Genomic DNA, 144179 nt, shown 5'->3' on the forward strand with positions numbered 1-144179 from the left:
CTGTGTCAGTACCGGTTATCATGGGTCCAGTTATACCACTGTTTGCCCAGAAAAATAATAAGAGCAGTGAACAGAAAATACTGGATTGAAGCGTAGAAAAGGAGAGGTTCTATAAAAGCGTAGGAATGATGACCCACATGAGACTTACATTTGATAGAACAGATCGGTTTACAGATCTGAGATCTTTTAGGACTCCTCCAAATAATCAGGGGAGAGTCGACATAGGTTCTAATCTAAGCATGGTAACACCAGAGACCCCGGGGCTAACGTTACAGCAAGGGCCAGATGTAAGCAATAACAAAATGTCATTATAAGGCTTGACAGCTCAGCAGCTAACTGAATGGTTGGAGAAGGTGAGTAGCACACAATGAGATTCCAGTGGAGAAAGTGCCCTGATTTTGACCAGGCTGAGACTAGAAGCAGAAGACTTAATTGAAGGAACGATAGGGATAGACAGAAAAAAGACAAAAAGAAAAGGGATTCTGGGAATCTTATTGTGAATGCGCAGCAGGTTGAGGACCCAATAAAAATATTACCAATGAGAGAAATTCCGGAAGGGAGTTTTGTTCATGTCCCTTGGAGTAGAAGTGACATATTGTTGTTTACCAATGATTATCCCAGGTTGAGAGAGAAGCCAGTGGAATGGTACCCTCAAACAGATAGATTTGTGAAACTCGCAAAATGCCTGTGGGAGGATTTAAACACCCTTTTAGAAATAGTAGTCCCAGCAGACTTATTGACTGAATGCAAGAGGAGTGTAGATTGGACAACAAGAGAACCTCAGAGAGATCTGGCTACAGGTGCATCATCTCCCGATGTAATGAAATATTATTATAAGGTGATAGAATTTTTGAAAATGAGAATTTTGCCCAAGAATATTGATTGACAGAGAACAGACAGGACAGCTCAGGTAAAGAAAGAGTCGATACATGCATACTATGAGCGATTGTTGCAGGCATTCAAACATTACAGTGGGACAGAAACAATTGACCAGAAAGACCTGATTCATTTTGTGTTCAGGTTTGTTGAAGGGTTAAGACCTGAAATTAGCCAGATGAGCAAGTAATTTGATTTGTTGGCAAGCAAAGAAGATTGATGAAGTATTAAAGTATGCAAAGTACTGTAGTGATGAGATTGAGCTGAAGCAGAGAAAGTTGAAAGAAAAGGTGACGGTGATGCAGATTAAAGCGGCACAATCAGGAATGCAGGGAAGTTTTCCGCAGCTGCAGCAGGGAAACATGTGGTTGCAGAACCAGGCGAAAGGTAGAGGTCGTGGTGGAATTGGAAATGTGAACCACTGTCTTGATTTGAATACTGTGGTTGTTCAGAATGACGTGCAAGGGATGAAAAGGATGTTGGCAACACAAAAGGATGATGGACAGAGTACTGAACAATGCAAACACTCACCCCCAGTCACAGATCTGGGTTAAATCCATTGTTTGGACCCAGCCATATACAAATCAGTCTTGACCCTGTTCCTCATGGGAACAGTCAAGCCCGAACTGCCAAGCCAGGTTCTCCCTGGACCGGAAACAAGTATCCTAGGACCGGTTTCAGGGTATCACCCTTCAATAGCCAGGCTAGCTTGAGTCCAGTGGCACAGTGAGCAAGGGACCCATATCTAGGCATACCCTTCCCACTTGCGGCTACTTTAGCAACACAAAAGGATGATGGACGGAGTGCTGAACAATGCAAACACTCAACCCCAGTCACAGATCTGGGTTTAATCCATCGTTCTTTTGCTCACCATGCCACCCCAGTTTGGACCCAGCCAAATGCAAATCAGTTTTGACCCTGTTTCTCATGGGAACAGTCCAGCCCGAACAGCCAAGCTAGGTCCTCCCTGGACCGGAAACAAGCATCCTGGGACCGGTTTCAGGGTATCACCCTTCATCAGCCAGGCTAGCTTGAATCCTGAGGCACAGTGAGCAAGGGACCCACGTCTGGGCATACCCTTCCCATGTTACCTTCTCACGCTTGCAGAGGCCTCAGACATTGGACATTTATCCTGAGGTTCTCTCCCCATGCCCTGGAGTTGAATCTGAACCAGGAATCGCGGAACCACTAAAAAGAAAGCCAAAAGAGAAACTGTTAAAAGCAAAGGAATGACTAAGAGAGAAAAAGACCATTCAAAGAAGAAAGACATTGGGAAAGGAATAGAGGAGAGTGGTGAAAAAAATTAGCATGCTACGCTATAAAGAATAAAGGATATTCTTCTTTATCTTTATTTTTATCTTAATTTTTTGTGAATTGAATGTAATAGATAGAGGGAGGATCTTACCCACAAAACCCCCACCCTCTACATCTTGGAGTCAGAAATGGGAGTTTGTTCCTAAAATACAAACAGAGGAAAAATGGAGGAGAATCCTTCCTTGGAAGATATGATTAAACAGTTGGCAGAAGGGCAGCGTCATTTACAAATAGTGTGAGAGGCACAATTGAGGGAAGCCAGAAATGATAGAGAGACATTACAAAATGCCCTTACAAATCAGGCTACCATTATAGCTAACAATCAGTTGGTTCATGAAATGGCCATTCAAAAATTAACAGATACCATAGTTACTACGAGGGTTCATCCATTGAAAGGGTGGCTGCTTCGGCCAACTGGCCACAAGACAGATGGAGCCAGTACATAGCCCCTCTGTTGACAGGGACCTTACAAGCTGCATACCAAGTTGTAAATCTAGGCGGAACCACCCCTTATGGAGATATAAATAAGGCTATCTTGAAACGAGTTGGATATGATACTGAGTATTACCTTATCAAGATTAGAAAAACTAAATGGATGCCCATGGAGAACCAAAGAGCACTACATTACAGAATATAAGATTTGGGATTAAAGTGGTTGAGCCCTATTAGCACCAATCGGGATAAAGTAATACAGGTTATATTATTAGAGCAGTTCCTTGAGGCCCTACAGAGTCAAACACGTAACTGGATCAAACAACATCCCAATTTAACAACAACGACTGCCATTTAGCTAGCTTGTGCTTTCCATAGAGCACCCGATTTTCGGGTGAATCCCTATAAGGGACAACCCTTAACTGGGAAAACAGTTAGTATCAATACGAGACAACGACCAACTAAAAGCCTGGAAGAAAGTTCCCCCCCCCCCCACCGATTCACGGAGAAAGAACCAAATCAGACTCCCCAGTGTTACCATTGAGCAGAGTGGGGCTATATAGCACGCAATTGTCCCCATAAGCTTCCAAAACCAGAACCTATGGAAATAGGAATAACAAGGGGAAGGGTGCTTTGTACCAATCGTACAACAACTCGATATTCTGTGGAAATCCTAGTGAATAAGAAACCAACTTGTATATTGGTTGGCTCGGGGTGCAGTCAGTCTGTGATAAAAGCATAGGTATTAGGAAAGGAAGTGGAACCAGAAGTACAGACTGAATCCATTTGTTGTATTCATGGGGATATGAAGCGTTATCCCCAGTGATTACAATAAACTGGAGAATTTAGAGGAATCTATACAAGTAGGGGTGATTACTCATTTAGTTGAGGATATGATGCTGGGTACAGATTATTGTGCTTTCTCCAAAATCCTAGGTCACATCAATGGAGACCATACAGATGATACATGGATCAAAGAGGCACATTTTTCTCACAGTGGCCGCCTACCCCCAAGTAGACAGGAGAAAAAGGAGCAGAGAAAAATATATCAACGAAGTAAACAATCTGATTCTGTTCCTATATTCCACACAGAAACCTCCGTGTTGACGAGTCCACCCCCTTTCCGAGTCAGTCAAAGAGATGACCCAGCGCTGAAACACGCCTGGGGTACCGCAGTTACCGAACAAACCGGACAGGTGGGTCCTTATTTCCTTGTCCAAAATGGATTATTGTATTGAATAACCCAACAAGGCACAGAACAAAAGACCCGATTAGTAGTACCTACCCCCATCGCATGCAAGTACTCCATTTAGCCCATAGTCAGGTTGGGGGCGGCCATTATGGTCAGGAGAAAATGGGAGAATACTGTCTCCGACGATTCTATTGGCCAAGGGTTTTCTCTGAGATCTGGAAGTTTTGTGCGCAATGCCCGAGATGTCAGCTTGTCAATCCCAGTAAAATATGAAAAGCACCTCTTCACCCATTACCCATTATTGATATTCTTTTTTCTAGATAAGAGATGGATTTAGCGGGACCGCTAACACCTTCCTCCCGAGATTATATGTATCTCTTAGTTCGAGTGGATCATGCTTCTCGTTACCCTGAAGCTATTCCTTTAACAAGCATCACTACAAAGACGTGGTAGGTCAGTGTCTTCTTCACGAGTCTTTCCGCGTGGTCGTCTTCCTTCTCCACCTTCTGCCCGTAATGACTTGCCAGACATTTGATTATTTTGGGTTTTGGTTTTACATTCGGGCCATGAGAGCTTGGCTAACTCTCAAAATCGTCCCACTTGGAAAGGTGAGGGCTGTACTTTTTGGACTTTTGGACACTGACATGTAGACAAATCCACAAGACCTAGACACATGTGAAAACTAAACATCCAGGTGAGTTCAGGGTGGTGTGTTTCACATGCACCCGCACCATTTTCTTACCTACAATACCCTGCAAAACTCCAACTTTGCTGGAAATCACACATTTTCCCCACATTTTTGTGATGGAACCTTCCGGATTCTGCAGGAATCCACAAAATTCCTACCACCCAGCATTGTCTCATCTATACCGATAAAAATTCTGCCCCACCTGTTAACCTATTTTTTTTTTTTTCCAACTGCCCTTTTGGACCCACTTTGGTTCCCCCTCAGTTTTGACATGTTTTTGGCTCTTCCCGCTCAAAGGCACTTGGCCCACCTACACAAGTGAGGTGTCATTTTTACAAGGAGACTGAGGTGAACATTAGGTGGTAAGAAATTTGTTCCGGTGCGGTGATCCCACACAGAAATGTGGGAAAAATGTGATTTTTTTAGCTAAATTTGAGCTTTGCTGAGGATTCTGGGTAAGAAAACACTTGGGGATCCACACAAGTCACACCTCCCGGGTGTCTAGTTTTCAGAAATGTCTGGGTTTGGTAAGTTTCCCTATATGGCTGCTGAGCCGTGCCCCTCCCCCTTGCAAAAACAGGTAGTTTTGTATTTGCTAATTTTGATGTGTCTGGATAGTGTTTTGGGGCATTTCCTTTTGCGGGGACTGGGCCTACCCACACAAGTGAGGTACCATTTTTATCTGGAGACTTGGGGGAATGCTGGGTAGAAGGAAATTTGTGGCTACTCTCAGATTCCAGAACTTTCTGTCACCGAAATGTGAGGAAAAGGTGTTTTTTGGGCCAAATTTTTAGGTTTGCAAAGGATTATGGTTAACAATACCTGGTGAAAGCCCAACAAGTCACCCCATCCTGGATTCCCCTAGGTGTCTAGTTTTAAGAAATGCACAGGTTTGGTAGGCTTCCCTAGGTGCCGGGTGAGCTAGAGGCCAAAAACCACAGCTTGGCACTTTCCAAAAAAACAGCTGTTTTCTTTGGGAACATGTGATGTGTCCATGTTGTGTGTTGGGGCAATTCCTGTTGCGGGCGCTAGGCCTACCCACACAAGTGAGGTACTAATTTCATCGGGAGACTTGGGGGAACGCTGGGTGGAAGGACATTTGTATCTCCTTTCAGATTTCAGAACTTTCTGTCACCAAAATGTGAGAAAAAAGTGTTTTTTTTTGGCCACATTTTGAGGTTTACAAAGGATTCTGGGTGACAGAACCTGGTGAGAGCCCCACAAGTCACCCAATCCTAGATTCCCCTAGATCTCTAGTTTTCAAAAATGCAAAGGTCTGGTAGGTTTCCCTAGGTGCCGGCTGAGCTAGAGGCCAAAATCTACAGCTAGGAACTTTGCAAAAAACACGTCAGATATCAATGTAAAAATGTGATGTGTCCATGTTGCGTTCCTGCCGGGAGCATTAGGCCTACCCACGCAAGTGAGGTACCATTTGTATCGGGAGACTTGGGGGAACACAGAAAAGCAAAACAATTGTTATTGCCCCTTGCTTTTCTCCAATTTTTTTCCTTCCAGATGTAAGACAGTGTGTAAAAAAGACGTCTATTTAAGAAATGCCCTGTAATTCACATTCTAGTATGGGAACCCCGGAATTCAGAGATGTGCAAATAACCACTGCTTCTGAACAGCTTATCTTGTGCCCATTTTGGAAATACAATGGTTTTCTGGATACCTATTTTTCATTCTTTATATTTCAGCAAATGAATAGCTGTAGACCCGGTATAGAATGAAAAACCATTGCAAGGTGAATTGGCTCTGGGTACCTAGGGTTCTTGAAGAATCTACAAGCCCTATATATCCCGGCAACCAGAAGAGTCCAGCAGACGTAAGGATATATTGTTTTCAAAAATCTGACATTGCAGGAAAAGGTTACAGGGTAAAACGTGGCAAAAAAAGCTGATTTCTTCACTTCAATTTCAATATTGTTTTATTTCAGCTGTTATTTTCTGTGGGAAACCTGTGTAGGATCTACACAAATTACCCCTTGCTGAATCCAGAATGTTGTCTCCTTTTCAGAAATGTTTAGCTTTCTGGGATCCAGCATTGGTTTCAGACCCATTTCTGTCACTAACTGGAAAGAGGCTCAAAGCACAAACAAATAGTAAGAAAGGGGTATGTCCCAGTAAAATGCCAAAATAGTGTTGAAAAATTGGGTTTTCTGATTCAAGCCTGCCTGTTCCTGAAAGCTGGGGAGATGGTGATTTTAGCACTGTCCTTTGTTGATGTCATTTCCAGGGAAAAACCACAAGCCTTCTTCTGCAGCCCTTTTTTTCCCCATTGTTTTGAAAACAAGAAATTTTTGCTGTATTTTGGCTAATTTCTTTGTCTCCTTCAGGGGAACCCACAAAGTCTGGGTACCTCTAGAATCCCTAGGATGTTGGAAAAGAAAGGACGCACATTTGGCGTGGGTAGCTTATGTGGACAAAAAAGTTATGAGGGCCTAAGTGCGAAATAACCCAAACAGCCAAAAAAAAAAGGCTTGGCACCGAGGGGGAAAAGGCCTGGCAGGGAAGAAGTTAACGCCCTTACTCTGTTTTGTGACAGTCGAGATCATCTTGAAACGGTGAGCATGTCCGTTAAATTATGACACAACCGCAGTCTCATTTCTATTTCTCGAGTCTCAGCTTAATGACGTTCCCCTTAACGTCATGTCGTGGGACGCAAGCCAGACGATGCGGCATGGTTGTCAATGGCAACAGGCTGAACACACAGGTTTCTGGCTAGGCGGAACCCGGGAGGCTTCAGGCCGGAAGAAGGATCCCGTCGCCGTATCCATACTGGAAGCGACGGTGGGAGCTTAGTTATTCTCACGAGTTATTTTATTTTCTGTCATCAGTTAAAGAGTTTTTATATAATCAGAGAACGACTCTTGCAGTGTTGCGATAGAGGCTTGCGGGAAGCAGGCATAATGTCCCTTAGGGACAACTGTAGTGAAAGGAGTGAGAGGTAGGTAAGCTACAGCTTTAGCTTGGGAATCATACCCGACAACTTTTACTAATACTTCAGATAATGTATCATGTTTGCTAAAGTGAATACGTTGAAATTGTGGCAGTTTAATTAGGGGGAAAGCAAAGACGTCTTGCGCGATTAATATGAGGGCTTGTTTTTAATTAAAGTGGTGATGAATGATAGAATCGCAGCATAAGCCTTGCTATGCTGTAAACCCTTTGACCTGCCTTTGTGCATCAGTCAACATCATTCTCATACGCGGTAATAGTTTGGTTCCTCTCACTGACCTGCTAAAACACGTCGCTGTGGATAATGTTCCTCTTTCTAAAGCACCGACACACTCACAATAGACCCCATACAATTATCATATTGCTACTCCACTTCCGCTGTTCCATGTACTTATTATTTAATACTTATTGTACTAGTTTCTGTATAGAGCCTGTGCCGTTGCAAAGACGCCGCCCGTTTGCCACAGGCTCCCATGTCAATAGCGACAGGAAACCTGCCATCTGTAATACACATCTCATTTAAAAGGCAGATATTTCCCACCTTTCTATTCAGAAACCAGAAACTCACCGCTTTCTCCTTACACACTTCCGACGGATCTTCCACCGTAAACACAAACCACACCTTATAGTCACCCTTCCCAACACACTTGCTATCGGATAGCTTTTAAACATTCACCGGTTAAGACAGCTCCCCTTCTTAGCAAACCTTCACATAAAACACAATTTTTCTTCTCACAGAAGCACAGCATGTTAGAAAAGAAACGTAAGCCTTGTTCTCATCGCCAGCTCCTACAGTCTTGTTGCCGCAGGAGGCCGCTCCCCTCCGTTTCTAGGAGCCCCGCCCCGCGTCCATCGTTTCCCACAGTGGGGAGGGGCAAACTCGTACGCTCTCATTTCTGGGGCTGAGCAGAGTAGTAGAGGCCGATGTAGACGAGAGCAGGAGCCTGACACAGGAAGCAGGCGTAAACCCCCCTTAAAGGGAGAACAGCGATCCCTACGTGCAGAGATAGTCGAAGGGACCAGGTTAGGCCAGAGCAAGACCTTCCTCTAACGGCAGCAAGTGAGAAAATGGCAAAATAAAGCGGAAGGCAGCCCCTCCCCCAACCACCGAGGCACTAGGGTCGGACGAAGCTGCCCACGCTTAACGAAGGGGGATGGGAAGGATCCGGTGCTGGAGTCGCTCATTCCCCAGTGAGGAGGAACCTTAATAGAACATTCAGGTTATTGAAGGGGCAGCGACCAAGCCCATGACCGTGGATTCAGCACAAGAGCACCACAGAGAACTCTCCCGCACACCTACGATCTCCCTCATCTCCTTCTTTCACTGTATGAGTGAGGTCATCAGTTCAAGGACTGGGTGTCCCATTGACTCTGGGATGGGTGGTGATCGCCCCCTGCAGTTTCTTCGTCCCCCATCTCCTTGGCAGCCATGATGTTATTGACCAGAAAGCCTGATGGTCCTATCACAGCAGGTAACTACTACAAAACTGACAAATGTTTTAAATGCACTCCCGATATTATTTTCTGTTGCTTTATGACGGGGGATCATAAAGCTTTTCTTTTCTGTAGTGGTATTCAGAACAGCAACATAAAAGGAGGATCAGTTTAACAGTGGGCACTTTGGGATATCTTTATTGTGGTCTAATAGTTGTGAAGGCTACATCAGTTTATTTATAATTGTAAAGGCTGTATCGTGTTGGCCAAGGACCTGCTTACAACTACAATCACCCTTGCCTTCCATTCTGCTGCTAATTCTAATGTCAAAGATCAGAGGTTATTCTGAAAAGTGGTATTGTAGTATGTGTATAGATAGTCTTACCCCTGTTGAGGCACCGAATCGTTTTCTGGGTGGTTTAAGTATTCCCTCTCCGTGTTTCGTAGGGACGTTTGGCTTTATAGGGCGGTCGGGGTTGGAAGCATTCGCTGTTGGGCATGAGGTTCGGAGAAGTGCTGCAATTGCGTGGCTAAAAACTTGTATCTGCTGTAAACCATGAAGTGATGCCCACATTTGTAAGGCAGTCCACCAGGTAGATACACACCGCTTTCTTCTTGTTTGAACGACCCCCGTGTTTTGACATGTTTGGGAAAATGCAGATGAGCTTGCTCTAGAATCCTTGTGTTCCTCGTCCTGTGATCTCGGATTTGGGTAGGGCCATATGTGAACTCCTGTTGCTTTAGGTAGCCAGAGAGGAACGGGGTGCCGAGGGATTCGCACCTCTTTTCTAGTCTGTGAGGCATCTGGGAATCCCATAGCCACTTGTCCTTTGGAGTTCCTTCATTGGAGCCAAAGGTTCAGAGTGGTAGCAATTTGTTATACAAGATTTGTTTGGCTTTCTTCTTGAATGTGATAACAGATAGGATGGTATAAATCTGAGGCGAAGGAGTTCCAGATTCTCGGAACTGTACCGTAGAAAGTGCATGCGTAGGTCCTCCTTTTACCTTGAATTTCTGCGATTTCAGTTGGAGGGAGTTGAAGATGTGTAGTGAGCGTCTGCCTCCGGAAATGGTGCGAATTCATGCTAGGTATTTGGAAGTACACGTGGCTTCATGAGTTAGACAAGCTATATTGAGCTTTTTCTTGCATTAATAGGGAGACGCTTGAGAGATTTGTATTCCAACTAGAGACTGGCCTAGAAATACCACCAGTATGATTGATGTTCAAATCAGGCCCCTTTAGGTGGACAGCAACGATAGTGATGGTCTCTGCAATATTTTGCCACTCACTGTACAGTGATATCACATTTACTAAAATGTGTTTTTTATAGTACCGTTGTGTTCTACAGTGGCTCTTGCTATACGTTGTTCATATCTGTATGTTTTCTCTACTATTCTGACATGACAGTTAAGCACCACGACGGCACTTGAAACACAAAATCAACACGTAAATAAGCAAACTTTTACGCCAGCCAAGGCCAAACTAGTGGCATTTATTTATATTTTATATCTGTTTCAGTTTTATATAGAGCTGACATGCTCCCAAAAGGATATCAATATCAGTAGGGTGCTGAGGGACTCGCGCCTCTCTTCTAGTCCAGGGTCATCTCGAAATCCCAAGGATTACTTGTCTATTCAGATGTCTTTTTTGGAGCCAGGGATTCAAAGTGGGAGGACTCAGACAAACCAATTTGAATAATATATTTTATAGGCCAGGTCAGCATATATGATGCAAACGTTGAAAAGAAGTAACGTCTATCTTTACAAGCATTTAATTTAAGGAGAGCACATTGGTGGGTCACGAATGCCCAAGCAATAAATCAATATTAATTTAAATTCTGTGTTTATCTTGACACATTTGCAGTGCTTGATTAAAACAACATAGAGGTATCTATGTGCAGTTATTGGCCATTTCAGTCAAAATGTGCTATTTGTACATAACATTGCATCACCAAACATTGCTTTAGTTACATTCAAAAAACGACCTTATGTCCATTAAAGGTAGGTGGGTCGTGAACATTTGTTGTTCTAAAAAGTGGGTCATGTTAAAAAGTTTGGAGCCACTGAAGTAGAGGATTATGAGAGACTGGTCCACTAGAGGTGTAGGATTTGAAGAGGGGGTGCCTATAACGTATATTGACAATGACTGCAGAACATCCCAGAGGTGCTTGCAGGACACAGTTGGCTACTACCGTAATTGTTTAAGATGCATAACTGAACTTCGGGTCGTTATTAAATGGTAGTGGTCAATTTTTGAACAAGATTAAAGTTGCAGCTATGCCTATGCTTTTCCACACACAATTAGTGTAAGTCCTAAGAAGAAAAAATATAGACTGGTACCTTGATTCACTGAACAATTTAAAGGTGCAGATTGTTAGTGCTTCTTAGTTTTTTGTGTGTGTTCACAATGGATTTGGAGTTTAGTCATTAAATAGTGGGGCAAGTTGAGTTTTTTAATGCTTTGAAAATGGTCTTCAGCGACTATGCACCAGACATCTCCTATAGATATAGGGAGCCACTTGTGACATGATCAGATTTTGTGCAGCCCGTAACACGCAGGCACTACATAACCCTCGATGTACCTTCTGAATAGTCCTAAATTAGAGAAGGACTGTAGGGGTAGCGTGGCAATTTCTGTTCAGGCATCTAGACCCTGGAATTCCTTGCCCAGGGACTTGCTAGCAGAGATCATCGCTATTCACCAAATAAAACCGTCATGTTTCAAAATACCTTTGTACTCTTCTGAGGAAGTCTTTTTCTTTTCATGTCTAGAAGCGTGCGGAATGCCATTTGTAAAACAAATGAACTTAATGCGCTAAGGTATTCAGTTGGCCATTTGTCAACCTTCTTTAGGACTTGCAGAACTAGAAACCTTAAACCATAGGTATTCAGATCCAGCAAACGAGGAAAAGGGTGGATGAAATCGAAGGGCAGGGCATATAAATTGGCTTTCACTTTTGGTTTATTTTAGACAAGGCAGAACGTAATGCTGCGGGGAGGGGCTTGGGGTTCACAGGCCCAGATTAGGGCCTCCTCGCTGTCTGAAGACAGATGGGAAACGAGCGTTCTTGGCATAGCGGCCTTCATTCCTCCCAGCTGTATGTGTTTTTTTCCATAAATTTTGAAACCTGGACACCATAAACTGTAATCCAGCTGCTCAAGCGTCCACGTTTGATGGTGATCGTGTTGCCTAAATTCTGCCATTGTAGAAATGTACTCGCTCCCACATGTCCTAGGGTGTTACTGTCGCCGTGTTTGCAGTCCTAGAGGGAGGGAGCGAAGGCCAAGATGTCATCTGGTGTGTCTAGATTAAATCCGGTTATTTTTATTTTTCAATTAGACGATACCCATTCAGTCTATGGTTGTATTAGTAATTTATTTGGCACCACGTCATCTTTTCCTGCACCTTCCGAGTATTGCATTTTTGACTCGGATGGCAGATAAGTTGACAGAGGTATTAATCTGTATTTATCCGATTGGCAGATGGCCTGATTATCCATCTGCTTGTTAAGTAGCAGAAGTCTTTCTCTATTTGTCTGGTTGATAGTCACCTAGCAGATTTTATTCACTAGCATTGCAGGCAGGAAAACTCAGTGAATTGAACAGTCACTACTTACAAATGTGCTGTTATGAGGAGTTGAAAACCCTGGTAAAGCACACTTGGCCTTCTGCCTTTATGAGATCTGTAGATTGCATACTATAAATGAATGAATGTGCGGGATTACAGAGCGCACGGCTACTTAGTGTCCCGGCGCTATAGGCAGATACAGATCAGGTACACTATCGTTACAAGTAGGGATGGGCAGTGAACGCCGCTCTCAGCGCTTTTCCCACTTCCTTGTTCGCGCTCACCAGCGTTAAATTGGCGAGCAAGGAAAATTTTACACCAGATCACATCGCAGCAAGATTTCTCAAAGTGGGCGGTCGCAGATGGTCACTACCGCTCGCTTTGAGAAACCTTCCATTTGCATTGAGGAAGCTGCCACTCTAGTAAAAACATCTACTGGAGTGGCAGGAAAGAGGCAGCGCCCTCTTGCGCTGCACATGGTGTCGTTTGCAATGATTTTTCAGTGCGGGACAAACTCCCTGTGCTAAAAATTAGCGCGAACGGCACAACCTAACGCCCTCCGCATAGGGCGGTTTGGTTTTTGGGTCACTTATGCGGAACTCCGACCAGGCCTGGTGACAAGCCAAACAAGTAGGTTTTTAACAATTCACAGAAGCATTTCTCATTAGATATATTACTAAACAGAAATGGCAGATTTGTCCAAATCGAAGCAGCACACTACGAAAAGGAAGACCCTCCTTATCTCACTCATTTAATATGAGTTATCACCATCAACCGTGCATCGCTAAAGCACAAGACCTGGAATGGACAGTATAGCCGTATCCTAACTCTGACATATTGTGGTCTGCTTCCATGAAAGGCACGGTGAGCTAACAACACTAAAGCTTTAATTTCAATTTTCTTACTAACGTGTGGCCAATGAAGCTGCTTGAAATACAAGGACGTAGATATCCTCATAGTGATCTTAAATATGACGGCCTGCCGCATTCTGCAGGACTTGCATGCACCGAACTAGATTGCCTGACAGACTCAAATAAAGCACATTTGAATAGTCCAATCAAGATCCGATCAAAGCTTGAACAAACGCTCTCTGTGCTTCCCAAGGAAGAAAAGCCAGAAACATTTTCAAAAGCATATATGTAGTAGATATATAACAGATAAGCACTTTTATATTGATTTGTCTTGATATGTTATACTGGTTACCCATCGTCATTTATCTGCTTGATGCATGGAAAACATTCCTTGCTAGTTATTAGGATGACAGTTACCGAACAGATTTTATTTCTTACACCACCATTTCATATGCAACAAACATGCTTTTTTATTTATCCGAAATCACTCCCACTAACTCATCTGAACAGTGCTCTTCAGAGCTATGTCCATGCTTTTTATTTTAACTTAAAATAAATTTGTCCAACGCCAGATACTGGATAGAGGATTTTCAGTGTGTTTCTGTTCACCACGTACACAGCAAAGAATTTGGATAGTTCACCATAGCACACACCGTGCTGGTAGAGCGCTGCAGATGCTTCCAGCATATCTTCCTGAAGAAGTAGCAGTGTCAGCAGGGAAAATAAAGGTCCCTACATGGACATAGGCCTTGCTGCCAGCGCTCCTCTTAAGCAGCAAACAAGATGGCGGCGCAGTGTGAAAGGTGTCTTGGTTAAAGAGACAGGAGTACAAAGTACACACTCTGCTTACCAGCTACAGAACAGATTCTTTCACCTTTTCTGTCTTATATAAACGTAGCATATTTTCTTCACAACGTAGTTGGGTGCTGTATACATTGCAGCCGTTTTTAGGTTTCGTCTGCGACAGCGCATGTGCTGCATGCCCTCTTGCAAGAGAGATTTTATACAAAAAGAGGCTTGCAGCCTGCCCATTGCTTAACATTCGTTGACTTCCTTGTCACTCTTATGTGCTGCCTTCTAGTTGGCCAGTGTGTGCTGGCTCCACTTCCTCTTCTTTCCGCTGGAGCATTGACCAACTACTGATTGCTTTAGTTTGATTGCTGTCCTTCCACTGATTGTGCGGACACCGGGGCACTACTTTTAGCTTTTCTTCCATGTCGATATCGTTGAACCTCTTATCATTTGTAACTGTTTCAAAAAAGCTAATTTCTCTTTTGAGATGGATGTTTATTGTTAAAACGTTATCTGCTTTTATGGTGACAACAGCTGTTATCTGCTTCCAAATGTATTTTCACTAAGCCATGGCTACAATTGCTTTCTTTGTGTGATAGGATTTCTTGCCACACGTGGGGGGGCACTAACTGATTTGCTCAGAATCACAGGGGTGTTGTGCTGAGACCTAACAAGCATTGGCAAAGCCAATAGGTCTCACCTTTTGAGAGTACTGGCTCTGTCATTGTCTTTTATTTATGTTGTACACCATGGGCATTGACGATTTTGTCAAAAGATTTGTAGCCATGCTGTTTAGCAGTGTGGTTGATGTGCAGCATGGCTTTAAAAAAAGCTGTTGTGCATCCAGCGCTAGTGCACTTTTTTATTTAAAAAATAAAGCACATTAGCCCAGGCTACATCACAGTACTTTTTAAAATGTGTTTTAGCCACACAGGAAAGGATCCGTGCTGCTGTACAGCATGGCTACAAAACATTGTCAAAGCCAATAGCTCTTCCCTAGGCGAGACCTATTTGCTTGGTCACTGCTTGTATAACATTTTATCCGACTGCCAGGTATCTAGAAGTTATTGTACACTTTTCACATTGCAGCCTAAAAAATAAAGGAGTTTCTTGCTTATTACTTTATGTGCTGGCTAAAAGCAGGATGTTTTATTTTGGACTGCATATCCGAGGAGCTAGATAAATAAGACCAAGGAATTATTTTTGTATTTATTTTTGGTCAAACTGTTATTTATCTTGCAGCCATATCACTATATGAAAATTGTGATTTTAAACCTTTTTCATAAAAAACCTTTCGGATTAATATGGGTGGGGAGGAGAGATTGGCGAGAATCCCTTTTCATTGAATGCTGCACAACCAGAGCAAATAAGAGGGGGCATGGTCAGGCGCCGATGGCAGAAGAAGTCTCTCCGTGAGGCTCCCGCCTAACATCCCCCACCCCGGCACATCCTGATTTTCAGGGGGGCCCAGTGCCAGTTGCGGAGCGATCGGTGCATCCAGAGCCCTGGGATCGGGACTGGACTGCCGGGCGGCCGGGAGCCGCGAGAAACACAAGATGGCGGCCGCGACGAAGGGACAACCGGCAGCCCCAGCCAAGGAGGATGCGGTCTAAGACCGCCTACCACCCCGTAAACTGCCGAAAATAGCACAAGGGGTGAGTCGGGAGGTGACGCTGGCCCGGAGCGAATGGAGACAGGGGCCCAGTGGCGCGCGACGATCCAGGTGAGCCAGTGGGCGGCGAGGAGTGAGGCCTGGGTCCGGAGGACTCCCTGGAGGGAAGCGATCAGCCCTCCTGGGACGGGAGGCCCTGGTTCAACAGAGAACTTCAGAGGCAGCGGGAAAAAACCCAAAAAAATAACCCTACAATATAGGGGGAAAAAAGTGAGAGGCTCCCTGTCCCCAGATCAGGGCGCGACGAAGCGGGCCGCCCTGAAAGCACCGCCGAACGGGCAACAGACGCACAGCAGATATGTAGCAGCAATAGGAGACTTACCCAGCCGGCCCAGAACTGTGAGTGCTACGGGGGCCCTAAGAGAGTGACCAGAACCCTAGTGAGTGAACTGCTGGAGCTTTGACCTGGTAAGACTCAAGAAAAGGAGACTTGCATGGATGGAGAAGATATCCCAAATTTCACTGCTATATCAGAACAAGAGGGCGATTTGTTGAAAAGGGAAGACAGCACGGGAGGCACCATAAAATAAAAAAGGGGTAGATTACAAATACAGACCGCACCTTCGAAACCTCAAGCGCAAGGAACCCCCGGCAGTGACACGGGCCTGTAGTGGCGCAGAATTGGGAAGGGCACGACGGGTGAAAGACCGGGAAAAGCTCTCCAGTACATCCATGAGGCTGAATCTACAGAGCACTCGATAAAAGGCGAAATAACCAGGCACCCTCTGCGGACAGGAGAGTTTAGGAGCAAGGAGAGTCCATAAAGAAGAGGGGGACTGCTGCACCCACCCTCTAATACCAGGGAGAAATAGTGGTGGAGTTCCAGAAGATGGGAAAGATTGGTCATTAGAAGGATACAGAACAGAAAGACGTTGTTGCTGCGGATGCTATGGCAGGTACACAGGGTACCAAGAACACCCTTCCTGTGGAAAAGTCTGGAGACCCCACACTTCAGGACATACTGCAGGCCATGACAGCATCCTGTGAAGCCCTGGAGGGGAAAATTGATACCCTGGCTACAGATTTTACAGTACTCAGAGACTACCACCGCTGCCTGGCCGAAAAGGTATCCACCACAGAAAAACAAGTTAAAGAACTCCTGCCAGAGGTTAGGGACACAACTAAGATCACGCAGTGGATGGAGAAGCGAATCCATGACCTGGATCTGCAGGCAAAGGACACGGAAAACAGATCCTGGCAAAATAATATCCGGGTGATTGGTCTACGGAACACATCGAAAATAATAATTTGGAGGAGTTTCTTGAGTGCTGGCTTAAAGAGGAAGTGGCAGAGGATGGACTCTCTCCCTTCTTTGCAATTGACAAGGCACATAGGATCCCGGCGCACCCCCATCCACTGGGGGCTCCCCTCAAGACCGTTTGTAGCTCGACTGCTGCATTACAGAGACAGGGACTATTTGCTGAACCAAAGCAGGAAAGATGGAGACCACACGTTAGACAATCATACGATTCGTATCTTCCCGACTTCTCCTGGGAAGTACAGAAACAGAGAGCCACTTTTCGAGATGCAAAACAAAAACTACGCCAATTGGGGTTTCGATATGGGATGCTGTTCCCTGCAAAACTTAGAGTGGTAGCTAAAGAGGGCACACAGTTCTTTACCACAGCTGAAGAAGTGTGGCAGTGGATTGACACACAGGCAACACAAAAGAAAGATCATCTGGTCAAACTCAATGTCCACAGGGAAACAGGCATACCAGGAATCGTAAATTGGGGAGTCCCTCTAATAAGGAGATGCAAAAAGTACATCAGAAAGCAATAGAAGCAGTGGCATCCCTAAGTGGCTCAGACCTCGGCTCACATAAGGGCGGATGAGGAGCTGGAAAAGTCAGGATCAGATCAGGACTCAGAGGCGTCGCACGCATCAGATGGGTCGGGCCCGGAGGTGACCCCGGGGACGTCGGACTGTATCATCTTATCCACACAACTTTGGACTTATATGGAGGATCTGGCATGGCCATGGAAAGGCCACCAAGAGTCGTACAGCAATGACCTGCACCCCTGCAGCAATGAACAACGCAGCTGGAAAGGGCTAAATCTGTCAGAGGGGGACTGGGCCCACAAACTCCTGCAAGCTTAGTAGTCTGGGGGTGGGGATAGGCAATATGGCATACTCCTCTCCAAGAACTAGGGGACCGCCCCCAGTTTTGATAGACTAGCTGAAGTTATCCCTGGGTTTGGATGATAGACGTTCAAACTTTTGTCCTGGGGATGGGGAGTTGGGAAGTTAATTGTTGGGTTAAGTTTATTGGGTCATGTGAGTCACAGAGAGAGGTAGCAGTAGAGCTGGAGGGGCGATGCGGGAGGGTGGAGATTTCAATCATTGATTGTGGTACAGTGTGGGGCATAAGAACAATAATGGAGGACTCAATGGTATGGCTACATTAGATTCATATAAATGCCTCTTGTGGAATATCCGGGGCATGCATATGATGGTCAAGATGTATAAGGTTTTCTCATACTTACAGAAGAGGGGGATTCAGATTGCAATGCTCCAGGAAACGCACTTAACACAAGCAGAGGGGAAAACACACAATACTAACAACGGGTCAGAGCGCTTGCGCGCTTGACCTAAAAACTAACAAAACAAGCACTAGCTAAAGGTACTCTTTTCATGCACAACTCTATTATAGAAGTAGAAAGAAATTGTCTCAAGAATTTTTGATGAGGCCTTTATGGCTTTCCAGTTGCTATTGTGTGGTTTTTTTTTTTTTTTTTTTTTTTATTATTTTTTTCCTGGATTCCGAGCCTTGAGTCTTTGTCAGCAGCTGGCAGTTCGACAAAGTGCTGCTCTAGAAGGCTGGCATGGTTATCTATAATAGGACATGTAGGGTATTCTAGACTTTGGTGCAAGTGCAATACTGTCTAGCTAACTGTTTCTATGAGTCACCGCTTTGCAGTTGTGGTTACTGTTAATTCCAGAGTGCTTGTCCCTTTCCCCTTTTTTTGGACTCTGGTAAACATTGGTGGTTTTTCAGTGTGCAATCACTTTTGAATTTCCTTTAAATAAATCAATATATTTAATTTCTAGATTTTTGTTATCTCTTTAGTATGTCATGAAACTCGTTAAAGTCCTTCTCTGTGCTATGCATTCCTTCTGTGCCAGGGATGCCTAGTATGGGTCCAAGAGGGCCTGACCAGTGGCAGGTGCTCAGGATAACTACTGACTATGTAATTTTACTTCATAGATTTTCTTATGTGAAAGTTATAAAATCCATAAAGCATTAAAGTCTATCTTGTGTGGATATTCTCAAAAATTGACATGGTTTCAGTCTTGTTTAGTATCATGTTTAGACAAACACCTCTGATTATCATCAGACACATGATGAGGCTGCAGATACATAATACAACGAGCCTTCGAAACATAAAAGGCATTTGTCAACTGTGAATTGATGCAAATAATGAGCGCAGACTGTGTATTGATAGGCAGTAGTGTAGTTTTGGTGCGGAAAACTGATTTCCAGTCATTTCACTTTATTCTTCACTAGTTTGTCACTTTTAAATCGAGCCTTGGGAAGGCACTGTGCACAGGGTGTTTTCACGTATATGGTTTCATTATAGTCCTTCGCCAAAAAGGTAAGAATTGGTCTTAAAAGTGACATGGGCCCACCCAATAATCTTTGGTCATATTTAACCACCCTAACTACTGAAGCTTGCTTGGTAGGCATACCGGTGGTGTACACGTTAACCAGATCATTTAAAGCCTAGTCGCCAGATGCCTTTGTCTCCAATCTTGGACACCGTAGTGTCAGGAGAGAACTGGCTGTACAAAAGTATTGCTGTGCAGTTTGACTTTATTGCACTCCTAAGAAACACAGGAGAAACTCTTACGTGTTTGCCATAGAATCTGAACTGACATGCAGGTTGGATTAGCATGAGATGTTCTGTCCTTTGTCAGCTGTGCAGTGTACCTGCCCATGCCTCGGGTATTCACAGCTTGGCTTCAACCTTCCTTCGAGTCTAACTCGGTATGCAAACTTCTCGATTAGTGGTGTTAGCTGTTGATCACAACTGGATCATGTTTTCTTTTTTGGTGTGCTGCTGCTGCCCTGGTATAATCTATTTTCTGTCATTATGTTGACAGTGGCTATAACTGAGGCTGTTGGGGAACTTACCGTTGGACCTGAACGATTACTTGGGGTTCCTCAGTGGCTCCTTTGCTCCTCGACCTCTTTTTACGCTTGAGAGCTAAGAAGAGGTGGGTACGTTTGACACAATATTCTGCTACATCGATTCGAAATCCATCTCGTCACCAGCTGAGGGACTGACTTGGAACTAGCACTGGCCAAGGCAGGAACAGCATATGCTACACATCGGACACAAACACATGCTAACTCCGCTACAATCTGCCTTCCTCTATGAATGATCTCCCTCTTATGTTAGTAGTTATTCTAAGTGTAGAGTTTACTTACTTAGCCTCTATGTCACTTTACAGAGACACATACCTACGGAATGCTGAATAATTCGGCGTGTATTCTTCATAGGAGAGGCATTGGTGCGGGTAGATGTTTGAAGGATAAGAGTTGTCTGTAAGGAGGTGTTCTGTAAATTGCGGGGGAAGAGTGAATTGTGTGGCCTTCCAACCTATCTTCTGTGAATGTGTAGCTTTTGGTAGGTTGACTGTGCAGTGGTTTTCGTTGTGTGTTCAGGTCCTGAGTTTCTCTTTCCGGCGGTCAGCTGTCTACCTAATGCAAGTTCACTCGGGATGGATCTCTTGTGGATGGAAGGTGGTGCTGTGCTCCTTTACTCGCCATATAAGACAAGTGTGCTAGACTGGGAAGCTAAATTCACAATGTTGGAGTTAATTAAAGACTGGGTCTGTCAGTAATTGTTTTGCATTTGGATATTTGAGTGATTGCTCGTCCTTGTATTATTGATAGCCTTCTTGTCTGGAATATGTTTCCCTATTCTATTAGGGTCGTTGCCTTAGACCTAACATTTCATTTTACTCTGGACAGAAAGACTTGGCAGAGGGTGAGGTTATTATCTTCATGGCTGACTGCTGTCAGTCTGAATGAGGTATTTTGTCCGTAGGACCATAGGAAGTCTGGGCCTGATGGGTTTCCACCATATGGTTGTTATCCAGCCCTATGCCAGGCATGTCCCCAATAGCATATGAATTTTTGTTATCGAGCAGCGCACTTTCCTGTGCCAGGCGTTCAATCAGTGTATTGTTTGTGAATTATTTGTCTTTGTATATTTATCAGTGAGTGTAATGAATTAGTGGAGACTTACCTCTGAATTTTCTTTTCAGCTCTGACAGTAAGAAGGGGCTCAACCCTTTCTAGCATCAAACTCCTGAAAAGTGAGGGCGAAATGAAGACCAGTCCCCTCAATTTTTCAGGATTACAACTGTCCCTTGAGGAGTTAAAGATCATTGTCATGCCCCTTGCTATGAGTAGAGGAATCCCCTTATTGCCTCCAGGATCCGTTGTCTGGAGGCCCTTGTTGGAGCAAATTGCTTTAGGATCTCCCTGTAGCCCTGCCAAGCCCCACGGATGACACCTTGTGTTATAGAAGTCTCCCCTTCGCCACCTGAACTAGCTCCTGCCTTCAATATTAAGTACATCCAGCCCCTTTCAAATACTTTCTCAATATAGAGGCAGAAAATGTCCTTTCAAGTGTCAAATAAGTGTGCCCAATCTGATGCAAGGCTTCCTAGGCAGCTGTCTACTCAAAAGACTATGTTTAATAAAACCAGAACCAGATTTGTTAAAAAATGTGTTAAACAGCACCACAGCCTACAGCAGTCACACTGGTACTGGCAATAGATGATCTCCGGAAGACCGTGGACAAAGGTCAAACACTGGTATTGAAAGGTCAAACACTGGTATTGATATTACTTGACCTGTCAGCTGCTTTTGACACGGTTAATCACAATGTTCTACTGTCAAGGTTAGAAAAGAGTGGACTGGAGTGTATAGTACTGAAATGGACTAGATCATATCTGTAAGATAGCTTGACTCTTATCTCTTTACCCCCCATATCGCTCTGATTTTCATACAGTTGAGCGCTGAGTTCCCCACAGGGGTTGGCACGAAGTCCGGTCCTCTTCAATATTTATATGCCCATTCTAATAACGTTGATCAGATCTCATCGTATTAATCTTGTCAATTATGCACAATTAATTCTGTCTTTAGAACATAATGAAGCAGAAGTACTGGGCCCCTTCCACAGCTCACTGAATGATATTGAAAAATGGCTGAGCAACAACTACTTAAAATGTAATGGAGATAAGACGGAAATGTTATGGTGCTCTGTCACTAAAATCCCAAGGGAACTCCCAGATAATTTTTTTGGCCCCTGGCAAAGTTTGAGGATTTAAAAACTACAATGACTGTTTGTAATCTTTGGGTAACTGTTGATAACACGCTTTCAACGGAGAGTCATGTGAACAAGACAGCAGCTACATGCTTTCACTGCTACGCAATCTAAGAAACCTCTACCTATTTTAACAACACCAGCTAGAAAGCTGATAATGCAAACAACAATTTTAAGTAGGCTTGACTGTTGTAATATGCTGCTGCTAGGAATCCCAGGTCACCTAATAAAAATACTGTTCAGAGTACAAGCTGCAGCAGCAAAGTTAGCAATGAACAGACCAAGAACGTCATCCTTTTCCGCAGGGATGGGAGAGCTGCACTGGCTTCCATGAAGGAAAGGATCATTTTCAAGTCTCTGTGCTTAGTGTTCAAAATCGTTCAGGGGAAAGGACCGAAATTCTTGCAAAGAAAATTCAGACACTATGGGGGTTATTACAACTTTGGAGGAGGTGTTAATCCGTCCCAAAAGTGACAGTAAAGTGACGGATATACCACCAGCCGTATTACGAGTCCATTATATCCTATGGAACTCGTAATACGGGTGGTGGTATATCCATCACTTTACCGTCACTTTTGGGACGGATTAACACCTCCTCAAAATTTGTAATAACCCCCTTAGTCCTGTCAAGGGACTTACGCTCTTCCAGAAGGTAAGACCAGGATGGTAAGCTTTCTCGGTGAAAGCAACACAGCTCTGGAATAAATTATCTTCGGCACTGAGAAACACCACTAATCAGCTTCCTCACACGAAAGACATGAAAACATGGTTATTCCCCTGCACTTATGGTTAAGGTCCTCCCACCCCATAATTCTGTAGCCTTACTCCAAGAAGGAAGTGCCAGGATGCCTTGGAGGTGACTGTTGCGCTCTATAACTAATCTATGGCATAATAGCAATAATAATAATTATTATTATTATCATCATCGGCTGTGCTTGCAGAAGGTGCCAACAGTCCCTGCTATGAGGTCTCGGTGCATGTGATGCCCTGAATCAGCTTGCCCCCCACATTCTATTAAGGTCAGAGCTAGCTCCACATGCCGCACAGCTCCACCAGACTGTGCCCGTGCCCTTTACCCTGCCCTCGCTGCTGCCGCGAGTTCGAGGCACTCCACCACCCGCAGGCATCTGCCTGCGCCTCATCCCTGGCGTCTAGTGGGTTTCCATAAGTATTGTGTGTTTGTTTTTCAATCTGTCTCTGTTTTGTGGCATTTTCTGTGCTTTTTCCTCATTCCTTAGCTGCTTTTCTTTTTTGTAGCTTCCGCCCACTTCCCACCAGTTTTCAACTCTCCCAAGCCGATCTTTCCCATCGCTGCGTCCGGCGCTCCCACCCCCCTCGCGCCCCCATTCGCCTACCGCTCCCTCCTCCCAGCTGCTCCTCCCTCCCATATCCCCTTCTTAATGGCGGCCGCTGCGTGGTGCTCAGAGTGACCCCTGACCTACTGTTAAGGTCAGAGCTCGCTCCAGATGCTGCGCAGCTCCACCAGACTGTGCCCGTACCCTTTACCCCACCCTTGCTGCTGCCGTGAGTTTGAGGCCCTCCACCACCTGCAGGCACCCACCTGCGCCTCATCCCTGGTGTCTAGTGGGTTTCCATAAGTATTCTGTGGGTTTTTTTGTACGTGTCTTTGTTTTGTGCCATTTTCTGTGCATTTCTCTGTGCTTTTTCCTCATTACTTAGCTACTTTTCTTTTTTGTGCCTTCCGCCTGTTTTCGGATCTCCCAAGCCGTTCTTTCCCGCCGCTGCGTCCCTGTGGCCCCGCCCCCCTCACGCTCCTATTCGCCCACCGTTCCCGCCTCCAAGCTGCTCCTCTCCTTCTTAATGGTGGCTGCTGCGCGGCTGCACCAGAGGCAAGCTGTCTGCGCCTGGATTGCGCCAAGCACCAGACCCCCTGGCCCGCGCGCCCCCAATGCCGCCAGACACTGCTACAGTGCCAACAAACTCCACGCCCTCAACTCAGGCCGCTCCACCGGCTTTGTCCAAGCCACCCCAAGGCACACCCACGGACCCTTCTCCTGTCGGACCTGCAGCTTCACCTGCACCCAAGCTGCCAAGCACCACGGCAGAACCACACACCACCTCAGCTGCATACTCCTCAACACCTGCTCCGTCTACAGGCAAGCCATCGAACTCTGGGACCTACTCACCTCATTTTCCTCAGACGTCGCCTTCTTCACTGAAACCTGGATGACTCCCTCCCTCGGAACCTGACATCGCCATAGCCATCCCCGAAGGGTATAAGATCACCCGCAGAGACCGCACCAACAGACTGGGAGGAGGAATCGCCATAGTCCACAACAACACCATCAGAATCTCAACTAACACAGATGACCCCCTCTATGCCGTCGAACACTTCCACTTCCTGAGCTATATCAACTTCAACACCACCTTAGAGGAACCCTTGTCTACAGGCCCGACCTCAGTTCAGTGACTCCTTCGCTGACGTAATCAGCACCCAGGCCCTTGCCTCTACAGACTACATTCTCCTCGGCGACTTGAATTTTCACCTTGGACGCCAACTACAGCCACTACACTGCTCTGATCGCCAACCTCGGTCTCAAAGAACTGGTCACGACGCCGACCCACTCTGCCGGCCACACGCTCGACCCAGTCTTCTCTGCCAGCAGCCACGTCACCTTCAGCCATACCACTGAACTCCACTGGACCAACCACTGCTGCGTCCACTTCACCTTCCAGAAACCCGCCACTCACCCCCGCCCACAACAGATCCCCCCCCCCCCTACGCAGCTGGAACAAGATCTCGGAAGACCAGCTGATCTAAACCCTCGCCCGAGCCCCGCCATCCAGCACCACCGACTCCAACACAGCCGCCCTCTACCTCAGACATTGGATAGACGACTGTGCCAACTCCCTCGCTCCGCTCAGGAAATCCTCCAATAACCGCACCAGCACCACAGCCATCTGGTTCACCGCCGACCTTCAGGCCTCCAAGCGGGAGTGCTGGAAAATCGAGAAGTGGCGCCACGAACGAACAGAGAGCAACCACGCCACCCTCAAGACAGCCATCCGCAAGCACTACCAGCTCATCCGGACCACCAAAAGATCCTTCAACAAAGATCGCATCATCAACAACGCACACAACAGCAAAGAGCTCTTCAGCATCGTCCAAGAACTCACCAGCCCCAGGTCATGCTCCATTGCCAGACCTCTGCGACTCCCTTGCCACCTTTTTCCATCGCAGATCACGTAAATCCATGACCGCTTCAACTCCTTACCTCCCACTACCACTGCGGCCACCACTAACCCCAACGCACCCAGCCACACCAACCTCTTGCTCTCGTGGACCCACATCAACGACGAGGACCTCACCAAAACCATGAGCACCATCCACTCTGGATCTCCCTCCGACCCCTGCCCCCATCATATCTTCAACAAAGCGAGCCCCATCATCGCCCCCCAACTCTGTATGATCATCAATAGCTCCTTCGAGACCGCCACCTTCCCGGAGAGTTGGAAGCATGCCGAAGTCAGTGCCCTGCTAAAGAAACCCAAAGCGGACCCCGGAGACCTCAAGAATTACCTGCCCATCTCCCTCCTTGCCTTCCCGGCGAAGGTCATCGGGAAGATGGTCAACGGCCAACTGACCTGCTTCCTGGAGGACAACAACACGCTGGACATCTCCCAATCCGGAATCCGTAGGAACCACAGCACTGAGACCGCCCTCAACGCCGCAACCAACGACATCAGGACCATGCTCGACAAAGGCGAAACCGCGGCCCTCATCCTCCTGGACCTCTCAGCTGCCTTTGACACCGTCTGTCATCACACCCTCTGCATTCGCCTCTACGACGTTGGGATCTGCCATAAGGCCCTGGACTGGATCACATCCTTCCCCTTCGGCAGAACTCCGAGAGTCTGCCTCCCTCCCTCCCTTCCTGTTGGAAGCCACCAAGACCATCTGCGGCGTTCCCCAAGGATCTTCTCTCAGCCCAACCCTTTTCAACATCTACATGGCACCGCTCGCCAACATCGTCCGATCCCACAACCTCAATATCGTCTCCTACGCCGACGACACCCAGCTGATCCTCTCACTCACCAAGGACCCCGCCACTGCCGAAACCAACCTCCACGACGGACCGCATGCCATTGCCAACTGGATGAAGAAGAGCCGCCTCAAACTTAACTCAGACAAGACAGAGATTCTCATCCTCGGCTCCAACTGCTTTGTATGGGACGACTCCTGATGAGGAGCCACTCTAGGAACCGCACCAACACCCACCACCCGTGTGCGCAATCTAGGTTTCATCCTAGACTCATCGCTCACCATGACCCAGCAAGTCAACGCCATCTCATCTTCCTGCTTCAACACCCTCCCCATGCTTCGCAAGATCTTCAGATGGAGCCCCACCGAAACAAGAAGGACGGTCATCCACACCCTTGTCAGCAGCAGACTGAACTACGGCAACGCACTCTACGCGGGAACCACGGCCAAGCTCCAGAAGAAACTACAATGTATACAGAACGCCTCTGCACGCCTCATCCTCAACATCCCACGCTGTGACCACATCTCAGCCCACCTCAGAGAACTACACTGGCTTCCTGTCACCAAGAGGATCACCTTAAAACTCCTCTTCCACGCCCACAAAGCTCTCCACAACGCAGGACCTGCCTACCTCAACGAGCAACTCACCTTCCACACTCCCACCCGCCAACTCCGCTCCGCCAACCTTGCCCTCGTCCCTCGCATCCATCGAACTACAGCCGGCAGCAGATCCTTTACCCACCTCGCCGCCAAGACCTGGAACACCCTCCCCGCCCACCCACGACAGACTCAGGACCTCCTGACCTTCAGGAAACCCCTCAAGACCTGGTTATTCGAGCAGTAGCAATCCTTTCCACCTCCCCCCACCCCCCTCTCCCCCCAACCCCATCAGCGCCTTGAGACCCTAGTGGATGAGTAGCACGCTTTACAAATGATTGATTCTAACTTAAGTAAATTTGTACTGCGTGGCCATTGCACAGAATCATGCCAGACTAGACGTATCGGTGCAGGAAGAGGGGTGGCACTTCAGTCTGTAATTATTATTTTTTTTTGGTCCCTTCGCGCGAATAACAAAAACCTAGGGAGTAGGGTATCCGACCCCAAAAAAATGAATTTCCCTGTAATCGGGAACTGCTGAATGGTTAGTCTAACTCAAGTATGCTCCGTGTGCTCTAGTTCCGAAAATACTGTCCAGGAAGAGTACACATGTAACGGGGAAATGGCGAACACGGCTGACCACTCTGTACTTTGTTTTGGGTAGCCTTATTAGGTCTGCTGGTAGAGTTACTGGCAGGAGCGTCATCAAAGACGGAAATATTTGAACTACACTCGAATCAAGGCCGTTGTCATTTGTAATTTTTTTTTAAAACGCAGTTTGTAGTACGAAGTGTAATCCATCCGTGATAGGCTGAATTTATTTGTTTGTTTTGGTCTGTTAATGATATTTTAAGATGTGCTGCTTGAAGTCGCCTCCCATAAGTCACACAATATTAGTATCTTACGAGAGCCCTCTGTTGCCAAATTTGCAAGGCTTTTTATCGGTCTTTTGTATCGACTCCTCATCTACAGTAGGACCAGAGTGTGTTAAAAATGTATTCTTAGTATTATCCCAAGTCGAAATCCACAGCCCCCCACCTCCCCCCATCTCCTCTCCTTTAGTATACATTAATGAATCTCTGCAAAAGAACCTCTAGCTTCTCAAAATGCACTCTCTCTACCCTTAAGTTTAAATGTATATCTTGTTCCCTCTTGAGCTGGTGAGGTGTCGTAAACAAGTGCTTTCTGTAGTATCTCAGCTACCTAGCACTTACCATCATCTTCGGGAGAGTCCCTGTTTATTTTTTAGAAGGCTCTCAGCCAGCACTCGGCCGGGAAGCTATAAACCACCTGTTATATTTGCATAACGTCCATGCGAGAAGCCTCTGAAATGAACCTGGGAAGAGAAGTACTCTGGGAGACTTTGCAGCTGCTATTTCGGCCTTGCTAGATGCTGTAACCTGCATGAAGCAAGGCTAAGATGACAGGAAACCAGTAACCGGCCCTGCATTGTGACCCTTCTACGGGAACCTGGCCGGTCTCTCCTTTAAATTCACGGGGTGTTTGATGGTCTCAGGCCATTTGCTCACAGTGCTGAAGGAAACTATTGCCTGTATCCAGCTTGCTTTCCACAATGCCGCCAGGCCCCTGTGAGTCTCCTTGCAAGGGCTTCTTGATTACCAGATAAGGCCATGCCACATAGATGGCTCTGGGATTTTCTTTTACCAGCTGCTGCAATCTGGTACTTTATTCCATATTTTGTGCATTTGAAGCAGCCCAAGACGACCTAGAGTGTTTTATGTTCTTAGATGAGACCTGTTCCTGGGCGCGTATCACCCTGGTACAATAGTCCTTTAAGCTGCCTGAAGAACAATCAGTGTGGCTTTGTGCCTGCCCTTATGATACCATTGTAGGTTGTGTTTCTGTGCAGTGTCAGTAGACTGAGACTAAGTTTGCCTTCTTGTATCTTGCTTGCAGTGCGCTTCGGTGATGGCCTGTATGACTCCTATATGCGATTAGACCAGGCGGGGAGCCAGGATGCACCGAACGAGGATCCAAGCCCAACTGCACTACCTGCCATTGGGAGACTCACTGTAAGTAAACGATGGACACCATACATTGTGATAAGATGCCATACATGGTTAATAAAATAAAAAAACAAGAGAAATCTGAGCTGCTTTCATCGAAAGCATTGGACATCCTTGCTTTGCGTATTGGACCTGCTTGTTGAAATCAATCACTTAATGATGTTGCCCCATCTCTTGCAGTGGGGCACAGTATATGTGGCTGGGTTCTTTTTGACTTGCTTGCCAGGTGTGCTGGGGCACTGAGATTTTTTTCTGAATAGGGAAAGGATCTGTGCAGGTGAGCCTCAAGGGGCTGTGTGTTTAGTCTTGGGATATTTACCCTGCGCATGAGGTGGGTGAGGCCAGCCTATTATGGGAGACCCTGACGGGCCCAGCAAGCCTTCTAGAAAAAGGGGTTTGGAATGGTCGTGTAGTGGGACTACTTTTGAGGGTTGTGGAAACTGCACTTGCTTGTTTGATAGAATGTTATGATTCCTGCTTGCAGTTGTGGTGTGCTGCTTGATGAGGGCTGTGGTCGACGATAATCACCTGAAGTTCTGAGACTTGCATATGTAAGAGTGGGAGGGGTGGCCTGTAAAGTTTGCTGTAGGAGTTGGCAGTCCCACTATCTGTGAGCTGGTGGCTAGGAAGATCTACTTACGTGATTGACTTAAAATCTCATCCAGTGGGGCATGGAACTACTCTTTTTGGGGACCAGTCCTCTTAACCTCTGCTACCAACACTGCAAATTCCTAATGCTGGGGTTAATCATGAAGGTGTACCTGGAATAAAAACTACAAAGGCCCTTCAAAAATAATTCTAGAGAGCACTGTAGGCCCTGGAAATCATTCACACCCAGTGCACAGACGAGCAGTCAGCATTTAGCATCTTTTCACGCCATAAACACCTAGCCACTTACTCTCTTTAATATAGACACCTGGCATGCGTCTGCAGTGACCCTGACAGTAACTGATAAATTATGAATGTCCCTCCTAATGTTTCTCAGGAGACTTGTCTTCACTGTGACACCCAAACCACCGAGAACATTACGTCATGGTCCAAAGTCCATTGGTTGTCAAGTCATTTTATTATCCTGATCCTTGGGAGCACTAACAAAAAACGCTGCCAGATTTAATGGTCTTTTCACTGTACACACTACCCTTTGGATTATATGCTGCATTTTCTTTTCATGCTTTCTGAATAGATTTTAGAAAAACACCTTTTATTGTCCTGTCTCAAACACAATTGTGCTACTTTATTACATGTTGGTTGCTTATATAACACTTAGGTCACTCTCAGACGATTTGAAATCACTGAGGAGGAAATGGGTCAGCTGGAAGAAGGGACCATGTTTTGTCATGTTGCTGCTTGTGACGTTTGTACACCGTAATACCAGTACTTCAAGCCGCAGTGGTTGAACAGAAAAATAAAAGCGGGCACTTGAGAGAGGAAAGAATGCTAATGTGGCGATAGTATAGAAGCAGTAGGAACCATGTTATGCTATGCTTGAATCGTGTCCAGTATTAGCATAGCCCATGCACATCTTTATTTAAAATATGTGGGTGGGTGGTAAGGAGCAAGGAGGGGTCATAATGAAAGGAGAGGAGCAGGAAGAAGTGCAAAGGAAATAACAAAAACAAGAGACCTTGATAAGTTGTTTTTGTTTCTTGTGCAGCGCTTGCATAGCATCTACCTTATCCCTCTTCATAGGTCTTGGGGAGCGGAAGTGAGCAGAAAGGGACCCTCAGAAGGAAGGCCATGCCCTAAGATTTGACCAAAACATGAGCAGAGTGTGTTGGAGGAAAATGGACCTAAGACTGGAATGGTTGTTATATGATTATAAATGTGCAGTATTCTTGGTGGGATTGCAAAGCACATTGTGGTCCTTTTTTGCTGTCCTCCCCTGACAGTTTTTTTATTTATTGTCTGCGCTAATAAGTCACACGAAGCAAAACTAATGGAAACGGCCTAGGTGTTAAATTGACTGTATTTTTGGTGAACCCAACACTGACGTGTCCCTGTAGTTGTTTTTAATTTGTTCTTTTTTACATTTTGGATTGTGTTAGAAACATTTCTTGCTGAATTGTTAATGAGTTTCTCTTGGTGGTAGTACTGCGCAGTGGCCATGTGGTACTTTGTAGTACTATGAGATCGGTAGACTCCTTTCCTTGGGATCGTTCTGCCATAGAGGAAGCTTGCTTTGCCCTCTCTGGAAGAAATGTGAGTACCAAAAACTGGATAATAGTATCATCTGTTATTTGTCTTGCTTAGAAACTTCAGATGTGAAGCACTATAAAATGACGCAGGTGGGGGCGGTGGCAACATGGGTAATTTAAAGAGGAGAAGGGGCAAGCATCAACATTGACAGTTGGTGGAGGGGGTAAGCAACAACACTGAGGGTGGGGGGGGGGGGGAGCAAGCAGACCCACTGTAGCTAACAGGATGTCTCGCAAGTGACCGGGCATGCTGTGTCTCAGTTGCAGCCTGTAAATGCCACTATCTACAGGTGGCTTGTGTATGCGTGGGGGGAAGTAAGTAAGTTAAATCAAAGCCGAGATTGGCATGCTAGTCCTGCTGCTGAAGTACCCTTCTGTTTTAGGCAGCTGCTCACATACACATAAGCAAGAGCAAACGCGGCCACTCACAGTGAATAGAGCAGTGGCCTAAGTGGATAGACCCATTGCCATACTATATACTGTGGTGTATGTGAGAAAATTGTGACTGATACTCGAGCAGACCAATGGATGAGGGCTTTACGAAAGTCACTGTATGTAAATATGTTTGTATTTTTATTATGAATTAATATGGAAAACTTCAGGCTGGCAAAAAAGCTAAAGCTGTCTCTAGGCCACGTCTGAAAACGTTTATAAACCTTTAATAGCAAAGTTTTTTTTTTTTTTTTTTTTTTTTAAATAAACATACCGGCTGTAAGAACTCTGTCACTGAGCAGAGATGTTTCCAGCCCTACTGGCACTGCCTTAACTATTTGAGGTTAAGAATAAGTACATGTACACTTCAAAGATCTCTAGAAATAAACATACCTCTGCAGCCATCCTCCTCCCTCTGAGGCAAAGATGAAACGCAAATTAATGAATGAAGAAATTGCTTTGGGAAGATAGGTACTTCTAAATAAAGAAAGAAGAGGAAGAAAGAAATAAAGGGAATGAAAGAACTTGAGAAATGAGAGAAAACCAAAAGCAAAAGGGAGCTGGAAAGAAAATAAATGGAGGAAGGAAAAATAGACAAAAGAGATGGGGAAAGGGAGCAGAGGAAGAAAAGATGGAAGGTTGAGAAGGATTCCAAAAGAGGAACAAAGGAGAGAAACAAGGGAAGGAGAAAGGAAAGAATGAATGGTAGAAAGAAAGGAATAAAGGAATGAACGGAAAACAGCACAAAGCAAACAAGGAGAGAGACAACAGAACAAATGAGGAGAAAATGATAGTGGGAGAAGAGAAATATAAAAAAAGGAGTAAAATATTAAGGGTACGGCAAGAAGATACAAACCAGAGCTGGGGAAGGTAACATTGACAAAGTGGAAGAAATAGAAAGGAACAACGGGGAGATGGAGAAAAGAAAGAAATTACAGAAGGACAGGAATGAAGAAAAACAAAGAAAGCCAGTGTGAGAGGAAGCAAAAGATAAAGTAAGAGGGGGGAAAGAGAAAAACAAAAGAGAAAAATAAATGTAAAGAGATAATCAGAGAGAAGAATGAAAGAAGAAAGAAAAGAGAACAAAGGAAGAAAGGAAAAGGTAAACAATGAAAAAGAAACAGAATGACATAAAAAGAATAAAAGAAATAAGAAAGAATTAAAAAGAGAATGAGAAAGAACAAGTAAATGAAGTGCAACTCTTTTCCACATTTGTTACTGCCAATTAACTTTAAGGAAATAGACCACTGATGAAAACTTGTCATCACGGTTACTATATATATTTTTCAGGATGAAAGTTTTCAAACAATGAGCCGTGATGCGAGGCATATATTAATTGTTTATTTAAGACTTATTATCAGCGACATTTCTTATGTAAGGGGAGAGAAGGCTAAATATTGCCCTTGCAGTCACCTCTTTGGGCCTTGTAGCTGCGTTTCCTAAAATGAAGGAACAGACAGCGAGCTACTCCAAGGTCGGCTGCAAGCATATGGTAGCTTGCAATCAACCTGTTGGAGATTCCTGTTTTAGCAAGCTGATGCATTCTAGTTGCTGTTGTCTTGGTTCTTTTGAAAGTAACCAACTTAACTGAGGTCCATGATGACAATGGTTAGTTAAAATAAATCTCTAAATTACAAAACAGTTGTTTAGATGACCCAAAAGTACATTTTCACGTTACTTCTTATGGACACCTCATTCTGCCTCGCTTCTGGACTGAATCATTTGACCCATTTTTTGTTTTACAGTTCAAAGTGTTAGGCTGAAGTAACCGGTTTTGAACGTGGTGTGTTGTGCACTGTTTCTCCAACCTAAATTCTCTATGCATATTTTACTTTCTTTGTATAGCAGTGCCTTAATAAAAGGCACTCCTTTCAGTCTGCTTCCCTCTACCTCTTTTTACTCATACAGGCACCATAAACGTGGGGGAACTGAGGTGCTTATAGGGACCTTAGAGCAAGTCTTCTAAGATCCTGTGGAAGGAGAAATACAATTAATTGTACTAAAGGGCCGCCTATGGTGAGGAGCTCGGTCTCTGGTCAAGTTGTTTGTTACGAGACATTTCCGAAATTACACCTCTTCACGTAATTAATTACCATTCACTATAAAAATGCTATTCATAGTAAAAACAGTTACCGCCAACGGATGGAAACATAATTTGGGTGACTGTTGTTGGTGGTGCTTTTGTGTTTTTGCACTTTTTTTAGTGCAAAATGCTCCCTCGTGTCAAAAATTGACAAAATAATGTATTTTGCATTAAACATAGCGTGAAATTCCAGCTTTGCATTTCACATGATTTAGTGCACATTTGATGAAATTTTGCATGATTATTTGAAAGCAAATTAATCAAATTTCACATGCTCCTACTTTGACTTCAGAAATCTTCAACCGTGCACCTCCGCTGAATTCAAACGCAGGGCCTCTGTCCTAAACCATCTCTGGCACTGATGAATGGTAATTAGTGAAAAATATTATTTGCCAGTCCCAGCATTTTACATTAGTAGCTCAACTCTGTAGATTAAAATATCACTAATAATGAGAATTAATATAACCTTTCTTCTGCAAAAGTATTTTTTCCAGAATGTTGAAGTATGTTAGCATTGGACAAGAATACCGTTCCTGCCTCAAAGCACTGTATGTAAATTTGAATAGCCTGGCGAACCTGTCTTGTGGCAGATTGCCCTGCAGAATCAATGAGACTACTGTTCATGAACGTTTCCTTAGGATGTTCCATCTCACCATACCTGCTCATCTTGTCCTTCAGCGAACCTGCTAATCTGTTTCTAATTTTGGCACTGCCTTTGGTTTTGTCCTGTATTGACCTTTTTCTGGCTGGTTGCTGATCCAGTTAGACCTGCTTTGCACACCTATTCTGTACCGCTGTATGTCTTGTAAATATGCGACATTCACCCCTAAATCATAGTAGTGTTTATTTTGCTGGCGTTTGGGATCCTAGTTATCATTCCGTTTTGGTGTTGGTGATGGTCTATTCAGAGAATGACTGGGGTGGGTGTCTCCTCTGCACAGTTTTTCTCTGTAGGAATGTGGCTTCTAGAGTACTGAAGTGTTCTAGGGGGATTTAAGCGGTCCATAAATGGATGGAATTAGCCCATTCAGTCCTGAATGGTTTCTTCGCGTAGAGGGACTTTATATTTTTCCACTACAAATGCAAGAGAGCAGGTAGAAGAAAGCAACAGAAATTGTAGAACCGGGCGAGCAGTGTGCACCTCTTATGCACTTAGCTACCCAATTGGATTGTCCTGTGCCCTCCTGCATGGCACCAATCTCTTCTTGTGTGGCCTTGCTGAAGTCTAAGCTGTCCATTCACACCACGTCTGTTTGCAAATTTTGTCTGATCTTCTCACATGTAGTTGCAGCACCAAACGTGCTATGATACACTTAGAGCAGATCTTTGACCCTCACTCATAGCAGACCACACCATCTCTGTAGCATGCCCAAAACACGTGCCACTTATGCGAATTCTCGCAAATTTTTCACACAAAGTAATGGCATGATATGACAACACAAGAACCAATTGTGGACTATACGAATGCAAATAAGAATGACCTTACAATTTAGGATTTTTGTAATTTTATAACTTGCACAGATACACTGCTTTGATGCTTCTTAAATTTGATACAGGTCACTGTCTCCCTCCAATTCAGAGTTGAAGAGGATGTCATGAAGCAGGTGACATATGACATGGTTCGATGAATCCAGGGAGGTCCATGTGCTTCATTGGCAACCTCCAAGAGATATGGCCCTCTTTTGGAGGGGAAGAAGGGAATGTTGTCACCTCCTAGCGATGCCACCCTTTTTGATGCAAGGATTAAGTGTTTGGTAATGATGCAGACTTTTTGTGGTGATGTAGTCTTTTGTAGGTGATCGAAGGAGCGCCCCTTCACCTTCCCAACTGCTTTTCCCCTTCAAATTTGTGTTTTTCTTCTTCCTTTCCTAGAGATGAGCAGTTGTTAATTTGAGCCAGTGGTTACCACTGGCACTTAATTGTCAACACCGGCACTTATGACAGTCTGCCACATAGCGGCGTTGTCTGTTTAACTTAGAGATGAACCCAACAAGAGGTGCTGATAATTTATTATACATTAAAAAATATTAACACCCACAGTCCAAGCCATTCTTGTTGCATGAGGGGCCTGGAATAGTCTGAACAGTCACACTTGTAGGAGTGTGATGATTAGTAGTTGTGTTTGTACTGTCATTGGCAGCGCTGGCAAGGGCAGTGGGTGGTACAAGTTGCAGTGGTCTTTTGATGAGGGCCATGGCACCTTTTTTTTGTGTGAATGTTTTTAACAAATTAAGTACTGGAGGTGAGCAACTGAGTGGGCCTCTCTTTCCCGACAATAATTATGATGTGGACTTGAGTTGTTTTTATTAATTTATTTTTCCCCTTCTCGAGTTTGCAAGTTTGAAGGTTGACTGCTGAACATTGTGTCCTAAAGGCATGACCACAATTCTGTCAGTGCACGTGTGTCTCTGTATGGTAGCTGACACCTGGAGTGCACCATTCTGCACGCACATAGTAGTACATCGTTCATCTTCAGGAAATGTATCCTCCCCTAGGTGAAGCGGTGAGTGAGTGTTCCATTCTAGTAATGGCATTCTGGGTTGAGAATAGGAGTCGAGAAAGACTTTTGGTACTGCATGTGGTTACTTTCCCCAACCACTGTCCCTCTGATAAGAGGCCAGCCTCTCCAGGAGGACAAGCAGCAAACACGTTGTCTGTCCATTGACTAATTTCCATCGGCATGGCAAGGGAGGAAGGGAATACTCAAGGAAGCCAGGCTGCATGCTTTCAGATGTTAGAGTGAGCACTAAAAGTATATTTTCCATTATTGAAACTCCATAAAAGCCAATAGAGTAATTACGGTTTAAAAGGAGAGACACTACCTTCCAAAGAGTGAGTGCTGAATGGTCTCTTTTTGCAATACACTTTAATTCTAACATCTCACAGTAACACCCAAGAACCAAACTGCTAGAAGACGTTTGAGAGCAAGACAGGAAATCCCACACACCCCTTCCACAGTCAGGCTTACACGGTTCAAACCAAACGCTGGAGGAAGCAGGGGGAGTTGTGGTCGCATATGGGAACCTTTCAGTGTCTGTTTGCAGCTCTGTTGAATAATGCTACTCCTGCAGTCGCGGCGCACCAACACACGTCGATTCAGCTCTTTCCCATGCTTTTTTTTTTTTAACAAGTGGTAGTGTCTTCAATGGAAATTTTCAGCGAAGTTTAGGGAAGTGAAGTTCATACGAGTATTAACGCACATGTGTAGATGAGTTTCCCGCCAAAAATCGCAGTAGACGCAGTTTAGGGAGTGTTGAAGAAAAGCACGAAACAGAAGTAAATTAAGCGTTGGGTGGTTGCAGTGGGGCCAAAGAAAAAGCTGGCTGACAGGCATTTATCTAGAACTGTACGAAAGGGCCACCTCGCCCCCCCCCCCCCTTTTTTTTTTTTTCCTCTACTCTTACTCCGTTTTCTCTTTTCACCTTACACTATATTACCATTACTGACTACTGTTGTTTACTATTCAGTGGGCTTACAATTTGCCCACAGCATACAGTTTTCTTGTTTTTGTTGTCAGTCTCATATAAAATCTTTGGATTGCTTCGGTCCCATAAGTTTCCATTCCTTTTTTGTTAGCTTCTCCCTCCCGTGTTTGTTCTTTCTCATCTTTTTGCTACATTATTTTTTTTAATAAGTGTTACTGTATTATTCCTGGACGACCGGGGCGCTTTCATACTTTTAATACTGGCATACAGCTTCTTGTTTATTTTTGCGATATGCCATCTCTATCGATGCATTAGTAATCTAGAGACACATGTAGGGCACAAACAAAAAAAGTGTACTTTTACTTTACATTGGGTTTTCTTTCCAATTATTCAGTTCATGACATAACATGTATTTTCGCGTCTTTGCAGCAGTTTCAAATTTTGGGATGTTTTGCAGTTTGTTGCTTTCACTCCATCTGGCATAAGGTTGAGTTGCTTAGAGTTGCGCAGAGTAGAGTGGCATAGAGAAGAGTGGGTGGAGTAGAGTGACATAGAATAGAGACGCCTGGCAAGGAGTGGGTAGAATGGAGTGGAATGGTGTAGCGCAGGGTGGAGTGGCATAGAGTGGTGTAGAGGTGAGTATGGAGAGTAACATGGAGTGGCACAGAGTGGGGTACAGTGGTGTAGATGGGGTGAGTGGCGCAGAGTGGAGTGGGCGGAGAGGGGTACATTGGCGCAGAGTGGCATAGAATACAGCAGCAAAGGGTTGTGGGTATAAGTAACTAAAGCATCAATAGAGAAACTCTACTCTAGCCTATGCCACTAAGTTTTAGCCATGCTGAACATTAGCTATGCTGCTGTACAACATGGCTAAAAGACATTACTGGCAAAGCCAAGAGCTGTCACATAGGCGAGACCTATTGGCTTTGCCAGTGCTTCTTTGCTGTCTCCCTTACACTGCAGCAAGCCTTCCTCATTGCAGTGGTTCTTTATCCTTGCTTCACTTGGCTGCAGTTAGACTTCTGCTGTACAAGGGTTCTTTCCCTGTGCCACCTTTGCACTGAAACCAGCATTCAAATGCAATATTTAATGTTACTCGTCCTTGACCCACACCTGCCTCCTTTATGTGGCGGGATTTTCCAAGGCGTGCATTCTGACACACTGCTGGGTTGCTTTTTTCCTGGACTGTCTTTTCTGGGTCGGCAATAAAACAATTCCTGGAAGGTGCTGGGTGATGACCCAGCTGCAGCTAAACCCGGCACTTAAACTGGCACCGAGCCCTCTGCTTCCCAGTGGCCGTTGTGCAAGCCCGTTGCTGCTAGCTCGAATTTCTGTTTTGCTTTGGTGGGGTCTTTCGAATTATGGGCTGGCTTGGAGGGAATTTGATACTATATAAAGGCAGCTGACGACGCTGCAAGTTTTACACCATGCAGAGAGCAATAGCAGGAAATTAATTGAACAGGTCTCCAAATGCTCTACCTCTTTTAAAATTTTAGAAAGTAAGTATTTTGTTTTTTGAAGATGTAGGCTTGGGTTTGGAAATAAAATGCAGGTCCTTTTCAGATAGGGCTAGGTGTCGCAGAAATTACCCGTTTGGAATCACCTTTGAGGATTAAGTGCCTTAGTAAGAAATATCACATTATGGAGGTTACACTTGAATAGTTTATCGTTTTATTTTTGTTTGTGGTTTTGTAAAGCATCACAGGTGCTTGCAGTACTCGGTATGCTTTGGGATCATATATATGAAAGGCATTTTGATCATAGTCGAGCATCTGTTTGTGAGTAGTGGAATGCAACCTGCTCTCAAATTTCTTTCAAGGTTAGCAGCCCAACTTCACCAAAATAAACCGTTTCAAACAAATGTTTTCTTCGTATGATCAGGTGGACTGTGGTGGTGTCAGATATATATTGTTCTTTTGTTATTACACAATTGTTTTGGACATGTGCAGTGATGGTTCTGGCCACCATCAATCTTCAGAAAGTTTCAGCAATCAGCAGCCCGAGTGCATTGTGCTCCTGACTGCTAGTTGTTGCTGAAGTGACAGTATGACGACACATTCTCAAAACCCAAAGCACCACTTTTTTTTTTTATCTCGCCATATTGTATAGTTGTGGCTCGAGATACGTGCCCACTTGGTAACTTTAATTGTATTTATGTAGCGCTTACTAGTACGTGGCACAACTTGAATTAGCCTTTCGGCGAAGGGCCTCACGCATTCCCATTGTGATGGACGCTGAAGGGTCTCCAGTTCACCGCAGTGCCTACACGTTTGTAGTCTTCATTTTCCTAAGGCGGTTGTTGGAGACTTCCCGTATGGACTCCTCAGTCGGCATTGGTCAATATGAGCGTGAAACGTTTATCCTCACTACCCGTCCTGTTGCATTCCAGACGCTCCCACAACCCTAGGGTCGATCGCGACAACAGCACTTACAATAACCCTAAATGTAAACGTCACTCTGTAGCCACGTTCTACTAAGGGCGCTGGGTGCTTTAAGGCACGTCTTACGCCTTCGTACTTGGTTTCGAAGCCGCAGCGCTAGAACATGCTGGTGCACTCTTACCGACCGTTTGGGAACGTTGGCTTGAACCAACAACATGACAACTTAAGGTTCACAAAAAGGTGCAATTTTTCAGGTATAATTCTGATAGAGGATTTATCCAGATCCTAATCTGAACAAGAAAATAAAATGTATTGGTATCGTAACTCCTGGGCACAAGATTTTTGAAGTAAGAAAGGCTTAGTTTGCCTGCTGTAGGTCAAAGGTTTTTTTTTTGTTTAATAAACTGATTAACTATTTTGAAGTGCACAGTGCTGTTTCCCAATCTCTTCTAAGCGCTTGTTAACCTGCACCCTGAACAGATCTCGGCAAAAGGTTGTTAACCCTTTGAGCTATCGTACGGTCCATTTTGTAATATCATCCCTGCATGTTGCCGTTGCATATACCCACTATGATAAATTCTGCTTTGTGTAAATGATAGTCAAACTGAACCGGGGTGTTGTGTTGATGCGTCGGCATCATCTTTTACAGAAACGGGGGCAGCAAGATTGGTGATGAACTACATTGAAAGCAGGGCATGAAATGAGTTAACAGAATTAGTCGGAACAAGTTTTGTGGCACCTTCTAGTAGCTGGCCCTGTGATTTGCCTTGGGATATGAGGCTTTTGTTGAAAGTTCGCTTCCAGTTTTGATCAGTAAGGCCTTGTGGGCCTCAGTAGCCTGCTTCACACTCCACGCCCTTAGGGATTTGTTTGTGAGAGCGATTCTTCGGTTCGCACGAGGAACTCTTGGGAGTCCTTGCTGGCGAGCGATGGAAGGATCCGGGTTGAAAGGCTTATTTCGGGCGGTAACTGTCGCCGCCTCTTCAAAGCGAGCTACTCCGTTTGATCTTTTATGTGCGTTGATTTTGTTGTGCTATGGAAAAGCTCCAGGTGTGCGTCCCTGAAAATAGTGGCCGTTGCCCAACAACGCATTCGCCGTTGATGGTGTCTGTGATTTTATAGTTAAAGGCTGGCTTTGCATTGGCATTGCTAAGCTTTGTGCGCGAAACAACCTCGGCCCGGTGGCCTTGAGGTTTATATGCGAGTCGGTGTTTGTAGGAGAATGTTTGCTGTGGTACTGTCTCTGTCAGGCTTTCCTGATAGACGACTAACAGCGACAGCCCCCTGAGCCTTTAAGAAAGAGTGATCTGTTGAGGTCCCTTGCCTTGTCCAGAAAGGGAGCACGCTGCCCTGCACCTGACTCTACGTCATGCCCCTTGACCCTCTTTATTCTTTAAAGGTCAGACCATCTCTCCTTATTAATAAAATCCTTCTTGGGACAACCAAAGCCACCATTGCCACGCCCAGCCCGTGCGCCCAAAACTTCTGCATTTCAAATGTGAGGCGAGCAACGTCAACCCGTGTTAATGGCCAGCCACGAGGCTTCATTGCTACCGGAAGTGCGCTCTAGCAGAGTGTACATTGTAAGAATCCTACATATGTGCAGCATTTTCTCCCATGTACACGCATTTGTTGTCTTTGCAAAGGTCAGTCTGCATCCCCTGTTATATAACGCTCCCTCCTCTCCATTATTACTGATATGTGCTGGGTTGTCGCCTGTTGAAGCCCAGACTCTTAGACTAAATCTCCCCTTCTGTACCAGGAAACGAGGGCGCTGCTGGGAAGGAGAAATTGAACTGAGGCGTGCTCCGTGTCCTCACAGGGAGGGTCATTCCCGGCAGCCGGTGGCAGGAGAAGGGCTGGGTCGCCTCACGTGTTGACCGATCGGTTCACTGTGCCAACACACACTTGTGCATCCACTGCGGACAGCTGCATAGTGTGCCTGACCCTGGCTTTTTGTGACTGCATACTTTTAATCCCCGACTACTTGTGTTCGAGCCAAGCTGCTATTTCAGGTTCCTGTGGATATTCTGGCTCCCCCTTCCTGCTTTGTCTCATGAAATCGGAGGCCAGAATAGGAAACCGATACTGGGAGTAGAGCCGCTGCTTTAGCCGCGCAGCTCAGTGCCCTATTTAACGGCGAGTCCTGGGGACAGCAGGAGTTCTGCTCTCACTGGGAACCCACGCTTGCTGGCTTCTTTCCCTGCTGACCTTAGGTATATCTAAGGAACCAAGACTGCCGATCTCTTATGGATACTCATGTACGCAGGATTTCCCATCCCTGCTGTTATGGACTGGATGGGGCACCGGGGAATCGAGAATGCAGATTCTTCATGAATTTGACCTAAAATGCAGGAGGGGGATAAACAATAGCAGGACTAGAGGGGAGTGAGAATACACATTTGGATCCATTCTGGGGTTGGCTTCAGTGTAGGTGCACATGATCCATGGATTGCTGATGCCTTCTGAGGTTGGAGGAAGATACTAGCCTCCTGGTACTCATTGGTGACAAAGAGGTGGCATTACTAAGCCTCCTTGACTCGCTGTGCAGAGGTGGATACGCAGTCTGAATAGGGAAAATCACAACACAGTTGTCACGTCTGCAGTAAACATATGAATCTCTAGCCAGAGTTTGAGTGTGCACATTCTTTATTAACTCAATAATATATTAATACATTTTCAGGAGACATAAGACTCCAGATGATAGTATTCAGAATAACCAATGAAATGGTAATGTATTATATAGTAGCAAAAGGAGGGTTGCTCGCTCTGCATACGATCAGTTATCACTAAATGACTGAGAACATCAGCACAGTCCTGAAAGTACAAAATAAAGCAAAATGCCAGAACAGTTAAGTTATGGAAACCCAGTGGTATAATTAAGCATTGTTTACAGGTAAAATTTGCAATTACTAGCTGGCTGCAGTGTACGTGCTGTCAAAATGAAGCTGCTTTGTTACACGTCTGTATTGTTTACAGTTTGAACCTTAGTGTTCATGCACAAAAAGTATTAAAAAAACAAAACAAGCCAAAGGCAATGTTGAGTAGACCGCTCACACGGTAATCTAGTGCACATGGTAATCTGTAAAAGAAAGTGGCACTTGTTTTTTTAATTAAGGCCCGTGAGGCAAGCATTCTGCTTGGTTTTAGGGTCAGTGTAGGTAGTCACCTAGAATGTGCATTTTTCGCTCCCTAGATGCCTTATCTTCACTCAGAGGTGGACCAGCTTTGATGACTGGGGCAGACCACTGTCCCACAGAAACAATTTTAAGCCCACAGGAAATAAGGACTTCTCACAGGTCACTTTATCCGGCTGCCTGCCGAGCAAGCCAGCCATATAGACACTGAACCACCATTATAACATCAAATTCAAAACAATGACAAAAGCAAAGTCAGCATAAGATGATGCTATAAGAGATTGTGCTCACAAGTCAGTCACCACTCGGTTCCTCTGCACTTGCTGAAGGTAGGTGTCTTGCTGAGCCTTCTGATTTCTTTTGAGGGGTAGAGATGGCTTCAGTGCTTTGTGTCAGTCTCTTTGTTCTTCTTGGATTACCTCCGATGTTTCCATGCAGCAAAGGTCCCATGAAGTCTCAGTTACAGGAGAGAAGTCTGAGAAAGTCCCCTCCAAGAGTAAAGTGTAGTGGTCACTCCCTAATTGTAGATGACCAAGTACACCATCCAAGATGCTGCGTGTGCTGCAAACATTGTGTAGGCCCTCTGGAGAATCCCTTAAAAAAAGAACTGCAGAGGAAGAATTGTTGGATTGGGGATGCCCATGTGCAGCATCCACCCTCCTCCATCTTACACATCATTCTTGTGCAATAACAGTTTGTGAATCTAATGATAAGTACTAGGATGGTTTCGTGAAGCATTCATGTGATCATGAATGTTACTGAAAAAATGTTACTCTACGCAGACATCACAACATACAAAAATAATAGATATGAATTAGCCCCTCCCCATCCCAATCTGTCCAAGCCTCTGGGCATAACTTTACACAGGAAGACCAGTGGGCAGCTCCCATAGGTGCAGCTGGGGAACCCCAATAGGTTGCCATCAGTTAGGGCATTTGCAGAGGGGGGGGGGGGGGGAACAGTGGGGTACCTCATTAAGACCATAGTATGTGGAAATTAGTGGAGGGTATCCCCCATCTCTGTCCTGCAAACATATGACCTGAGAAGCACCCTACCTGTTGTTTGAGGACTGGCTAGAGGATGGCAAAGCAACAATGTCAGGAAACTTGGACAAAAGGAAACTGACTGTACAACTGCTGATATGTCCTGAACCATCATCTCAACAACGTTGAGCAGTCAATCCTTCGAAGTGCTCAGTCATTTACTGCCTCTTTGTAGGCCATGAGCAGGGCTGGTGTCATTAATTTCTGTAAGTAATGGAACTTTTAATTACAGTCTATTAGTGGTCTGCAACATGTCCTAATAAACTAAAGCGAATCGTGTAAGTCCTTTTAAGAAGGTATTTGTCTCTTGTGGTGTTAAGAAGACAATGTTGACTTGATACAGTGCCCTGCCTCCTAATTAGAGGAAGGCAAAGCTTATTCCAGTTTTTCTTTTGTAGTGCCGCGTACTTTTGCAGATTGTAAGAACTCAGCGTTAATTGCGCGAATCTCACGTAGCGGCACCAGGATTCCTTTGCTACAACTAGGTCCTGTTTCCCAGGCCCTTTCTTTCACACTCGTGGCACATGCCAGTCACATTCTGTCTATGTACATGGACAGGTGTACACTTGTAACTCTCTGATCAAGCCCCAAATACTTGTTTATGTCTTTTATTTTTAAATTAGGATTTCGTGGACACCATTTTGTGCCATTTAAGTATGAAACGGATTTTAATGGCTTTCTGAAGAATAATACTGTGGGAACAAACCATTTCCAGATAGCCAAGGAATGGGCAGACAAGATGACATTTATTTGCTGGCCATGTGTGGGTTTCCCCTATGTACGCCTGACTTCCTGTTACCTATGAAATCCCATGTCTCGCCTCACTGTATTCGCAGCACTAGTGAGGCGCCCTATGTCCAAGCACTGCTGAATGGTTCTGCCCCTGGACCACACCTGACAGACCCAGGGGAGCAGTGCCGATGGCTGGTTAATGACCTGCCCACTCCCTTCGCGCTCAAGCTTTAATATATAGTTCACTAGTATTTCTGAAAGGCTACTCTGTCGCCTACTTCGCACCCATCGTATGGTTTTAGTGCATCGAGAAAGGTCCCTTTGAAAGTGCTAGCGCGACGGTTTCTCCAAAGATCAAAATATGTACTTCAAATTGGGCCTTATAAACCAGGGTTGCAATTATGCAGACGCCCATAAAACTGCAGAGAAGGCGAACCGTGCTGGCTGCACGTGCACGCTGTGAAGTGAGTCGCAGCCGACAGTAGTGACAATAATAAGAGTGCATTCACTTGGATATAACATTATAGTGCTCGTGAGCCTTGACAGCTTTGAGATAGAGCTTTCGCGGGAGGGCAAAGTGCCGAAGCAGCCGAGATTCTATTCCAATCCGTAATCTAAAAGTTACATGATTCTGGTTTATTGTGGTAAGAAACCCCCTATTGGTTGTCTTCTGGACCCGCAGAAGTCATCTCAGTGGACAGCCACAGAAACCACAGTAAAGATACATGGAGCTGCCAGGTTTTCCGTTCTCCCCACCCATGAGAGGAACTTCTTAGCAATAAAAACAAGCATTTGCAATGCAATAGGTTTCGCGCTTACTCGTGTTAAAGCTATTAGCTTTGTAAACTCCTAACCGGACATTTCGTGCCACATAAACTGAAAAGTAAAACAGTTTCATATAAGCGAGCCGACGTCCGCCATGAGCGCAAAGCAAACACACGAAAAGAAACAGAAGTTGGCTTGCAGTGAAACGTATGGGCAAAAGTGTAGTTATCCATGTAACCCGCAAAAGTGCAAATATCCATATAACAAAGTAGTCCAGAAACCATGCTGAAAACACAGAGCCTGACATGTTTTCAATAGTTGACCAGTGCGCTCGAGGAGGCCTGAACACTGGAAAAGGCATGACATATGCATGCCTTTCACTAATGAAATAAAGCGAATTGTATATGGTAAGCCCATGAACCAACCAAGGTGATGGGTCTGACATGGATGTGGCTACAAGCTCTAGAGAGATAACAACAGGGGCAGAGTGCTTTGCCATGACCCTAAAAAGTAAGCACCGGAGTCGCTTACTTGTTCCAAGGCATTTCTGAAGTACTCAGATATGTAGTGTGCATCACACTAGAAGCAGACCTGAAACTGTCCAGTGGAATCGTCCCCTTCTGCCCAGACATCCTGTTCCCCCAAAGTCACTGTGTTATCTTGGTAATAGCTATTCCACTAAATGATAGCTTGTACTGCCAACAATAAATGAGTTGAGTCTATTTGCTAAATCTCCATTAGTGGAATCGGGAGCCAATACTTATCTGAGCTAGATTGGGACACTATATTTCCATAAATGGTGGACCAGCAAGTACCCAGGCAGCTGCGGCCTGTGTGTTGTGTAGGATTGCAAAAGCTTTGGCAGGCTTATCTGGGATTCTGTGATCTCAAAATTGACTTGACTGCACAGACTTCCCATTTCTCATGTGATGAGTTTTAGATTACCTTACTGTCAGTTCTGCCCAATCATGTCCGAGTGCGAGTACAGTTTCAGTGCCCTAGGCTTATTAATGTCTTTTGGCATTGCCATAACATTGGAAGACCTAATGGTGCCAAATAGCATCATGGAGAATATGATTGAGAACAGAAGGCCTTGAAATGGGGACTCTCAATCCCCTTATAGTGCCTCAGTGAGCGCTTTTAGGGTCTCAGCTTCAACAGGGGCCCATTCACCTGGCACTGACTTCTCCTGTCTAGCCTGGTTCCCTTATAGGGCAACTACCTGTGGGATCTGCTTCCTCTTTTATTGACCTAAAATGGGCCACTTCTTCCAGTTGCCTTTTTAGGGTCGAGGGCAAGGCGCTCCAATCATGCTGTAATCTCTCTTTGGGCTTCTATCCACACCCATGTTACGTCAGCCATTTTCATTGGTTTGTGGGATTGCCTTTGAAAGTCCACTTGCTTTCATTAGTGAAAGGCATGCATACGTCATGCCTTTTCTGGTGTTTAGCCCTCCTCGAGCACACAGACCAACCACTGAAAACATACGAGTCTCTGTGTTTTCCGGATGGTTTCTGGATTACTTTTTCTCTTTATTTCGCAGTTCGTTCGCACTGGGTTTTACACAGCTCAATTGCGCAGTTTTTTTTTTCTTCAGTTAATGTGGCAAGAAAAGTCCTGTTAGGAGTTTACAACGCTAACAGCTCTAACTCAACGAAATGCGAGACCCGTTGCATCGTAAATGCTTGTTTATCCAGGCATGGCTTTTCCCATAGTCCGGGACCCAAAACTCAAACCTTGCACCATCCTGTTAATTGTGTGCTCCTCTCCTGTAGTCAGCGAGTCGCTTACTGTTATGAAAATGTGGCAAATCCAGTATTTTGTCCTTGTTTGAGTAGTAGGAGAAAGCTCCCTTATTGCCCTTAACCCCGGAGCTATCTTGTATGCAACCAGTGTCCAGAATAGCAACATGCCCTCATTCACCTAGGGGTAAGCTCCCTGGAGTTTTTCCCTTTAAAAACAAGAGATGACACAAGCAGCTGTGCTGTTTTTAAACCCCTTCAACATGACATTCACAAAACTCTGTTACCTGTAAAGCAAACAGTTCTCTAAGAAGGCCAGTAATTAGTGGGCAGTGTGTAAACTTTGAGTTAATTGCCTGGACAGCTGTCATGTTGTCTGACAAATTTATACCAGAAGTGAGGTCCAAACCTACGCAGACACATGCCCATTGAGTGACTACAAAAGAGGTCAAGCCTCTCAAGCTGGCTCATTTCATACTTTTTGTCCTCACCTTACGTTTCACAGCAATTGTAATAGCAGACGTGCAAACAAATTCATGATGATTACCATGGTATTCAAAGTGAAGCAGTCGCTGTGTTCTTGGTTGACCAACACCGAGCAAACAACCTTGTACTTCAGGTAGTATTATTACTTTAGGTACTACAAGGTTGTTTGTTCAGTGTTGGTCAACCAAAATCACAGCAACTACTTCACTTTAAATACCATGGTAATCATCATGAATTTGTTTGAATGTCTGCTATTACAATTGCTGTGAAACCTGAAATTTTGTAGTGGAAATATTTTTTGTTCTTTAGAGTTCATATGTTTGGGTCACTTCTTTCTTGGATGTTAGATTTTTTTTTTGTGAACTTTGTAAGGACTACTAGGATTATAAGGCATGGAGGACCAATTTATGCAGCAAGATTATCTAAATTATGTGGCAAGAAATGCAGAATATGTGTTACATTTTCTTACTACTTACTGTCTGTTATGCTGACTTGCGCGCAGGGCTACAACAAAGGACCTCGACTTCAGTCTGTCTTGGGGAAGTTTCTGTACCATGCCCCAGCTGTGGTTCAGTTTGCCTCCATTTTTTCTATGGCCCGGCTTTCTTCCGTTTGCTTTCTGGAGTCCATTAGAGAGCTGTTCTTGTGATGGAGTCTTGTTCTTTTCTGATTGTGTTTCCTGTCCATCTCCATCTTTTTCTCATAATGACCATGTCCATGCTCTCTTGCTTCCATCTGGTGAGCAGTTCCTGGTTGAAGAAGATTTGAGGCCCAAAAATGCCCAAACGTCTTGTGGAAGGCAGAGAGAATGTTGATGTTGCTTTTAGTTACCCACCAGCATCCTGGTCAGCACAAGACTGTGTACAGAATGCAGCTTGGTGTTGGTGCTGTACTGAGATGACCTCCACACCTTGTTCAGCATTTTGAAGATATTCCTGGCCTTGTTTACTCTGCCCTTGATGTCACTGTTTACCCCCTCCATCCTGTCTGATTGTACTACCTAGGTAGGGTGAAATCTTCAGTTATGGCTACGTTGTTTAAAACCACCTTGACTGGCAAAGGGTTTGTGATATTGACTGGCATGATGTATGATTTCTTCGTGCTGATGCTCAGGCCTACTTGCTGTGAATAGAAATTGAGGCAAGATGTCTTTTCCAACGTATGGTGCTGTGTGTATATGAGATCAAAGCTTGGTCATCTGCATAGTCAAGGTCCTCCATTGTAGAAAACTATGTCTATCTGATGCCTCTCTCTGGCTTGGTCTTCTGATGTGAGTTGCATCACACAGTCAATGACTAGGTTGAAGAGCAACACTGACCTCATGCATCCCTGTCTCACATCTGTCTGGACTTCAAAGCTATACTTGCTATCTCCCCCCTGGCAGGTAAGCTTATCATAAAAACTCTTGATGAGGAAAACTATCTGCTGTGGTATACCATAGACTCAGTATACGCCAGAGGTCGTTGCGGTATATACTTCACATTTTCTGGCAGTATTATTTTCCCCATCCAGTGGGCTTTATCTATTTATTAAAGGTGAGAAGGCATTTGGCCACCCACTCCCTGAGCCTGAAGAGTCCCCAGAAACCCCATCTCACGGGCCTGTGGTGCTAGTGGGTCGGTGATCATCCGTAAATTGGTGGCAAAATGAAAAAAAAACTTTTTGGCCAAAAGCAGGATCCCTACAAAAACCAGACTTTTTTAGGGCTCTGGACTGGTTCCAGTATCTTAAGATGGGTGGTGTCACATCCTTGTTGATGTAGCCAGTCAGTTCTCAGCATGAGAACTGTCGGCTCCGCGGATCTGATGTGGGATGAAATATACAAAGTTTTGTGGCTTAATTACTCAAAAATCACTGAGTTTATGACCAAATCACTAAAAACACTTTGGACCAAAATCTAGCTTTCTGCCAAATGTAGTTTAAACCCGCTCAGGCGGCTATGCTGTAGCTGTGTCAAATGTTCCTATGGAATACAAATGAGGAAAATACGTTTTGGGACCCCCGTCCCCTTCTCACGGCACACTGTTTGACGGATTACCACAAAATATTCCATGCACAAACAAAGCAAAAAAAGAGCACTTTCTTGGAAAGTTTTGTGAAGATTCGTCAAATGGCATCAAAGTTATTAGATGCCAAAAACGGCATTTAATACAGAAACACAATCCTGCCTATAACTAACCAGTGGCAGCCGCCACTTGGGTGAGTCGGTGGGTGTGTGTATATTTACACACACCTGTACCCAAATGTGACCAGTACCACAGCAGTGATCAGGGTTACCCATATGAATGGAAAAATAAAACCACTCCAGAAAGGGGATACAACAATAGCAGTGCAACTTTCAAGCTAGCCTGCGGTTATTTCAGGTGCTGGATTCAAACACCATTGCCTAAGTCTCGAGTTTCAGACAGTATATAAAAATGAAGAACAAGCAAGCCAAACATGAAAATTAGTGTCTATCTTTACTCGGAAGTACAGGACCAAGCTCTCTGTCCAACCCTGCAGTGCATAGCCGAAGACTGTATGCAGGGGGTGTTGGGCTCAGGGCGTTGCGCCCAAACCCTGCTGCACACAACCTTGGGTGGAACTTAAGTACATCATAAAAAACATATTACATTCACTGAAAAACCATAGTTAATATTGGAGTTTTTTCTGGCTCAGACACGCAAGTCCACTGAAATGTCAACAGTTAATGGTTATGAAAACACACAATACATGCCATAACTCAGTTTTTAACCGTGTTGTGTCTCTCTCTCTCTCGCTCCCCCCCTTCCTCTCTGCTAGTGTGTGACTTGTCTAGTATCTGCCCTGTTTAACATAATTTGGGTAATGTGCTGAGTAACATTTTCGAAGTGACTTGAAATGTGGTTTCTCTTCATGATGGAACGAATGCTATGGTTAATCTGTTTTCAAAAGCCAAACGTGCTTTGATTTAAAAATGCTTTGTGTTTTGCTGTATATCCTCTTGTTATTCTCTGAAAATGTTTATTAATTGCTTCTTTCTTTATGTCTGCACAGGTAAGCAGTAACAAATACACCATGAAGGACCCACAGTCGAATGGTAGCCAAGGGCACGTGAAAGTTCAGCAGTTATTCGAGGATACCAGCAACCGAAGGGGAAATGGATCTCTGCCATCAGCAGGGGGCCCTGGATCAGAGAAATCCCTGCCGCTGCTTTCAAAAGAAAAAAGTGTGGACAGCTCTAGCACCACGAAGTCTAGTGATAGCTCCACCAAGTCTGCCAAAATTTCCTACTTGACTGCTGAGCAATCTGTAAAACAATATAAGCACCAACTGTCTGCCTTTGAACTGCAGGAAATTGGGGGATTTTCTGAAATCTACTTTGTGGGTCCAAATGCGAAAAAACGTCAAGGTGTTGTGGGTGGGCCAAACAATGGGGGCTACGATGATGACCAGGGTGGCTATATTCTGGTGCCCCACGATCATCTGTACTACCGCTATGAAGTACTGAAGGTCATTGGCAAGGGTAGCTTTGGACAAGTGGCTAAGGTCTTCGATCATAAGTTACATCAGCACCTGGCCTTGAAACTGGTGCGCAATGAGAAGCGCTTCCACCGACAGGCGGCAGAGGAAATCCGAATCCTAGAACATCTGAAGAAACAAGATAAAACTGGTAGCATGAACGTCATTCATATGCTCGAAAGCTTTACCTTCCGTAATCACATTTGCATGACCTTTGAGCTGCTGAGCATGAACCTGTATGAGCTCATCAAGCGCAACAAGTTCCAGGGCTTCAGCCTACAGCTAGTGCGCAAGTTTGCGCACTCCATCCTGCAATGCTTGGAGGCTCTATACAAAAACAAAATTATTCACTGTGATCTCAAGCCGGAGAACATCCTGTTGAAGCAGCAGGGCCGCAGCGGAATCAAGGTCATCGACTTTGGGTCCAGTTGCTTTGAACACCAAAGAGTCTACACATACATTCAGTCACGCTTTTACAGAGCCCCAGAGGTGATACTGGGGAGCAGGTATGGTATGCCTATCGATATGTGGAGTTTTGGCTGCATCTTAGTTGAGCTTCTCACTGGCTACCCCCTTTTCCCTGGTGAGGATGAGGGGGATCAGCTGGCATGCATGATGGAACTCCTTGGGGCTCCACCCCCTAAGCTCCTGGAGCAGTCCAAGCGGGCCAAAAACTTCATCAACTCGAAAGGCTATCCCAGATACTGCACTGTTACCACGCTCCCCAATGGTACAGTGGCACTCAACGGGAGCCGGTCCCGCCGTGGAAAAATGCGGGGTTCACCTGGCAACAAAGACTGGGTGACAGCCCTGAAAGGTTGTGATGACTCGCTGTTCATTGATTTTCTAAAGGAGTGTCTTAACTGGGATCCTTCTGCCCGAATGACACCGAGTCAAGCACTGAGACATCCTTGGATCAGTAAGCGTGTTCCCAAGCCCCCGAGTTCTGATAAAACTTCTGTGAAACGGATTTCTAACCACACTGGCTCTTTTCCAGGGATAAACTCAAAACTACCTCCTGTAGTGGGTGTAGCCAACAAATTACGAGCTAATCTGATGAACGAATCCAATGGCAGCATTCCGTTGCGGACAGTTCTACCCAAACTGGTTAGCTAATGTACTAGCCAAAAATACATTTATGTTGTATTTAGGTTTATGCAGCAGGCCCTTTTACATTGACAAATTGCAATAGTTTTATTGAATTTTACATATTTAAAAAAAAAAAAACTTTGTACATTAACTTGAAATGTAAACTTTTAAACAAAGGGCTATTTGACCAGATCTTTCATGTGCAATCTGGTACACACAGTCGCCTTCAGATCCGTTCAGCGAGGTCAGCAATTTATAGCACTAGGGGAGGGGAGAGACAAAATCACCAGCATTTGAGGCCAGGCATAACAATTGTTGATAAAAAGCACCGTTACAAGCTTCCTGAAGCATGTTGAGTTGCCAGTAAAACCTGAACTTCCGCCAACCTGGGTGTCATTCATGGCAGGTCGAGATATTTGTGTACTTGAAAGATTTTTTGCTTTGTGGGATGTCTGGGAAGGTTATATTACAAATATAATATTTATTTATTTATGCTTTTTTCTACATGAACTCCCCTAACTACCATTTCTGGCTTTTGTTTTGGATGTTATTGCCAAATGAACGTTTCTGTACAATATTAGTTCACCGGTGGTGTCCAACATAGAATCCAATCTAAATGTGTTTATGGCTAGTGTTGATTGTTAACTGAAAGAAGGTGGGGATTAAGGGCCAGATGTAGCAAAGGTTTTTACCCATTCTGTGTCTATGGGAAAAAGTGTTCGTACATATGGCCCTAGGTTATTTATATCGCCTTCATTGAGTCAATGTTTGATTAAGTGATTTCATTTTGTTCTGGATGGGATTACACTATTCTTACCCTTGAGCTTGCTGATGAATATGGATTGGATAGGGCACACAAAAAATACCACAATTGTCTCCTTTAGTAGGCAGTCTATAAACAGAAGGGGTTTGAGTCTGAACTGCATTAACTCTTTCAGCAGTTTCAGCACTGTGTTGTATTGGAAGATAGCTGCCCCAGCTGTGGGGTGGGGCCAAACAAACTGCCCCAGCTGTGTCTGTCTTCCGTTTTTCAATGCTTCTATTGTATACCTTTTAACAACACTAAATGTACTCTGTGAGTTCAGACTGTGCCTCCACACAGTCAAAATTTCATTGTAAGGTAAGCTGCTGAGAAATGTCACTTACTTTACTTGGTTCCAAGAGGGCCTCTCCCCCTCAGGATTAAATGTTAAATTCTACTACTAACATTTTTTGGCATTTGTGTTGAGGGGGGGTGGGGTCGTCAACCAAAATCGTAAGTCTTAACTCCCCAAGAGAATGTTCTGCGCTGTCAGTAGCAGAACTGTAGTTATATTTACCTTTTCTCTGTCCTGTGCAATTTCCACTTTATTATCACTTTGGCAACTTTCATGAGAGCATCATCTGTGTTATTGGTTTGTAACGTGGCATCCAGTGGCCGTTCTCTTTGGATATGATGAGCTAATTTTATCATCTAAATAGGACGCAGTTTATCTGTGCATATAAGTATGTCTCCCTTTTGAAATATACCGACTGATATTCATGCCATTTTTATAGTTTCATGAAAACATCCGTAGCTGACGGCAGAAATGAAGACTGGATACAGGGCATTTGGTACAGATCACACACAAATTTCGTACTTGGGCGGGTAGACCAGTTTAAACATGAATGTCAAATGGCACATGCAAATAATTTAGCTAGTGATTTTTAACATTTCAGATGGAATGTTGTGGGCTAAGCTAGAATTGGAAATTGTTTATTCCCATAGATGGTATGGGAACATCATTGAGCTATCCCTAACATAGAACTCCGTAGTCTATGCAGCTTAGTGTTATTTTTTAACTTTCAGTAGAATGTAAGTTACTGTTAATGGGTAGGAATGTTCTTTTTCACATATCAGTTTCTTGAGTTTATGTTTATCAGTCAGTTTTTTTTTGTTAGTGCTTTGCCCTGGAATCAACATTTTCTAGTATTTTTCTTTGCTCGAAATAGGCGCTCACCACCTATTTTGAAGTAATGAATGAACTACATTACCCCCTCATAGATATATAAGTATAGACTGGTTTAAGCATGGCCTATCTTGATGTTGCAGGGGTGAACTCACAGTCTAGTCTTCTTTAACGAAAACTAAGAAATAAGGGAGAGAAAGGAAGCAAAGCTGAAAAAAATATTGGTGACCTGATTGTTGGCATCTAAAACAAGTTTATTAGATGTATGAATGTTGCCACTTACATTGAGAGTGCCTCAAGAGAAATGTCAAATTGGTTATCTGTAAATCTCTATATCACTTTGACGCTCCCAGCATCAAAGATCATGTAGGATGGTTTCAGAGAGACAGAAATGAGAACTGTGGCTGGATCCATCTGTCCCAGAACGCAGCTGTACTTTGTGTTTAGCCAACTTTGGGCATCTACATTGAAGGTGAACATGAAATGCTTTCAGCTTATGCAGCTACCCTCAGACATCCTTGCCCTTTTTTATTGGACTTGATTCATTTTTTAAGGAGCTCTTTGCCTTTGTAACCCTATTCCAAATTTTCGATTCAACCCTCTGTGATCAATAATCCTACCGCCACAGTGCCACGAATACAAGAAGGTTAAGACACCTAACCAAATGAATGCGCGAGAACCTTCCCTATAAGCAATAATTGGATAGGAAGGAATCCTCTTTATGACTTATGTTGGCTTTTCTTTCAGTTCATGGTAAACGAGTAGGATCATGGATGGTTACAAGAAATAGGTAATTTTGTTCTCCTCACACTTAGGTAAGCTGGAAAAGATAAACAGGTGATAAGGTCTTCATAAGTCTTATGTGGAAAAAGAAACAGACAATAGACCCCTGAACGAACCTGGGCCAAAGAAAAGTTTAATCAATGCAGGGATCATACTGAGACACTGGAAGAACCGAAATTTCAACAGGCTGGTGTTCGTGTGTTGAAACTTCCCATCTGGCAGGTTCAAATGCAAATGCATCCCCCACGTATGTACCGACTACTTGTCTTACCATCTCTGGCAAGTTGTAGGAATATAAAAGTTACCCAAATTTGCAAGGACTGGAATTCCAAAATTGAGGGCATTGTATGTCCCTTCTCCAGTTTTTCAGGGAAGCCTAGGAATGTGGCTACTTAGACAAAGCACAGACTGGGAGGTTCATCGGTTACAACACCACCACCAGGGGCCACTCCCTAGCAGAGCTTGTGGCTAAACAGATATGAACGTGAACAGGTAGACAACTGAAAGATTGCGATTCCAGCGATAATGTGCCTTTAGAAACCACTAAATTCAGGTTTAAAATTGTAAATAAGGGAGTTTTCTTTCCCCTGGATAAGATTATGGTTAAAATGTGGGCAGAATGGGCTAGAAGACTCCGGCAACCTTCAAGAAACCTTGTCCTAACAACATGTTAATATTTGATGTTCAGGGCAGGTGCACCAATAATATCACCCCTAGACAAGATGTAGAAGAGAAATCTGTGCATACCTCTAGTGGTGGACAGACTAGTCTCAGCCAGTTGATAAGTCTCAACAAGACTCTGGCCGTGGTATTTTAAGAAACACGGGTTGCTAGGCAAAGAATTGCTATAAGAAATGCACAATTTTAGGTCTGGCGTTAGCCAAGACCTTTTGATTTTTACTTCAAATTACATAAATGATATACTTTTGGGGCCTTTCACAAGGAGCACATCCAAACACAATAGTTCCCTTAGGTGCCATGGACTACTTTCACAATGTGTGGTTTTTGAGACTAACATTTCTGTTTTTAGCTGTTTTTAAAGCTTGATGAAGTTTTGAGAACTCCCTCAACAAGAACGTTTTGCGCAAACTATACAAAACAAAATGAACAGTGACAAAGCCAAAAAGGTGGCTTGCAATACCAGAACTAATGGCTTCGCCAGTGCTGTACCAATTATTAGAATTATTTTACTTGGTTAAAATACTGCATACATTGGCATGTTGCAGCCTTGGTTTGATTGATAGCATGGCCATATAAAAACCTAATTCTAGAACCCTGCGCTGAACTGTACTCCCAACACCACAGAACGATTAACTGCTGGCCCAGACTGTGTCATACAGAGGTATCTTCCGTCGGCAGCCAGTTGACGTATGCTTGGAGTCAATCTTGAGAGGGAAAAAAGGACCTTGAGCAATGACCTTCTTCACACATTGTGAATGCTTGTACATCTGCATGTTTTTCTGTTATGAGCCGCAGTTCCTGAAAATGACTTTCAGCAGAGCTAAGAGCCTGTGCCTCAATTTCAGACCATTATAGATGCCTGTGCCCTTTCTATCAAGAGTGTTTCCAGAAGGGACCAATTTGCAAAGCTCTTTTAAGGTGCAAGTCTTGCTTACACATTGGCAAAGCAGCCATTTGTATGTGTGAGGAGTACTTGTTGTGCGTTTTATTATAACGCTCTATTAGTGACCACCATATGCTTATATGTGGGTATTGCTCTGTCACTCCATGGTCTCATGCCACTAATGAACAGTGTCTTGTGAAAGGCTATGCGAAATGTGCCTGCTGCTGATACTCTAGATCTTCAGTGAGGAAAACAGGTCTTTAATTCCTCTTTAAATTCACGATTATGGCATTTGTTCTTATAGATGCCAGGATGGAGTTAAAAGTATTGCAGTTTGGACTCAACATGTTCTACTTTCTACTTTCAGGTGTACTGTGCTGAATTTGAGAATTTTTTGAAGTGCAAGGCACACGTGGGCTATCAGTGGTGAAGTTGTTCAGCCAAGAAAGGAGGACCAGTTTTCATTGTAAACGCAGTGAGCAATAGGTTACACTTTGAATTTAATTTCTTTGTACACCATGAGCCACTCGAGACTGCGTTCTCATACTAACATAATTATGCATTGACTTAATAACATTGGAAGCTAAGCAATGAACCTGTAGGGTAGGCTTAGGTAGATTCTCTAAGCTGAACTTGAAGACCATCAGTTCAAATGTAATCTTGGTACCGAGTCCCCCGATACCTACACTCGGCTTTGGCGATTCCTCTTACATGACCACCAGAAGTAATTGCTTCTGGTTGGGTACATCACTGTGACACTCTAAACACTGCTGTCCAGGCATTTATTTGTTGTACCTTTTGGAGGACTCCTTTGCGGGCAGACCCACTTAAATGCCATCATACTACCCATCCGGTCATACCTAAATCCGGTTGTACATGCTACCACCGAATAATGAGACCGCAGAAGATGGGTGAGGAAAACTGAATCAGATTGGTGCTATCACCATCTGCTCCACTGCCTTGAAATTAGTTAGTGGGTGTTGGCGCCTTCGCAGAGGGATAGTATTGCCTTCCTCGCCAAAGTTTAAGTAAAAGCCTAATAGTGTTAGCCTGATATTATGTTATGGGTGTTTGCTCATTAAAACACCTTAGAAATTGAAGATCGTAAAAAGTTATACTTGATTTAGACCCTACACTAGCATCTTGAGAGAAGCCAGAATAAAACATTAGACTGAGAATTTTAACATGGGTTCCTACTGAAAGTCAGCCCCAGTTGTCCCAAATCTCAGAACGCGTGTTTCACATTTGTGAATAAAAAAAACAATTCATGGCCCGTGACATGGAAACTGATTTATTCAGTTTGGGTAGTATCTCCTTAACGGCTGCATATACAAAGCATATGCAACTCGTATGTTTTAACATAGAAAATTATATTAGAAAAGTTGGCCAGGGCATGATTGGGAAAATTCAGAGTAAATTAGAACACGCACAGTTTTACATTGGTAAGTATTCGGGAACAGTTTCAATGCATTTGCCAGTGTATTTCCCACATAAGTGCAAAAGGTGAACATGGGTGCGCCAAAATGTCAATTTTCACAGGCTCCTCATATGGAGTAATGAATACCTGTAAAAGTGTTTACAAACCACAACCCACGTTACCTTTAGGGCAGTAGTGTTTCTGGCCTTTTAAGTGTAGGCGGTAATCCAAGAAGTCCTTTACTTGAGCTGACTTTGGGAGAGAATCAGACCCTTGAATCGGAGAGTTTGAGTGTTACTGAGCAAGGGAGTCTGGGAGGTTGGAGGGATGACTTGGGGGTGTTAGAAGAGGAGTTCCTTTAGCAAGCCCCATGCAGGTGCAACAGCGTATTCAGGTAAATAAGACAGGCATTTTGGGACAGTAGAAGATTACTTCATCTGTTAGAGTTTAGAAAAGTTAATAAAAGATTCTGCTGCCTACTCCTTCGCTGACTGCATTTTCATAGGACAATGGCCCATATCGTAAAAAAACGTGTTCATTTTAAAAGGCATTGTTTAAGAAACCAAATAGTCATCATATAAACACTATAAAATTGCTACTTCTAGTTCAGTATTTGAAGAAAACGTTTTGATAAGAGTTTTCGTTTTAGGCTATAGCTCCAGGGTTACACCATGTTTAGTTTATGCATGCCTAGGACAAGATTTTATGCTAAGACCCAAAACACTTTTACTTTAAAACCATGTTTAGATGCACACTATCTTTATATCGTACATGAGCTTTCCATTAACTTTGTCAGTTGGCCTTCCAGATGGAGTGCTATAATTAATTGTTGCTTTACAAAAACTAAAAACAAATGTCCTTAAACATTTTGAGAGATGGATAGATTAAAATGGGAAACATTTTAACCTTCTTTATTTGTCATTTTATAACATGCACAACAATAACGCCAGAAATGGACGTCAGTGCATCATTACTGCCCTATAATATTCCGCCCAGTGTCTGTCGCAATATGTAAATGGAAATCTTTCACCTGCCCACCATATTTTTTCCACCAAAGGCATCCTGTGGACCAATAACTCTTATGCATACCTCTCCATCCTGGGACCAGCTTCCTCAGCCCCTCCTCCACTAAGAGTATTTGCACTTACAGGCCTCTCCTGTGTCCTCTCAAATGGCACTAACTTCTACTCCCCATTCTATATGTTCCCCCATCTTGCAGAAGGCCTAGTGTCTAGTGACTAATCACTATTGCCCATGCTTCCAAATACACTTCTGCATCCTCATCCCTATCACTTCTCTCAGGCGTTGCGCTTCATTGACTGCCCAGTCGGACATGTCTTTGATCCAAGACTGGTTCCTAGGTGCTGTGGAGGACAGCCCAGTGCATGACTATCCTTTTCTTACCCAACAGCAGCCCCAGTGCTGCGAATCAGGTCTGGATTTCCCTGACTGAGTTTGGCCACTATCGACTTCCAGTAATCAAGATCAAAAGACAGTTTAACTTCCTGACGGTGGACTCCAGTATCGGACATGTAGAATTCTGTGGGATGTATATGCATCACGGAAGAAGTACCACAGACTATTTAGGCCCTTGTACTACTCAGCCCATGTGATGTGCATACTGCTTATCACGCTGTCAAGCTATTGGGATAATCTGAAACTGCTGAACTGTGAATATAAAACATAAAGGAGAACATTTTTGCATAATGGACACTTTTAGGGTGAATTCATGTGTTTTGATGACCAGTGTACTTCTTCTAACTTCCCCTCTTTACATTTGCACATATTTATGGATCCAAGTTAAAGGATGCAAATTGGAACTGAAGAAAAGCAAAGCGGCCTAACAGCAAATGTAAAGTGTCAGTCTCCCTCTCGTCCCCCCCCCCCCCCCACCCCCCCCAAATCAAATGACCCTGAGTGGTGGGTGGTAAGCAATGAAGAAGTGGGTGGGATGGAAGCAATGGAGATACGGTGTAGGGAGCAATAGGTAAATAGTAATTTAAAAAAAAATTAAGAAGCCAAGGCAGAGGAAGACGTGGTCCAGGTGGGGGCGAATGGAGCAATACCAGAATGCGTGTGATGGCTGGAATAAGAAGCAGAAAATGTGGGAGAGCAAGTGGGGGAGAAGGGAGCGACATGGAGCATTTGGGAAGGGAAGTATGGAATGTGGTGGAAATGAAGCAACACACTAGGGAGAGATCCTTTGAGCAATGGAAAGATCCAAGTCAGCCAATCAGAAGGATGGTTAAGAGGGTATGCTCCAATGGAGGTACAAACTGAAGAGGAAGGCAAGCCGTCCAAAATGAAGCAAGCAAATAAGAATGAGAGTAAAGCCAACAAGTTGTAAGATGTGGGCAGTCTCTAAGCCTTCTTACCTTTGGTATGGTTCACAAGAGGCTTTTGCCTACAGACAGCAAGAAGCTGATTAGTAGACACTTCCTAAAAATGACAGTCGAACAGCATCACTAGCCAACAAAAAAATAAAAGTTCAACAAATTAATGTTCATGTTTAGGCATAATCTTGTATATCACTGAGACAGTCACGTCTTTGTGAGCGTGGGGTGATTTGTTACATGATTTTTGAAGTGCCGATGAGTACATAAATTGAGTACATAAAATATATGAGGGTTTGTTTTCTTTTTTTTTTTTGCCAAAATGGTTGCACCAGAATGTTATGTTTCCAACTGATAAGTTTTCAAATGAATTCTTTGAAAATGGTCCACATTTTGCAGTTGTTTACACCATGCTTGTCCAAATACGTATTTTGTGCAGTGCAAAAAAATCTTCATTTCAGGGAAACTCCTCTCCACCAAACTAAGTTTAGTATTTTATTAAAGGCATATGTTTACATCCTAAAAACACCATGGTAAAAGTAGGGATTCCCTTCGTGAATTGCTAAGCAGCCTTCCTTTTTTGGGGGATGAAATGTAAACTCGCTTATTTGTTTTCCATCACATTGCACGGGACTGTGTGCTGTCTATTTGTATGTTTCTGGCACTTCGTAATGTGTGGTTTTTATTATCTGAAATTGACTTTTCTTTTTTAAGTGAATTTTAGCTGTTCGCATTTTGGCAATATTTTGTACTATTGTAGCCCAGGAAAAGAACAATAATCATCTGTAAAACTGATACTGTATTATGGGGTCCAAATTAAAGTACAATTATGACCACGGTGACGCAATGCCCATTTTTTTTAAAATAAAAAAGTACCACAATCCTATGAAAAACGTGCAATTTAATCCAGCGGCATTATGACTTCACCCTTCAGTGGCGTATACCTTCCAGTCGTATGAGTGGGGTGTTTTACAGCAGTACAGTGCATCTGCGTGTTTGTTAATCAGTGATGGTAGGTATGTGTCATAGACTGGCCAGGTCGCCAAGAAGAAATGCTACAAAGTGAAAGCAAAAGTATTGAGCTAAGCTTGGAGAGGCCCTACTGTCATCCTAGTACAAGCCATTTGCAAAAAAAAAACACTGTAGACAAATTTGCATAATAAACATTATTATTATTATTGATAGGGTACTGCTAATAACTTTCTGATATCCCTTTTTTTTTTTTAATTTAAATTAAAAATTCATTGTTACAAGTCGTGACCGCAGGATTAAAGTACTTCTCTCCTAGTTGCTAGTTAGTCATGAACGCTCATTTTTTTCTCTGGTTAGAAGTTTGTCATTTACTGTCAGAATCGCATTTTATCAGATTGTTGTTCAATATTCCAAGCTGCTTGATATTTCATTAGTGCCTATGACGGCGTAATACACTTTTACTTCTATTCTAGTATTAACCATGCCACTTCCTCTACAGTTTTGATGCATATACTGTTATGGCTGCATCGTGTAACGTCTGCATTTCTCCGTAAATTGTGGCCATATAATGTGTAATTGAAAGATCCGTGTTCCTTTTTTTTTTTTTTTATCTTAACTTAGCATTCACTAGTGGATGAGCACAATATGTACTGTCAGTTTGAGGTGCTGTCAATGGAAGCCACTGCTTCCGAACGATTAAAACTGACTTCCATTGATGAAATAACCAGTGGAATAGTCCCTGTTAAAAAACGTAGAGCAAAAAAGTTGTTTGACGATTTTTTTCTTTTCCTTTAAAGGTGGATACTACTATCTAGTTACCCAGAACTGTAAACAAAGTGGCCTCCAACCAAAGGACTTGGCATCTGAAGATAGCTTGCAAGTGCAGTGTATCTTTATAAGGAGACAGTTTATCTTTCTCAGGGGAACTGTAACAGTGTTGTTCCTTAACTATATTGGGCCTTTGAACCCAGGTAAAAAAAAAATCACCTCAGGATCCACTGGAGGGCTCTCACTTTGGCACGCATAGCCAAATCAAAATATTTTGCAGGAGGAACTACCGCGTCTGGAAATTTACCCTTGTAAGGAGTCCAGGCCCTATGTATCTCCTTTTTGGTCCCCTATATCTCCTACTGATCAGTTCTGGTCACATGAAGGAGACAGGACTACCTTGTCTGAAATAGAAAGCCTAGGTCGTCCAGTTTTTATCTTCTTCATCACAGCTTTGTTCAGATATACTTGCATGGCTGATAATGCTAATGGCAATGCTACAGAACGTCCTTTGCAGTCAGTTTCCAAAAAGATGCTGCCATCTGAACAGATGGTGACAATGAACTGTCGCAGAAGAAATGAGTTTTGTTCTGAAGAGTGCATCCTCTGTTTTAACCTAGAACACTTGTATTACTTCTCTTCTGATGAATAGAATGACCAGCTTTTTGCTTCAGCCAAAGAATACCAAAATCTAGACTAACAAAATTAATTATAGAGGTGCAACACAGGTAGCTTGCAGCTCACAGCCTCAGACGCATCCAGTGTGACACCTACACTCGAAATGGCAGTTGTGCCATCAAACAAATACACACTGGAGTCTCCAGATCTTTGTATCAGGAGTGCAAGCGCATGCCAGATAGCTGCAAAACGGCTTTTGCAATATAGAAACCCCCTTGTCCGAGTTGAAAATTCTTTCCAACTTGTAACACGGCTTTTGCAACCGTTTCTGAAATGCAAATAAGGGTCGTGAAAAGTTAACATACCCCTTTTATTTTTGATTCGGGGCATTTTTTTTTTGGTCTGGACTTTATTTTGGCTACCCTGTCTGGCAGCCTTTAATCGAGAGTGCTGTGCTGTCTATCTTCTGCCACCGATATTCAGGTGGACTCTGGTTTTAGGGGCATGTACTGCTGGGCCTTTGGCTTTGTCAGATGGCGTTTTAAAAGGTGTCTTCGGTGCGCTCCTTTGTACAGGTCTTCAGTAAGCTGGCTGTGGTTGTTCGGGAGGGTGTGGAGTGCTTTGATCTGTTGGGAGCAACGCACGTTGTTTGCTGCAGTTTCCTTGGACTTATATGTTGTTCGCTGGGGCTCTGGCTGCTGCCAGGAGTGCTCTTTTGGCTCGATGGACGGCAGACTCTGTGGAGAAGCTGCCTTGATGTATGTGGGTCAGGCGCTCTTTAGTTTACAGATCCCTGCCCTGTTCTCCAGGGCCTTTCTGGAATGGCTGTGTGCCATGCACTTTCAGAGAGATCAATGGGTCCTGGTCATTGTGGCCCATGGCTACACTATGGACTTTTTGCACGTTCCCCCTTAGACTGTCATCCTTCTGCCTCCTGTTCCATCCGGAATGGTAGGCCCTTTCGGTTGGAATTAGGAGCTTGTTGGTGTTGGGGGTCATCTGCAAGGTACCTCTTGCCGGTCTCTGGGTCGTGGCCTCTTCCATTATGTTTTTGATTCTGTTGGTGTCAAGGGCATTTTTGCCAGTCCTGGTTGTCAAATGGGTCTCTTCCTGGATGTGCTCTGTTCAGTTCACCTGTTGATGGTTCAGGCGGTTCTTCTTTTGAAAAGTTCAGGTCATTTTTTTTTTTTACATCCGTGGATCTCTGGGTGCCTATCTGCCCATTCCTGTCACACTTCCCTCTGCGTTCTCCAATTTGCGATGTGGGGTGGGAGGCAATCATTTCAAGTTTTGTGTTCTTCCCTTTGGACTCAAGTCATCACCCATGAATTTATGATGGTTCTGGCTTTTCCTTATGTGAAGGGGGGTGTTCGTTGTTCTCTGTTTCACCAGTCTGTTGGTGCACTCCCTTAGTGAGTCCCTGTTGGTGGTTCCTGTGGAAAGGGTGTTGCCGGTCCTGCGGGGCTTGGATTTTTGATGACTTGATTGTCTTCATTGCTCTTGTCACTGGATATGGTGTTCTTTGGGGCCCCTTTTCGTACTCACTGGAGTGATAGTTGGCGTGGGGCTCTCTTGGCCTTGCCTGTATTTCTGGTACCTTGGGCCACGTTTTGCGTGCACATAATGATTTATTGCACTCTGTCCCTGTGGTGGCCAGGGGCTCACTCCCTTCTGGTCCATTTCTGGATGTCTGCTCCAGTCCGCGGGGTTCTGTTGTGATGGCTGGTAGGGAATAGTATAGTGAATGGGATTTCTCTTTCTCCTCCAGCTCTGGGGGTGGTGTCGACGGACACCAATCTCTTCAGGATTGGCTGTGGCTGGACTCACTGCAGGTCCTGGGGTTCTGGGCTCTTTAAGGCTCTCTGAGGTCTTCGACCTGGTGGCTGTGACTGTTCTGCGGGCTCTGGTTCATTTGCAGGCAGGTCTGAAGGGTTCAGTAATGCTGTTTGGACGGACGGTCTGGTGACAAAGTCTTTCGTCCTCTGGCCCCGCGGTTCCAGGTCCAAGTCCCTAGAGGTGTTTGTGCTGAACCTTTTCGTCTTGGCTTTGGACTCGGTTCTGTCTCTGATTGCTGTGTGCTTTCGAAGGGCAGTGAATGTTTTTGGGCAGGTCTTTTAAGCAGGGCTTTTCTGCCCTCCAAGTATTTCTCCCTGGATCCTGGCCTGTTCAATATGTTTTTTAAGAGGTGTGATGTTTCAGTGTTAGACCTGCTTGCTTCTCCTGCAAATGATAAATGATTCCAAGAGGAAGTTTTCCTCAGGCTTGGATGATGGGCAGTGTGCCTTGTCGTTGGCCTTGGGTTCTGATGTATGCTTTTCCGCCTTTCAAGTTGTTCAGTGCATTTCTGGTGTGGGGCAGAACTGTGGGGGTTTGGGGTTTATGGTTGCTCCATGGAGGCCCCGGGCAACTTTGTTCCCTCTTCTGGCATTGTTGGGGTGCAGTCTGGAATGGGCTTTTCTGGTTGTCCCGTCTCTTCTTCTCTCCAGCTCTTGCTCTGGGATTGTTCGGGTACTTACACTTGGCGGCGTGGTCATTGGAAGGTGCACTTTTGCTGGTCTAAGGGTCACTGTTTGGTTGGCTCTGCCTTTCCAGGCTTCGGGGATGTCTTTTCCGCTGTCGCCATCTGCCTGACATTGCATGGTGTTTTAGGTCTAGGGTTCGGGAGGCCAGTGGATCTACTTTGGCCATTCTTTTTCTGACTTTGCAGTTCTTTAAGGATGTGTCTAACATGGGTCTGTCACTTGCTACTTTGAGGGTTCACTGGGCCGTGATTCAGGTGTTTTGTGGTTCCTGGTGTTTTCATGATGATGTGGTTGGACTGCTGCTTAGGTTTTTCCCAGGGTTGTTGCCTTTGTTTCCTGGAACAATGCGCTCTTTCTCTGGTTGAAATTTGCAGTTGGTGGGCTTGCCTTGTCCTCCATTTGTGCCCCTTTTTCGAGTTGATTAGATACTCTTGGCTTTTCATCCTTGTTTTCAAGTGGCCACTATGGTGGCTTACTTGCAGGGGACCTCGGTGGTGGGGATATGTTGGGCTGCGTCTTGGGCTACCCCTTCCACTTTGTTCATCCCATTTCAGATTACTGAGTGGGAACGTTCGGATTGTGTTTTGGGTTGCAGAGTTTTGTCCTCTACGGGGTATAAGGGTATTTCTGTGTATCTTTTGGGCACTCTTTCACTTGGGTGTTTTTGACTCAGTTGCGCATTTCGGTTTTACTTGCTATGTCTCATTGGTTACGAAGGAAGGCGAGGGAGGTATGGGAGGTAATATGTCCATTACTTATCGATAATGGCATTACTCCTAGTCCTACTTCTTTGCCTTCCTTTAAGGTCCCTCCCAGTTCGGAACAACTGAGTGTCTTGGTTGGCTTGTTTATGTACAGGATGAGGAGGAGGTGGGGTTGTTTTTACTTAGAGGAGTGAGGGGTCTACTGGTGTCAAGGGAGCCTCATTGGTTAAGAAGGAAGGCGAGGTAGTAGGACTAGAAGTAATGCCATTATCGGTAAGTAAAGGATGCATTAGCAAATAGGTTACATTGCATTCTCATTGACAAACTGTGTGCAAATTGTACATGCCTGGTTTTCGAATAGAAATAGCACATCAGAATCTTCAATGGGAGCTCTCCGTGTCACTATAGCTTATTGTATGTTGGCTTTCCTGACTCTAACATCTTAGCCATTTTTTTAACCAGTATAGAAAATTGCAAGACGATATTGGTTATTGTGTGAATCATGGAGAATGTGAGTAATCCTTGTACGTCCCACAACTTATTTTGTTGTCCTCAAGTCTTGGTGGGGACTCCTATTTAAAGGGTCCTACTTATGTATCTTAAGTTCTTTCTCATAAAAGATACCCATGAAATTAAATACCTGAACACCAATAAAGTTAGGTTCTGAAGTGACATTATGCAGATTGCCTCCACTTTGTCTGTGCTGTGGAGGAGTGACAGAGAAGCAGGTAAGATGACAATTGCTCCTTATATTTTCTATCTGCTGACTTTTCCATCCCTGCTTCCACTATACTAAACATCCCTAACTTATGAGGATATGTTGTCATGGCCATGAATCATTCTCATTTCATTTGTGTTTATTGGCTGTTACGTGTAACCACATTATTTGGTTTCTGTAATGACATGAAGTGGAGAAAAGCCTGATTGATCCTGTAGTCTTGTTAAACATAGTACCCAAAACAAATTGCATCAGTTCCTTCTGTCCCCAGTTTGACATGAAGGGAGCTGTGTTACAGATTATAAAATTCTTGCCCTCCGTCGTACCTGAATCTTATGAAATATACCTCTGGCACATTTCAGGCATTCTGTACCACGAGCCAGATGGTATGGAGGAACCTGATCCAGAGCCATGATGGGTGATAGAAAGGAGAATAATGCATAGATCACCATTAATGGTGAATGCCATCCTTTCACGGGTCCTGAGGTTTTCCATCATATCTGCCAGCTCCTCTCTACAGTCAGTCTCTCAGAAATCATTGAGTGAAATTCTGTGTAAAATCACGGAGCTCCATCTTGTTGGCGATCTTGCCTCACAAGTTCACAAAATATACTTTAGGTGGTAACTGCTTCTATCTGAGTGGTCTGTAGATATAACCGCTGGTCCCGATAAGTAAAGTGGGGAGGAAATGTCTTTGCATTAGTGTTTATCCCTGCTATGTGTAGTGCAGAATCATTACTTTGTGTTCGCAGATCCTTACAGGACCCCCCAAAGACTTCTCCCAGGAGTGACAACAGTGTAGGAACTCTACCAGTTAAGCAAAGTGGAGGTGGCCATCATCTTCACATGTGCCACCATCATCCTTTTTTGAGACAAGTTTTGGGCTATCATCTCTAAATTCTCAAACATCTCTCATCTGTTTTCCCCTCATATTGTCTTTGTTTACTAAACTGTTTCCCCACTTCTCCCAAGATAAAGCTCTTTAGCAAGGTGTCACATCAGTTTCCTGCTGCTTGAACACAACTGAACCTAGCCAACACCTGGTTGGAATGGGTTGCATATGTCTAGTGGATCTTACCCCAAGCAGAGGCACGAGGTTTGGTATTGACATATCTGAATCAACCAAATAATCCTCACAACAAACATGCCCATATCTGATCCCTTTGTTCCTGCAGTGATTATGTCCTCTTGTTCCTACTTAAGTGTTGCAGGCTTCTATTGTGTTCTTGCAGATCACATAATTGTTTAATGACTATGTACGTGGCACATAAATATATATTCTGTATATAATCTTTAAACCAATTGTTAACGTTTTATACTTGCTTGTGGTCATTCCTACACATATTTTGTGTTTGTCTTAACCAGATTTCCTCCTTCTTTATGTTGCATCCTCACAACACTGCTCTCCTTTCGTGCTCAGTAGGCTACCTTCGATTTCTAACCCCATATTATCATTTTATAGCTCAGGGTTTGTGCTACTGGGTGTGTAGCTTCATGTATTACTTTCAGGAACTGAGACTTGAGACATCTGGTCACAGGTTGTTTTGACTTTTTCCGTTTTTATTTATTCTAAATGCTCATGCTGTGACAAATTTTCAATGTACATGAAATACATTAGGACACAAAAATCAATTTAATAGCCAGTGAACTTAGAAATAAAAAATGTATGTTGATGAGTCCTACACAGAATACAAATACACTGGTCAATCCAGTGTAGGTCCACTGTTTCCTGCTTCCTCCAAAACCAACATGGAGCTGCTATTTACAGACTGATATTACAGAAGAACTTCCTGTCCTCCCAGCCCACTCCAGGATTGATTGAATATCAGGGCGAAGTGAAAGCATGTCTCTGTTCAGCTGTTTGCCTACCCATAGGTTCTAATACTTTATCAATGTATTAACTGACACCACCATGTGCCCTGTTCCTTGGTGCACTGTGGTTCATACCCTGTTTTGTACAACGTAAACTTTGCCGTGCAGCCCAAAAATGTGTCCTGCACCCTGTGAACAGTATCCTGTCCCCAAGCATTATTTGCCCTGTGCACCACAAATAGAACTTTCTCCAACATGGGTGAATCCAGGGCGTGAGCCATAATATGACTTGTGGCGGGTGAAAGATTATTCTTGTAGTGGAGTTCACACATTTTCGATGAAACGCCAGTAGGGAGGATGGCCAGACGTCCATCCCTGGCCAGAAAGCTGTATCCCTGTAATGGCTTCAGGCTGTAGTTCATCTGCTGTGAATGTTCATCCCAAGGTACTTTTACGGATGTTCACCATCACTGTTGACCAGAAGACACTGTTTTTGTGAGATGCTACTTCATTTGGTTAACCTCAGCCCATAATTTATTTTTTCAAGGCATTAACTCCTATTCCCACACTGTTTCGGCATGAGGTTCCAGGTCCCACCTATGAGAGGTGACCCGAGTCATCTGCCTTAGGCGCAGAGGGCCTGAATCAGCCCTCTTCCTTTAATAATGTATGCAGTCCAAGTCCATGCGGTAGTCATGTTTGTGCCCATATATCAGCAGCACGTCACCTGCATTAGTTATTTTGTTTAATACCAGTACACTGCCAGTAGTTGGGATATGTGACACTCCTTCCTTTCATGGGTTTGTGTCCTCTGTACGTGCTCTCCACTCTTTCTGTTTTAATGAATGTTTGTGTATCCATTACACCCTCAATTAGTGTTTGATCCCTGACACGCAGTCCTATGGCACTCGGACCAGATGGTTGCCAATACCAACTTCTACACTTGGAAGACCACCACAGTGAAAGACTAACATTAAACACACCACCTTCACTATAGTGGACATGATGTGTCCACCAGCACCCTGTAATTTTCCACTCCCACTACTGAGTCTAGTGCTCTATAAATACTGCGTATCATAACTTGCTGCAAAAAAACTGGATAGAAGCCTTCCAGTGGAATTATTTTTCTGTATGGTTGGTTCTGGATCCTCAATTGAAAACCATGATACTAGAAGTAAGATTAGCCCTCCCTGCTATCAGTCACCCTTATAATCTACAGAGACAGTCTGGAAGATAAAATTCTCTCTAGTCAGTACAAAGATCACCTGCCGAGTGTCACCAGCGAAGACCCGGCCTACACAAATGTCAAGGTACCAGTTCACAGACCCATAAGTTAATTTTAAAGATGGGTATCTAAAGGTTTCTGGAGATGCGCACAATGAGTACTGATGCTTCAGCCAAAAGAGATTCTCTAATGAATCCAGCCTGTATAATTGAGACTTTCCCCCAGCAGGAAGAACGTGACTTTACAGTAATTAGTTTGATCTCTTATGGCTTGCTCCATAGGTTTGTAAGCATCCTGCTGTAATCTTAGGTCATCTGACTGCAGCAGACCGCTTTAATAATATGGCTGGTACTGGAGTGGGTCAGTCATAGGCACCAGCTTAACGAAGCTAGAATAAACAAATCTAGGTTTAAGTGCACAGCGGCAGGCCTAGTTTGCGAAAATATTGTGTATAAAACTATAGCTAAAATGGCTACACAACACTGCCTCTGTCGCAACCAAATGAAGACTCTCTTGCTAAATGGTGCCTAACCATTTTCTCTACCATGCCATGCATTGCCTTCACACCTGGAAGCTTAGGTTTATGAATACTGCCCTCAGAGGAATGCACCCCTATGCCCACCAAAGGCGTGGCCAGAGTCCCTCTCAGTAGAGTAAGTGCCTCAGACACCTGTCAAGTGGTGCATATGTCTCAAGTTTAACGCTCTTAGTAGTGAAAACGTACATTTGGATTTAATACAAATGTGAGAATTATAAGCATCTCTAATCGTGTCTCAACAAAAAGAAATGCATTTTAGAGCAATATTGCTAAGGGATTTGTGCCCAAAACATAGAAAATATTGGTAATTTTAATTGGGTGTAAATCCCCACCACAAGGCAGCAGCGAACAACAAGTGCCAATAGACACTACTGCATACTATTCACCTATCACTGCTGTACAGTAATCACCATCCAAATAATACACTGGTCATGACCAGAGCCCCAAACAGCCAATTAAATGCCCCAGTAGCCAGTGTCATTATATGCCCTCTATTCCTCCACCCCATCAGCCAGCATTCACCAACGTATATACCAGTGTAGTCCACAGCATGCATGAGTAAATCATCCACCCAAACTAGTGGTTGTAGTACTAATCTACAAAATGCTATCCAGATATTGCTGTTGTGTAGGGCCTGTTGCCACTCATTAGGTGATAGCCTTGCCTGCCTTGTTGGATTTATGTCATGCTGTAAAGTTCATGACAAGTGTCTTTACAAAGAATCCAAATTTACTTTCACAGCAAATACCTTACAATATTCCACCTTAGAGCTAGCCTTAAATAATGATCCTCATACTACCCTAAAGTCTTAAATTTACCCTACCACTTGTATTTCTGTTTTTTTTACCCCAACCCTTAGACTAGGCCTAACTTTATCCTCTCCTAACTTTTACTTTATCCTATTACATACCATTAACCTCCTTTGCTGCTCTTTTGCTACTTGTTAACTTTATCTGCATCCTGATTCTTCTCTCTTACCTTAAATCTGATAGTACTGAATCTGAATATTACCCTGGTGCTTATTCCCAACTCAACCAAAGTCTTACCTTTTTGGCTTATAATACATTTTTTCCTTTTCACGTCAATGATAATTTAAAATTGTTGTGCTTTTTTGGTTCCTTCTTTGTGGTGTATTCTTTATGTCACTTTTTGCCGTGACACATTCATGCCGTAATCTTCATTAGCCCCTTGTAGTGACACCAGCCTGTGTGGATCAGCACCTGGGGTTGTATTCCTGGGGACCAAGAGTGTGATATTTATGTAGGAAGTAATCTCCAGCAGTAGTCCTCACTTTACCCTGCATGGAGAAAAGGACAGACTTCAGGGTAGTTTTGCGTTTGGAGGGTGAGCAGCTAGCACCATCCTTGCAGTGACCCACCCACATTTAGAGTTTTCTGCCATGCCGTTAGTGAATTTTCACCGAAAGTGTTTCCGCCAACGTGGTGGTAGCAATTTATGCAGATACAATCCCCCAGAATATAGGCCTTGGGGTTGTTTCTGGAAAAATAGGCAATGTTCACGATGCCATGTACGTTTTCGCCCAGCATAATGGAGAGATTCGTTTTTTTTTTATTTTATTTTTTTACCGTGACTACCACATACCTCGTACTGCTGTTGTGGGCACGACAATTATTTATCTGAAGCCAGCCCTAAACGGCATCTTCTGAAGGCATGAAACAATCGAATTACTGGCAGGACAGCCGGCGAGATGCTTAGGACAGGAGGACTGGCTAAGGCTCTACCATAGGAAACAAGCACAAGTTTAGGTAATTCACCTTTGTGATTAATATTATGTTTTTTGTGTTGGAATTTGTGGTTTCTTGACATGTTGCAGTATAGTGAGTGCGCCATATGACTGATACAATTTTAAAAGCAAGCAGTATTCACAGGCCCATTTATCCCCAGGAGACTGGCTAAGAGCAACGAATCTGGTCTTCAGACGTTTCTGGAATACCCGGGCTCCGAGAGTACTGATTTGTTAATAAGGCGCCTTTGTCCCTAGGCGCACTGACATGCGAGGACCTCCAGCAGGGCCTTAACAGAGAGTACCTTGCGCTCCGAGAAGATCTCTAGGTGTTCGGTCGAGGAGTTTATTATTAACTAATTAGCAACAATTCCTTGCAACGAGCTACAGTACATTAGCTTTGTGCAAACACTCTAGGGCGCAGTGCATGAATAGCTAATAAAAGAGTCGAGGCAGTCTGGAGAGGCATGAAGCAATGTACTGGTAGCCGGGTGTGTGGAGCTGTAGGGCGGAAGGGATATTTAGCTAGAGAAAATGTGTATGGAGATGCGGCATTGTGGCACTACTGTCTGCCTGCATCACAGATCTGCAGAAGCGATGCCTGGTATCAAGACTGGGGAACAAATGAAGTTCGCGTCCCGGTGTGGGCTCAATACATCCTGTGATTCCGGGCAGGTCACCGAATCTCCTGTGTGTAAAAAAAGTGAATCCGAGCTTCTGTAATGCAAGTTAGTGCTCATGTAAAGTGCTCCAGTGATGTAGGGCCAACTTCACGCTATATAAAACTGCAGATGAGGTGTCCAGTGCAGTAAAAGAAGGATATGCTCAAGCCTGGCTCACAGATGTCCGGGTGCAGTACAACATGGCCAGCTTTACTTCATATCAGTGAAATGCATTAAAACAAGATGACCGGTGCAGCTTTGGAATACATAATGGGAATATATTTTAATTGTGCGTTCCAAAGGAGTGCCAGGCATTTTGTATGCTGATATTAGAGAACATAGTGTGAGGGCTAGAGCATCCGCCCTTGAAGCTGGGGAACAGGTTTCAAGTCTCTAGAGGAGGCTCAACATCCTGTAATTCTGGTCAAATCACTTGGTATTGTGCCTATTTTAGAGACTCATGAATATTAGAGAACCACGCTGGAAATTTGCAGCTGAGTATACCATCAAAACCAATGTTTGCTTTAATGCAAAAATGATCATAAGCGAGGAATTGGAAATTCACAAAAAGTCTCACTGTTTAAATGCACCCGGACATATCTTCTCCCTCTGGTCAGTGGAACTCCGAAGCATCCGCTTTTTGAAAATGAGGTGCCAGCTCCTTGAAGCTTAAATGCTCAAAATGATGTAAATTAAATAGGCAGAATGATTAATGATGCCCAACAATCTGCATGGCCAATTTCTGATGAACGTCCTCACATCACTGGGAGAACAACCAATGGAGATACTGTTCTCGCTGGAGATTTTTAATTTAGTGTGGGATCCCTCACGAGATAGGAAGCGGAGAGCAGGGACAGCAGGGCATTTTAGAAAAAAACTCAAGGGATGAGAGATATGGGGTTGAGGGGCACTTGCTGGTATCTGCATCCTGTGTAGGGAGTAGGGAGAGAATACTCCTTTAAAAAAAAAAAATCCACTTCACGTATTCTTCAGAGACCTAATTTTAGTAAATAACTCCTTAACTGCACTCACTCGAGTGAAAAAAGGTACAATAGGCCTTTTCAATCACAAACATCATGGCTGACTCCCAGGACACACCACAGCCTGTAGACTGCAACCCAGACCACTTAGAGACACTGTACTAAGGGAGGCTTTAGCAAAGCAAGTCAAGGACTATTTCAATAATAACAAAACTGAAGAACTCAGTCTGGCTGGAATCTGGGATGCAATTGAGGCCATCCCAAGGGGAAGTGTATTTCCCTGATGACACACCTCCACAAAATCCAGACACAGGAAGCCACAAAGCTACAGGCGAAAATACAAGAAAAGGAGAGGGTATATGAAGGGACTAACTCAATAGCAAACTTGAGGCAGCTCAGTAATTTACAAGGCCAACTCGGAGCTTTATACACCAATAGGGCTGAACGTAACATGCTGGATCTCAAATGTACCACGTAAATAGAAGAAAATAAAGTGGGACCTCATCTAGGCAGGCAGTTAAGACAGAAACAAGAAGGAAAATTAAGATGTCTCAAGGAAAAAAGGATTAAGACTGCATATATGTTCCAAATAGAGGAAGACACGCTGCATTCCATGCATACTATACCAAATTATGCTCTAGAGGAGAATAGCAGCCAGAGGCAAATCTTAGATGTGATCATGTTATCCAACCTAACAGTCGTCAAGCTACAAGCCTGATTTTCCAGGAGGAAATAAAGTTGGCAATAAAAAACTTTGTAGCGAAATAAGGCAGCTGGCCCGGACGGGGCTTAGGAATCCTTCATAAACAACATTTCAAGCCTTTTTGGTTCCCAAACTTAAGAATCACTCAATCGTATAGCATACCTAGGGGATAGCTTGAGAGACGTGGAAGGCAAAAGTCTTTGTCCTTCACATACAAGGTAAGAGCCCACAGATAAAGAGAAATATGGGTAAATCAGAGCTATTGAATCTCACTCTCCCAGCTCGGGCTGCTCAAGCTCTAAAGAACGAATTCCCTTTCAGGTGGGCCTGAAACAAATTAATAGGTAAGGAAACAAATTACACAGAACATCAGTCAGCTGTATGCAGTGAATTATCCCCGCCTGCTTCTTGAGATTAAAACGGATCTTAATAAATGGCAGAATCTTATGTTTTTGTGAATAGGCAGCACAGGAGCTTTGAAAGTGAGTTGTGGACAATGTTGGAAGGCTGAGTGGCGCTTATATGCAGCTCTGCTTCATCACTGGGCAGGCGCCCTCTAAGCCCTAACTGCCATTCAATGAAGCCCTTATGGGCACATTAATTGACACCTGGGCAAAACTTGTCCTTGCCCACCCATGAACAGGCAGATAGCCTGATGCTGCAGACTAGTGCCCAGCAGCCCTGTTTTTTTTAATTCAACATCCCACTCCAGATACTCTGGTGGCCCAGGCTTCCACCAACAAAGTGAACCCCAATTCATTACCTACACACTCCCCCTTCCTAGAAGAGAGTCAAAGAGGATTGAGGCATGGGGAAAACATGTTTTTGTTAGCCGGCCATGCCTTCAGGTAGGCCAGTATCCGGCCTGGATAATATATTCAGGCTTTCTGGGACCTGGTCAGCGAGAATCTGTTGGCAGTACCTGAGCAATTTCAGGCCACTCTCGCTCAAACCATTAAGGATGGTCCAGATGCCGTCAAATACATCATTCTGCCTGACCTGGATACAACTGTTTGCTTGGGCTGGTCAGCAGGTACTGGTGTGGTGCTCCATCGCCAAGCTTGGATGAGATCCATGGACTTTTCTGGGCATGCCCAAGCATCACTTATGGGTATGTTAATTGACAAATCTTGCCTATTGGTGAGAAGGCAAATTCTGCCCTGGAACACTTAATGTAGAATTGAGCCACTGCAATTGTTTGGGCCTCTTTATTCCTGCCAGATGGCAATTTTGTCCCTTTTGAGACTACTCCAAAGGGTTGGCGTACAGGCACCACAAGGCTGTCCTGCCCCTGTAGCAGACACCCCAGTTCTTTTGGGGTAATGAACAGGGATAAGGCTGGCAATTTAGAGGTTAGTGACCTTCCCAGTCTCCCACCCCTGTGGCAACAGCCCCAAAAAGCTTTGGTTTGCCCTTCGGGGGCATGACCACCCTGTGGGAGGCAGGAACAAATATTTCCTTCAGGCGCTGGCTATCTATAGCATCCGACAGGCGAGTCCTTCAGATCATTTAATAGGGCCATGCTCTTCCTCTCTGACCCGCCACATCTTCCACCCACATTAGAGCAGCTTTCAGAGGAGCACATGTCTATCCTAAAGAAGGGCAGGACCTACTGGCCGTAGGGTCCATAGAGGGGATACAAGAATCAGAAATAAGGTCTGGTTGTTACTCTTGCCATTTGTCCTATTTTAGATCTTCGCCCTGTGAACGCTTTCCCTTGGAGGGGCAAATTCAAGTTGCTCGTAATCATCCAGGTTCTATCGGCTGTGGATCCGGGTGAGTGATGGTGGCCCCGGGCCTGCAGAATGTGTACTTTCATATCCTCGTCCTGCAGACGCTTTCTGTGGTTCAAGGTAGGCCAGGAGCATTTTCAATTTGCTGTGCTCCCTTTTGGCCTAACCAGTATCCCATGGGTGTTCACAAATGCAATGGCAGTGGTTACAGCAAACCTTCAAAAGTTAGGGATACCAGTTTTCCCCTACCTAAACAAATCGCTGTTGAAGGCAGTCTTGCCACAGTCAGCCATAGACCACAATAGCAAACTGCCTGACAAAGTTGTGGTTCACAATCAACGAACCAAAGTCACACTTGACTCTTATGCAGACGCTTCCATGCAAGGAGACATCTTAGATCTATTGCAGTTCAGGACTGTCCCTCTGTCACAAAGAGTACGGGACATTCAGCTATGATCCCAATGTTTCAGCCTCAGTCCTGGGTCACACTGAGAGTGGCTCTGAGACTGCTTGGCCTATTGGCGTCCTGCCTGCCGACTATGGTAGATGGCATATGGAGCTCTGCAGTGGAATCTGAAGTGTCTGTGGGCCCAGCACAAGGGAACCTGTTGGGTTTGATCCAGGTTTCAGAGGATACTGCAAATCATCTGCAGTGGTGGCTGCTTGTCCGCAAATGGACCAAGCGGTACACACCTCTCGCTATTCCAGCCAGAACTGATGGTGGTGACGGATGGGTCACTGCTGGGTTGGGGGAGATCATCTGGGAGAGGTAGAGATCGGAGGAGTCTGGTCTCCAGCAGATACCTGGCTTCACTTCAGTCACTTGGAATTGCATGCCATTCACCTGGCATTGTCGGCTTGCCTATCATCCATCAAGAGGAGGCTTGGACAAGACATCATGGACAACACCATCACCATGAGGTACTGCAACAAGCAGAGGTGTGGGGTTCTGGGTCCTGTGCCAATAGGTTCTTCACCTTTGGAATTGGCAGGGACATCAGAGCAGTTCACTAGTCGTGAACCGCCCAACGTGATCTTTAAATGCCAGTTTGGACAAAGTCAGCCTGGTGCTGATGGCTTTCCTACTATCCATCAAGGGGAGGTTGCGGCAGGACATCATAAGGCAACAGCACAACCACCATGAGGTACTGCAACAAGCAGAGGTCGGGGGTTCTGGGTTTTCCAACAGTAGATGCTCCACCTCAGGAATTGGCTGGGGCAAAAGAACATTTTACTAGTCATGAACCAACTGGCATGTTGTTTAAATATTAGGGTGGACAAGCTCAGACGGACTGGGCCAAGAGAGAGTGGCACCCAGAACTTGTGGGCATGAGCTTCTGTCACTGATCAGGCTTCAGCTTTGGAAGGATCTTCTGTTGTAGCAGAAGGACTGGTTTCTGCACCAGGGCCTGCACAATCTACACCTACTTGTATGGAGACTGAGAGACGGCAGCTTGCTGCATTCAAGTCTGCCTCCTGAGGTTGTAAATGTAATCTTTGCTTCCTGGTGCCCCTCTGAAAGTAAATTTATTGTGGGTGCTGGGAAAGATTTTAGACACATTTGTGGCCTTGTGTGGAGTCCAAGTTGTCAGATGTTTTATTGTTTGCTTGTCTTTGGCCCAGCAAGGACTTCTGGTGCAATAGGCATCATTATAGCTTTTTTTGTCTGCCCCTTTGGCCTTTTTACATTTGGAGGACCAGCCATCCTTGTTTAGGCACATTCCATCAGGGCCAAGGCTGCTGCCACTGCGTTGGCACAATGAGTACCCGTTCTGGACATTTGACATGCTGCAACATGGGCATCAGTGCACATGTTCATGAACACTAATGCTTTGATAGCCAGGTGTAACAGGAAGGACATTTCTCCTGTACAATCCTACAGAACTCTTTGGTCTCAGCCATTCCAAAAACCCTCCCTTGATTTGGTATCTATTCTAAAGGTGAGGAATCTGTGGTAAGACGTGTACATCCAAAGAACAAATGAGTTATCTTCAGTAGCACTGTATCTGGTGAATACTTATCCAGCCATAGATTCCTCACTGCCCTCACAGCTCCCTGTTCTCTGTTAGAATTCTTCACACTGTTACCTTTGATTTCTGTTGGGTTCCATGTCAGAAAGTGTGGACAGAAAGAAACTGACATTGGCGCTCAGGGGTTGAGCTTATAAGCCACTCCACAGCATCACCTATCAGCGCCTAGGAGCACTGCTGTGAAAGCTTTTGGGTCCAGTCTGGCGCTTGGGGAAATTCTACCAGTCAGGAACCTGCAGTTACAGTATCCACCAGAAAGAGCATTACTGAAGGTAAGTAGTTTGTTAATCTGGAAGGGCTGTCAGTTAGCAACAATCATTTTTGACTCCACCTGTGGTTTAGCAGTGGCTGAAGCTTTCCTCACCATTACCTCACGATGTTTCTGCCCCTGAGGATGTGTGGGGCCTGTGGCCAGTAGCAGTCTTCTCATTACTACCCCACCTAAGGTGCTGTGTTGAAAATGTAGGTCTTCAGTAGCCTGCACCTACCAGTGGAGCATGGGCTGAATTTCTGACCGGTACCCTCGGTGACCCTCCTTAAGTGCTCTAGTGAGACCTGTTATTTACAGAGCTGCAATGCTCCTACGTTATGGGTTCGAGTATGTATTATAAACATTATTATAATTAATAGGCACAAAGCGTGAAAGGGTGGGTTAGTTTTGCACGTGGCCTAATAAAACCTTGCTGGAGGCTAGCATTTTCTGCGAGGCACAGCTTAGCTTGCAAAGCCTGTGTTAATGTTAGCAATGTCTTGTCTAATCTGCCTCCCACAAGAAAACAGCTGATACTGCACTGAGGCGATGAGCAGCAACAGACACATCAATCTCCCACTCCTTAGCCTTAGACTTCATGCAATGCATCCATATCTGATGACAGGGAAACTCTGGGCGCAGGCCCAGGACGTGCTAACGCCTGCTCCTGCTTGGTGTATTTATACTTATGTATTTATATATACATATTAGCTGTAATATCACAAAGACTTCCTGTTAGATCTGTCATTGGCCAACATACCACAGAGATAGGATGATATGTATAGTTAATGGCACAAGAGAAGCACAGGTGTAGATCAGGTAGGATAGATAAAGGCAGCCATAGGCATGCCGATTTGTTATCCTGTCAAGGCACCAGTCGACCAAATAATCAATCACCCTTGCATGTGCAGGGTGTCAGTCTGACTAGGGCCTGAGGTTCCCATTGTCTGCCTTTCGGTGGAAAGGGTTCGGAGCATGCCTACCTGTTTAAAATGTGGCTTCTTTCTTCCCAGTCGGTGTAAGTCAAATCTAGGCCTATTAAATATTGCTTAGCTTCTGCTCAGGTTGCTAACCTTGATTGCTTTCCCACTTCATTCCCCACTCATGAGGTGGATTTATACAGCACATGCTGACAAAAAATGCACATGGCTTTTGCTCATGTCAGCACCTCACATTCTTGCCCACTTGGCATCATTTTATTCACTTAACACCATCTCTGCCTTGTACATGTTGCCATATGGATTAAAGAGCCTTCTCTACATACCTCCCTCTTTTTGGTATACGTGCACACAGCACAACATTGATGCTTTGGGTAGGATGGTGTTGTAAAGGTGCATGTGATCCTGCTTACACCAACCCTCCCTTCAACTACCTATAAAACAGATCACCCATGGAGATCACTGCCTCTCTACCCCACCTCTTGCACAACAGAGTCTGTGACACATAAAATAAGACGTCCAGAGTAAATTATAACCACCAGCGAATTACAGTTATGGTTTGCACGCCCTTCTCTGGCACCTCCTTCTCCACTACACCAATAAGAGCTGCACCTTGTTATGTTGTCACCTCTGGCTCATTCCACAGTTCTATGCCCCCGAGGGTTTTTTGGGAATGCCCCCTGCCCCATAGAATCCTGTTGGTCCTGACTGTGACCTTCCTGCCAGGAAGTTAGACCCACTAACTGGTGTGTGGTTTCAGTCTTTTCGCTGCTGCTGCTTCAATAATTATTGAGGCCAGCCCTCATATGCAACAACTAGCGACGAGCGGGAACCTGCGGCCATCCTCTCGCACGCCCACCCATCCGTATCATTCACCCAGTATGCGGAGCATACCCTTTATTTATTTTTTTATGCGTTTTTATATAGCACGGACTTTACCCGAAGGTGTCAGAGCGCTTCACAATAGGCAAAGTAAAGATACAAGAAGAGAGGAATTACAAGTGAGCCTGTTACAAACGCAAACGTTACATTACATGAGGCAATACGAAAGGAAAAAGTGACGTGTGCAGGTTACAAGAGCAAATAAAGTACGAGTAGAGGTAAAAAAAAAAAAAAAATTAAAAAAAATTGCAATAAATCGTAGACACTCAAAACACTAAAACAATAGTTACGTTACATGAGGCAGTGGTGGCCGTTGTGCATGTATCAAAAGCAAACAAGATATAAGAGGTAGCAAATGATACGTTGTAGAAGGAAAGGTGCCGTATGCATGATACAAAAGAGTACAAAATACAGGTAGAGGTAAAAACTGCACTAAATGGCAGACACTCAAAACACAAAAACACCCTATGCACCCTGACAGCCCACCTGTCCTACTGCATGCATCGGGTGCGGCCTGCCTTGGAACCTCTCTGCTTTCTGCCACCTCGCTGAGACGTACCAGCCAGCACCCCAGGCTGCTGCGATTCTGCACCTGTCCCATCAAGGTGCCTCGTGGCTGCTGGCAGGTAGAAGCCCCAGGCTCCTTGTGCGCCTGCCTTCCGCACTGGAGCTCTGAGCCATCGGCGTGTTGGCCACGCCCCCTGTTCCCTCAATGGGCCTGGTAGCAGTGCTCCTCCGGCCCTTTCTAAAGAGGCCTGATACTTTACTGCCTGCTACAGGACATTGTGGAGGCGTGGAGACCTCTGCCCAACACCAGGCACACTGCATTCTCCGGGACTGGCTTCTGAGTACCGACCCTCCCCACCTGCATTGTAGTGAATACCTGGGCCCAGGGAGGTGTGAAGCCAGCCTTTTCAAGGCACTAAGACATGAGTGGCAAAATATTGTATCACAATTAAAAAAAAAAAATAAAAAAAAAGAAAAGAGGAAGAAATAGGTAAAACGCCAGGAAGACACCGTTACAGCAGCAGAAAACACATGTGCAGCAGTTTCATCACCTCCAGGCAAACCACACACAAAGATGGCATCAATTCCCACTTTGGAGCTGTTCATATGCAATGGGCCTCCATCCTCCCTCGCAGCACAATGGATGGACTGGCTAGACCGCCTAGAAAAATATTTTGCCGCAGTGGGCATTAAAAATGACAGGAAGCACCCCATGCTCCTACACCTCGGAGGTGCTGCCATACACTAGATCACAAAGTCTCTCGCTAAAGTAGGAACACTGCATACCTAGAAGACACTAAAACAAGCACTCACAACACACTTCGAACCACTAGCAAATCCTGACTATGAGTGATTCTTGCTACGCTAAGCCAGGCAACAACCCGAGGAGTCGGCCGATGCATTCTACGCTGTACTATAAGAGTTGGCAAGCATATGCACCCTCCCTAACGCAGAAAACGATATCAGAGCGCTATTCATACAAGGCTCCTCCTCCACCAAACTGCGATAAAACATACTTCAGGTACTGGGAATGTCAATGGCCAACATCTAGACGCTGTCGAAAGTGCGAGCCATGCACTTGGAGTCTGCCCTCCAGTGACCTATTAAAACAGAACCAGTCCACGCAGTTACCAGCACTCAATCGGAGCGGTGAAAGGCCCGCCACAAATCGGCCATGACACAGAAGTCCTTCCATTGTTGCAGTGGCTCCCATCCCCACCAAGGTACCTGCCCGGTGCAAGGGAACAGGTGTTCAGCGTGCAACAAGTTAAACCACTTTGGCAAAGTCTGCAAATCTACGGCCAGCAAGCCCCTGCAGAAAACCAAAGTCGCACACGTTATGGGAACGCCAGACATGCCTGACAATGAAGATGACATGGATGATGACGACTTTGAGGGCGGGCTACACGTCACCCAGGCCTTGCAACCAGAAGAACAGAAGGGAAGTTGCATCACCAAGTGCACGGTCCGGTCACAGTAGAAGGACATCCCATTTCGGCCCTGATTGATACCAGTGCCTCCATCAACATAGTGGCACAGCCAGTATTCCGGACTCTCCTGTGTCGGCTGATGCTCCGACCCACAGTCAGTCAAGCATATGCATTTAACTCATCCGCACCCCTACCACTGGTATGCTTATTCACGGCCACCATCACTCATGAAGACCAGGTAACCAGAGCAAGAGTCTACGTCACCCAAAAAGGGTCTGAAATGCTTCTAAGCTGTAAGACGGCCAAGCATCTCCAACTAGTCACATTTGCTTACAGCATACATCTGTCTGTCATAGATGCTTTGGTGGGAGAATACTCACACCTTTTTAAGGGGTTTGGTTGCTTAAAAGATCGAATGGTACACCTTCATGTGGACAAGTCAATTCAACCTGTTGGCCTTTGCCATTGCCGGTTGGCCTTCCATCTCCGCCTGAAAGAAGAGGCGGAGCTAAGAGAGCTGGAAGAAGCAGATATCATAGAAAAGGTCGATGGCCCTACCCCATCGGTGTCCCCAATTGTCGTGGCCCACAAGCCCAAACAGCCAGGCAAGGTCAGAATATGTGTCAACATATGGCGATCTGTCGAGAAAGACACCTGACACCTGCAGTAGATGACATAGTGGCGGAAGTGAGTGGCTCCAAATGGTTTTTGAAGGTAGACCTCCGAACAGGTAACCTCCAGTTAATGTTGATGCTGGAGTCAAGGTCGCTCACCACCTTCTCCAGTCATGTAGGCCTCAGGAGATACAAGCCCCTCACCTTTGAGGTGTCAAGTGCTGCTGAGGTGTTTCAGGACACCATCCATGGAGTGTTGCCAGGATTTTCCAGAGTTCTCACTCTCAGTGACGACATTCTAAAACACGCACTGACCTTGGAAAAGTATCTTGAAAGGCTGAGAACAACATTTCAACGACTTCTGGACAGCAGATTCACCCTGCACAGAGAGAAATGTGACTTCCTCAAGAGGGAAGTCAGTTTTTTTGGATGCAACTTCTTGGAACATTGAGTCATGCCTGATCCAGCCAAGGTCCAAGACATCCGCTCTGTACTGGCACCTGCCAGCGTCACTGGAGTGCAAAGTTTTCTAGGGATGGGTACCTACAGTAGATGTTTCATCCCAAACCTCACCTCCCTGACCTCTCTCCATGAGCTAACAAAGTCTAACACCATCTGGGAGTGGGGTCCAGCCCAAAAATAAGCATTCCGAAAAAAACACAACATTGGCCTACTTAGATCCACAGCTGGAATCCGAGTTGTCGGTGGACGTCAGCCCCAAGGGGCTAGGAGCCATGCTTTCACAGAAACAAAGCAATGGAGAATGGGCCCCGGTGGTGTATGCCAGCCGAGCGTTAACTGACACTGAGCAAAGATACTGTCATATTGAGATAGAAACCATTGCAATCCACAGGGGGGATTGGCATTTTCACCTATACCGCTATGGGCACCCATTTACAATTCACATGGACCATAAGCCCCTCACTCCACTATTTTCATGATCCTCTTCCAAACCACGGCAGAGGATCAAGAAGTGGATTCTTCATCTCCAAGAATATTGCTTTTCGGTGCCATACTGGCCCGGAGCACAGAACCCGGCTGACTATTTGTCCCGAAATGCCCAACCCGCCACTGCAGGGGGAGGAATTGGAAGCAGAAGAAGTGGAAGAGTACGTAAAGCTGGTGGTGGAAAGATCAAGGCCGCTACCAATCTCACTGGATGACAGTGTCAGTGAAACTCAAAAGGATGACTGCCTCCAGGTAGCAACCTATCTCACCGCACACCAGAGGCTGAACAAACCATCACATCTTCTGGCATGTTTGAGATGAACTGGTGATATTCCCAGAAGGATGTCTGCTGAAGGGGCCTCGCATTGTAGTACTGTGAGCCCTACAGCAACGAGTAGTTGACATAGCCCACTCCACACATCAAGGCATTGTGAAAACAAAGGCCAGGCTACATAACAAGGTGTGGTTCCCTCGTTGGTCAGCCTGGTGGAGAAGACCATTAGCCAATGTTCGATGTATTAAGCAGCCAACCCTGCTGTGCCTCCTTCACCCATCCTCACAACTCCCATTCCATTAATTCCGTGGCACCAGGCCAGTGTGGATTTCGTCACTCTGCCCGATGGCCGCCATATGCTCGTTGTGATGGGTGACTTTTCCAAGTATCCCGAAGAAGAGATCGTCGATGCCACATCAGCAAACAAGACCATTCCTCGAATTGAGAAACCATGGCCACTCGTGGGCTCATCCATGAACTACGCATTGATAATGGACCTCTATTTTCCAGCCAGGAATTCGCCAAGTATCTGAAATCCCGGAACATTTTCCACCAAAAGATCACTCCTTAGTAGCCCCAAGTGAATGTAGAAGTGGAGTGCTTAATGAGGACCCTCAACAAGATGATTCGCATTTCTGTAGCAGAAGGGAGTAATATAGACTGTGCCCTGTATGCGTTCCTCCAAGAGTACTGGCTAACTCCTCACTCCATGACCAGAGTCAGCCCAAATGACATGTGCCTTAATCGACCAGTAAGTGACACCATTCCTCACACAGAACCGTCTTTTAGTCTCCGAGACAAAGCGTTGAGTGCCCTACATGAACGAAAGACCAAGAATGACAAGATGTCTTCAAGGAGAAGATCCCGACATCAACACCTGCTAGTAGGAGACCTGGTACTCATCAGAAACAGACACCCTGGAAGTAGGTTCCACCTTCCCTTCAAAACCCACTCCGTGGAGGGTGGTAGGAGTGAACGGCATCAGGGTCTCTGTCGCAAGAGGCATTGAGACAATCATGAGAAATATGGTATTTTTCAAACGCTACAAACCTGTGGGGGGAGTCTCGCAGGTGGCGACTTGACATTGACAAGAGGGACAGACAACATGGATGATGTGGTGGGTCCCTCTGACATGGCGACGACAGCGACCCCTCTCCCTGAGGTAGATGTAGCCGTCGTCCTAGGTGATCCAGTACAGAGGACAAATTTCACAACTCTAGGCAATTTCAAAGCATGGCTCCACAACTGCAGTTGAGGAAGCCTGTAATCCCGCAATGCAAGGTACGGCCTTCACCCTAATGAGGCGTTGTCCTCCTGGCTCAGAGACTGTCACATTTGCATTTTTGTTGCAGTATTTTTGTGTCACACGCTTTTCGTTGTGAGGTGTTTTTATTTTGGTATTTCCTTTAATAGTTTTTTCTTTTCGTTTGGTTTGGGAGGGGTGTTGTGTTGTCACCTTCGGCTTATTCCACACTTCAATGCATCCTAAGGGTTTTTGAGAATTACCCCCCTCCCGTGGAATCCTGTTGGTCCTGACCGTGACTTCAGGGCAAAGTGAATAAATAGGTTGAACTTTCCACCTACTACGTGACTGGTGTGTGGTGTCAATCTTTTGCACTGCTGCTGTTTTGATAATTACTGGTGCCAACCCCCCTGTATGCAACACACTCCAAGACAAAAGCACCTCTGTAGTCGCTCGCATGCAATACCAAAATGTTTCCTGCATAGGACCCCAACAAATACACCCCACTGCTAACCATGCATTCCCTCATATTACACATCTGAAAAAGTACTTTGACATCACACAACAGGGTATGAAGTGCTATATAAACGCTATAACAAAATACAACACAGTGGAGGGGAACCCACCAAAAGCATTTGGGTTACACAGCAAACCTGCTTCTTAAGATTAGTGTATCTGTAACCAGATTTTATGAGATTAAGTGAAGCATAGGGGTGTTGATCCTGGAAGGGGTGCATGTTAACTCTTCATAAGCACTTGTAGGGAGAAAGGGGGCAAGCAGGACTGACGCAAAAACCCCTTATAATCATCCTTCATGCCCTCCTAACAATTAAATCCATGCCTCAAAGGAGAATGGACAGCAACCTGAACTCAGGCATAACTTCACAGTAGTAAGTTTTGCCCCCTCCCAGCTTTGCTTAAATGTAGAAGAATATAGGTGATCACTTAGGGCAGTGGTTCCCAACCTGTGGTCTGGGGACCCCTGGGGGTCCGCAAAGCTTCCTCAGGGGGTCAATGATTGCTAAGAAAATGAAATAATATTAATAGATTAATAAACTGTATATAAATAAGGTGGCTAAATGTATAATTGAAAATGTTAAAATTTACTGTAAATGTCAAGGAATGTGAAATTGGAGGCTAAAAATTAAATTAGACCCTCAGATTGACCGGTAGGAGCACTGCAGGTGCATCAAACAGAACATAGTATGACCGATGTGTGGCATCAGTTTCACTTCGAAAAGCTTCAACATGCTTATTAAAATGAAAACATATATATATATATGTTTGCAAATTAAAAAAATGTGTTATCGTGTGCATATGTTCGATGGAATGCTTGTTTCTGTGTTTTTTGGGTATTGTTTTGTGGTTGAAATCATCGACAATGTGCAGAACGTGTGGTCCCCGCTTCCAGTAATGGCTCAGTGGGTGGGTCCCTGGATTCCAATGATGATTCAGTGGGGGGTCCCCCGGTTCCATTAATGGTAAAGTGGGGATCCACAGAAGTCAAAAGGTCGGAACCTCTGTCCAAGGGAGTGGGTGTTTAGTGGTACCCAGTGTGCCCAAGAGCAGGGGGCATAATTGGTGCCCCCCCTTGCCTGAGAGTCGGGGGAAGGTGGTTCGCCTTCCGGTCAAACAAACGCTGGCAACAGCAGACGGAGCAGCTGACAGCTGTCCTGGCCTTTCTGTAACTCCTTTCAGCAAGCGTAAGGATTGTGACCAGGGCCGGCCTTTGGCACATGCCAGCTGGGCCCACGCCCAGCTGCCAACATTTAGAGGGGCACCGGGAACTGTCCGCATGCAGGTCATATCGCAGTCTGCCTCGGACCTGGCTAACTGGCTCCAAAGAAAAGGACGTGTAAGGTTTTCATCTTGTGTGTAAACATCCTCATCCGTCCTTATCAGCACGCATCACAAAAATAGGTGCAAACCAACGCAAGGAAGGCTGTCCGCAAGAATCTGAAACAAAGCCCGTTATTCAAAGGTCAGTGCAGGAGAATTTGCGCTCAGAAGGAGCTCAGCTACTGGTGATTCAGATGCGGCGGTGACGATGGGTAATAAGCAGAGGGTAGTAATGCTCTTGTGCACGAAAAGGGTGGGGGCGCCACATTTGGTTTTGCCTGGAGCTCTGGTTGTGACAGCTGTTCCACTGCCCTGTTTCCAAATGCAAACCGGCCCCTGGGATAGTTGTCTGCTGGCCAGAAGCTGGCCTCTTTTGAGCAAAATGACTCCTGGAGCAAGGTGGGGGTGAAACAATTATCCTGTCGCCCTAGGGCAATGCGAGTGGAGGGCAACAATCACCCCTGTGTTGTGGGGGTAAGGACTGAAAACGAAATCCCTGCTCCTGTGAAACTGGGAGCCAAAAATGCCCACCAGCAAAGGCAAGACAAAAAGAATGAAAAACACTACCTGTGACCCAGAAAAGGGCTAAAAATACACTTTCAAAACCTTAAACTCAGTAGGAGAAAACACTATACCCCCCACCCCCGGGGAAGGCCGGTGGGTACAAAATACATCCTTGCCCTTTAGCAAGATGAATGGCAAAACATATCACTCTTGGCCCATGGGCGATGGGGGTGGAGGGGATGAAAATAAACATGCATTGGGTCTTGAGAAAGGTGGGGGCATGAAATATGCATGTGTCCACCCTTGGGCAAGACAAGCAACTTTTTTAAAAAAATCACATGGTGTTCATCAACACCAAGATAAATTCTAAAAATGAGTTGCTGAACTGCGAGACTTTCATAGAAAGTAGTGTGTAAAGGGAAAACGCTTCTTTTAACAAATCTTAGCAAAGCCAATAGGTCTCGCCATTGTGATCTGTTGACTTTTCTAATGCTTTTTGCCGATGCTGTGTAACGGCAATAAAAAACCAAAATGCTTCTAGTTGATGTAAAAAATAAAAATAAAAAGGGGAAAACAAGATGGAATGACGTGGCCGTTGGTGACAGCCACATTCTCTAGTTGTGCGTATCTGTGATAATATATATGTTCACTTGCATCACCACACATGCATGATTTGGGAATGCTATGAGAGAATGTATTTACTGATAAAAGATGGCGGATGCTATATGGATCAGTAAGTTAAAAATGAAATTTTAGTAGTGCGAAAGCACTTTTTGTGCTGCAGAGAGACCAAGCAGCCAGTGGTAGTCGCAAAGCCATCCCAAAAAAACAAAATTAATGAAAAAAAAAACGTTACGTCTTCGAATGACTCGAAGCAATGAGGAATGGGTGGAGGGCAAAAGAGCAATTATGGCACTTGAGGCTGGGCTGCAGAAGGCTTGCCTCTGAAAAAGAATAAAAAAGCAAGGTTGGGATACGGAAAGGTATGGATGGGAATGTGGAGAGGAATGAGGGAGCATTACAGAGCGCATGGGGTTGAGGGTGGCCATTTGTGCGAGGGAAGCAGTGTTTGAGAGCAAGAGCTCTCATGCACATATGCACTCTTGTGTATTGCTGAAAGAAAAAGAGTAGTTTCCTATATAGGAGCAGCGGAACGATACAAATCAGCTAATAAAAAGGGTTGTATAGAGGCTATGCTCCAGAGGAGGAACATACACAGGAATAAGAAGCAAGACATGGAATAAGAAGCAGGCAAATGAGAGAGACAATAAAGCCAACCACTAAAAAGCAATGAGGGGGCTTTTAGCCCACTATAATTTTTTGCATGGTCCAAAAGAGCTTTGTCCAACAGAGAGCTGTTAGGCCACACCTAAAAACTGACTATTGATGGTGGCAGCTCACATGCTTCTACTACTCTCTCCCCTTTGTACGGATAGGAATCAGCATATTTTGTTAGAAGTAATTAATGGGTAGCCCTTCTATTTTATCCAGTGATAAGCATTGGCCATACCCCAATATCGGTCATTATATTTTTTAAAGGGAACAATCTGCACTTTGCTGAATTTGGCAACGTGTTCGCAACATGCCTCCCCCTTTGGGCAACATGAGATGGAATTACCAAATAATCCTCTCCCCTCGCCATCAGAACAAGCCAAGGTGGCTACCCTTGGGCACGCCAGGGTGCATTCTCGCTATCAAATTGAGTTTTCAACCCAAAAAAAAAAAAGACAAAGAAAATTGTCTGACAAATCTAATGCAATTTTAAAAGTAAGGTTCGCAACAGGGATGTTAGTATTGTCTAAATGACAACACCTAAACAGATAATGACATTTAAATGTTCAGGTACTACCATCTAATCATGTATCAATCTTGTATGACATCATAACTCAACTATAACATATGGCAAAGAAAACACATCCATGCAGTATTTGAACCGTGGAATGTGTGGTCCACCTTGACCAATCGGCAGGTCGAAGGAATGCACATCACCTACATAGTAAAACACCTCAAGAAAGGTGCTGTACATACCTTAGTCTGTTCTCTACGTGGCATACTCATGAGTATGAAGAGGCTATATTTGAATGATCATTCTTTAAAAAAAACATGCACATCCAACCAAGTCGTCTATCACAAGCAATATTCTACCCTTATCACATTATCACATGAATACACAACATACCCTCAATCATATGATGTTACATAGGCTTCCCTGTAGTATTCTGATGCTCAAACATGAAAGCAAAAAATACTTGGGTGAGGTGGTGCCTGCCCTAGAAACACTGTCAGTGGGACTTTCTTGAACCAGAAGGGAGTCCACTGTGGTTCTGGCTGGCAGGCTCCCTCGTTCCATGCCATACAACAAACAATGGGTAGTGTGGTCTAGATTTACCAAGATTCACACAGTTCACCGTTGACGATGTCATCGGCCAAGCACAACTAAAAACGTATTCTTTTCAAGACGTTAGTGACACCATGGCACAAAGGGGAGTGAGTGTGTGCGTTTTGTACTCGGGGCACACTCTCCAATGCAAATCACAGGCAGCCGCTGAAGAGTAACTAGCATACTATGTGTACTTCTTGGAAAAACGCACGTGCTACTTTTCGAACTATACACATTTTCTTTTGCCCATGGTTTGCATTGTTTTTTACTTAGCACTAGAATTTTAAACACAGCCAGGTTGCGCCCATTTCGTATAGATTATCTGGTGTTTCACCCCACACACTGCATTGATGCGTCAGCGCTGTGTTCGAGTCAGCTATTAGTGACAAAATCATTTTGCACTCGAAAACTGATTGATGTTACTGTTTGCACAACAATTCATCCTTGCATTGTCCAAGCATCAGCTTTATAAAGTTTAGTAAATGTGGGCAAACGTTTAAACACCTGGAACTTGCTGTTAAGTAACAGATCAATATGATGGAACATATTGACATGCAAAATATCTCTTGAACTTGCTGTGAAGTGCCAAATCAAATACGATCAACTGTATTCACACTTATATTTTCGCAGCTTATATAGAAAAAATACAGAAATAATAGCAATACACTAAAAAGGCAATTCGATGGCGAGTTCCGATTTACATGTTGGTCCATAAACCGATTCCAAACCCAACTGCTAACATATCCAAACATTTTTTGACTCTTAATTTTTGGAATTGTTCAAAAAAGTTGTGTACAGATTTGTTAAACGGCCAAAGCTGGAATATGGAATTGAAAACAAATCGTTTGCACATAACTTTTCCCATTTAAAATGATGCGTGAAGAAGACAGGGAGTGTATCAACAGTGGTATAAAACTATCAAGTCATATTTTCTAAAAAATAAAAAAAAAGTTTAAAAGGGGTATTCACTTATTTGTACAAACATTGTGTGTGTGCAGTCCAACCAAAGTCATAAGTACCTGTGCAGTTCTTTCGTGACAAAATTATAGTCTGTGAATAGTCTTACAACTGCACCTTTTTCAAGATACATCCTTTGACAACGGCACGCCAAGGTATGATACTCCCCGGCGTATTAATATCATATCTATCTCTATCAGTGTCATTCAGTGGATGTGCATGCAAACATACTTGTAAAAGTCATACATACGTCATTTGGACAGGCATCCACGCCATGAGATTGTAGAGAAAAATCTTCAAATGGATCCCAGCCAGAACCTGCAAAACCATCAGACATGCCCTTGTCACAAACAAGCTAGGCTATGGAACACCTGCTACATTGGGAGCGGCCAAAAGTTCGCCAGATGACTGCAACACATTCAGAACTCGGCAGTCATAATCACACTCAACCTCCCATGCCGCACACACATCACACCGTACCTTAAGAATCTCCACTAGCTCTTTATACACAAGAGAGTACAGTACAAACTCCTCTCTTCAGTGGCCCTGCCTGCATCAGTAGATGTATCTCCTTTCACAAACCATTTAGAAACTTCCACTCAGCCAGATTCCTACTTTCACACATCCAGTGCATATGCAGAACCAGTTCTGGTGGTTGGGCCTTCTCTTACATTGCTTCTAAAGCTTGGAACAACCCGCTAAATTCCTGAGTTCCGCAAGATGCTGAAGACCTGGCTTTTCGAATAGTCTCTTCTGCCCGCCCTAAGCGATGCTAGACTCACACCTGCTCGGTGCCAGGATACATTCCTGTGTTATTGTGCACTTCATAAATACACAAATAATAAAAACTGAATACAATTTGTATCACATTTAGACACTTGCTCAAGCACATTTGGAACCAAATCTGAAACACACATATTTAACAAATAGGCATCCAAATGGCATTCCAACACTTGATCATGCTCACCACAGAAGTGGAGGACCCACCGGACTGACAAATTGAAGCCCCTCCTACCAAATAAAATATTTGTTTGCCATTCAGACCAAAGGAAGACCTGTTATCTGTACGAACTTGCCATGCCTACCCATCCAAAGTAACACACTAGTATGCTACTAAAAGAGAAACGAACATCCACGGAACACTGAGACACTTGTTCGTGCACAATTTTAGCCGATTCTAATGCACACCAAATATACACGAAGGCAAAACGCTCATCAAGTCCACTATGCTGTAATCAAGCCATCGTATATACATTCAAACTGAATATGAATATTTGTGCATGTGCACCTGAATTATCAGCTGTAACACAAGGACCTAAGTTCTACACAAACCAAACAAACACCAATAAGGCATTTATCAAGACAACTTATATTGTGTCAGGTAAAAGCCGTACAACTAACGCAATGTTTGGTATAAAACCCACGCACTTGCCAACAATCCATACAACACATGCATACGTCATTCTGAAACACTGATCGAGCACCAGTGTGTGTCTGTAAGATGTGCATGCTCATCCCTCTGAAACAACATCCGACAGACTTTTGGACTCCTGCACGCGTGCATTTGTAGCCGAATAGAAAATGAGCTGAGTGATGCACAGTCGTCGCAACGTTTGTGTACGTTCACGATTTCACCCTTAAAGAGATCACACACACTCTGAAAGAATCTTCCTCTAAAGAGTGTCCAAGAAGGCGTGCATGCACGCCACAAACATCCTCACGGATCAAGTGCCCTTCTGGGCCACATTCGGACACCCAAGAACGAGCACCAACCTGCGAGTGTTCCCTCATGCAATCTAGTTTATACCCCCACACAATCTAGCTTATGTCCCGCTGCTCCACAGAGACCAAACAAAAATACTTTGTTGTGTTCAAAACTTTTTATTCGTTCATGAAAGAACACTCAATGCACTTGACCGCCCACCTACAAAGTATAATATAAAAGAGGTACATGGAATTATCCACAAAACTACTTGCCATTCTGGGGTATACAAAAACCTGATTCAAAATACAGTGTGGAAGATTAAAAGTAAGCAAAAGTATACACATTTCAGATTTGTCACCAAGTATGCGCCCGACAGTAAAACACTAGTAGGGTTTTTAAAGAGACAGTGGAATCTTTTGAGAGGAGATGCCGATTTAGCTGATTATATTACTAGATATCCAAGCCGACGCATACAGAAAACCACCACTGGAGGAAGATCTTTTTTTACCTACCTCGCAGCTAAGAGTTGGAACAACCTGCCCATGCACCTCAGACAAAGCCCATCACTCACCATCTTCAGGAAGAACCTTCAGACTTGGCTCTTCAGATGAGGCCAGACCCTCCCCCAGCGCCTTGAGACCCTCATGGGTGAGTAGCTGCGCTTTACAAAAACTGATTGATTGAAGGATTACTAGTTATAAGATGGTTCTATCCTTCAAAATTATGACTATACCAATTTATAAAAACAGAAAAGTGAGTCTTGGTTGAACAAATCAATGATCTGCTTTCTACACATCAGTGACATGAAATATGCGCTGTAGAGCATTATAGGTGTATACAGAGTGAGAATATGCATCAACTGAAATATATAAAATCATAACTTAGTTCAAATGTCAAACTGATGATGTAGTGTATGTAGTTAGCTGCCCTATGGGCCCACATATGTGGGCAGTATGTGATGGTATCTGTAAAACAGCAAATCTCGGTAGAGGGCAACATCGCTGAACAGTGGAGCGCAATCATTTGCAGAAGGTCATGTATAGACTGTAGGGTCGGGGTAGTGCTTCTTGAGGAGATGGTTTTTTGGCTTTTTTCTAAATTGTTGGAGATTTGGTGTTAATCTGGTGCCGATAGAGGTGCTGTTACAAAACCTGGGAGCATAAATGGCATAACGGGGTTTTTGTTTTTGCAATGTATTGTCTCTAATCTGGCAGTATCCAGTCTCCTGGTCTTGCATTCTCAACCAGACACGGTGAGTTTGTTTACCAGGAAAGGTGGGATCTTGTTGAGAGCTTCATAGGTGACGTAGCTGCTCTCGAAGATGATTCAGGCTGGAACAGCCAGTGAAGATCTTATAATATGGGTGTGATGTGGTTGAACTTCTTCCAGCAGTTAATGAGCAGTGCCACTAATGCAGGACACCCATCAGGGGTGCTAGGAAGGTAATAGGGAGACCGATGAGTCGGTTTTTACCTCCATAGGGAAGGGGGAGTGCTAAGGCTTTCACGGTTGTTTTGAAGTTGTCTTCCAAGAGAAGTGGCTTCACTTTCTTCAAGAGAGATTTAGAACCAAGCTGTCTTGGTCTTCCTGGCAATGTGTTGCTTGATCTGTGCGGAGTATGGCAACATCACAATCTCACGTCTTGGCAAATCAGCATTTGTAGGAGGAGGAAATGGGAGGCGGAAGTACAGTAACGCTGCAATAGCTCACATGCATATAATCGGTTGCCAACTACAAATGATACATGACTGGCTGCATTTTGCTTGCTCCACAAGATTATGGGGGTCATTCCGACCCCGGTGGGCGGCGGGCACTGCCCGCCGGGCGGAAACCGCCCAAACACTGCCCTGCGGTCAAATGACCGCAGGGACAATTTTAACTTTCCCGCTGGGCCGGCGGGCAATCTTCAAAAGATCGCCCGCCGGCCCAGCGGGAAAGCCCCAGCAAAGATGAAGCCGGCTCCGAATGGAGCCGGCGGATTTGCTGGGGTGCGACGGGTGCAGTTGCACCCGTCGCGATTTTCAGTGTCTGCTATGCAGACACTGAAAATCTTTGTGGGGCCCTGTTAGGGGGCCCCTGCAGTGCCCATGCCATTGGCATGGGCACTGCAGGGGCCCCCAGGGGCCCCAAGACACCCGTTCCCACCAGCCAGGTTCTGGCGGTTAAAACCGCCAGAACCAGGCTGGCGGGAAGGGGGTCGGAATCCCCATGGAGGCGCTGCTTGCAGCGCCGCCATGGAGGATTCTTTTGGGCAGGGGTAAACAGGCGGGAAACCGCCGGTTGCCCTTTTCTGACCGCGGCTTTCCCGCCGCGGTCAGAATTGCCCATGTAGTACCGCCAGCCTGTTGGCGGTGCTACCCCCGGCCTCCACCCTGGCGGTCATAGACCGCCAGGGTCAGAATCAAGCCCTATGTGTTTGTTTGCCTTCTGCTCCTCGCCCAAAATAGGTATTGAGACCCTATCTACTTTTTATGCTTTCCACATGAAAAGCTGCTCCTAAGTGAGCCTTCAGTGTGTTTGTGACTTGTGCCCACCCAGAAAAGCTAGACATGTTGCAATGTCAACTGTGACATAACGCAAAATAGTAACACCTTTTTGCAAATCTTGGCAGGGCCCACCTAAAATGTCATTTAGACCGTGCAGCTATACAGAGGCCTTGATGAATGAATATCATCACGTGACCATTATGAGACAGTTACTGTCCAAATGGGAATTACACGATTTGCGGTAACTCTGTGGTTGTGTGGTATTTCAAACAGGGAATCCAAACGAACCCTCCTTAAGAGTTGCTTGTAACCACCAATAGGCCCTCTTTGCAGGTACCCCTGTAGGTGAGGAGCTGTTGAGATCTTTGTTACACACCTGGATGTGATTTTGTATAAAAAGTATTTCAGTCCTGGAGTCGTGTACCTGTTTGCAAGAGGACGATGTCGTACAGATGGCAATGCGACTGTCCTGGCGTGGCACAGATACTGTAATCCACTTAAGGAGCGTGGAAAAATAAAATATGCACAGCCTTATCCTTCTATAAGGGGATTATTTTGCGTCAGACAGAGATTTTCCACCAGGACATATCAACGCGGGCCCGAACTCTGCGAAGCCGGCTCGGGAAGCAATGAACATGTCTTCTATATAAAATACCAGTGCCATTGGTATTTCGAGTTTTGCCCCAGGGTAAAAAAAAAAAAGTGCAAAATATTTGTTCCTACTTTCTGCTGGTTGGAAGGCACAGATGATCGGTCCAAAAATATAAACCTGAAGCCTGGTACCACTGAGAAAGCTATTTTTGCTCCAGTTGTGCTATGGCTACGTGATACCAAATGGTGCAAATTTAATTTCTTTGTATGCATTTATGCACTTGTAGAAAGGACAAACGAGGTCCAAACGTTATGCCAGCGGGCTTGTGCTTTATATACCAGTGTCAGAAAGTGACAAGTGCAGTGATTAATAGAAACAAAAACAAAGTAAAATACCACTTTTGACTAGTTTACTAGAAGTAGATTGTAGAAGCAATATTTAGAATGTGATAATCAGTGCTTAATTTGTAAATACAAAGGTGCCGGTTCCCAAATCCCTACTCTCAAACACGCGGCTGCTGCAATTAAATGTGGGAACAGAAAATACTGAGGCGGCGTAATCCTGAAGCCATCTCGGGCCTCTTCAATGCATTTAAAGACCCTCCCTGCCCCTTCTGCTCACTCTAACAGGTTTCTGCTTTCTTCCTTTGCGACGCATTTTCGTTTTTCCCTTCCTCCGTCGTTCCCATATATGCCATTTGCTCGCAGCAAATGCTTGAGGCAGAAGAATAAGCCCCTGCCCTCCAAATGAAGTACCGGTGCTCAGCATCGGAAAACACAAGTACAAATTAAGCACTGGTGATAAAGATTACTAGAGGTAGAAAGTACAAATAGTTTCAAGTAACAGAGGTATGCTGGCAAAGGATAAGTAGAGCAAGGGTTGAAGGTACGATGCTAATAGCAGGTCCACTGAGGTAACTCAGGTAGGTCAGGCGAGGGGAGAGGCAGGGTATGCTATGGACCATCAGACTCAATGGCTCTTTGCTCTTTCATGAGTGTACAGCAAGAAAGTATGCTCTGTTATCCAGGAGATTCTTTAACATGTATTCTTTGAGGAAGAGGTCATTCCAGAAGGCCTAGGATGGGCAGCCAATGGCCCTGGAACATTTTCCGAAGAAGGCTGGGCAAGCAACATTTTGCATCTTAGTTTTTCATACATCTCGTGACCTTCATTCTCTGCTTTAAGTAGACTGGGGTGTATTGTTCTTGTGTTTTTATGTCCTGCACGCTGTTCAGTAAGAACTGTTTGCTTCCAGAGGAAGTTATTTTTATCATTTAAAAACGGGACTAAGTTTGACTTAAAATCAATTTGTCATTTAAGTGCAAATTCTGTTAGTTTAGTGTTTTTAACAAAGGTTATTGACTGACCACTGTAATACTGGACAACACACAGGGGCCCACTCCGAGTTGACCCATAAAACTGAGTGGTTATAACCAAGCTCGGTTTTTCCTATTCCAAACAGTATCACGGCCTCATTTGCCACCAATAACTAGTTTGAAGTCCATATTGCAGAATAACATATGGGGCTGAAATTACAGAATGCTTTTCCCAAATTCTAGGCTAGTTTCTACTTTGAAAGGACAAGCAGGAAACAATTCCTCACCAGGAGTGAAGTTGTAATTCAATAGAAAACTGCACCACAACTTGTCAGTAAGCCTCATGAAAGATTCGGTCAACTAGTCATACTGTTTTTTTGTAATGGTTTCAAAATATATTTCCTCCATTTTGATCTATGCACAATAAAGTTATCCTCTTCATGCTCTAGTCCAAAGTTTATGTTACATGCCCCCCTGTTATTTGTTCCTAAAGTGGTCAGAAGACTACCTGCAGCCCCAAGCAGTGTCTTCTGCCTTCGGGTTTAGTTGGTGGTAGTAGGCAACCACTCCTGCACCTCACCATTTATACGCAGAAGTAAAGCTTCTACAGCACATCTGCTGTAGACATTTGTGGCTATGGCTCGTGGTCGGCCTAAAATAGTTGGGGTCTGATTCACAAAGCTATGTCCGGGTGTAGATTAATCTTACACATACAAGTAGCTTGATTTACTGTTACACATATTTATTCACATATAAGATTATCCCTGTGTGGTGCAATATTAGGAGGGAGAAAAGTAGCTCTCTGGGATGTAGAGTGGACGTTCCTGGCAGGGGTCTAAAGGAAAGTTTGTGCACAACTTTTTTGTGACCCATGTCTACCATAGAAAAAGACTGGACACTTAGCACAGAGGGTTATAATGGGAAGAGAACACCTCCAAAATGAGCGGGGGTGCAGTCGAAGGGATTTCCCCAGGGTAAAACTGCCCTCAAGTGAAACACTTTACCATGCATAATGGAATACTATGCACAACTAAATTTGCAGAAACTTTTCTGCATTACTATCCCTAACCTGACACTGTCGCACCTTCCCTGGAATACTACTCCTGGTAACCTATGAGAATTCCAGAGATTTGTAAAACTTCATTCAAACACAGCTTTGCATTTCCATGCGTCGATGTAGTAATATCTGTTTGATGTGGGATCCATCTTTGAGCGTGAGGGTAACAGCTTAGAGGACACCGATGGCCACTTGGAAACACGCCCACGGCCGAAGGAGCAGCTCATCAAAACCTGAAATAGATCCATGGGCCTCCAGTCACCTTCACCCACGGGAATGACAGCCTACCCTGCTGACCAGCCAGGTCCTGCTTAAAAACACACCATAAATATTCCCTATATCATGCCTTGATCCCTCCTCTGGTCGTTTTAATGCTTGAATAGTTTAAGTGCCCTTTTGACCTCCCCTCTGTTCCTGGGAGGCGCGTGGTTTGTAAGTGCCTGAGCAGGCTTCTATAGTCTGAGTCGATTACACTACAATGTGCTCGATACGGGGCTTTAGCATGAAGAGGGATCAATAATAGACGTGACGTCTGCCACATGTCACAGCTCCCACCCCCGGGCGCCAGGCTGCAACAAGATAGCTGAGCATTAAATATTAAACGATGGGAACCCTACTGAAAACCAGTGTCGGGGGGCCCTTTGAAGGGGAACTTGTACATTTAAGAGCCTCTCTGATAATTGCTGGCGCTGCCCCAATAAAACAAGCGCAGCTCTGCTTAAAGTTCACTTCTTGTGTCTTTGAAAAAGCACTATGCTGCAAAGTGCTGGCACTGCAGAAGGCTCCCCGAGGACGGCCGCTTCGGCCCGTTTAAAACCCGGCAGCGTTGCTTGGAAAACTCACCCAGTGCAAGCAAAATGTCCAGCTGACATCAGAGACAGTTGTCACAATTCTACCCGCACCGTGAGCGGCAGTCCCCGAGGCAGCGCTCTCTTGCTTAAAGGAGAGAGAGTGCACACACTACTGGAGGGTGTGAAAGGGAGAGAGAATTAGACCAAAGGTGAGAAAGCGGGAGAATGGGATAGATACCGAGAAGGTGGTGAGAGTGAACAAGGAGAGACGAGGAAAACAGCCGAGGGGGCAGCTGAGCGAGAGAGGACGGGAGGTGAGAGACACAAAGCAAGGGTCACAAAAGAACGATAGGCAGAGAAAGAGCAAAACGAGATACATAAAATGCCGAGGGTGACAGAAAGGATAAAAAGAGAAAAAGGTCGCAGGGGTGAACAAAAGATGGAAAAAGTAGGACGCATGTGTTATAGAGAAGCAGCCATGAATGGTAATATCAGGAGAAATGAGGAAACTGACAGAGAAAAGGGAAAGAGAGGAAGAGGTTACAAGAGAGTGAACAGAGAGATTGAGTAAAGGTTACATTTTTAATTTGCATGTTTGTGCTTTCAATCCCAATCGTATGCATGCTTTGATAAGGAGCCGAGAGGGACAGTGCACGTCGCTGAACTGTGTGCAGATCTTTGCTCGAGGGTCCTGCCCAGAGGGGGGAGTGGACAGAATCTACTGGGAACGACATTCCCAAGCTTTCTTAATTTTACCAAACAGACCCCGTGCTTTTTGTTAAAGACAACTGCTCCTGAACGTTAATGCTGATCTTGAGTTGCCACCAGCTCAAAGGGAGAGAGGGTCTCCTATACTGTGAAATGAGAGAAGGTACAGGCAACTAAAGAAGAAGCGAGCCTTCCCCCTGAGGTGCTGTTATCTGGAAGCAGTGCAAATGTGTGTGATTAATCAGCAGATATAAAAGCTGCGTGGGCACCAAACCTATACTATGGGCAATACATTTGTAGGTCGAGACAACCAGACAGCACCAGAACTACAGGGGATGACATCCCACCCATTTCTTACCATTGGTTGGCTTTATTGTCAATGTTGCTTGCTTATTTTTCAGTGGCTTTCCCCGTCCCAGCTTGGCCTACTTGTGCTTGTCCGTGCCCTGGAGTACAGCCTACTTACCATTTCTCCAACTGCCTAGCTTCTATCTTTCCACTGATCACATTTAGGGAACTTTGTTTCTTTTTGGTTAAGCACTCCATGAGAGTACATGCATTTTCCAGCTCTCCTTCTTGCAGTGTGCTTCCTCCAAATGCCCACCCCACACGGTGTTTCTCTCTTGTGTACTTCTCACCTGCCCAGCTTACGCTCCATATTGTGCTCTCCCTTGTGTGCTTCTCCCCCTCCCTGTAATGATGTCACTCTCTTGTATTCTGCTTACTATTGCGCTCCATGTTCTTCTCTCCCCAGTTCCCCTGAACTGTTTAACTCTCTGTTGGAGTTAATGGAGTAGTGAAGGGAGAAGCATCGCACGTGGTATATAGCAACATTGGGAGCCATGTACATATTCTGTGTCCTACCTGTTTTCTCTGCTGTGTTGGCCTGCTGCCTACTATTTCTTGCCTGGCAGTGAGAGGACAGGATCTAACTCTCTACATCCTGCAATATAAAGTTTCTCCACGGTGCCTCCTGTTTCTGAAATCTCTGGGATATCAAAGCTTTCACCTGCATCTTGCTACAAGCACCTGAGCGCCTCTTCTGTGAGTCCTGCTCTGCCAAGTGGTGCCAAATCAAGTCCTTGGTCCTTGGAGGTGAGTGTGGTGCTGTAACACAAGAACTGATGTCACTTGGAACCGACACAGCCTGCTGACAAAATGGTGCTTTGCCACTGCCTACACCGAAGCCGTGGACACTGCTCGTCGACTGCGTGATGCAATGGCCCTTGCTTACAATTTAACCCCGGATTGGTTGACGCAGCGCGAGCCGACGCATCAGAACCAGTACTCATTGCTTCTGGACATCGACTCATCAAGGACGTTGCCTGATCGTCACCAAGCATCGAAGCAACAAAGGTACTGTCAGCGGGTCTGCATGACTCCTGTACCCGGCCCATGCTCCATGGCGGTTGGACTGCACTTTTGGATTTGTCCCGGTCCAGCGCAACCAGATAGCTTTGGTTGGAGCTATTGTCTTCTAAGCACTGAATTGTGATTTAACATTTAAAAATTCATAACTTGACTTTTGTATGTTGTTTTTTTTATTTTTCTGGTCTTGTTTGACTCAGATATTTATCTATTTTTCTAAACTGGTGTGGAGTCCTTTTGTGGTGTTATCACTGTATTACTGTTTGTGTGCACAATTACTTTACAAATTGCCTCTTTATTTTAACCTGTCCGCTCTGTTCCAAGCTACCAAAGGGTGAGCACAGGTAAACCTTTAGTGTGTATCTTGCTTTCCCTGACTAGGATTGTGGTCCCTTCTGGGACAGAGTGCAAACCACTGCCAACTTGAGACCAGATTTCCAACATTGATGATCAGCAGTGAGGATAGGACTTGTATTTGTGCATTTCATACAGTGATTGGTGTACACTGTTTCCATATCTCAGATCATTACATACAAATATGTTATTTTTCTCTTTGGCAATTTTGTTTGAAGATTTTGCAACAACCATGTCTCAATCTGGAGAGCCAAGCTGCAACTGCAGGAGTGGAGTTTGAGCTGGAGAAATTGGAAACCTCTGCAGTGTCCCAGTTCAAAGGTTTATGCAGATATTTCAAGTGCTCTTTTGAAGCCCTTACTAAAAAGGAGGAGCTACAAAAGGCACTGACACCCTGGCTAGAAGCCATGGAAGCAGCTCTGAGTTCAGAGGAGGGCGTGTTGTGGCTGATGAGGAGGATATGCATCTGGGGTTGTTGGACAGCCCAGAACTGCCTGTGGGGTGAGGGGCCAGCGTCAATGAAGAGAGGGTCCCCTCTAAAGCAGGCAGCAGTGTTTCCTCCAGGGATCTGTCCCCAGAGGAGCTGGAGGACAGACAGGAAGCCAGGAGGCTCGAGTTGGAGCTGCCAAAGTTCAAAATTGATGATGATCAGGCGAAAGCTATGGAGGAAAAGAGTTTGGCCATTGAGGAAAGGAAACTTCGTTGGGCTCATTAGCTTAGCATGAAGGAGCTGCACCTGGAAGGCCAGAAGGCTAAGTGCAGCACAGATGGTGCCAGCATTTCTTTAGTGTCCTCTGACAGGAGGGTACATATACCCAAGAGTCTGATAGCTGACTACAAGGTAGGGGTCGTCATAGATCACTGGTTTGAGGCCTACAAGATTGCTTTACAAATGCAAAGGATCCCTTAGGAGGATTGGAGGACCAGTTTGAGGAAGCAGTTTCCAAAGGAGGGGACGGACACCTTAATAACCCTACAAGGGGAGGATAAGATGAAGTATTTCGCCCTGAATCAAATCAAATCAAATCAAATCATTAACATTTATAAAGCGTGCTACTCACCCGTGCGGGTCTCAAGGCGCTAGGGGAAAGGGGGGGGGGTTACTGCTGCTCGAAAAGCCAGGTTTTTAGGAGTCTCCGGAATGCGGAGTGGTCCTGGGTGGTCATGAGGCTGGTGGGGAGGGAGTTCCAGGTCTTGGCTGCCAGGAAGGAGAAAGACCTCCCACCCGCTGTGGATCGGCGGATGCGAGGGACGGCAGCGAGCGCAAGGCCAGAGGAACGGAGGAGGCGGGTGGGGACGTAGAAGCTGAGGCGTCAGTTGAGGTATTCCGGTCCCTTGTTGTGGAGGGCTTTGTGTGCGTGGGTGAGAAGTCGAAAGGTGATCCTTTTGCTGACTGGGAGCCAATGCAGGTGTCTCAGGTGTGCGGAGATGTGGCTGTTGCGGGGTACGTCGAGGATGAGGCGGGCCGAGGCGTTTTGAATGCGTTGCAGGCGATTTTGGAGTTTGGCGGTGGTCCCAGCGTAGAGGGTGTTGCCGTAGTCCAGGCGGCTCGTGACGAGGGCGTGGGTCACGGTTTTTCTAGTGTCGGCGGGGATCCAGCGGAAGATCTTGCGGAGCATGCGGAGGGTGAGGAAGCAGGCGGAGGATACGGCGTTGACTTGCTTGGTCATGGTGAGAAGGGGGTCCAAGATGAAGCCGAGGTTGCGGGCGTGGTCTGTGGGGGTCGGTGAGGTGCCAAGGGCCGTGGGCCACCAGGAGTTGTCCCAGGCGGACGGGGTGTTGCCGAGGATGAGGACTTCCGTTTTGTCAGAGTTCAGCTTTAGGCGGCTGAGCCTCATCCAATCTGCGACGTCCTTCATACCTTCTTGTAGGTTGGTCTTGGCGCTGGCGGGGTCCTTGGTGAGGGAGAGTATAAGTTGGGTGTCGTCGGCGTAGGAGGTGATGATGATGTCGTGCTTGCGTACGATGTTGGCGAGGGGGCTCATGGAGACGTTGAAGAGTGTCGGGCTGAGCGATGAGCCTTGAGGTACGCCGCAGATGATCTCGGTGGGGTCTGAGCGGAACGGTGGGAGTTAAACTCTTTGGGAACGGTTTGAGAGGAAGGAGGCGATCCAGTCCAGGGCCTGGCCTTGGATCCAGGTGGAGCGGAGGCGAGTGATTAGGGTGCGGTGACAGACGGTGTCGAAGGCAGCCGAGAGGTCGAGGAGGATGAGGGCGACTGTTTCACCGTTGTCCATCATGGTTCTGATGTCGTCTGTGACTGAGATGAGGGCGGTTTCCGTGCTGTGGTTGGTTCGGAATCGGGTTTGTGAAGGGTCGAGCAGGTTGTTGTTTTCCAGGAAGGTGGTCAGCTGTTTGTTGACGGTCTTCTCTATTACCCTGAAGGAAGCCCTTTTCAGGAAATATGGGTTGACTCCGGAAATGAATAGGCAGAAGTTTAGGGAGAGTGTGAAGCTTCTTCTTCAGACCTGGGTAGATTGTGTACACTCTTTCCGCAAGGCACTGGTTAGTTTGGTGAAGGGCAGTAATGTGACAGACCATCAGAGGCTGTACAATTTGATTGCACAAGAACACATGTTTAGTCTTCGTTTTACAGAGCTCTGCCAGACCTTGATTGATAGGGAGCTCTCTCACCCCAGGGAGCGTGCTGAGGAGACGGACCGCTGGGTCAACACCAGGATCCACAAGAAAGTTTCTGTGGGCGATCCAACCAAGGGTGGGCAGGGTTTCCAGAAGAAGAAAGAATAGGGGGGACAAAAACAAGAGTAAAATATTCTCAAAAGGGCTCCAAACTAGTTCTTAGGATCACAGTTCCCAACCTCCTACTGAGAATAAGAAATGGCCCCTGTCAAGTAAAACTACAGGGAAAGAACCCCGGAAATGCTCAGACCCACCGATACGTTTGACTGCGAGCGAACTTCTTTTTCCATTTGTGTCTCTTCTTCGCGCTCATGCTCATGGCGGCTGTGGCGCTTTGAATCAGCTTGCTTATATCAACTGTTTTACTTTTCATTTTCATTTTCATTTTAAGTGGCAAGAAAAGTCCAGTTAGTAATTTATAACATTAACAGCTCTAACTCGAGCAAACGTGAGCCCCATTGCATTGCAAATGCTTGTTATTACATGTAAGTGACCCCTAACGTAGGCTCTGGTAAGCCCCAAGGGCAGGGTGCAGTGTGTTTAAAAAGTTGGTCATGTACTTTTAAGTTTAACATGTCCAGGTAGCGAAAAACCCTTAAATTTGTTTTTCACTATTGCAAGGACCATCTCTCCCACAGGCTAACGTTGGGGTCAGCTTGGAACATCTTCTAAGTGTAATTTCCAATTGGAAAAGGATAGTGTTAGAAATGGGGTCTCTAGTTGGCAGTCGGTTTACATCCTGTCCAAGTAGGGACCCTCACTCTAGTCAGGATAAGGGAGACACCCGCTCAGATAACCCCTGCTCACCCCCTTGGTAGCTTGGCACAAGCAGTCAGGCTTATCTCAGAAGCAATGTGTAAAGCATTTGCACATAACACACAGTAATAAACGAAAACACTACAAAAGGACACAACAGTTTTAGAAAAATAGCCAATATTTATCTATATAAAACAAGACCAAATACGATAAAAATCCAACATGCAGTAATAAAAATATAAATTCTGCAAGATTTACTCAAAAATGCAGTTCCTTGAAGTCGATAGCTTCACCTGGGGCTATCACTGCGTCATGATCAGCAAAACCAACAGTTCAGGCCGGCCGTAGCGTTGCGGGCCAGCTACGGTGTTGGGAAGACCCTCAAACAGTACCTTGGATTTGCAGGATGTCGTGATCCGCGCGGTGAGCTCCGGAGAGTGTCGTCGGTGTCGGTTCTGGAGTCGGTACAGGAGTCGTCGGGTCCTTGAGGTCACACGCGTTGCGGATTGAACTCCAGGCTGATGAAGTCAGGTGCGCCAGTGTGGATGGCGTCGGGGCTGCGGTGCGAAGCAGGACGATGTGACGCGCGGTGCCCACAGGTCACAGTGCAGGCAGCGGCTCGGTGACGGCGTCCAGTGGCATCGGTGAGACCAGGGCTGCGGTGTGAAGCAGGGCGGTGCAACGTGCAGTGTCCACAGGTCACGGTGCAGGCAGAGGCATCATCGTTGCTGAAGCGCTGTCGTCGATAGGCCCAAGCCAGCGGTGCAGGACAGGACGGTGCTTTGTGAACCTCATGAGCGGTTGCCACAGGCCACGGTGCAGGCAGGATGCCTGGTGACGACACAGGAGTCGATGGTGCTGTGGTCGGTGGACCGGGGCTGTGGTGCGGGACAGTGCTTCGTGTACCTCACGAGTGGTGTCCACAGGCAACGGTGCAGGCAGCGACGCCGATTTCAGCAGGAGCGGCTTCATTGGGGATGCCCAGGCTGCGGTGTGAGCAGGCAATGCGGGGCCCACAGGTCCCCAGGTCGTGGTGCGAGCCGTAGCTTGGTGAAGTCGTCCGATGACGGCGTGGGGGAGACCAGGGTTGCGGTGCGAAGCAGGGCAATGCGACTCTGTGTGGTGTCGGCAGGTCACGGTGCAGGCCAGCGGCATCATTGGCGGCGGCGCAGTGGTTTCTCCTCTTGAACAGCACAAAACACACAGTTCCCAGTGCTGCAGGTCAAGGAAACTGAAGTCTTTGGTGTCCCTGAGACTTCCAACAGGAGGCAAGCTCTACACCAAGCCCTTGAAGAATTTTCTCAAGCAGGACACATAGCAAAGTTCACCCTTTGCACTCTTTTCAGGCAGAAGCAGCAACTGCAGGCCAGTCCAGCAAAGCAGCACAGCAAAGGGACAGTACTCCTCCTTCAGCTCTTATCCTTGCAGAAGTTCCTCTTGATTCCAGAAAGATTCTAAAAGTCTGGGGTTTTGGGTCTTCTTCTTATACCCAGTTCAGCCTTTGAAGTTGGCAAACTTCAAAGCAAAGTCTCAAGTGTTTGCAAGATCCTTCCTTGTCCAGGCCAGGCCCCAGACACACACCAGGGGGTCGGAGACTGCATTGTGTGAGGGCAGGCACAGTCCTTTCAGGTGTGAATGACCACTTCTCCTTCCTCTCTAGCTCAGATGGCTCATCAGGATATGCAGGCTACAACCCCACCCCCTTTTGTGTCACTGTCTAGAGAGGTGCAAAACAGCCCAACTGTCAAACTGATCCAGACAGTCAATCCACAAATAAGCAGAGTCACAGAATGGTATAAGCAGGAAAGTGCCCACTTTCTAAAAGTGGCATTTTCAAACAATTTAAAAACCAACTTCACTAAAAGATGTATTTTTAAATGGTGAGTTCAGAAACCCTAAACTCCACATTTTGATTCTGCTTTCAAAGGGAATCTGCGCTTTAAGGTTATTTAAAGGCAGCCCCCATGTTACCCTAAGAGAGAGATAGGCCTTTCACAGTAAAAACCAAATGTGGCCATATTTCACTGTTAGGACATATAAAACACACTAGTATATGTCCTACCTTAAACATACACTGCACCCTGCCCATGGGGCTACCCATGGCCTACCTTAGGGGTGCCTTACATGTAGTAAAAGGGAAGGTTTAGGCCTGGCAAGTGGGTACACTTGCCAATTCGAATTGGCAGTTTAAAACTGCACACACAGACACTGCTGTGGCAGGTCTGAGCCATGTTTACAGGGCTACTAATGTGGGTGGCACATCCAGTGCTGCAGGCCCACTAGTAGAATTTGATTTACAGGCCCTGGGCACCACTAGTGCACTTTACTAGGGACTTACCAGTAAATCAAATATGCCAAACATGGATAAATCAATCAACAGTACACTTTACACAGACAGCATATGCACTTTAGCACTGGTTAGCAGTGGTAAAGTGCCCAGAGTTCTAAAGCCAATAAAAACAGGTCAGAAAAAATCGGAGGACGGAGGCAAAAAGACTGGGGATGACCCTGCAAAAAGGGCCATTTCCAACAGATAGAAAAATGGAGTTTGGGGTCTTTGGACTTGCAATTTAAAAATACATCTTTTGGGAAAGTTGGTTTTTAAATTGCAGGTCTGAAAATGCCACTTTTAGAAAGATGGCATTTTCCTTCTTTAACCATTTTGTGCCGGTCTCTGAATATACATCTGGGTTTAGGTGACAGCTGTATTTATGCATTCTCTCCAGACAGCCACAAACAGTAAGGGTTGGGTGTGACAAAAGATATACATGCATACTGATAGTTGTCCTGTCAGGGAGAGAGAGGAGCAGTTCACACATACATCTGAATAATCTGTGTTCTGGCCTCACACAAAGTGCTGACTGACACCTCCTGGTAGTCTGGAGCCAGGGCTGGGTTGAAAAGAAACCTTCTGCACTTCAGAGACTTTTTTTAAATTAGCCCTTCATCAGAGGCCATTTTGGGTAGAAGTACTGGACCTCTGACACTATATAACTGAGAACACTTCTGGACTGAGGACATTCTACCAGGAAGAAGGACCACTGTGTTGTCAGAAGGGACTGTTACTTTGCTGTTTGCTCAGCTGTGTTGGCCTGCTGCCTGCTACTTCTTGCCTCAGAGTAATAGGACTGGGTCTAACTGTCTACATCCTGCAATCTAGAGTTTCTCCATGGGCCTGACCGAGCTTGCCTCCTGTTTCTGAATTCTTAGGGATTGCAAAGACTTCACCTGCATCTTGCTACCAGTACCTGGGCTACTCTGCTGTGAGTCCTGCTCTGCCAAGTGATGCCAAATCCAGGATTGGGCCCTAGAAGGTGAGTATGGTGTTGCAACAGAAGAACTGACACAACAACACCGGCGTGCCACTTGGAACTGATGAATCCTGCTGCAGAAACTATGCATTGCCACTGCCTGCACCGAAGCCGTGCACACCGCTCGCCAACAGAATGACCCGGCTAGGCTGATGCAGCACTGACGCATTACCACCAGTACTCATCGCTTCTGGACATCAACGCATCAACGGCGTTGACCGATCAGCAGGGGCATAGCTTCAAGGGGTTGTGTGGAGTGCTACACCCTATTAATTTTCTTATAAATAGCTGGTTACAGATGCTTTCAGTCAGGTATGGTGAGATGCCTACTGGATTTCACCAGGAATTTTAACATGTATTCAGATAGAAACACACACACACTCTCTCCCCCTCAGTTTTTAAAGTCATCAAAAATATTGGTCATTTTGCAAAATATTGTGTTTTCCCTCACTAAATACCCCTACCAATCTGCATTCCTCTCTCTTTCTACTGCCCCTTAGGCCCCTCACATGCGCCCTGCTTGTTGTATAATGTATTTAAAAATTATATGCCAGCCTGATTGTCAAAAAATCCGAAGCTCACCCCTCCCCCAATCTTACTGACCAAGCTACGACCCTGCCTATAAGGAAATAACGCATCGCCTGAAAGTGCAACACATCCTCTTCTCTGGATCAAACGCATCATCACCGAATAGCGACGCAACAAAGATACTGTCAGTGGGCATGCGTGAGTCCTGTACCCGGCCTGCGCTCCATCGCAGTCAGACTGCACTTCTGGATTTGCACTGGTCCAGCGCGACCAGAGACCTCCGGTTGGAGCTATTGTCTTCTAAGCACTGCATTTTGATTTACCCTTTAAAAATTCATAACTTGACTTGTGCATGTTTGACTCAGATAAATATTGCCTATTTTCCTAACCTGGTTTGTAGTCCTTTTGTGGTGTTTTAAATGTGTTACTGTGTGTGTGCACAAATACTTTGCACATTGCCTCTTTAGTTTAGCCTGACTGGTCTATGCCAAGCTACCAGAGGGTGAGCACAATTGAATTAATAGTGCGTATCTTACTTGCCCTGACTAGGATTGTGGTCCCTACTTGGACAGAGTGCACAACTCTGCCAACTATATTTCTAACACTGATGCTCTGTATTGAAATGATTACACCTAGTGTGTGTGTGTGTGTGTGCTCCAGGCGCTTGCTGAGATTCAGCAGCATCTACTGGGCTACAGTACACTCCTCCATACTTTGTACAGCCAGGTGCTCACCATGTGCAACTCCCTTGCTGTGCCTGGTAACACATCCTGCTGGACAGATACACAACCGAGTGGCAAGTTGATATTGCTCAGAACATGACTACAGCAGACAGGGGCGTGTTTCACCAACAGCAGCAGGAAAAGAGTGGGAACTGTGGCTTGACTTCAGATAGTGGCATACTCCATAAGCTCTTGTGCCCACCTTAAAGCAGCAGGGGTAGGGCACAGAGTGTGACCACCACATGCCGAGATGCACCCCATAAGACCCTAGCTCCAAGGGCATGGAAGACATAATACAAGCATTGGCAAAGCCAATAGGTCTCCCCTGTGCAAGAGCTATTGGCTTTGTCAATTTATTTTATTCATATTGTACACCAGCGTGGCTGCTGTTCACTATGGCTAAAAGTTAGTGGCATAGAGGAGAGGGGCATAGAGTGTTGTAGAGTGGAATGGCAAAGAGTGGAGTAGAGTGCTTACAGTGGAGTGGCAGAGAGTGTTGTGTATTGGAGTGGTATAGCGAGGAGTCGCGTAATGAGGCATACACTGGAATGGCATGGAGTAGGGTGGACTGGTTGTAGAGTGCATTGATGTAGAGTTGAAGAGTATGGTGGCGTAGAATGCAGTAGCATCGAATTCATGCCACTGTATTCTACAATGCAATGTTGTAGAATGCAGTGGCATAGATTATAGAGGTGCATAGTAAAGTGGAGTGGAGTGCCACAGAGTAGAGAGGTGCAGAGTAGAGCGGAGCAGAGTAGAGAGGCACAGAGTGCAGTGGCATAGAACAGAGTGGCATAGAGCGGTGACTGATTTGCATATAGCTGGGTCCATAGGTCCATGGTGGGTAAAAAATATGATGGGTAGGAATGGTAACCTAAGCAATTTCCAGTGGTTAGAAAAACTCTAAGTATTTCTCTCATCATCTGTTGTGTTCTTGATGTCCTTCAAACTGCCACAGAAGTGGGGGTAGTAACCATCTGATTTCACCCAACAGAAATAGATCACCACAACAACCTCCTGCAAGTCAAGAAGTGCCCCACTGTTGCCATAAATGTGAAAGCCCACACAGCCAAGTTTGTCCTAGACAGTGAAATCACAATCAATGTGATGTCATGGAGGAGTTAAAAAAAACGTAGCAACCACCAGAAATAAAAAAGTCAGATGCCTTTCTCTACAAAGGAACAGGTTCGAAGCCACTATCATGACTAGTGAAATTTGAGGTCACACTGAGGCTCAAATCAGCACCTGTCAAAGTGACAATTCATGTCCAGTGTTGAAAAATGCCTGTGACATGCCTACCAAGTTTTGCCACAACATTAAAGATGAGTCTCATATCTATAAACAGCATGCTAGTTGTTAACCCAATGACTGAAACAGCATTCTCACAATTGTTCAAGGCCTAGACATTCTGAAAGTCACTTGAGTTACACATCAACAAAATGATCTGGCCAATGGCACACTATCATCTCAAAGTAGCAGTCCACCTCCAAAGATCATTAGAACATGAAATCAGGAATTTTCCCACCTTCAACATCATCAAGGATCCTAATGGTTCAACACTAAGGGTCTCTCCCATTGTAGTAGTATCGAAGAAGGACAATGGAAATGAAGTAATAATCTGTATTGATATGCACTATTTCAAAAAAGTCCTTGAAAGAGAATGATATCATATGCCTCACATTGCAGACATGATAAAACAGTAGAGCTCAAGTTTTCTCAAAGTACACTCAATAACAATACCATTGACGTTAGCTGGAAGAAATTTGCCGGTACAATACAACATTCTCCATGCACCTAGGATTATTCTTATATAAGTGTTTCAGTTTCAGTCTCATCAGCAACTGAGATATTGTAAGAAGATATTTGTAAGGTGATTCACCATTGTTAATGCATTCACTTGCACTGATTGGGTCATCGAAATAGGAGCACAACAAAACTCTCAAACAAATATGCTAAGCTCTGGTGGAAGTCAACTTGCCACTCAACACTCGAAAATGTGAGGTCCACAAACAAATGAAGACTTCTGCCACTTATTTTCAGGGAAAGGAATGACGCTTAACATTGGCAAAGTATGAGCAGTAGCCAGCACATTCCCTCTGAAAAAAATAGGTGTTCTCAGGTCATTCCTAGGGATGGCCAGTTATTGTGCTTGACATATTAAAGACAGTGCTATGCTGATAATGCCCTTTTAGAGAGGTGGCAAAACAAAGGAAGGAGTATGTATGTTCTACGCAGCATAGAGAGGCACTCACAAAAATCAAAGAGGCTTCAAACAAACATATGTTGCAATGTTCAGATAATGTGCCTTTGATATTTCTCCACAATCCTCTAAAAGGGGGACACAAAGGTTTACTCTCTGCCACTCAATAGCACCATAGTTCTGGGCACCCAGTCTCTTTTGTGTGTGCCATGACCATTAGAGGCCTCCAGCCCACTGAGGCTCGCTCTGCGTGCAGGCTTTCGCCGTTTCTGGCATACTGCAGGCTTGCAGTTGATCGGGATCTGTGTCACACAATTTTGAGAGTTAAATCCTGAATGGACAGCACTTACATGGCTAGGAGCAAAACTAGATCTGAACATCATAAGGGGATGAACAGGTCATCCAGTGGAAGTGGGGCTAACACTTTAAACATTGGGGAGAAGCTATCATTAGAGCCAATACACGAAAACAGAGTGATTCTTTGTGCATATGAAACATACTCATCAAACCCCATACATTTATAGCAAACATGTTTGTTTTTAGTGGTTTTAACAATGAATGTAGGCTGACAGCCAGAGAACATTAAAAAGGGGAATGCATAATCTGAAAAGCAGCATCTACAGATTTCAATCCAAAGCCCTATAGAACACATTTGTGCACAGATATTTTAAGATAACTACCCTTTGTATTCGATTCCCCAAACAATTCCTTCAGTAAAAGGATGGGTTCGTGAAATATTTTTGATCCCATCTTCATTAAGACACTACTGCTCATCTGGACATTGCAACATATGCTTGTTTGAGGCTGCGCACTAGTACAGGTCTCAGACTATTGTGCTTAGAGGGTTAATCTGCCTATTTTTGGGAGGTGTGACTGGAAAGTCTCAGGTTTGATTCCCAATGCATCTTCCATTCCTCCTGAGAATGAATAAGAGAATGCAAATCAGTTGGCTATATTACCAACTGTTATTTACTCTGCCAGAAATCTGAGCCATTCTAAATCTAAATAGTGGGTGTTAGCACCCCACATTGAGCAGTTCTCATACGAGATGGCTGAGCTACATCTATGGAGGAAGTCACAAGGCATAAAAAACTTACAAAAAAGGTAGTTCCATTGAAGTAACTCTGCAGCAAATAGAGTTCTAGCATGAAAAAGACACACATATTCCTTCAGACTCCAGGAGACATAGCATGTGTGGCTGATGTGCAATGTCCTCCAAAGAAGCCACTCCAACAGAAGCAGAGATAGTGCCACTTAATTACATGTTATTATTGCAACACCATGCTTTCAATGTTGTTCTGAAGCCCCAGCACATGTGTGAAATCCACTAAAATACCAAGGTTGTTTTCAAATTCTGCAGTTGCATTATATTATGCAACATTTGTTACAACTTTCTCCAAAATTCCTTTGAGAAGACTGACCATATTCCCTATAACGTTTGTTCTAAAATGTTTATACTAATTATAGCAATTAGCATTGACTGGGTAAAGGAAGGGACTTCCTTGAATGGACCACAAGCGAGACAACACTGGAACAAACTGTGCACGAAGCAGTGTTTTGCGATGGTAACCTATTATACGCAATATCAGCATTATGCAGCTTTTGACAGACTCAGGTTTAAATTCACAAGCGTTTTGCTGTCAAACTACACTAGCACGAAGAGTCCGTTTATAGCAATTAGAAGCCTACACAAGGGGAGTGATGGTGTACTGCCTTTACATAGACAGCATCCCAGCGAAAAACCACAAGGCATAGGTTGAAGTAAATTCTACCTCTGACTAACAATGCACTCTAAGAAACTGATCATACAGGCGTTTGCTTTAGGTGGCAGACGTACGCCTCAGGTTAGACATAAATTACATGTCAAATCTTTACGTAAACTGAGCTGTCTCTCTGATTACCCATTGGTCAGACAAGCTATCCCTCAGTTTACAGTGCTCCCCCTCAAATGGACCAAAGCCACAACCCATCATTTCTGCTCAATTTCTTCTAATATTTGCCACCAGCCCTGTGTTTAATGGCTGAGCGCACTCACTAAATATACTGAAAACCTATGCATTCAAGATGTGATTTAAGCCGAGTTATGACTTATAAAATGCAACGAGCATCCTATGGCATCTTTGCACTGAAGTATCAACATCAGTAAAGATATAAAGATAATAAAGCAGATTACTTTTAAGAGTATTCATAAACATAAAATGGTCCTCCATTTTGGGCAGGCTAAGACAGCGTGCATTCTAAATAAAGGAAGCAACAAAAGAGAAGGAACATCCCCTCTACCCAGCCATCAAGTTTTTTCTAAAACAGGATTCTGATAGCAGTAGGGGAGAGTCAAAATGAAGGGAATCGCTTAATCTTGAAGGCAAACACATAAGCAGCTTACGTCCATTGCGTTACAGGCTCAGTGGGCAAAACAGAGCACCTTATATTGGCTCCTTCTAGAAAGTGGCAACCAGTGCAGCTTACAGGAAGCCTCGGATAACCTACCAAATTTACTGACATTCATGATAAGTCAGGCTACCATATTCTAATCATGTTGAAGCAGGTTATAGCGGACTCAGGAATACAAATGTAACAAGCACTGGCATAGTTCAAACTAGAAATGGTCGTGGTGGTAGCATTAACAACATAAGCTTTCAGTGGCACTGAATCAAAATAAGTATTTTTTCAAGATCCATTCTGATGACATCTTGTATTCTCTGTCATTTAGTGAAGTTAAAGTATAGTGAGGTACCCTCCTATGTATCCGTAGGTGTGGTAGGATGTGATAACTAGGCCTCACCCCTGTTGATCTATCGTCAATCACTTTAAGTAGCCCACCAATACCCCAATCAGAAATTAAACGATCTTGGTGGTGTGAAAACTCCACTCCAGTATTTGCCTATACCCTGATGTAACAATCTATTAGTACTGTGCAATTAGGAGTTTAACCTCACAAAATGGGGAATTACTGTGCAGATCCTAATTGTATTCCGCTTGGCATTCCTTTTTTCTGTGGGGTTTAAAACACAAATTTACCACTTGCTTAACACAGGTGGTAAAAGTGAGCAGAGGAATATGGTGAAAGTAAACAGCAGCTGTTATAAGGTGAGTTTGAGGAAGAGTGAAGGAACGTGTGGAGAATGTTGGCTGGCCGTGGGTCACAGCATATAATGCTCCCCGTGTCTCGTCTGATGTCGGGGTAGGGGTGACGGAAGAGGGCTGGGAAGCCTTTTCCCACTGTAATTTGACTTGCTGGATTTCCAGTTGGTAAAATTGGGTTAATTGTTCCAGCACTCAGTGAATCTGGGTGGAGGAACACTGGACCTCCTATAAGTCTGTGGAAAAGAATACCATATCGGAATTCTGCTCCATACAATTAGTAATTGGAGTCCATGCGTTTTATGGACACCTTGCAGGTGGGGCTGATTAACCAGAGATAGTGTAACACCATGAGGCATGAGCGCAATTAAAAAAGAATTGTGTGGAAAATAATTCCATACAGGAATTCCGCTACACACAGTTAGCAGTTGGAGTTCATGCCTTTTATGGACACCTTGCAGGTGGTGATGATTAATTGGGATAGTACAACACCATGAAGCATGAGAGCAATGAAAAACTAAACCAAGCTTCCTCTATCATAAATGGCTTTTGGATAACCTCAGTGGTTGAAGTGGGCTGGATCTATCGGGAACAACATTCCATATCTTTTTTCATTTTTACAATAACAGTTTACATACTTAAAAAAAGAACAACAACTATTCTAGAGCTGGTAATGGGGACCTACAGATGCATCTGGCTGAAAGGAAGAGAGGAGGATCTCCTGCTCTGTGAAGCTAAAGGAGAGGCAGACAGTGAAAGAAAAAACAAGCCGTCTTGTCACGGTGCCTACTACCTGAAAGAATGTAAATATGTGTGAACCAGTATTTGTTGGCTTTTAGGATTCTGCACACTTTACCACTGCTAACCTGTGCTAAACATGGTGAAATTGGCTTGCACCCAATTAGCACATCAAATTTACTTGTACGTCCCTGGTAAAGTGGTACTATATGTACCCAGGGCCTGTGAATTAAATGCTGCTAGTGTCATGGTTGCCAGGAGTTTCTCTAGGACCACTTTCCCACTGGTCCAGATCTGGTGCTGCGGCAAGCTGCATCAGTAAAGCACAGGCTGTAAGTCCTGGCTGAAATGTTTCTAGAGCCAATGTCACACCAGATGATAATGTGCACTTTCATGCTCAACAGTGATGTGTAGCAGTGCATCTAAATGATGCTACATTTATACACATGCACTCATGTGACACCTTGGTGTAGTACATTGGGGACTCAGAACTTTATTTTTCCTCTCCTCAGCTTCTGGAAGCGGTTCTTTACTCAGGACTTCATGTCCCACCAATCCCGGGTGGAGGCTATCTTGAGTGAAATTTCTTCGTAAAAGAAGCCCTGTCCTGAGACAAGCGCTTGCTATTCTGAAAAAAGTGGAGGTTTTGGTTCTCCCAGGATCTGCTCAAGCAATTTGAGGCATGTGTCAGAAGACACTGGGACTCCATGACCGGCCCGATCCCAGTGATCAGTGCACTGTGGCACAATCTCCTTGTAAACAATTTGCATACATATTATGTAACAATTCAACCCAGTTTAGGCTGCAGATTAATATACAGTTAAGAGTATGGAAGGGTTGGGGAAGACATTTCCACAAAGGAATGATGCCCTGTTTTATTTTTCAGATCACTTTTCCAGAAGTTCCCTTCCCCTAACCCTTTCACTGGCCTGCCACTTCCTTAGTCTGTGTCTTAATGGTAAGCAGACTTGGTAGTGCCTGGAGGTGGACTTCTGTATCATTGTGTGAGCCCTGTGGAACTCCACAAGCATCGTGTCAACTAGTGGGCCTGTAGCACTCATTGTGCCACCCACCTAAGTAGCCCTTTAAACATGTCTCATGCCTGCCACTACAGCCTGGATATGTGCAGTAGATTGTTATCACCTTGTATTAAAGCCTATAGATTATTTGTTACATGGAATCCTATTGATTACCATGGAAGGCACAGGTTTTGATGCTGGTTACCTCGTCTGACTAACTGTGGGTATAGAAGATTTGCAGTCAGAATCATTGTTAGGCCCTCTTAGGACAGGTGTTTGTCAACTGCAATTTTGTATACTAAGTAATTTTATGACTATGCCTGATGGTTGTCTTGTGGGACAATTTAAGTTCAGTACATGAGTCCTCAGTTGGTATCAATGATAACAGCTAGAAGCCTGAATGGTTCACTAGGAAAAAAATATTTCCAAAACCATAGGTTTGATCTGTTTATTATGAAAAATTATCAGAACAACAGCAGGCCTGACATATACATTGTGAAAAGTATATGTTTAAGTCAGAAGGCATTTAAGGGGGTAGGGGTGTTATTTAGCTCTATTAAAGCCTACAGATATTTTAATTTATTACACAAAATACCATCTATCCTTTGTAGCAAAGAATTTTGGTGTTGTTTTTTTGTCTCTGATAAACTGTAGGGAAAGAAGATTTGCACTGTAATAATTCTTGATAGTATCTCTTCTTGGCTGTCTGCCAGCATATTTTAATAAAACAAATTAAATCATGTATATATATATATATATATATATATATATATATATGTACACAAACACACACATACAAGGCCTTTGAGTCAGCTCTGTCTGCAACTCGTCTGCCTGAGTGCATTTTACACTCCACTCTGTTGACTACTTACCTTTCACCAAGAGACCATTATGGAAGGCTGTTATGCATAGTGCATCGTTGTTTTACAACTGTAAGATGGCTAACATGTTGGTTGTGAATGTGATGACCGTGCTTGAACTGTAAAAGAATAGACAATTTACAATACCTTTGCAAGACAGTTGCAAGCATATGCCCACGGTGTTTAGACAGGAACATGTTTCTTTTTTCTGTTTATATTCTTTTGGGTGAATGCAAACATACATTGAGTCAATGAATCAATGTATTTGTGCATGAGAGCAAAAATAAGTGACAAACTGCATGTATTACGACTTATTGCGTGTCTAAACCCATCGATGATGCAAACAGCACTTTCAATCATAAGCCAGACATATTGACATTGCCAACGCTAGTTTAAATTGATCAGTCTAGTGCAAACACTCTACAGGTTCTCTTAAAGGGCAGTCGGCCTGAAGTGTTAGCAAGTGACAAAACGCGCCAATACAAATTGCACAAAGACTCCACCCAAAATGGCCGCAGTCATGTAGCATGGCAAAATGCAAGGGACTTAACAAATGTAGATTAAAGCAGTAATAAATTAGCGAGGCATGAAAGCAACTGGCAAAGGGGTGTTTAAAAATAAGAAAGACCCTGTATTTACAATGCGCATGTGCACACCCCAGAGTGTATCTTCAAACAAGCAGATTTCCCCCCCGCAGTGCTACTGTTTGTACTGAGCTTGGGAGCATGAAAGGCGAGGGATCTTGGGCTCAAACGCAGATCTTCATAGGACTCTCCAGTCTACTCAGCCGCCGTCCTGACTCAGTCCAGAAATTATGTTTTTTAACAGTGGAGTTCGTCCTCTACAATTGTCGTCATTTGCTGACTATGGCTGTGCAGTACGGTACAGCATGGCATTCCAGCCGCCAAGGAATGTGTTTCCTTCCTGCCCCTCCATCCTGTGCCTCTCAGCGAGGAGCCCCGTGCGTCCCCGCGGCAGGAGGAGCTCGGTGGTTGCTGCTAAAACCCGGTGATGTGACTCAGGAGCCAGCTGCTGCCACTGACTGCTGCAGGGATGAGTAAGAGTGCCAGCTCAGTCCAGGCGATGAATCACTCGTTACGGAGGGAAGAGGAGGGCCTCCTCACTCCTGCAAGGAGGATGGGGTGCAGGTCGCGGGGTGCGGTGTACTCTTAAGGCTACGAGCGGCTGGGCCTTGCATCCCGCTAAATCTACCACTCCTCTTGTAGATCTACTTCTACTAGGCGAGGTTTTAACAACAATATGTGATTTAAACAGTGGCAACAGGTGTGGATCTAGAGGAGCGGAGTGAAGGAGGGCATATGCATTATGTTTTACAAACTCTCCACAAATAAACTGTCATCAAGAAGAATGTGATAGCAAAGCGTTGCTGGTTTACTTAATTGGTCACAAACAGACAGCATTGTAAGCACTTAGGAATTGGGGCAACCAGAGCTTTCCGTGGAGTGGGTCCCTCTGGGTCTCAGACCTGGCAGTAATTATAAATTGACATTGCTACGGGTCCCTTTTGGGCCCTGTAATCATGTCCTTAACTTTGCAGGCAAAACCACTGATCGATTTGAGAACGTGACACTGGCCATCATTAACGTAAACCAATTCAGCGATGTACCTCCTGTTTATATTTCACGTTTTGCTTAATCTTGCTTTCCCTAAGAGTGTTTGCTTTTTCCATGACATGTTGCTGTAATTGTTTTTTTCGTGCAACATTTTACCCTAGTATAGTGCATATCGTATATATACTGTGTCGTCCCGCCATGTCCGTGCGAGTTTAGGTTATGGGTAGGTGCTTGTAAACTACCACAATTCAGAGCTCTGGAACTGAGACCAGAGCAAGTGCAAGTTACTCACAGCACCTGTCAGTGGGTCATAAAGGTGTTCAGGGTACATGGTCATCCAATCTATGGCCTCTTGCTCAGCAGTAGTCACGTGTGCCAATTGTACTTGCGATTTGCTATAAAAGTGTGCGAAGGAGGTACACAGCTGTCGAAATATTGACAGCAAAAATAAAAGAAAATGCAGTGCTTGCAGGTGAGTGGGCGAGTCATGTGTGTAGGAGGATGGTGAAGTGAAGGAGCCTCAAGGTGCAAATGTAGGAGAGATTGAAAAGAGGGTTCTGAAGAGGAAAGAGAGGAGTTGTGAGATATACTGATACAGGATTTTAGAAATATATGGAGACAAAAAGGGCACAAGTGTCTAAAACAGGCTGCAGAGGAAAGTGGTGTGAAGGGAACAACGGATGATATGGGGGCACTCCAAAGACCATCACCCCTTCCATACAGCTTATCATGTTTAACTCGCAGTTTAAAACCTTCATCATTTAAACATTTTCAATCTAATTATTCCTAACAAAATAATTGGGTTACTCATTTATCTGATGCTACTAACACACACTGGAAAATTCACAAGCTTTTGCATATTTTAGGTTCATGTTCTTTACTCTGATGGCTGGATTCAATAACCGACAGCTCACAGACACCAAAATACTGGGGAGGAGGAACGCTACAGGAAGCACAGGATTTTAGTTTACATGTTTTCAGCCATGCCCTTTATTACACAGGCCACACCTGTAGGAAATTGTTCTTGGTTGGGCTTTGTAAGAAATTGGGTTACTGACTGAGGGGGTGAAACTCTTCTTTAGCAGCAACCAAAATTCTTCTCAGGGTGAAGTCACAAGCAACCTCTAAATAAATCTGTACCTAGCCCTCGGGTTGCTTGGCACACAGCAGTCAGGCTTAACTCAGAAGCAGTGTGTAAAGTATTTGTGCAACACTTCTAACAGTATCACAGTGAAAACACACCACTAAAGAAGCCAATTTTTTAATATATAAAACAAGACCAAAATTACAAAAATCCAGTTGGTAGATTTAGAGATATGCATGTTTAAAGATTTTAGTAAAAAATTGCGACAATTGGCACAAAGCGCCAACTGTGGACACGTGGTCGTGCCAGACCAGGACAAAGTCACAAGTTAAGGTCGACCACAATGGGGCGTGGGCAGGCTACAGGGACCCAGTTAGGCCTGCTGAACAGAGTACCTTAAATTCTGCTTTGTGGAACACTGCAAGGATCTGCTTCAAAGATGCATTGCGCAGCTGAAGCGATGCATGGGTTCCAAGATGCAGTGAGGTTGGCTGCAAAATCCTGAGTCAGCGTTGAGGATTCCATTGATGGCTTGCAATGCAAAGTCCAGCATCGAAGATGCATCATGTACTTGGGGCAATGTGTCAGTTCCGAGGAGCAGTGAGGTTGCGATGCAGAGTCCGATTTTGTTGTCTTTTTTGAGGCTGTAGTCAACGAGGGATGTGAAGGCCTGCACCTAGGGTGTGTCACACAGCAGCGGTTTCGATGTGGTGATGGGCCATGATGCAATGCGGGTCTTTGGGATAGTCCAGATCCACGCAGCAGCGGTGATGCATCAGTTCTACTCAGGGTTGCGCAGCACAGCTGAAGAGATGCTTCAGTTTCACTGAATCCACAGAGGCTGGCAGATTAGGTTAGGTCCACTTCCAAGGGTCCAGGACTGAGGCAGCACCACTTGGCAGAGTAGATTCACAGAGTACAGAGTCTGGGTGCTGAGTTCAAGGTTGTTGGAACCTTCTGTCCCTGAGGCTCTATTCAAGATGCCAGCCAATTAACCCTTAGAGTCTCTTTGGGGTCCTGGGTCCAACAGATGCTCATCCACTCCTTCTCACCCATGCAAGAGGGCAGCAGGTCAGCACAGCAAGGAAGCAGCCCAGCAAGGCAGAAATCCAGCAGAGTGGCAGACTTTCAGCAGCACAGCAGTTCTTTTTCCTGCCAAAGTATTCACAGGCCCGAAGTGTACTGAAGAGTTGGTGTCTGAGATTCAATATTTATACCTTGTTCCCTTCCTCTGGAAGGTGGGAGCCGCTTCCAGGAACTCCCTTTGAAGTCCCTAGGCACCCCACCGTTCCTGTCCTGGCTCCAGACTAAATGCAGGGGGTATGCAGATCTTTCTGTGGAGGCAGAACACAGTCAATTCAAGTGTAAGCAGGGCTGGGACCAACTCCGCCCTCCCATTCTGCCAGTGATGGTGCATCCAGGCACACCTAAGTTCTCTATCGTGTGTGGCTGTGTGGGAGCAATACACAAAGCCCAACTGCCAGCTACACCCACTCATGTGACCGAGGGACAAGCTACAGGCACTAAATGGCTAAGGCAGGAAAATGTCAACTTACTAAGAGTGGCATTTTCAAAATTGTAACTTAAAATCTGACTTCACCATGGGTCATTTTTTTCAATACAATTCCAAAAATACCAAACATGTATTGGTTACCTACTACCATTTGAAAATTACAGCTTATTAGGTATAATAAGGTACTCTCAAGGTTATCTTATGGGGGAGATAGGCCTTGCAGTTGTGAAAATGAATGTAAGAGTTTTTTTACTATCAGGATATACAAATCTTAAAAGTATATGTCCTATATTTTAAATTCACTACATCTTTCCTTCTGTGTATACAGGAATGTCAGCATATAATACTGGTAACATAATTCTGGTGATGTTGGCACTGCTGGAGAGATTATTTTGCACTCTTAGGACACAGGTTTGAACCATTATAAAATACTTCAGGGGTTAGTTTTCTTGATGCAAAGCAAAGTGTGTAAGCACTGGCCACAGTACTCTATTTTATGTAAGCTTGCTCACCTAGTTATTTCTTTTGCTGCATAGATCCCTTTTGTTACCTGCAAGCTGCAATACTAAAACAATAAATAGGAAAACTGTGGGGTACTCAAAGGTCAAATTTCATTCCTCGTACCATAAAGTTAAGTTTGTGTAATATGTTCTATAAGTCATTATTACTCGTGCACTTATAGACACACACAGATACATACACATTTTATCAGAGTTGGTTTAGTTCTACAAATCTTGCAAAGATCGAAAGCCCGAGAAAGTCAAAAATACTTTAACATCTCCATTTATCTCTTAGCAACTTATGAAGATGTACCACTTGTGGGTGGCTCTTTATTGTTCTTGATTGGCTGCAGGGCACTGAGTACAATTTAAGCTGTGCTGGGTTATACATCCAGCTGTTCCCAGCCAGTACTGCAACTGGACATAAAAGAAAGTAGATTTTCAGATAAGTGGTGATGCACACTAAACATGTGCAGGCGCTGCTGCCAGTGTCCTTGTGTCAGCACCCAGCACTGGGACACTGGTGGGACAATCCAAAGGGTCTGGCTCGGATCCCAGTTAGGGCTCAAGAGTAGCTGCCGCGCCTGGAATCTAGCTGTTTCCAGTTATGTGCCAGCATTGGATTTGAGTGAGATATAACGAGCACTACTAAGTTGTTGTTTCTAAGTAGTGATAATCTTGTACACTACCCTTGACATATGTAAGCACTCAACATATTTTGCGCACACTTCAGGTCATTTTACAGCTATGTATATTATGATTTGTATCATTATTTGTCCCACTTCTAATTCCTCCCAGTTGGGACTTGGAGGCACACATTGATTTGCCCAGGATCACAAAATGCGGTAAAATAGGGAGCCTGGGACTACAACTTCAAATTACTTTATCAATAGTGATTTAACAATTATACCATGTAGATTTAAAGTAGTCTATGCTAGAATAAACCCAGTCTCCTCCTTTTCTACTGACTAATAGTCTGAAAGGCAACTATTTACTTAATTTGGGTGTTTACCCATACTCCCTCCTCAGACATTTTTAGAAAGAGATCGATACATTGATTCGAGTTAAACTTGAGTGTAGAGCTGTCACTCCATTACCTCCATGTACATCTTCCCTGATCCACTCCTTGCATGTGAGATCCCATCTCCTCCTGGTAGACCTTATTCCCTAGCCAACACAAAATACTTCCCCCAACATGGCTGCCATTACCCAGGTACCACTACAAAGGGGAAGTAGACACACCACACACCCTGTCATTTTTTTCTGCAGACTCATGTTCCCCGGCTGAAGTGGGGTCTCAAAGTTTTGGACCCCTGTGTTGTTTCTTTTCGGTTGTAGGAAGGTACTGCTATACCGTCCTTTTTTATGGGTAAGCACAAAGTGCTCAGTCCATTCTGTAATCTCTCTTTGGGCTTGAAACCACGCCCATGCCACGTAAGTCACTTACATTGGTTCGTGGGCTTTCCTTTTAAAATCCGCTTGCTTTCATTTGTGAAGGGCAAGCATACCTCATGCCTTTTCTGGTGTTTAGCCCACCTACACAGCACCGGTAAAGTACCAAAAACATACAAGGCTCGATGTTTTCAGCCTGGAGTCTAGACTACTTTATCTGTTTATTTTACATAGCGTGATCGTGCTGCGTTTTTTTTTGCTTTACAACGCTAATAGCTCTAACTCGAACAAATGCAAGACACGTTGCATTGAAAATGCATGTTTATTTATGTGCCAGGGCTTGGCACCCGCAGTCAGGGATTCTGGTGGCCGCATTACCACTACTCACTTTAGCGGCGTGAGGAGGCGTGCAGGGTTATTATGCCGCAGCAGAGTTTCAGCTCACTCCCAGTCTTGCTTTAGCTGTTTGGAGGCACTGTATGTTTCTTTCTGCCCACTTTGTTTATTTTGGTGCAGAGCGCCGGTTTTGGCAGCGTGTCCTGGTTTCAGTGTTACTTTTTATTATTGATTGGCATGCCTATCCTTTCTGGGATTGCACGACCCCGCAATTCTTGCTTGCATTCGCAAGAGTCTGGGTTGCTTAGAAACCGACTGATAAGCAGGAAAATGGGTCGGTTTCATTTCTGCAGTGGTGGATGGCACTTACTTTGCCATGGAATGATGGACACAGGCACTGGGGAGACTCCTGGCCCATCTACAGTGAATCCCTCGCAGCCCTCCTTGCAGGAGATGAATGCAATGGCGGTGAAGGCTGCTTTTAGAGTCCGAGAAGGCCCTCTTGACCCTAAACTCCATCGAAGGCAGGAGTCAGATGAGGCTATGGGGGACGTTGGGGCCATGAAAGAGGAAACAAGAAGGCCTGTTTCATTAAGGAAGCTGAGATTTCTGAGGTCCTGCAGCATTTGCGCACCAATTTGGACTTCCCAGTGTCAGATTTGGCACCTGATGAGAATGACTTTTTGGCACAATATTTGTGGAATGAGCCTCACTATGTACCTTTGCATGCTGCGATAAAAAGGTGTTGCAACATGAATGGAGAGATGTCGGGAAGTCTTGTTTTCCTCGATTATTGGCCAAGTCGCATTCCCATATGCAGGTTTTCAGAGGAATTTCTGCTTCGGTTAAAGTCGATTACCTTATGGCAGGTTTATCTATCCAGGTCAATGTTATTTCTGAGGATGCTCCTCCACCAGATGCTGTGGATAAAAAGGTGGAGGGAGCAATCAAGAGGGCATATGCACTATCCAACTTTGCAGTGAGAACAAACACATATTCCATTTACTCTGTTCAATCATTGCTCAAAGATTTCCACTCCCTGGCAGACAACATGACAGAACGGTCATACTGTTCAGCCGTTCTTGCTCTTATGGAACATCAAGTTTGTTTTCTTTCAGATGTGTCTTTTGACCGCCGCCACTTGTGGATGCATACTTGGAGGGCAGATGCTTCACAGAAAGCTGTTTTGTTGAATCTTCCTTTTGATGGCCTCAAATAGTTTGGGCAGCAATTGGAAGATATGGTTAAACTGCAGAAAACAAGAAGTTTATTGCTCCTGTGGAGTCTTTTCCTAGAGGTAAAGGTTTGCCCTCAAAAGGACATTTCCTTTTTCTTCCTTTAGGAGGGCTACTCAGCCCTTTTGGGGTAGAGATCGTGGCCGGGGGGGGCATCACTCAGACAAATCCCGCTTTCAGCCCTCAGCCACTGGTTCCTCAGGTGCCTTGCCTCCAAAATCATGACTATCATCTGGATGTTCCAGTGGGGGGACATTTATGGAATTTCAAAGAGACTTGGGCTTCCACAATTTTAGATGCTTGGGCAGTCCACATGGTGTCTGATGGTTATCGTTTGGAGTTCACAGCCGTACCAGTGGATTTTTTCAAAGTTACCACGCTACCCAAGGACCCCGTGAAAAGACAGGCACTGCTGGACGGTGTTCAGACGTTAGTACAAAAGAAGGTGATTGTCTCATTTCCACGGTCGCATTGGTGTTGGGGCTAATATTCAGTTCTATTCCTGGTGCAAAAGCTTTCAGGGGACTTTCGTCAGGTTCTGTACTTGAAGGCCTTAAACGGGTTTTTGATGCACCAAATCTTCAAGATAACAAGCTAGCAAAGCATGTTCCCTTTGCTGAGACAAGGGAAGTTTCTCTCTTCTCTGGATATGATGGATGCCTACCTTCATGTGCCAATCTTCCTTGGACACCAGCAGCTTCTACGCTTTGCAGCTGGGTACCAATATTACCAATTTTGAGTTCTACCCTTTGGGTTAACTTCAGCTCCAAGAGTTTTTATCAAGCTCTTGGTTCTCTTGGTGGGTATTTTGCATACTGCTGGTATCCGTGTGTACCCCTATTTGGATGACTGGTTAATCAGTTCTTCTTTTTTCAAGGCCAGATACGATGCAGGGCTCGAAAAATCATAAATATGTTACTACACCTGCAGGTCGATTAACTTAAATAATCTACTTGACCTAACTTTAATGTACTTGACCCGGAAACGGGTCTCAAATTGTGTGATCCTAGGCGAATAGTTTACAGAGTCGTCTTTTTCTTAATTTTCAATATGATTGCACCTCCAAATATGTGTACTCCACATTTCTGCAGTAAAAAAACCCTCTTTTGTTTGATTAAGTAGACTAAAGTTTGCTGCATGTATCGCAAGAATCTAGCCCACATTAACATGAGGTCTAGTCCACATAACGTAGGACTTCTTTTTGTTTACTAACAACATTGCCATCAGGGCAGGAGTGTTTCTGAGTTTGTTTAAACACTCGATTTTAATAAACATATTACTAAACCATGATGTCGTAACATATTGTCATCTACACACAATAACTTTCCAAGAAATGTCCAAAAACCTCTCCACAAACTTGCAGCTTTACTGATAAAACTATATAGTATGTTAACAATCTGTGACAATTGGGTTTCAGAAAACATATCCTTTGCACATAAACTTGTAAAGTATTCTGATTTGTTTTCATCCTATTAACATGTTTTGTCATCACACAGAAATATTAAAAAAGGGCTTTTACAACTACTGAAATATATTTTGAAATGTTTGCACAGTTGACTTAGTCATTTAGATGTGTGTTAGGAAAAACCTGACACCCTATATCCTTTTATTTTACAGCAGCAGGTCACACAGTTCACCTTACAAAGTCCTGGAACTCTGCAGTCAGAAGGAAAATTAATTGTAAGAAAAACTGACTTTTGACCTCTGTGAATACAGAGCAAATGTGACATAAGAACAAGATTTAAAGGCATCTTTTGTTGCCCCTCCACTTTTCAACAGACCAGAACACCTGTTCAGTGTCAACTCGCCAGAAGGGACTGAGTAAGTATTAAAAATAGCTGGACCTGATCAAATAATCTGGCCAATGCCAGTGGTCAAGTGGATTTTTCAAGCCCTGCGATGTCATGGAGGTGTGTCACATTCTGAGGAACCATAGATTCCTGTTGAATCTGGCCAAGTCCAATCTGCATCCAGTACAGACACTCTAGTTTATCGTGGCTCTGTTTTGTATGGACAGGGGATGGTGTTTTTTTCCCAAGACAGGTCCACCAGGCATGTGGCTCATCTTTCAGATTTTTGGGGCATCCTCATGCGTCAGCCCGCCTTTGGTTGTGCAGTCAGGTGGAAATGGCTTCAGCCCTGGCTCTTTTGCCTTCAAGCCATTTACATCTGTCACCCTTAGTATACCATTTGGTACACTATTGGAATCCCCTCTCCCAAGACTTCAAGGCTTTGGTTCCTGTCTCTCCTCAGATCAGGGTGGACTTACACTGGTGGTTGGTTCCAGGGAACAGAAGGAATTCCAGTTGAAACAGCCCATTCCTCTGATTATCACTACAGATGCCAGCAAGACGGGTTGGGGTGTAGTTTTTGGGGACATCAAAGCACAGGTCCAGTGTTCCAGACTGGAGGCACACAATTCCTTCAATTGGAAGGAATTGGCTGCAGGGAGAGCTGCCCTACTCTGGTTTCATCCTATGGTACAGGTGCATCCAGTTTGTGTTCAGAAAGACAAACAGATAGTCAGAGCGTATGTCAACAGGTGTGGGGGGGTGGTTTCGTCCCTTTACCAGCTGACCAGGAAGATTTGTTCTTGGGTGGAGTTCAATCTTCTCTCTCTCCAGGCAGTTTATCTTCCAGTGAAGGAGAATGGGTTTGCCGATCAGCTGAGCAGGTCCTTCCCATCTTCAATCCCCTGTGTCTCTCTCCCCTGATCTGTCAAGAAATCACTTGGCGGTTCGGCCTCCCATGGTTAGACCTGTTTGCCACAAAGGAGAACTTGCTCCTGCCTCAGTGTTGCTCTCTGATTCCAGCCAGGGTGGCATGGGCAACAGATGCCTTCTCAGTACGGTGGCCTCCCGGTCTCCTGTATTGTTTCCCTCCTTTCCCATTGATTCCAAGAGTGCTTCAGAAGATATGGGAGGATCATGCCTTGGTCCTCTTAGTGGCCCCCACTTGGGCGAGGAGGCCTTAGTTTCCGCTTTTGCGAGAGATGGCAGTGGTTCCTCCTTGGACCTTGCCCCTTCAGCCACCCCCTCCTTGTTCCACTTGACCTTTTCTCTGGGGTCTCTCCATCACATGAATCTGAGGGTTTGGCTTCTGAAAGGTTAAGGTTGTTGGGTCAGTCTTGTTCATCAGCAGTGGCAGACTCCATTAAACAGTCCTGTCATCCTCCCACTAGGAAGTCATACAATAGGCATTGGGGATACTTCGAGAAATGGTGTGCCTCCCGGCAGTTGTTGCCACTCAGTTGTGACCCAGGATTTTTTGAATTATGGTTTTGCCCTTGGTTTGGCTGTCTAAACAATTCGGGCTCAGTGGGCGGCTATTTAGGCTGTTCGGGGTGAGAAGATGTTAACTCTTGCTCCTTTAGTTTCCCAGCTGTTACAGAGTTGTTTTCTACAGCGCCCAATTGTACCGTCCCCAATTCCTCCTGGGGATTTGCCATTGGTCCTTCAAGTGTTGACTGAGGCGCACTTTGAGCCTCTGGAATCTGTGGACCTTTAGTATCTCACACAAAATGTGGTGTTTTTGGTGGCTATTTGTTCTGGACACAGGATTGGTGAAATTGGTGCTTTGCTTTCTGTCTCCCCTTTCATCTGTTTTTTCCAAGCTAAAGTGGTGGTACACTGTAGTTTAGCATTTTTGCTTAAAATTCCTTCCTCTTTTCACTGCTCTCAGGATATTGTACTTCCAGTGTTTTTTTACTGAGCCGTCCTCAGATGAGGAGGGTTGTATTTACAAGCTTGATGTTCACACAGCATTGTTGATTTATATGCGGAGGACCTCCTCTTTTCGGAAATCAGACTCCCTTTTTGTTACATTTGGGGTGGCAAAAAAGGGTTCTCGTCCTTCTACTTCCTCCCTTTCCTGTTGGATTAAATCTACTATTTTGTGTGCCTATGATTTGTCTGACCATTGTGTCCCTTCCCAAGTGCAGGGCTGGTCTACCAGGGACCAAAGATGTGGCTGCCTCTTGGGCTTCCTTTAAAGAGGCTTCATTGAAAGACATTTGCTGTGCTGCCACATGTTTCTCCACTCATACTTTTCTGTCCCATTATTGTGTTCACTTAGGGTAGGGATTTTCTAGTTCTTTTGCAGACCATGTCTTGTTTGCAGTGTTGTGATGATTTTGTGTGTTTTCTGTATATATAATCAATCTGTGTGGCTTAGGTATTTCTCACGTGTAAAAACTGGATTGGGGAAGATGGACATGAAAGTAATGCTCCAGTTACTTATCAGTAATCTTCATTACTCCAAGTCCAGGTCTTCCTCGATACAGCCCTGGGATTCCCCCCTCCGACCCCTTGGGTGTTAGTTATATGTGGTCCTTTTTTCTGTGGTTTGCTTTGTACTGCAAGATGTGTGGTGTGTCTACTTTCCCGTGGTAGTGCCATCTGAATAATGGCGGCCATGTTGGGGGAAGTATTTCGAGTTGGCTAGGGAATAAGGTATGCCAGGAGGAGATGGGATCTCACATGTGTGGACTGTATCGGGGAAGACTTGGACTTGGAGTAATGAAGATTACTGGTACATAACCAGAGCAGTAACTATCACTTTGCTGCCAGAAGGTAGCCTCAGAACACCTCATCTATCCTATGATAAATGTCATTAGTAGCGGGTTGGGTAACACAGAAGTTTGGAGATTCATCAGTAGGCCAGTGGTAGTACAATATGCTATGGCTTCTCAGCAGGCCAGTGACGGGACACTAGCTGGCGCAGTCACTCACGTTAAGTAACAATATCCTACGAATTTCCCACCCATTGCTCTGTCTCCTGCAACATACCAACTTCCCATCAAACGCCTCCTTCCCCTTCCCGGACAGTCATATAGGCTTTCCAGACAGAGGTATGTTGGGAGCTGGGAAATCTCCCAATTTCTATTACCGACACCACATTTGTGTGCGCCTATTTAGGGAAGTTGGTGTGTGCAATGTGACACGTGCCTTAATAGACAGTGATTACCTGTTGGATATGTCCGTGATTGTTTTCTTGGGAATACAATAACAGCTTCAAGAACAGGCAGCATTTAAAATGTTATTGGTCTATAACTGTTGGTGAAATAGGTGAGCTAATGTTTGTCCTGGCACCACCCGAGCATTTAACAGTAAATGATTTCCTCATGAAGGCCTGCAGCATGGGTGGGACGACACCGCCTTTCCGTGGTGGGTGTGCGCTTTCCTTGCCTAGGCTGGGAAGTAGACAGGTGTGTACCACTTTTGATGTGGGTAGGACAACGTTCATTCAACTTTATTTGCCCAACATTGTCTAAGCCGCCTAACCCTGCTGTTTGTTGTCCTTCTTGGGTTTAGTTCCGTGTCCCCCTTTGACTTATTCAGAGCTATTCAGAGACCTAGTGTCAGAAGGCTTGTCTGGTGACTCCATTCACTACCTGTTGACTCCCTGGATGCACTGTATTGTAACATTTACATAGTGCTGACTATGTAATACCCTTGTGTGTGACTCTTAAGAACATGCCTATAAGGATAGCCAGCTACATTGTTTTGAGTGTGTGGTTGAAAAAGAGCTGTCTTTGTTTTGATCCTGTTTGATAAGTCTTTCCACGTCATGCATGATGAACACTGAAGTGTGCTTATCATGTTTTAGGATGAAGTGTGGTGGGTGAAGAAGTGTGAGCGATAGGCATGCAGTTTAAGGTTTTTGGTAAGCTGGCAGCTTACATCAACACAGCTGCTCCCTTAAAGGAATCTCTTATGAACACATTCTATGAAGTTAGTTAACACACAGGATTAGGATTGTCCATTCTAAGATTTTTGCTTATGGTTCTCAGCACACCTAGGTTAGAGATGGGTCAGACTTTGTTACAATTATTATTTCGTTAAATGATATTGTGAGAAGTCAAGAATTGGTCATAGAGTATAGATAGTTGGGGCCTGCCGTGGCGGACTATATTAGTCTTCCGGTGGCCAGTGGTTTGTGGAAGATCCCAGTTATTCTATGTCTGTTTAAATGATGGGCAGTTTGTTGCTGTGAAGTCTCACAATACTGAGTGAAATACATGATCACTAGCGGTTCTGCCTTATATAAGTGTGGCAGTATAGGAATGTTTATGCAGCCTGTTTGTTTTACAATTGGCTGCACGGCTGCTGAATGATAAAGAATTTGTAATTAGCAGAAGTTTACATTACTATATGATATCCACACTAGTCATAGGTCAGCCCTTCTTAACATATCCACAAATAAAACGTTATTAGAGTGTTTGCAAACAAGAGGAGAGTGTACTGGGCCGGCTGCTGCAGATCTGTAGACAGTAGATTGTGCCTGAAGAAGCAATTATTGTTACGGGTCGATCTCATAGTTATGGAACAATATAGTTATCTTGCAAAACAAATGTTTTCACCTCTCTTCTGACCTGTAAGACTCTAAGTGCTCCTAGATGCTTACAATCTTGGCTGGTACAGAGCACGAGAGCTTGGCAACACGTACTGAGAAAATGGTGCCTTCTAAGGATTTCTTACAGCAAGGTCATATGAAGACTGGTGGTAGAAGCTTGGACCACAGTGTCCTATTTTGTTTGTATTCCTTGAATTGAATTTCTAGGTATAGGTGTCTGTACTTCTCGGGAAAATCTGTGGACAATGCATGGTGCCTTACACTGCTTGTATAACAATAGGTAGTCAGAAAAGTGTTTGCAGGACTTTTTATGTGTTCTCTGGGGTGGAGGTGGAGAAGGAGTCTTCCAGTAGCATTTTTAATTAGTTGCTTTTTGCAACTAATAAAACTGTGAGCACCAACGTATGGGTTGTCGGCATAGTTCAGCTAAGAGATGATTATGGATGTGAATATAGATTGTAGCTTTTGCTAATATCAAATTTATGGGAAGATGTGCTGCAGTATTATCATTGTCTAGAAAATTCTCTATGTAACCTTGCTGACGTGGTTTCAAGTATAGGGCTGAAACCATGGTTATCCCTAGGTTTCTTACTTCTGTTGCTGTAGCTTGATGGGCATCTAGTTCCCTGGGGCATACGTCTATAGGTTGGTGTTCATACCACTGTTCAAATGTCACGATCTCTGTCTTTCCAGTGTAGAGCTTTAGGTGGTAGCTCAGCTATGCATTTAAGGCATGGAGACAGTTGTGACGTCTTGACTTGCAGAGGTTTTCTGGACCATCCATTTTTAGATTGATTTGTGTATCTTCATAGCTGTAGCAGGTAAAGGTGAATTATCTAATCAGGTCTTGTATGAGGGTTCAGCGGTTCATTAATAAAAGAGGATATTTAATTGGCCCCTAAAGGATGCCACAATGTTGGGTACGACGGGCCAATTTAAATGGTTCTAAGTACACTCTGTCTATCTTCAAGGCATAAAGCAACCCTCTTCAGAGCATTTTCATGTATTTCAAAATGATAGAGTCTCTGTAGCAGTGTTTGGTGATGGACCGGGTCAAATGCTTCTAACACAATAGGACAGCCGCTGCCTTCTTGTACAGTGTGAATCTTAGGTTTTCCCTTGGAGAACAAGTGCTAACTCTGTGTCTTTACCCATTCTGAATACAGACGTTTGGTCTGACATGAAATTATTTTCCCCAGTAAACTTGGAAAGCTGCGAAAACATTGCTATTTCAAATATTTTACCTAGTACCTGGACATTAGATATTGGTCTGTAACCTGTTGGCATGCGTGGGTTATTATTCTTCTTGCGAAGAGGTTCTAACGTAGGAGGTTTTAAACTCAGAGAGGAAAAAATCTATTTCTACTCACTTGTTGAGTAAGCTTCTAGTTACCTTCCCTGCATAGGTTATGTGAAAGATCTCTTTAAAGATTTTTGTATGGTGCTTTGTATGAGCGTGTGCCTGATGATAAGCGTGTGATGATACCATGGGATTTTTTTCTGAGAGACTGTTATAATTATTAAGTGGCAGATGATTGATGGTGTTCCTCTTTAAGATGGTTGAGTCATGCAAAGGGTGAGAGTTACCTTTTCTTTCTGAAGGTAATGTTTTACCTTTTCATTTTGTGAGACCAATTCTGTGGAGAAAAGTTGTTACAGAAGGATTGCAATTATGGTGTTTCTGCATTTTGGCACTCTGGATTTTGGAATTCTAGTAGACTCTCGAGTTCCTGAGATGGGAATTCCACTTCCTTCATATACGTGGACTAATGTTGTCTTTTGTGGTTCTGAGAGCCATTTTGTTGGTCCTGGACTACTAGCACATGATTTTGTCTTTTTTTGTACTCCTCCATTTACACTGTAGTATGTTGAGTTTTCATTTTTTGAAGTAGTTGTCATCGCTCCACGTGCTTTTGTTCTTGTGGTTTCGCCTTGATGAGGTCTTAGTGGTAACTGCTGGTGGCCCAGTGCAGTTGACCAGTTGTAGACGGTTCGTATATCCTGAGGTAGCCATGGACGTCATTTGGGCGTCACCATGGTTCACATTTGTGACCCATGGCACTGCCCATTTGACCCCTGGCATTGCCCTTGAGACACCTGGTCTCAGAGGAGGAAAAGGCAGCACCACGAAAAAATGACAGGAAAATGCACCCGAGTTGCAGAAAACAGCTGCTGCTCATGACTGCACCTCTGGAGATTGTAACAGTTACAGCTTGCAACTGGTACAACTCAGCCAAGGTGTCTCTTAGCAACACAATCACAATTATGGCCTCTCAGGCCCTGGGCAGCCTCACGTTTGCGTACATTTGCCTTCACCTGAAGGCTTTCAGTATTGGTGCTGATATTCCAATCTGGACTGTACAGGAGACAGGGTTGTGTCATGAAGTGGTCCACTGCTGCCAAACACGTGTTTTTCTTGTGGGCAACCTGCTGCAATGACAAATATTCTGCACACAGTCGCAGTGATTTATTATTCACGATATATTTACTAATATTTTGCACCGGCTTTCCATTTCAAAAGTGATGCAAATCAGTGCAAAAGGTGGATTAGAAATGTAGGGCCAGATGTAGCAAAGGGTTTTCCCCATTCTGTGTCAATGGGAAAATGTGTTCGTACATATGGCCCGTAGTCTTTAGTTCACAAATTGTTTTGCGCTGCAAAGTGCATGAAGGTAACGCAAAGCAGTGAAATGCGCTGCTTTACTCTACTTTGCGTCAAGGGGACGTGCCATAGGTAGTGCATGGGCGTTACAATGCAACCGTCCAGGTTTTTTTCTGCAAAACTGTATGTATTAAAAAAATAGTAGACCGGACATCGCATAAAAAAATGCTGTTTAAACATTTGCATTATCGAGGAGTAACGTTCTTATTTCGAGAATCTTTTTCTAATCTGCTTGGGTCCTGTACTCGGTAGCACACATGCAAAGAGAGAAAAGTTTTAAAGTGTAGCCAGGCATGGTATTTTGTACTGGAAGGACATCCTTCCGTACAAAACGAATGCTATACGTGACACAGACTTTGACGTGTGTCTCGCTAGGCAGGCTGATTGTGCACCAGTGCTGCAGAGAGAGCAGGGCATCATCAGTAGTATGTTAATCAGGAGTATGGTAGAGCTATGTTTGTGTCATATACTGAAAGACCAGTGGGTGGTTACTGCCATGGATGTTATCTCGGGGTCGCCAGGGGTAGCAGCTACCATCCCTCGCTTTCCCATTGTGGCATAATGCATGCTTTTGAGCCAAAGGGCATGTATTCCCTCTGAAAATGACCAAGAGCATGCATAACTTCAGAGTTCATAAGTGCACCCACTCTCTAGATGGTGAGACAAATACTTAAATCAGTGCCTGGATTTTCATTAGCAAAATATTCTTGTAAAGTACCATTGTAATATTCTATTTAGCCACAACTGAAATGCAAAGTGCAAAGTGAAATGATTACTGGGTACAGACAGTCACACAATAAATGTGAGTTAATTTTGAAATGAAAACAAGCTCACAGTTTCATTTCAGAGTTTATCTTTTTTTCAAAATTGCTGAATCACACATACTTTCCTACTGTACATTAAAATTTAACTATTCATTAAAATAGAGCTTAACAATCACTATTTATTAAAAAAAAACATTATTTCTCCACTCCTGAAGTGAATAAGTCAAGCATAATCCTATAGTCATTAAATCAATTAGATATCGATGACCCTAGATTAAATCACAAATTTATAATAAAATACAAATATGGTAAAGGTAAAAGATTAAAGCATGAGGCACATGAGCAAGCATTAATGTATTTAATTCGCTTACTATGAGAACATTCATCCTTCGCAGTTTGGTCACTCACCTCTGTATTAGAAAGGGCTGAATACTGAGGAAGTTCATTTTACCCCACACCAATACATTTGACAGCATTTATTTTTTTGTTACTTGATGAAAACTTCTACAGTCTGAGATCTGAACATTCAAAATCTGTTCATCTTATAGTTATATCTACTATCTTAGCCCCTGAGATAGTAAAGGTTGGTAACCAGAGGTCCAAGTCCGCTGCCCAAAGTTCAGCCTGTAATATAGGTTTAACCTAAGGAATAGCTGGGTCGTCTAAAAGCTCCAAAATCTGCTTAACTTTATGGATACATCTGCTGTCTAAAATCTGCAAGATCAGGGTACTATAAGGGGGGTTTGATATCATGCTGGAACACTCTGGGGTAGGGGTGGGCCTGAGCATTTGAAACTATGTTTGGAACTAATGCATGCATATATGATGACTGTGCCTCGGAGTTACAGGCTACAACTGATTATATGTAGTTGTACTTATGCATGCAATTGCTGTACTGGTGTATACGAAGGCTGACCCGGGGCATAGTCTAGCATCCTAATAATTGATATGTAGTTGCAAACTAAAATACATGTTTACCAGCCTTCATAATGCTCCAGTGATTTTTATTGATCTGGCAATTCTGATTTAGTTTACTTGAGTGTCCCCAAGAGCAAGGTCATGTGCCACCATATCCTGTGGTAGCATGGGGTAATGAGACTTGTGATGTCACTTTCTATGATGTCATCAGGAGTGAAAGGGCATGTGGTGTCAATTCCACTACCCCAGGCATTTTGGTGAATCGATGTTCATGGAGGTAGCCTATCTATTGGGGATTTTCAAGATGAGAGTTAAGTGCTATAAGGTACAGTATTTTTCCACTGGATATACATTTCTTGTTGGTGGTTGTGTCTGTCTTTGAACTGTTGAGGACTGGATACATTGATTCAGTTGTGGTTGCTGGAGAACACTGGGGAGTGGGAGTTGACAGACACTTGGATCTGTCTCAGGGAGAAAATATGGTATTCAACATGTGTCCCGTGGAAAGAATCAGGCCAGAAACAATTTGTTGGTGGTTGAAGACCTCAAGGCTGGATGTGATGGTCACAGCTGCAATTAGGTTTTTCTTGTCAAACCAGATATTGAGGTGTCTAGGAATGTATAGGTTGGGGTAGATCAGAAGAGTGTTGGTCACTGTAACTAGTAAGACATCTTCAAAGGTTGCATTGCTAAGTGGTGGTCTCTATATTGGGAACAACAAGCAACAAGTATTGGAGGGGGTGACATTGCAAGCAATGGTTCACAATTATGTATGGTGAAGTTTTAAATGTGGGTTAATAGTAATGCTTTTCAATGGGTGACTGGTGGGCTATGTATTCAAGAAGTCTTCGCTGAGCCACGTTTCTGTAATGAAGGTGAGGTCTGGCGTAGTTTCTGAGAAGAGATCATTGTGTTGAACCTTTTATTGAAGAGCAAGCATTTTAGCTGTTGCGTATGTATCCTTTTGACATGGTGTTTTCATGAGGTGTGGGCTAGTACAGGAGGAGGAGGAGAAGAGGCATAGGAAATGCATGTGGGTGATTTGGTGGGCAGTCTGGTTCTGACCTACGGTGGAAATGAAGGATAGGTTCTTGGATTGGAGAATTCTGAGGTTTGGGAGGTGGAGGTGGGAGCTTTTTTTTAGGTGCTTTAGTACCAAAAAAAACCTTGCCCTGAGACAAACAGATACCATAACCAATGGGTTCAACAGAAAATCTAAGGCCAATAACAAATTTAAATCCATAGGACCAGTAGAACAATAAGCCCTGGAGCCAAAGGAGACCCCTACACCTGGACCAGAGAGAACCCTAGCCCTAATAGTCAGCTGACTCATCGACAAAGGGAACCCTGGCCCTAGTTGCCAGGTGACCTTAGCTTAAGGCCTGCTTAAATGTAGGGGAGGGGAAGCCCTGTTGAGATGACTCTGGGCCCTGATCAGTCACTTGGGCTGCAGATGATGTGAAAGACGACGATAGTGTGTCCTGCACTGTTCCTTTGGAGACCAAATAAACCATTAATCTTCAAACTCCGAGGCTGCACTTCAAGTGGGTCAAAATACAAAGTTTAATTGCAATTCTAAATTTTAAATCATTTTCCTAAGCACTACAAAACCCTTGATATATGAAGTGAAAACATATTCAGCACATTCAACATATTTTGCAGCCTGTGCACAGTAAGACATATGATTCCAGTCCTTAGGTTTCAGTTAACAGTCACATTTATTCTGGCAGTTTCAGCCAGATTCACCTCAGTAAAACAATCTGGCTGTAGTAGTGGTTTCCCAGGGAGAAAGTTGTGATACCTTGCTGCAAGACTTCATAATCAACAAAGGTCATAGAAACAGATCACAAAAAAACGAACTCAAAGAGCGAGATAGGCATCAGAGATTGAGACTTAAAGGGCTCCAGTCTAGCATTCCAGGAATGGGCTGCCATCAGCGATTCAGTGAGAAAAGGAAACATATTCACATGCTCCCTCTTGAGCTCTCTAGTAGGTCTCAATTAGGCCTGGGCAGAACTCGCAGAGTTTCAATCTGTGGAATTCTGCAGAGTTCCATAAAAACTCAGCAAGATTTTGCGACGTTCCGGGATCAGGTGGAATTTGGGCACACTGCGCTGCCTGTGCGGAATTTAAGCATCAGGAGCTTGGTCCAAACTCTAAGATCATCACGGATGACTTCACGCGACATGCTAGAGGGCGCTTCTTCTCTCTGCCGCTCAAGTAGACTTGGCGACTGGCAGGCTTTTGCCGGAACTCTGCTCTCCAAGTGGAATGCTGAGAGGGCAAAACTCTGTGAGCTCTGGCAGAGCAGAACTTGTCACCCAGCCCAAGCCTCTCTCCCCACAGAGGAGCACCCCAATTTCCAACTTACTCTTCACCCTTGATTACACACACTGTCAACCCCTGATTTATAGCTAATGGGCAGGATCTGACGTCTCTCAATGTCACCCTCAGTTCAGGGTTCTTCTAAAAAAAGTCATGCCTAGAGATGTGTAAATTTTTCATACAGTTTCATATTGGTAATGTACCCTATTTATTAGGGCATCATTACTAAAGCCCCATTTTTTGGGAAAGGGACTACTGTACCTTGTAAATACAGAAAGGACCAGATGTGGTATTTTGCAGGTACATATAATCTCCATGTTCTGAGCTCCACTTCTCAGAATGGAACACAACGTGCTTATTCCTGCATGTTTTCCATCATTCTGACCTGCAAATTCAGAATGTACAGTATTTTATGTGAATATGAAGATTCTTATGGTCACCCCTGAAAGGCATTCCACATTAAGGGCCAGATGTAGCAAAGTATTTGCACGTTGCAAACGGCGAAAATCGCCGTTTGCGAGGTGCAAATGCCTCTTTGCTATGTAGAAATGCATATTGCGAGTCGGCACCGACTCGCAATATGCATTTCAGAATCGCAAATAGGAAGGGGTGTTCCCTTCCTATTTGCGATTCGGAGTGGAATGCAATACCATTTGCGACCGCATATGCGGTCGCAAAGGGTATCGCAGTTACCATCCACTTCAAGTGGATGGTAACCCACTCGCAAATTGGAAGGGGTCCCCACGGGACCCCTTCCAGTTTGTGAATGGACCCAAAACATTTTTTCAGGGCAGGTAGTGGTCCAAGTGACCACTGCCTGCCCTGAAAAAAAACCGAAACTAAAGGTTTCGGTTTTTTTTTTAAGTTCAGCTCGTTTTCCTTTAAGGAAAACGGGCTACACTTAAAAAAAAAAAAACTGCTTTATTGAAAGCAGTCACGAACATGGAGGTCTGCTGACTACAGCAGGCCTCCATGTTTGCGAGTGCCTAGACTCGCTATGGGGCCGCAATTAGCGACCCACCTCATTAATATTAATGAGGTGGGTCATTGCGACCCCATAGCGAGTTGCAGACGGTGTCTGAGACACCGTTCTGCATACCAATTTGCGAGTTGCCAATTGCGAGTCGGAATGACTCGCAATTGGCAACTCGCAAATTGGATTTTTCCTACATCTGGCCCTAATTTACGTTTTGTCAGTCTTACCATGTTGTGTTGATCAGCTCTCTGTCCGTTGGATTGAATAGTCATGTAATGTAAACTATATCAAGAAGCAAAATAGTTCAACGAGCACTGCTATTTTGGCACTTGTTGCATCTGATGATACCACGAACACCAATGAGTATTTACTCAGAATTTTTCAACAAGTGCTTTTATCCTCACACTGTTACATTTTGCAGCGTCTTCAATGTTTCATGAGATTAAATACATTTCCTACTTGTTAAATGTACATGTCATAACAAACCCTATGCATTTTGGACCACTGCCTGTCCTTTAGAGGGAATAATTTCCATGGTTATGCGTTAATTCTGCAAATAACAAAGGTAAAAGGCAATTCGTCATTTCCAAGGAGTTTACACAGAAAATATGCACAGTAATATGTATAACAATTCAACACAACTTTAAACACAAAATATGAAATGCATTGTTCAATCAATAATAAAACAGTCTAAATACAATGACTGTCATTCTACATTAACAGAATTTTAATGGGGAAAACATGTCCCCAATAAAACCATAAATAACGATTGTACCTCATGGTGCGACTAATAATCTTTCTGCAGGTCAGCACAACCACTGCCATGTAAAGAAAATGTGTGTTCGTGCTGGATGATATTAAGTTTGTGTGGTGATGTGTAATGTCCTCATAAATTGAATCAGGTGTTCTGTGGTTGTGCTGGGTCAGGCACATTGGACTAGTCACATACTATTAAAGAATATCAAATAGTTCATTTTAGTTGTTGACAATCACCATAAGGGTGAACATCATCATACAATCTAACGTGAAAGATGAACTATGATAAAAAATTAAAGGTTAAAAGTTGATTAGAAAACACCAGAATTTATACTGTTAAGTATTGGTGGTATCATCTCTGCTATGTGCGCAAAAGGTAAAACCGGAGAATGAGAAAAAGACCTGGTCAGTCATGTTGGACTAGTCACAAATTATTCAAGATTATGAAATATAAGATGGTTTGTTCCTATTGTTCACAGTGACTGAAGGGTAATAATCATTACTCCAGCTAAAAAAAGGACAGTGATCAAAGATTGGGGTCAAAAGTTGATAAAATCACCAGATTTATCCAACCTATTACGGCTGACATATTGGTGGAGACACCAGTGCTACTTAAACAAGTCCAACAAGTGAAACTGTGAAACGAAAACAACCAAATTAAACTGCTTTATAAGCCTTGAGCAATGTCTCAAGGGATATACCTATTTGTAGAGATGTTCAGTAGAGATTGTGTTGAAGTCTTTGCTAGCATTTGTGATTATCCAGATAAAAATGCATAAACTAATGTAAATTTGGAATAATGACTCAGATTGAGCAATTATATCACAACAACAGTGATGGTAAGTGTTATACTCAATGTACACACTTAAAGTCTGGTTACAAAACAGAGAATCTAAAAATATGTTAATGTGTCAACTTATGTACATCTTCAGATCCATGCTATTTTATGAATTATGCATCCACCTTAGAGGTTATATCTCGTATAGGACAAAATGTTCTAACAATCAGTCCAACAAAAATAAAACTGTAATGTTAAGACAAAAGTAAACAAAACATGACTAGAGAAATAAGGTGATTTAATATGATTGTTTAGTCCTTTCAGTTGAAAGTATCAAGTCTTTTAAGCCAATACGTTTCTCTTTGTAAGAGTTTTCTGTGAGTGTTAAATGCTGGATCTACAATTACTTTTGATATAATTTGCACTCTTAATTGTGAAACATGGAGCTTGTACGTAGTTAAGTGTATCACAACTGCTGATTTTTCTGACTTATTTTGAATATTGACCTTATGTTCAGCTATCCAGAGTTGAAGTTTTCGTTCTTTCTTGCCAAATTATAAAAGCCCACACATTGGCACTTGAGAGAGTAAACACAATTTATGGTAATAAAATGGGAAGCATCCCGAACAACGAGTCCTGAACAACAAAGTCGTGGAAAACGAAAGCAAAACAACGCTTTCGTTTTCCACGACTTCCGTTTTCAGGGCCTTAACCACGCATGCGTTAACCACGTACATGCGTGGTTAAGGCACAGAAGAAGGGAGTCGATGCGATCAAGGAGGAGGTGAGTTGGGCTGGGACTGGGTCTGTTTTTTTGGGGGTGGGGTGGGGGGCTCGGGGAGATTAAGATTTAGGGGTGTTTTTTTGGGGGGGGGTTGGGTGCTTTAGGTTTTATGGGTGGGGTGGGGAGTCGGGTATTTTTAGTTTTTGGGGGTGGGGTGGGAAGCTCGGGGTGATTAAGGTTTAGGGGCGGGAGGGGGGAGGGTTTAGGTTTTAGGGGTTGGGGTGCTTTAGGTTTTAGGAGAGGGGGTTGGGGTAATTTTGGGGGTGGGGTGGTTGTGGGGGTGTTGGGGGGTCGCTGTAATATTTAGGGGTGGGGGGCCAGGTAGGACGCATGCTAGAACCATGCATGCTGATCACTAATGCCTTTGCCAGGAATGCCTTTACAAAGAAAAATCGTTGTTAAGGCATTCGTGGTAAAGGCATTAGTGATAACAACGAGGTCGTTGTTCTGACCTCGTTGTTCAGGCATGGGTGGTTGAAGCACTCGTTGTTCCAACATACAACTTAATAAAATCACTGCTGGGCTGTAATTTTATGCCAAAACCTTTTTGTGGATGAAGAAGTGTGGGGCCTGGCATGATGTTACTGCAGTGTACACAATTTAAACAAGGACAGGTACCCAAATTTTGATTTTCGGTTTTGTTGCGCTTTCTTTCTTTACTCTGTTTGTTAGCAGTTCTTTACAATTCCTTGTTTTTTTGTGGGCAAAAAGTGAAAGCTCTTTCAACAAGTTATCACAATCAGGTTTGATTTTCAACATTTCCCATATGTTCTTTATAACTGGATTACATGGCTGCTTGTTAAATAAGTGGTTATGAAGGTTGTGTTGTGTTGTGTTGTTTCTTATAGGTGTTTTTCTGTTGCTTCTTGAATCAAATGAGAAGGTTTAGCCATATTGGAGAAGCATGTATGATACTTTTATATGGTTTCCTCCATTGTTTCTGGATCGGAAATTATCCATTTTAAACATATGAATTGGGAATCTGGTAAATTATTTTTCGAGGTTTCAGGAGGGAAAATACTGAATCATGGCATGCTGTTTTTATCTGTCCATTTTCTGTATTTTGTGGTGGTTATTTGGCTATGCTCTAACTTAACCAGTACATCCAAGAATGGTATCTGGCTTTTGATGATTGTGCGACTGAATATGTTTTTATTGTTTAGTGCTGCTATTTTATGTTCCAACTTTTTTAGGTGTGCCTCGCCTACTATAGAGGTCATCAATATAATATTTGTAGGTCAGAAGGTGATCTATTTGTTCACTGTCTTGATACACATGGTGATTTTCAAAAAATGCCATTAATGCATTTGAATAACTTGATGCACCCAGAAAACACATTGGTATTCCATTCTTTTCTGAGGAAAAAAATATCCTCCCAATGAATTTAAATATGGTACAGAGAAAAGTGTAATAAACCCATGAAAACGTCATGTTGGCCTGGATTCTCTCACTGTTTAATATAGTCCATTCTGCTGCTTCTAAACCTTCAGAATGGGGAATTGATGTGTATAATGAGTTTACATCAATAGCACATAACCAAAGATCATCAAGCCAACAATATTACAGTTTCCAATATCTTGAGAAAATCAGTTGTTTCCTTAAGGTATGATTTTGTTTTCTGTAACAAAGGTTGAACAAAGTAATCTATAATTTTCCAATTGGTTCATGTATCGAGCCACAGCCTGATACCACTGGTCGTAATAGTGGATCATGTAAGCATTCTTATACGTTTGGTAACATATAAAGTTGTGGCCTACGTGCATTTTCAGTAGTTAGATGCTAGTGTTGATGTTAATCTAGTTCATGGTTTATGCTTCATCTAATATGCTATCCAGAATTATTTGAAATTCATCAAAGGGTCTCGATTTAGTTCTAGATAGACCATTTGATCATATGGTGTTCTCTCTCTTTAGTGATGTAAAAATCTGTATCCATGATCACAAGGCCCCCACCTCTATCTGCTATTTGAATGGTGATATTCAGATTGTTAGTTAGGGAGTTCAGGATCTCCTTCTTTAATAGCAAGATTGGAAGATCTCTTTTGCAGTTGAAGTTTATTCAGGGCTGATTTGATGAGGGTTCCAAAGTTGTTCAATGTTTAATGTGGAGTTGGAATTCTTTATATTCGCTGAGTTGTGATTTGATGTTAGAGAATGCTTTCTTTTTATCCATTTGAAAAGTCCTATGTTCAGTTCTAATTGATTTGTGTGGTATATGGCAACAAAGGAGGAGCCCTTACTCAACATGAGTCTTTGCTGTTGTTAAATAGTGATAGACAATACATGAGGACCCTGTTTTTCTGCTCGAATTATGATTTTGGGCCTGATTTAGTTTTTGTTGGATGGGTTACTCTGTCACAACATCAACGGATATCCCATCCGACGAACTATAAATCCTAATATTTCCAATGGGATTTATATTTTGGCAGATGGGATATCCATCACCATTATGAAGGAGTAACCCGCCGACGATATCTAAATCAGGCCCTTTTTTATTTTGTTTTTTCTTTTTCTTCTCTTTGTCTTGTGTTTGAATCTGAAGGATTCCTGTTAGCTGCTGCTGGACTGATGTTTAAAAAAGATGGATTTGGTGAAGCAGGCCCTATTGGTTGAGCAGATGTAAAAAGTGCTGCCTTTGGTGTTGATGCTATTATTGATTTCTCAGTTGTTGTTTTCTGGGATATGATTTTAGAGTCATCATCAGACAAACTGTTTTTGATGTCCTTTTCTCAATGCGTTTCTTAGTGTATACCTCTGCCCACGCATGCACTTCAATAAACTGTTAAAAACTGAGAAAATGAAAATCTGAGAATGGAAACATTTATTATGTGATATGCTATTTTAGAAGATGTCAATGTAAAATTTGTAGAATAAAAGACAGGAAACTTTCCAACTGAAACGATTAAATGATCACATTGAACAATCTTGTTATTACTGGTCATTTTTTTATTTCCTTTTCTATTGACATTACTTACAGTTCGTTTTGTTTGACCGCTAGAAATTTTTTCTAATACGAGATATACTCTCAAAGGTGGATGCATGATTTATGAACACTTAAGCCCAGATACAACCTCAACGTCAGTCAGTAATTGCAACATAGGTGGCAGGTCCAGTTCCCCATTTCTGACAAATAACAGTAAGTTATCAGCTAGACAGATATGATATGCACTGTGTCTTCCAACTGCAAATTAGCAATGGTTCAATTGCCAATGGAAAGAGAAGCAGTGAGAGGGGAAAACTCTGCCACATACCCTAGAATACACGTACTGTTGGCAGACATATGGTCAATCTTGACCCTAACCTTTGGGCTAGTGTGTAGAAGGCGGAGCCAAAGTTTCTAGACCAATTCCAGCTCATGCTCAAAATAAATACTTCCAGGTAATGCCACTGAATAGTTTTGAAGGCTTTTTCAAGATCAATGGAAATCACCATTGCTTCCCAATATGTTTCAGCCTTGGTTTTGTGTAACACCCTGTAGAGCATTCTGAAATTGAGGGACATAATATATGCAGAGACAAACCCATTTTTGTCCCTGTAAATCAATGTATTAAGATGAGGGTATAATCAACTGGCTAAACTTTGATGAGGATTTTAACTTTCAAATTAAGCATGGAGAGTGGTCTATAGAAAATGACTCTCCCCTTCTGTGTCCTTGCCTTATGTAATGGTTCTACCATGGCCTCTGTAGTCAATGCAGGGAGTTCTCCTTCCTCCGGAGCCTTCACATACATGGTGACTAATCT

At 44.3% G+C, this 144179-nt stretch overlaps 1 protein-coding gene across 3 annotated transcripts; it reads left to right on the plus strand.

The window, feature by feature from the left end:
- The first annotated feature begins 7177 nt into the window (after positions 1–7177).
- DYRK3 (dual specificity tyrosine phosphorylation regulated kinase 3) lies at positions 7178–60597 on the plus strand. Of its 3 annotated transcripts, none has more exons than XM_069238590.1 (3): positions 7178–7291; positions 28635–28750; positions 50181–60597. In XM_069238590.1, the coding sequence occupies exons 2-3, from the start codon at positions 28667–28669 to the stop codon at positions 51759–51761; spliced, it is 1665 nt and encodes a 554-aa protein (XP_069094691.1). In that variant the 5' UTR covers positions 7178–7291; positions 28635–28666; the 3' UTR covers positions 51762–60597. The 3 variants fall into 3 exon arrangements, with proteins under 3 accessions (XP_069094691.1, XP_069094692.1, XP_069094690.1); XM_069238591.1 differs by lacking the exon at positions 7178–7291 and adding an exon at positions 7311–7448; XM_069238589.1 differs by lacking the exon at positions 7178–7291 and adding an exon at positions 8321–8931.
- The last annotated feature ends 83582 nt before the right edge of the window (positions 60598–144179 follow it).

The sequence above is a fragment of the Pleurodeles waltl genome, chromosome 6 (assembly GCF_031143425.1).
Source record: "Pleurodeles waltl isolate 20211129_DDA chromosome 6, aPleWal1.hap1.20221129, whole genome shotgun sequence".
NCBI classification, from domain to species: Eukaryota; Metazoa; Chordata; class Amphibia; order Caudata; family Salamandridae; genus Pleurodeles; species Pleurodeles waltl.

Coding starts and splice junctions, on each gene's coding strand:
- DYRK3 (XM_069238589.1), top strand. CDS start 8,889: ATGATGTTATTGACCAGAAAGCCTGATGGTCCTATCACAGCAG. Junction 8,932..28,634: donor TGATGGTCCTATCACAGCAG/GTAACTACTACA, acceptor TCTTGCTTGCAG/TGCGCTTCGGTGATGGCCTG. Junction 28,751..50,180: donor CTGCCATTGGGAGACTCACT/GTAAGTAAACGA, acceptor ATGTCTGCACAG/GTAAGCAGTAACAAATACAC.